The sequence below is a fragment of the Tenrec ecaudatus genome, chromosome 7, assembly GCF_050624435.1.
Source record: "Tenrec ecaudatus isolate mTenEca1 chromosome 7, mTenEca1.hap1, whole genome shotgun sequence".
NCBI lineage: Eukaryota > Metazoa > Chordata > Mammalia > Afrosoricida > Tenrecidae > Tenrec > Tenrec ecaudatus.
Window position 1 is genome coordinate 130,150,199 of NC_134536.1, and position 139,354 is coordinate 130,289,552.

Consider the following 139,354-nt stretch of genomic DNA (forward strand, 5'->3'; position numbering starts at 1 on the left):
CTGGATGCTCAGGGGATGGGGGTTGGAGGGACATGCTGGTGAGGCTGGTAAGCCTCCTGAGACTTCAGGGACCCCCTGTGATTCTGCAATGTTCCTAACTTGTGGTGAGATTCCCAAGGATCCTATAAATTCCCCTAGCTCGCTCTTCCAATTCTGGACATCCCTGCCCAGCCCCCAGGAAGGCGGCACAGCCTCGCACACTGCAGGGGGCATGGGCGTTGACTTGGCTTTGAGACACAGGCAGCCAGGTAATGCCCTCCGTGTCCAGGCCCCCACAGGACTGGAGTCCTCGTGCCCTCCCACACAGGGCTGGGGGAGGCTCCGGGCTCTGGCTGACCAGGGGCAGGCTGTAGCCAGAGTGGAAAATCCCCCACTGGCTGGCTTCACTCCATGTTGGCAGGCCCAGTGCTGGCCTCTCACCTGGGGCCTAAGGGCCTGACAAGCCTGTGTGGAGCCCTGAGTGCGGGGTGGGAGGTGGCAGAGAGGGGTGTTGGCATTAGAGGACTTTTTCCACACACCCCGAAATGGAGAAGGTACCTGTGCCAGGTCGGCAGGTGCTGGGCCAGCTCCAGGCCACCTCAGGCTGGGAGTGCCCGTGTGTGGAGGGGCACAGAGAGACCTGGAGATAGGGGTAGAGGCAGGATCGACCAGACCGCAGGGTTTGAGTGAGAGGCCCTGGGAAATGCAGGCCTTGCAGGAGGACTAGGGACAGTAGTGGATACTTGACCACTAACCAACCAGTCGGCGCTTCAAACCCACCCAGCGGCACTGAGGAAGAAAGTCCCGGCCATGTGACGGGCGAGGAAACCCGAGAGCAGGTCTCTGCAGTGCGGGCGCTTGCACGGGCAGGGGCAGACCTGACCACAAGGGGCTCGGTTCCCTCGGTTCCCTTGCCGTTCTTCTGACAGCGAGTCCCTAAGTGATGCAGACGCTTCAGGTGGCCGGCTGCTCACCCAAAGGTGGGTGGTTCAAGTCCACCTGAAGCTGCCTTGAAGACAGGCCCGTTGATCTCCTTCTGGACCTTGACCAGTGAAAACCTGGTGGATCAGAACCCGAGAGCAGAGCATAGGGCGAGTCCCCAGGTGGCACCCCTGGTTCACGTGCTCCGCAGCTGACCCAAAGGTTGCAGGTTTGATTCCGCCCAGAGGACCTTGGAAAAGAGGCCTGGAGGTCTACTTCTGAAAATCAGCCAGGGGAACCCTGTGGGGGACTGTTCACACACACACACACACACACACACACACACACACACACACACGGTTGCCACGCACCAGTCACAGTCCCAACAACCAGATGTGGCAGGGACGAGGGGCAGGACAGGGCAGGCAGTTGAAGAGCAGGAGTCCCATCTTCTTGCCCCGGGGCCAGGCCCCTGGCTGTTCCAGTCTGATCTGAGAGTCACAGGCTGCCCTGCTGCCAGGCTGTCCTGACGCCTGTCCAAGAAAGACATGAAGGCGAGAATCTCGCCAAATGCCCTCTTTGACCTTGGACCTCCTCAAATCACTCTGACTCCTGCCATTGGATGCCCTGGCTCCCCCACCAGGACCAGCCCTCCCAACCCCACCATCATGGCCGCCACCAGCACCATCCTGGGCACTGCCACCGTGGCTGCTGACCCATCCTCAGACACTCCCTTTGGTGGAGATTGGGGCGCTGCGATCCAGTGCCGGAGCGAGACCTCTAACCCCAAACTCCCAGCCATCCTCCAGTCGATTCGGACTCACAGCGCCCCGAGGCCAGGGCAGCACTGTCTCTGTGGGTTTCTGAGGCTGTCACTGTATGGGAGCAGGAAGCCTCGTCTTTCTCTCATGGAGTGGCTGACGGTTTCGAACTGTTGTCCTTGAGGCTGGCAGCCCGACTCATAACCACGACACCAGCAGGGCTCCTGAGCGGGGCGCCTCTAGGGTTGAAATGTATTCACGTTTGATTCTTCCTAGCTCCTCAGAGGGTCAATCCACCAGGACTCCTCCTCCCACGGGCCACAAGGCCTTCGTGGTTTGGCGCCCCAGAGGATGTTCAATCGTGCCTGGAGACATTGCTGATGGTTACCCTTGGGGGCTGCTGCGGGCTGGAGATGCCGCTCACCGCTCGGGGACGCACCTACCCCAACAGCACTGGCCACAAAGAGTGGCCCACCCTGACGTGGCAGCAGCGCTGAGGCTGAGGCCGCCTGGCTGCCCATCCTAGGTCCCTCGCCCTGTTTCCGGCTTTCTCCGGCCCCTCATCCGAAAGATGGCTACATCACGCCTCTGGTTTCCAGAAAGCAATCTTGGCCAGATGGCCACTTTGATCTCTCTTATCTCATACACCTCCTGGCCCCCAGGGCTCGTCGGAAAAAGTCGATAAGATGAAACGTGCGTGGAAACGCACACAGGAACAATGGGTGCCCGCAGCGCCCGGTACACAGGGTGGCGGTCATGCTTGCTCAGGGCCAAGAGTCAGGGTCTGGGTGCGTCCCTCGGGTATAAAGGGGGAAGGCCTGCTCAGGCTGTCACTCACGGCCAGCAGGACTCGCAGTGACTTTTCCTCTGCGGCGAACTGGGAATCGGCATCATGAAGGGGCTCCTAGCAGCCTTGGTCTGCCTCCAGGTCTTGGAGGCAGCAGTGGTCAAGTGAGTCTGGGTCCTGGCTGGTGCAGGGAGCCTGCTCCGGCAAGGAGAGCCCCTTGAGGGACAGCTCAGGCAGGGGAGACCCTACCCATCTCTGCTTACAGGGGGCATGGAAGGCTCCTTTGCTGGTGTAGGGTGGGACTTGGAGATGGGGGGCAGGGCACAGGCCCTGTCCTAGGGACACATCCAGTCCAAGGGAGAGGGCCAGCCTCTTCCTCTATCCGAGGAGAAACAATGGACCCGAACTAAGAACTTCAGAAACAACTGCTGGCCCTCTCTGATTGGCAGGTGGGGGTTAAAGTGCAATGATCTCTGGATGTGGCTCCCCACCAGTTGCTGTCAAGTTGATCCCAGCTCATGGTGGCTCTGTGGGTGTGGAGAAGACCAGAGGCTCTGTGTGTGTGTGTGTGTTTGTGTGTGTATGTGTAGACCAGTGGTCCCGTGGGTGTGCAGTAGATCAGCTCCATGGGGTTTCCAACAGCAGATCACCAGGCCTATCTACCTAGGTCCCTGTGGCTGGGTTTGAACTGCCCATCTCTCAGCTCACTGTGGTGAGCCTCAGCCATCTGCCCCTCCCAGAGACTCCAAGCAAACCTTCCTCGCAGCTCACTGTCTCAGAGTCGATGCCCGCTCACAGGGACCGCAGACAGCAAGGCAGAGCTGCCCCGGTGGGGTTCTCAGTCTGTAAATCTTTACGGGGACAGAAAGGCTCACCTTTCTGCTGGTGAGTTCAAACTGCTGACCTTGTAGTTAGCAGCCCACCCCCTGACCCACGTCCCCCCTGGGCTCCAAAGTCGCTGTCAGCACGTCCACTCTGACCTGGGGCGGCCCCGGGCACAGGGCAGCACTACCTCGGAGGGTTTCCAAGACCGTGGCTCTTTACGGGAGTGGAGAGCCAAGTCTTTCTCCCACGGAGCAGCTCGTGGGTGGCTGTGAACTGCTGACCTTGAAATGAGCAGCCCAGCACGTAAACAGGGGTCAAATGTTCCTTGGCCACTCTGTCAGACTCCCACACTCAGCTGAGCAGGAAATATCTGTCTCTGTATGCTAAGGAGTAGGAGGTGGGGTGGGAGGGGGCGAAGAGTGAGGCCCCCAAGTCTGGTGGGGCTCGCGGGAGGGACTTCGAGAAGGCTGCTGGCAGGCCACCAGGACCGAGGCATGCAGAGGCTAAGGCCCTGAGCGGCTTCTGCAGAGGCGGTTAGCATGCCGCTTTTATTGTCTTCACAGTGGGTTAGGGGACACTTTCTGGAGGTCTCCAGGTCCCAAGGCAAGGGGGAATCCGATAGAGGAGTATAGGAGCAGGGACAGCCCCCCCCAACCCCCAAGGCTGCAGAAGGTCTGGGTGGGCAATGGCAGCAGGCAGGCTGCCTAGGGGAGGGCCCGAGGTGGGGTGTGTGTGTGTGTGTGTGTGTGTGTGTGTGTGTGTGTAGCTGTGCAGGTCCTGATTGGAGCTGAGCTGGGCTTTAAACCCCTGGGTCAGCTTCCCCATGACCATGGCCTCCAGAGAAGAGCACCTGTCCACCCAGGCCATACACTCCATAGCAGGGGCCCGAGCCCCACTTTAGTGCTGGCTCAGCTCTGCTCAGCCACATCCAGCCAGGTACCTGGGACCTGCCAGAGCAGGAGGCTCTCTTGGTGTGTGTGTGTCTGTGTGTGTGTGTGTGTGTCCCCGCCACCATGTCTGAAACCGGTAGGGGGGTGGCATTTAGAGGTGATGGGACATGGGAGAGCTAGGAGACTCCTGGGGGGGGGAGGGGCATGCATAGGTGCAGAGCGTGGGTCTCTGAATTGTAGACCAAGGCGTTTGAAAAGGTTTGAAAGAGGAGGGGCTGCAGGAGAGAGGCAGGGGGAGAAGAGGCAGAGTGAGTGAGTGACCCCCGCGGGAGAGGCTGCTGGAGACACGTCCAAGTGCAGTCACTTGAGTAGAGTAGGCAGCAGTGAGGCTCAGGGTGAGAGAGCGCAGGGCGGAGACAGACAGAGAGGCGGGGAGCTCCTGGGGCGTTCAGGAAGGCAAGTGGGCCCTGGCTGACATGCAGCCCCTCTGCAGAGTCCCCTTGAAGAAAATGAAGTCCATCCGAGAGACCATGAAGGACAAGGGCTTACTCAGTGAGTACCTGAAGACCCACAAGTATGACCGGGGCAGCAAGTACTTCGGTGACCTCAGCGTGGTCTACGAGCCCATGGCTTACATGGATGTGAGTCCCCGCGCCCCCTCCTGCCTCCGTGCCCCTCTTCCCTGTGGCTGTTGGGTAGAACCTGGTGGCAGGGGGTCTGGATGCTTGCGGGGCGGGGTGTTCTTATGAGCTCTCCGCAGCTGCAGGGAAAACTCCGTCTCCGCTCTGGTGTGGGTTGTCACGTCTCTGCTGGGTCCACGGAAGTTTCGGGGTCCCATGTGCCCCTGGATCCTTCCAGGGCTAACAGCCTGCTACGTTCCCTGCCCCCCACACCGGCTGCCTAGGCCGCCTACTTTGGCGAGATCAGCATCGGGACCCCACCCCAGAACTTCCTGGTCCTCTTTGACACCGGCTCCTCCAACCTGTGGGTGCCTTCTGTCTACTGCCAGAGCCAGGCCTGCAGTGAGTGCTGGGGGCAGATGGGGCAGGGCAGAGGTGGGCACGTGGGGCTGGAGACTGCCGCTCTCTGGGGAAGGGATCCACTCCAGGAGGGGTGGCTGGGAAGAGTGGCAACCGGGCACTTGTCCATGGTCACGTAGGATGGCCGAGCCAGCTGGAGAGCCTCGTCACTGGGGGTCCCCTTGGTCTTTTCCTCTCAAGAATCCATATCCCTAGCTTTACTGCACCCCAACCCTCCCACGCCACTCTAACCTGTGGCCCTCGATTCCATTCTGTTCCCGTCCACCCCCCACGGATAAACCACACCCCTTCCTCCTCACCCAATCCTACTCCAGCCCTGACTCCGCTACTTAGCATGCCTCACCCAGAGTTCTCCTGGGGGTGGGAGAAAACAAGACAGGGGGTGAGCCCATTCTGGTTCCCGCTTGAGAGGCAGGGAATGTCCCTGTCCTTAAAGCTGTCAGTCCTTTCTAAATCCCTGGGGGTTGGGTTCTCGGTGCCTCTGTCCCTGGTGTCCCTCCCTGTCTCCCCTCAGGACATCGCTGGTTCCCAGTCTGACCAGCTTCAGGATAGGGAGAGGGCTGGGGGCGTGTTGGGACGGCCAGCGGTTCAGCAGCCCTTCATCTGATGAGTAATTGCTTGGCCCCTAGGAGCCCTGGTGGAGTAGTGGTTATGTATGGGCCTGCTAACTGCCAGGTCTGCAGTTCAAAACCACCAGAGGCTCCATGGGAGAAAGATGAGGCTGTTCACCCCTGTAAAGAGTTGCAGTTTCGGAACCCCACAGGGACAGCTCTACCCAGTCTTGCAGGGTCTCTTTGAGCCGGCATTGACTCGATGGCAGCGAATACTGTCTGGTTTGGGCCCTTGTCAGGCACTATGCTGCGGCTCAGGATTAAGACGTTGGACTGTCAGCAACGTGCCCACAGGGAGGTCACAGGCATGGGACAGACCCAGGTCCATCCGCACTGTGACGGGGCTTTGAGGTCAAGGCTAGCCCAGCCCTCCTCTGTGAGGGGTGGGGTGGTGAGGCCCCCAGGATGGGCAGAGACAGGGGAGATGTTTCCCACTCATCCGCTTGCTCTTCTCACCCCTGTAGCTGGCCACAACCGATTCAACCCCAGCCAGTCCTCCACCTACTCCACCAATGGGCAGACCTTCTCCCTGCAGTACGGCAGCGGCAGCCTCACCGGCCTGTTCGGCTACGACACCCTGACTGTGAGTGAGCTCTGCCTGCAGCTCCCACCGAGGGGCGTGGGCACGTGACCAGGGCCAGGCTTGGGTTTCTGAAGACACGTGGACACTTTGACGTGGACGGAGGAACGTCTCCATGTACCCAAAGGCCAGCACATGGACAAGGCGGACTCTCCTTATCCTCCAGGGGTTCTGAATCCCTGCAGGGGGCCCTGAGAAGAAGGGGGTGGGCAGGGGGTCAATGCAATGGCTTGGACAAGAGGCGGCTTTTGCAAGACTTGTGAGACCGAGAGAGGCCTGGGGCTGCCAGGGAGGTGGGTGGGGTCCCCTTTGTCACACCCCTGCCCCTCTCTGCCCTTTCCAGGTCCAGAGCATCCAGGTCCCCAACCAGGAGTTCGGTCTGAGTGAGACCGAGCCTGGCACCAACTTTGTCTACGCACAGTTTGATGGTATCATGGGCATGGCCTACCCTTCCCTGTCCATGGGGGGAGCCACCACCGCCCTGCAGGGCATGCTGCAGGAGAACGCCCTCACCAGCCCCATCTTCAGCTTCTACCTCAGCAGGTGAGGACCGCCCTCCTTCCTGTACCTGTGCCCAGCTCCCAGCCCACACCCCCTGAGGCCCTGGACCTCGGAGGCCCCATGCTCTGGTGTTTAAGACCTCCCAGACTCTGTCTGGGAGCTGCCTCCAGTCTTCCCCTTTCAGCTGCTTGACCTCCTGCCCAGAGCCTATCAGCTCCTCTCCTTCTTCTGGGCCCATCTCGTGTACGGTAATCGATGCTTCATTGATTTCGGTCTCTGGTTCTAGCCAGGCCTTGCTGCTCCCTAACCCTACACCTCACTCACGTCCAATGCCTAACAGATGCCCAACCATCAGACACCAGCCGAGGTCCTTTAGGGATGAGCCTGCCCTGACTGTCCTTCCAGGATGAGCCAACTGGGTGCATGGGGTGGATTCTCTAATCCCAGGAACCCCACATGGCAGAGCAGAACCATCCCACAAAGTTTTCTAGGGTGGGGTCCCCTGGTGGTGCTATGGAGTCAGTCATTGTGGGGCTGCTCGCCACAAGGTCAGCAGTTCAAACCCAGCAGCCGCTCCGCAAGAGACAGATGAGGCTCCCGTGAAGTTGTGCCACACGGGGGCCACTATGAGCCACAATCGAGTCGATGGTTGTGGGTTTGGTTTTTCCCCTCTGGATCTTGACGGTGCAATGGCCAGATCTTCCCCCTGCTGAGCCCCTGGGAGGGTTCAAACCACCAACCTTTTGCCGAGCAGCCAAGCACCTAAGTGCCCGTGCTGCTAGAGGTCCTTTAGATGCCACTCTCCAGGGCTGGGTCCCTGGGATGTGACTGCCCACCGGGTCACTCTGGGTGAATGCCGCTGGCACACTTGGCTTTTGTGGAGGGGGACGCTGCAAGGGGTCTTCAGCGACAGTGCCCTGTTCCACAGGCTGGGTACCCCGTCAGCAGACAGCTCTGAAAACCACACCAAACCAAATGAACCAACCATGGGCTGGCCCTCTCTCACCTCTCACGAGGCCTGGGGGAACGGGCAGGCTTAGAGGGGCCCCTGGTGACGTGTGACAGCTGGAGGGGCAGCTGGACTCTGTTCTGTGGGCAGCAGCATTTGGTCTCGAGGTGCCGGGAGCCCTGTCCTCGGAGAGCCCCCGTCTAGAGGCAGGGCAGGAGGCTGTGTGTGGCCTCCAACCCTGGATGTAGACTCCAGCCAATCCGGCTCCAGGCGATTTTCCGTGGCTGTGTTTTGGGACGTCCATCTCTAGTCCTTTCTTCCTCCAACCTTTCCCTCTGAAGCTCCGGGGACTCCAGAGCTCTGTGTACTCTGCCCAGCAGAGAAGTGAGGGGGTCCTTTTCCAGGGCCCCCTGCTGAGCCACTGCCCCTTGTCTCCCACAGTCAGCCGAGCTCTCAGGACGGGGGGGCCCTCACCTTCGGGGGTGTGGACAACAGCCTGTACACCGGCCAGATCTACTGGGCCCCCGTCACCCAGGAGCTCTACTGGCAGATCGGCATTGAGGAGTGAGTGTGGGCATCCTGTGGCAGTGGGCGCCCCGTGTCAAACACACGGGCAATGTTGGGTGGGTGGGAAGAAGAGGACCCCTCCCCCACCCCAGTGCCCATGCTGCCCACAATGCTGCCACAGGGGCCCTGTGCTGAGGGGTCAGGGGAGGAGGGGCGGGGTGGGGACGTGGAGTCCTGACCACTGAGACCAGCAGTCCGCCTCCAGGGGCTTCCAGATGGGAAGCCGGGGGTGGGGTGGTGAGGGGGGAGGGCCTTGTTTGTTCCTCCCCCTTATAGAGCCGATGGTTCTGCTTTCATGTATCAGGAACCTTCCTTGGGATGTTTGAGAGGGAGGCTGCGCGGCATGTAGGTGGCCCTGGCCGACTCTCAGGGGCCCTGGCGGTGACAAGTCGGACTGGGATCTGCAAGGTCCACAGTTCAAAATCACCAACCACTCCAAGGGAGAAAAACAGGGCATTCTGCCCCATGCAAAGCGTTTCAGTCTCGGGAGCCCACAGGAGCAGTTGTACCCTGTCCTCCAGGGTCGCTGTGAGTGGGAATGGGCTCGATGCCCATTTTGGTTTTGGGGTAGACTGGGAAGCAGTGGCTGGCGGGATCGGCCCTGCAGAAGGTGCTCGGGATCTGGTGCTGACTTCCCCTCGGCTGCCCTGAGCTGGTGGGGTGCTGAGCCCATGCCCCCTGTCCCTGTCAGGTTCCTCATTGGCGGCCAGGCCTCCGGCTGGTGCTCCCAGGGCTGTCAGGCCATCGTGGACACGGGCACCTCTCTGCTCACTGTGCCCCAGCAGTACATGAGCGCCCTTCTGCAGGCCACTGGGGCCCAGCAGGACCAGTATGGACAGGTGGGTCCCCCCATTGCTGCTGCTGTGAGGGCCTTGGGTCAGTTCTGTGCCCACAGAACGAGACCCTGCCCTGTCCTGCGCCATCCTCTCGATTGTGAGGTGTGGGCCCGTTGTCGCAGACTCGGGGTGAGGGGCTCCCTTATAGCCTTTGGTGCCTCTAGCTACTCCCAGACTCTGGAGGTGTGTGTGTGTATGTGTGTGTGTGTGTGTGTGTGTGTGTAGGGGGTAGGGCGCCGTGGTGGCTGGGAAGACTGGCGTGGGGACAGCGGGGGCGGGGGTGTACTGGAGGATGACTTGGGGGGGGCCAGAGGTTTATGCTCAGGGGTCCTGCGGAGATGGCCAGCAGGCAAGCATTCCTTCTGAGCTCCTGTCATTTGGAGGAAGTAGACTTGACGCTTGCTGGGCTTTGGGATAAGAGCACCCCCCTTCTCCAATAAATGTGGGGCAACAAGTGAGCATCAAGGGGGGCCCTTTCCTTCCTCATAGCCCTCCACCCCTCTAGCACCTCTCTAGAGGCCCCTGCTCTCTGGCCTGTGCCCAGCAGAGTCTGTTCTGTCAACACACTCCTAAGGGAAGGGTTTTGGAAGGCGGTCCTTCCTGCAACTCTGTGTGCTTCAGAGGCCCTGGCAGAGAAAGGACAGAGAGAGAGATCGCCTGTGGGGCACATTCAGGCTACAGCAGTGTTTTCACAGTGCTGGGGGTGTCGCATGGGTCTCCCCAGACACTTGGGTGCTCTATTTACCCAGCCTGACCCTCGGTGTTGCCCCTCCCATGCCCAAAGCGGCCTGGGTGCCGTGTGCTGGGTGCCGTGTGCGCTCAGCTGGCTCCTGCTCTCCTCCACAGTTTGTCGTGAATTGTAACAACATCCAGAACCTGCCCACCCTCACCTTCATCATCAACGGCGTGCAGTTCCCGCTGCCCCCCTCCGCTTACATCCTCAACGTGAGTCCCAGTCCCTGGGGGTGGGAAGCCAGAAATGCCCAGCCTCCCCATAGGGTGTGATGTCCCTGCCTGGCCCCGGGAGGCTCCTCCTCTGGACCGAGGCTGCCCAGGCGATGAGTGTGGTCGTGTTGGCTATGCGCATGGTCGCGTGGGGAGAGGCATGGCGCTATGCGGGGAAGCACCATGCCCAGGCTGTCGGGTTTGAGTTTCACCACACGTGCTGGGACGGAAAGTGGAGGTCGATTCACAAAGGAAATCGAGTCGATTTCCAGAGGTTTCAGTAGCGGACCGGAGGCTGCGCAGCCGGTTGGGGTGAAGCTGCAGCCAGAATCCATGTTGCTTTGGCTCCGAGGGAGGCTTGGGCGAGCAGGCTCCCTCCCAGCACTGGGCCAGGGGACCCTGCAGAAGGCCACTGCAGCCCACACCCGCCCACTGCAGAAAGTCCGCCCACCAGCCCCTCGCTGGGGGCTGCCACCATCCGTGAGCCTCTGGGTAGGGGCCCTGACTCCTGGGCCCCGTCTCGGTGACCTGGGCTCAGCACTGAGCAGGGTCCAGCGAGCGGAATGAGGGAATGAGCGCTGCCCTTCTCTGTCGAGCAGAACAACGGCTACTGCAGTGTGGGGGTCGAGCCCACCTACCTGCCCTCGCAGAACGGCCAGCCTTTGTGGATCCTCGGGGACGTCTTCCTCAGGTCCTACTACTCCGTCTACGACATGGGCAACAACAGGGTGGGCTTCGCCACTGCCGCCTAGACCCTCGGCCGGGACTCCCTCCTTCCTCCTGGCCCCCCACCCTCTGCTTCCTCTCTGGAACCTGCCCTCCTTGCCTAGACTCCAGATCCTCTCTATCAATAAATAGTTCTTCTTCATGCTGGCCAGCCTTCTGTTTTGGGAGGACGGATCGTGGTCTGGTCTCAGGGGAAAGGGGACAGCGAGGGTCTCTGATGGGCTCGTAGCAGTTATGAGACTTCCGGGGGGTGGAGGGTGGGCGTGAGACTCTAAGGTGAGTGGGGCACAAATCAGGCTTAGGATGGTCCTTTCACACACCCTGCCCAGCCCCTGGGGCTCGGCGTCTCTTCTCCACTTCCCTTTGGAGAAGGGGACAGTAAAAGTGACATCAGAGGGGCCTTACTTTCATGATGGTCACAAAGGCTTACGTGTGACAGCCCCCAAAGTGCAGCTATTCCTCACACACCACCACAACCAGGAGCACCGTGGCACCACAGTTAAGTGCTTGGCTGCCGACAGGAAGGTTGGTGTTTCGAACCCACAGCCCTGGCGATCTGCTCCTGTAAAGCTGGCCGTGTAGAACACTCAGGCAGGTCTCTGCGGTCTCAGCAGGGAGGGGAGGTGTTGCCAGGAGCGGGAGAATGATGAGCTCTACTCCACCTAACTACAGCCACAGAACCAAGCCAGCAACCTCACCACTGCGCCCACACCCGCCCTCCCACCGCCCGCAGTGTGACTAGGGGTCTGACACGGGCCAGCCAGCCGTGGGCCGCCGGTACTTGGCAGTGAGCTTGGATGCTTTGGCTCCGTTGTCACCATCATCACACGGTCCTCTCCAGAGGAGGGCAGTGCAGCCAGGATCCAGTTCCATAGGACTTGGGAAGGGGTGGGCTGATGGAGCTGATCATCTTTGTCACTTGGACTCCTGCATCCTGTGACTTGTATGTGAAGGGGGGGGGGGCTGGCCCTCAGCTGTGGACAAATGGGAGAGCTACTTAATCAGGTGGGCATCAGGCAGCTCACCTGCCCAGATCTTGTCTCTATGGGCTGCATCCCTGTTCTCCTTAGGGATTCCTAGTCAAGTACCCAGAAACCTGGGGCCCCTGGAGTGGAGGAGAGACAGAAGGAGGAGGAGGAGGAGGAGGAAGGAGAGAACAAAACCCAGTACTCTGACTTCTAGAAAGATTAGAAAAATTCGCTCTGGCAACAGGGGGCTTCGGGCGGGGCGCCTGCAAGCTTAGGCCGATGAGGGACAACCCAAACCAAAGCCTTGCCGAGTTGATGACGACTCATAGCGACCCTGAGTTTTTAGGACGGTCGCTGTTTACGGGAGTAGAAAACCCATCTGTCTCCCGCGGAGCTGCTGGTGCTTTCGAACTGCTGGCCTTTGGGATCGGATCACTGGGGCTATGTAAAGGAAAGACTGTGATGCAGAAAGCACTAGGCTGCTCATGGGTTCGAAGGACGGGGCTAGGCTGCTAAGGGAAAAGTGGGTGGTGGGGCCCACCAGCCGCGCCGCGGCAGCAAGCGGAGGCAGTCTGTTTCCGGAGAGAAAGCGGCGGCAGCCCAGGCGTACACCCTGGGAAACACGATGGGCCAGTTTCTATTCTGGTCTCAAAGGCTTTTGACTCGAGATGGCAACAGGTTTGGTCTGGTCCTGGGTTCGCCAGACTGGTCCCAAGCAGCGGGGGAAGCATAACTGTGGGATCCAAGTTCATGGGCACCTCAGCCAAACCAGGAGGGCAAGGCAGGTGCCCCCCTGCCGACTAGAGCAGGGCACCGTCCCGGCTCCACATTTCCCCCATCTCCCGCAAGAAGGCCTGCTGCAGGTCACACGGGCCACATAATATTGCAGTGAACTCTGGTTCGAAGCATGACTGGCTGAGATGAGAAAGTATATTTGCAAAAGCGAACGAAACGAAGCGAAAGGAAGGTTCCGAGTCAAAAGCCAACATTCTGGGAAACGAAGCCGGAAAAGCGGAACTACAAGTCCCGGCGTGCCTAGCGGCGCGGCCGTCGAGGAGACTACGCTTCCCGGTGGGCATTGCGGAAGGCCGGCAGGGGGCGGGGCGGGGTGGGGCGGAGCGTCCGGGGCGGGTGCTGCCCTCTGCCGGGCAAGGCGGGAAGTGGGCGCGGAGTGACAGCGGGAGCCGGGGCGCGGGGCTCCGTGACAGCGGAGGCGGCGGCCGCGGGCTGGACGCAGGGATCGGCAGCGGCGGGCAGCAGCGGCGGGAAGGGCGGACGGGGCGGGCCAGCCGGGTAGCGCGGAGCCGGAGACTCCTAGGAGCGGGCTGCGGCCACAGCTCGGGGGGCCGGCCGGGCACCTGAACTTGGACAAGTTGACGGAGCGGCGGGGCGCGGGCGGCGGACGGACTGACCTTCAGAGCGAGGTGAGGGGGGCCAAGGGGCGCAGCAGGCGCTCGGAGGGCCCGGAACTCCCGCCCCATACTCTCCCGGGCCCATCCCGTGGGGCGAGACAGGTGGGTGGGGTGGTGAGGGGGTGCCGGCCCAAGAGGGGAGAGGGACCTAGTGCGCCGCCCCCCACCCGCCCGGCCGGCAGTCGCTCCTGCTCGGGGCGCCCGGCGCGTGGCCCGATCGGCGCCGCCGGCTGAACCCCGGAGCCCCTCGGGGCCCTTCCTTCAGGCCCGGGCCGGGGGCGGCTTCTAGGCGACCTTATGTAACCGGGCGGGAGGGGCCGCGGCGGGCATGGGCCTTCCCCTCCCGGGAGCGGAGAGGCGCCGGGGCGGGAGGCGTGGGAGTGAACTTGCAAGAAGTTTGAAGGACCCGAGCGCCCTGCGCCCCCCACCCCCACCCCGAATCCCACCGTGGGGACTCGGCCAGGCAGGGCGACGCCGGGGAGGGGGTCTGGACGGAGGAGGTGTGCGGGGCGCAGAGTCGGCCGGGCCAGGCCCCGCCCAGATGGTCCCGCGGAGTGGGAGGGCCCAGCGGTGCCACCCCGGGCTGGGCTGGGGCCGGTGGAAGCGCACCCCCCCATCTTCCCGCCTGTTCCTTCCTCCCACCCGGGGCCGCTGCTGCTGCTGGGGTCCTGCGAGCACAGTCCCTTTCCCTAGCGTCTCAGTCCACGACCTGTGGAACCCCGACTCCGCGCGCCCCCCCTCCTCTGTCTGCGCTCCCCTGGACTCCGGGCCACCCGCCCGCCCCCTTCCCCGAGAGCCCTTCCCTCCGCCCCCCTCCGGGTCCCGAATCCCGGAAAGCACACCCCCTTCCCCCTCCGAGCGTCCGCACCGCCCCACCCTCGGCTGTCCCGTCCCCCAAATCAGCGCTCCCTCACCCCCGCCCCTCCCGGCGCCGTACCCAGGCCCGCCCCCGGGGGGAGCGCGGGGAGTGGGCGCACCCGGCCGGACCCCCGCCCCCCGGCCCCCTCCCGGCCTGCGGCTCCGGCGCCACGCACGGCTGCCCAGAGCCGCCCCGGGCTGCGCGAGCAGGTTCACGCCGCAGCCGCCTGGCGCGTCCCCGGCCGGCGCCCGGGGGAGGAAGGGCGGGCACCCGGGGCGGGGCTGTCCGCGCGAGCGTCCGCTCGGCCCGGGGCTCTCCGCGACTCAGGCCCCCGCCGGCCCCGCGCCCTGGCCCGGTCGGCCCCGGCCTACGTCCTCGCTTGTCGCTTCTGGGGACGGTCCCGGACTAAACTTGGGCGCAGCACTTTGGTTTCGAGCTCGCTGGGGGAAGTGTCACTTAATAACCGCCCTGCCATCCGCCCCCAACAGAGGGGAGGGTGCTTAGTCGAGCGAGGAAAGGGAGTTGAGGCCTGTGGGGGCCACCTTGACACCTAGGGGAGGTGGGCTCACGTCCCCGCACCCGCTGGCTCTGGTTCAAGACCTGGCTCTCCGGGCCCCTGGGCGCTGCTGCAGGCTGGCCTCGGGCTTCCTCCGAGCAGATGCGGATGCGCTCAGATCCAAACTTGGGCGGCTCTCGGTGCGCCCTGCCTTCCAGGAGCTCGCGTCTGGTGAGAGAGAGCTAGCCATGGACTTGCGGGCCAATTGCAACAGTTGCTTCAGTTCCTCCAGCCTGGGAAAAAGGGCAACATGAGCGGCCCCCTCTCTGGCCGCTGAGGCGCAAGCCGAGCTTGAAGCAGAGGGCCAGAGAGGAGCGATTGGTGGGTGAGGAGGCTGCAGCTCTATCTTGTACTCTGTTCCGCTCTCTGGGGTGAAGCCAAAAACCCCAAGTCTCCCCGGGCCCAGTCTCATGGACCGGGTTTAGGGGTGGGGCAGGGGACAGCCCCTGCAGGTGAGCTGTCACTCCAGGGAGGACCAGTGGGGTTCCCGAGGGCTGAGGGTGGTGTGACTCCCAGTCATGGGTGGGCCTGGGTTGGTGGCAGATGGGTGCCCAGTGCCCACTGCTAGTGAGGCCTGTTTCTGGGAAGCTGGAAAGTGGGTGGGAAGGTGCTCCCATCCCTCAAGCCTGACTGCCTTTGAGGATCTGGGGAGTTAATAGAGTTACTTAGCACCTGTGCCCAGGGGGAGTGGCTGTCCACCTGCCCCACACCCCCATCCACTCCCACCTCCTTGCTTCCTTCTCCTCCTTTTCAAAGTCAGGTTGCTTTCTGCAGCAGCAGGGGCTTCCCCACCACAGCTGGCCCCAAAACCTGGCCAGGCCTTTGCCCTGAGAATGGAGGGTATGCTGTACTTGGGGCCCTCTTTGGGGCAACCCACCAGGGAAACCCGGCTGGCCTCAGACAGGAGGGAGGGAGTTCAGGTTCCCCAGAGCTGCCAGCAAAGTCCCTGTCCTGGGAGGCTGTGATCACATAGGCCTGGTACTGAGTGTCTCTTCCAAAGACAGGGCTATCAAAGCCTACTCAGGCTGTGGGACTGTGGGGTTGGTGTAGTTGGTGCGGATCTGCACGTGTCGTTCTGAGGTGATAGGTATCCAGGTATTTTTGAAACACAATATGATATTCATAGAAGTCCTGCCTGTTTCCTATATGCTGTGAAACCAACCCCAACCAAACCTACTGCCCTCGAGTCAATGCTGACTCATAGCGACGCCCCCGTGGGTTTCTGAGACGGTGACTGTTTATGGGAGTAGAAAGCCCAGTCTCTTTCCAGCAGAGCTGCGGTGGTTTCCAACCAGCAACCATGCGCATTGCAGCCCAACACGTAACCACTATACCACTAGGGCCCCTTCGGCGACAATCCAACCGTATTTGAACAAAATTCAGTTGCTCACCAGAGTTGTCAGTTTTTATGACGTACTTACTCTTTAGACGTAGCAGGAGTGACTCTTTACCTTCTACTGATCTTTGTACCAATCACCATTATACTGATTCAGAGAAGTTAAGCAAGTTGCCTAAAGTCACACAGTCTGGAAGCAGCCAGACTGGGATTCTAAGCTAGGTCCTACGGATTCCAATGCCCACATTCTCACGATCCCTAACAAAGAACACTTCTGGGTTGGCTAGGAGTTCTTCCTTAAAAAGGTGGGGGGTGGGTCTTGGGAGCCCTCTTCACCCCAGCCAGGGTCTCCCACACTGAGCAGGGATGGGATCTTGCGAAGGCCCTGCCCCACAGGATCCTCAAAGGCCCCTAATGAGAGCCTGCCATGCCTGGCCAGGGGAGGAGGTTGTCTCAGACAGGGCTTCTGGCCTATGTAGAGACCCTAGATGTCCCTGGAAGGGAGGAAGTACCCGTTACTGATGGCCTCTGGGCCTGACCCCATGCCTGGGACAATAGCTTAGCAGGCTACCCTCTGTAGGCTTGTTTAATCAGATGTGGGGACTCATGGAGGTGGGGGGAAGGACTGCAGTGAAAGTCAGAGGCAGGGGACCCTACTCTGCTCTGATCAGCTGTGTAGCTGGGGCAGGCTCCCTCTGGGCCTCAGTTTCCATATCTCCAGATCCAGATGGTCTGTGGGCCCTCTTCCGAATTGATGGTAAAAGCACCAGCGAGCGAGGGGCTTCCAGCAAGAAGGAAGAGTGTGGTGTAGGGAGAGGTCGGAGGGCTTAGGAGGTCCATCTCTCAAGCTGTAGCTAAAGGCTCATCCTGGTGGAGCAATGGATCCAGTTCTTGGGGCATCACCACGGCCAACACATACCTGGAGCACTGTGCCTCCGGGTGCCATGTCACCAGGGGCTCTGGACAGACTCCTCGGCATGGAAATCCCAATCCCAGCTCTCTAGTGGTTGCCCTTAGTGTGCCCCAGTGATAAAGCGAGGTGACAGATACTATTCAGTCAGACCTCATGAAACGCCGCCCAGACCGACACCATCCTACCACCATCGTTGAAGCCGCTGTGTCCATCTGGCTCATCGAAGGTCTTCCTCTGTCACTGGCTTTTCCAAGCCTCGGGTCCTTTCCCAGGAGCTGGCCTCTCCTGCTAACATGTCCAGAGTACCTGAGGTGAAGTCTTGCCATCCTCTCTTCTAAGGAGTGCTCTGGCCATACTTCTTCCAAGACAGATCGGTTCGTTCTGTTGAAGGTGCAGAGCACTTCCCATCTCCTTCTCTGACACCATCAGTCAAGCACGGCGACTCTTCTTTGGTCTCCCTTATCCGCTATGCAACTCTCACAGGCGTGTGAGGCCACTGAAGATACCACAACTTGGTCAGGTGCACGTTAGCCCTCGGAGTGACGGCTTTGCTCCTTCGCACTTTAAGGAGGGTCTCGTGCAGCAGGTGTGCCCAGTGCAAGACATCACCTGATTTCTTGACTGCTACCTCCCGAGTGTTGACTGTGGATCTAGGTGAAGTTGGCTCTAACGCATAGTGAGCCTACAGCACAGTGACGCTATGCAACTGTCCCTGTGAGTTTCTGAGATGGTCACTCCTTACAGGAGTGGAAAGCTTTGTCTCTCTCCCACCAAGAGCCTGGAGGCTTTGAACTGTCGACCTTGCGGTTAGCAGCCCAACGTGTACATAACCCATTACACCACCAGGATTCCAAAGCCTTTTGGTTGCACCCACTCAGTAGTGGAGGAGCCCGGGTGGCGCACAGTGGTTATGCACTGAGCTGCTAGATGCAAGGTCAGCAGTTCGGAGCCCCAGCCGCTCCGTGGGAGAAAGACAAGGCGCTTCACTCCCATAAAGGTTTACAGTCTGAAAATCCACAGGGGCAGTTCTACTCCGTCGTACAGGGTCACTGTGAGTGGGAACCGGCTCGATGACAGTGAGTGAGCTACTTCATAGTGCTGCAGGGTCAGCTAAGTCCCATCCGCGTGTGTATGGCGCTAGAATTGTGCCAAGCCCCCCAAATGGTAGCCATTATCCTATTGGACTCTTAGAGCTCATCAAGGGAGACCCTTCACATCTCCTGTTCAAGGGAGCAAATGGAAGCAGCGAACGTTCTGTGAAATGAAGGCCTGGTGTGTCCACTGTCTTGAAATGTGACACAGTGCTTCCGCAGTACACCCAGCCTGGTCTCTGGCCCTAATGAGATCGCACAGGGGACACAGCGTCGCCACCTTGGTGGTTCTTTTGAGACCCCTGGCCTATGGCTGCCCTCTGCGCCCCTCCACTGTGCCCCAGAGATCCTGGCCCCTGAGTGGGAGATGTGACCCAGTGCAGAGATAAGATCCCAGCGATAGGGACTTATCAAACCCACAGGAAGTGCTTCGCTGAGGGGTTTCTGAGGGGTGTGAAGCAGAGGGCAGCCACCAGGGGCTGGAGCAACAGGTGGGCTCTTGACCCTGGCTTTGAAGTGTGGGCTGAGGAGGGGAAGTGAGGTTTGGTCGCCCCCTGGCTAGCTGCCTTGGGCCAGATTGCTGGAGCTTGAGCACAGAGCAGAGGTCCCGAGTGAGACAGAGGCATGCATCAGTCCAGGAATGCCACCAGACTCTGGCCAGAAACCCAAGTGCCCAGCCCTGCCCCCAGCCTTGTTTTCGCCCTCCCCTCCTGCCTCACTGTAATCAAGCCCGGCTCTGCACCGAGGCATGTCTTTCCACGGACACCAGGAGGCTGTTCCAGCTGACTAGGGCTGGAGCTGAAGACACAATCATTTGGGGGGCTTGTGAAAAAAACAATCTTGCCTCCAGGTCTCTAGGGGAGGGCCCCAGGCACTGGCACAACCACCACAACCGCCACCTAGGTGACTCCAATGTCATTTCTTGATGGCCACCCTGAACCCCACCCATTGACCCATTGCTGTCTAACCCGGTCCAGCTCCCCGCGAGCCCGGCGCTGCAGGGCAGTATCGTCCCTGGGGGTTCTGTGACTGTGAGCCCTACGAGAGGAACTCGGGGGATAGGCCCAACGAACCCAGCCCGCTGGCGTGGTGTCACCTGGGACTCAGAGCCACCCTGTAGGACGGAGGTGGACTGTCCCAGAGGGCTTCCAAGCCTCATCAGTCTCCTGAGGAGCAGCCGGGCGTTCAAACCTCTGACTCTGGGGTAAGCAGTTGAACGCTAAACCACTGCATCACCACCTATAAAGACGACACCTACAGAAACCCTATAAAACCAAACCCAGCTCCCCACCACCAAGGCACGGCGGACTCATCACCAGCCCCCGGAGGTTTCCCAGGCTGTAGTTGCTCAGGAGGGTAGGAAGAAAGGCCAGACTTTGGCCCGAGGAGCTGCTGGTGGTTTCAAACCGCCGACTGTGTGCATTGGAGCCACTATAGTGCAGGGCTCCAAAGGAAGCCCTCAGGACCACAGTCATGGGTCGGAGCAGCTGCAGGTGGAGGGCTCCGAACACCAACCTTGGGGTTAACGAATCAGGTAGGCCGTTGCCATCCGGTCGATTTCGACTCACAAGGGTTCTACAGGACCGAGTGGACTCCCCGCTAGGACTTCCAAGATTGTCAACTTGACGGAAGCAAATGGCCACATCTTTGTCTCGTGGGGCTGCTGGTGGGTTCGAACTGCCAACCTTGCTGTTGCTTAACTGCTGCACTACCAGGGTTCTTTTCGTCGAAGGCAACCAAACCCACTGTAGTGGAGTTGATTCCAATGCAGAGTGAGCCCCTAGGACCGAGTAGAACTGCCCCAGGGGGCTGCCAGGGCTGCCCATCTTTATGAGGGCTGATTGCCAGGCCTTGCTCCTGCCAACCGGCTGGAGGGGGGGGGGGGTCATACCGCCGACCTCTTGGTTAGCAGCCCAGCAAGAAACCATTGCTCCAGCAGACACCTGTTCTTAAGGAACATGATCTGCACAAGCCTAAGAGGCCAAGTGGACTGTACACCGAGCTCTTAGCTGCAAAGTCTGCTGTTCGAACCCACCAGCCACGCCGTGAGAGCAGCTGTCTGCTTCCGCCAAGTTATAGAGCCGGAGAAACCCAGAGGGGCAGTGCTTCCCTGCCCTAGATATAGGGTCCCCGAGTCCGCTTGTTTTGTAAACCCACAGGGCTGCAGAGTTAGAACCGGGGGAAGGCCTAGATTGAATTTGGGTTTTGGTGTGCGACACAGCATAGTGGACCAGGGAGGACAACCTGGGCCCTGAGAGGAGTCAGGACTCCAGGCAGAGCCCAGAGCTCCTGGGGTGCTGGCAGAATGGGGCTGTGGAGGTAGGAGGGAGCCCCGCTGCTGTCCAGTTCGGCAGCTGAAAGACCCAGCTTGTGTTACCTGGGCACCCCCAAGGACTTGATTAATGTTCGAACTGCGTTTCTTTTTCGTAATAAAAGCGATGAAACTGGCATAAAAGGTATTTCTTCCCTTCCTTCTGTGGTCGAAATTGGGGGCATGAGGTAGGGGTTGGTTGGAGGCTCATCAGTGGAGGCGGGGAATCTTCCTTGGAAGCTGGAGCGGTGCCTCCGGCAGCCACAGCTGGTGGGACTTGAGAGCATGCACCCTCGCCCACCTGTCTGCAGATGAATGGGAGGCTTGAGCAGAGGCCAGGGACCACGTCCCGATGCACCTAGAAGTTGTTAGCTGCCACCGAGTGGGCCCCGAGGAGTGGGTGACCACAGTGCCCAGCAGAACAATGCACCGCCTGGCCCTGCGCCGTTTCCGTGGTGGATTGCGGATTCATTTGTGGGATCTGTGGGGTTTTATTGGTTTGTCCGAAAGCTCTGTCCAGAGTGTTTGGCATCATAACTAATAATAATAATAATAGCCAAACCCCAAAACTTGACACCTATTGAGTCTATTCCAACTCATTGTGACCCTGTAGGACAATGTAGAACTGTTCTAAAGATTTCCCCGGCTGTAAATCTTTACCGAAGCAGACTGCTTCATCTCTTTCCATCAGGGTGGCTGGTGGGTTTGAACCATGGATCTTTCCATTAACACCCCAATGCTCAACCCGCTGCACAACCAGGGCTCCTTCAGCATCATAAACTCACCGCCATCGATTGAGTCAATTCCAGCTCTCAAGAGACCCTATAGGACAGGACAGAACTGTCCCCGTGGCCCATAGCCTCATCTTTCTCCCTTTAGTGCCAGAGCAACATGCAAACCTCCACTGACAGATGGGTGTTTGCTGAGCATAAAGTGCCTTTGCCTGGTTTCGAACCCACATCTCCCGTCTGGAAGGCAAGAATTCTACCACTGAACCACCTCCGCCTCACAGAGTGCCTCATACCTAGTGAACACTCAATAAACATCGATGGAATGAATGAAAGTGAATTGAGCCCCTACAATGTGCCCCGAAGCGAGGATATGAAAGCTCTTGCCCATGGTGTCTGCCCTGCAGCCCCCCTATCCCCCACAGCTAATTCCCGGGGACCTTGTCCACAGCTGACAAGGTCCTGAGCTCTCTGGTCCCGCCCTGACCCATCCTAACACTCCCCCACCCCCCAGTAACCTAAGCCCGACCGCACTCTGGCTTGGGGCTCACAGTCTGTCCCTCCCCACAGAGATTGTGTTAGCACCTCTGGTGTCCAGCACCCCCCCACCCCCATTCCATTTCTGTCTGTGGGTCTGTGGGGCGGGGCCCTGGTTTGTTTTCTCCTGTTTGCCAAGGGAAGTCACAGCTTGTCCTCTGCCTTGTTTATAATTGGTTTTGGGACAGCAGCTGCATCAGCCCCCCACAGTCCCTAGGGGTGCGGAGTGGCCAGGAGGTGACACACTACACTGTCCACCCCTGTTGCCTCTTGTCCCTTCCCAGGCTCCAGCCAGGTGCTCCCAGCTGTCCCTGCCAGCATGCCTCTGGCTGACTTAGCTGGGATGCTCGCCGAGCCGTGAAACGAGGGGTCCTGCCCCCACACTGTCAGGAGGGTAAACTGAGGCACGGAGCATATCATGGGGTCAACACCTCCCGAGCGTCTGTCACTGTGTGGGCCATGCAGGCTGGTGGTGGTGGTGATCGAGTACAACCTCGGCTCCTTCCACAAGGAGCGCTAGCCTAGACAGGGACTTAGGTGCACCGTCACCTGTTCAGTGGACAGAGGCCCACGTTTCTGCAAATGGGTCTGCGGCCAGGGTGGCCACCTCCATGATGTGGCTTTAGATTCTCAGCCCTCCCATCACCAGACTCTCACCTGGAGCCACCTCTGCAGGACCAGGGGCTTCCTGGTGGGGCGGGAGGTGTCCAGGCTGCTGAGAGGGAGGGAGGGGGCCACCCACCTGCTACTTGCTTTTCTAGAGTGGAGCCACCCATGTCTGTGTCCCGTAGCAACCACAGACCGTAGTTTGCCTGGTCTCGAATTGGATAGAGAGGGAATCAGATTGGATCCACGCTGCTGTAAAGTGGTTCCCGTGGCACAGACGATTCGTGAAATTCAGCCATGCGGTCGTGGATAGCGGTTGTATGTTCATGTTCGCTGCATGTTCGCTGCTGTAGAGCATTTCATTGTATAAACAGGCACCGGACTTGAACCCATTCTCCCTTTGCATCCATGAACATTTGGGTTGCTTTGTGCCTTTGGCTGCTATCAATAATGCGGTAAGCGTATACCCTGCCTGTGCTTCCGGCTTCCACCTGGATGTCCCATGATGACTCAAGTCCATCTCACTGTGACCTGACAGTGACAGGGCAGAGCAGAACCCATACGTTGGCTTCCCAAGACTGTAAATCTTTTCAGGAGTACATCGCCTCCTCCTCCTCCTTTGGCGTGGCTCATGGGTTTGAACTGCTGACCTTGCAGTGTGCAGCCCCACACACAACCCTTGACGCCACCAGGGCTCAGTTCTCCAGAGTATGTATCTGTCCAGGAGTAGAATGGTCAGGGTACAATGCATCCCTCACCTTTAGTACATACTTGGGTCAGTGGTCATACCAGTTTGCTCCTTGCTAGCCACATATCGGAGTGCCTCCTCCACCCCACTGCCGACACTTGGTGTGATTCGACTGTTGAGGCTTTGCCCCCCAAGCCCCCCGGGGAGGGTGCGGTAGTGGCACTCATGGGGTGATTTGCGGACACCCTCCCATGTTATGACTAGATGCCTTTTGGTGCATGCTCACCGACATCCATAATCAGCCGTCAGCCATGGCGACACGGAAGCAGTTTATAAGCAGATATTTGTCCTGCGCAAAACTTTACTCGAATGCCCATAACTTTGTGTGATCCAGCCAGCTGAGAGACCGCTGTGATGTTGAACACCAGGGAGAGGGCGGTGGGAGAGTGGTCCTTTTTTTTGGAGGGTGGGGTGGGGGGAGGTGGGGAACTCTCAGTGACAGTGCCTCTGGCTGGAGGCTGTAAGTCCACAGTAGCCCCCTGACTGGCACACCTCTAGGGGAGCAGGGAGATGCCAGGGCTGGGACCTGCAGCAGGTAACCCTTCAATTTAGAATCAGCAGGGGCTCGCCTCTTGGGTGCTGTGCAGAAAGTAGTCCTACACTGCTATGCTAGACAGTGGCCGGCCCCACCTGTCACCGCCGGCCCTGACGAATCCTGATCTAGAAACCCAGGGAGCTGAGGCTTGCCAGGCACTTGCTGCGGGGCTTCCGGGAAGGACTCTGAGACCCAGTCTCCTTGTCTGATCGATGGGGATGGCTGCCCCTCCCCTTGACGGGGCTCTTGGGCAGTGGATGGGTGCACAGGAGGCCGCTTGGGAGGCGTCTCATGCGAAGGGGCCGTAGGCCACTGTGTCCCAGGCAGGGAGGGCATCCTGACATGGCCATTCTCCCGTGACTGTCCACGGAGCTGGAGCAGTCAGATGACCAGTGGGAGCCTCTGCCCTGCTTCCTGCTCTGCAGGCCTCCGAGGGCCGGGCACCCGCCCTGCAGGCCCCCCTTTTGATGAGGCCTGCAGGAATGAGGGCTCTTCAGGCAGCTCCTGGGGCCCAGGCTGAGCCATGTTTTGACTTTGTCCTGAGCTAGGTGGGAGTCCAAGGCTGTGGGTGATAAGAGAAGCTTATATCATGTCCTTATCAGGAGCCCCGCTCCAGGCCCCACATGGTAAGGGGCGGGAGTCAGAGGTCTTTGTTAGGGGCACTGCACCCCCAAGCCAGGCCCCTCGAGACCTCAACTTTTTCTGTGGTTTGCTCTCCCTGGGAGGGCCAGGGTTGGGCCAGAATCTGGGTCAGTCCTCTCTGGGCCTCTCAGACTTCCTGTTCTAGGGTTCTCCTCACTCTGAGACATCTCCCGCCTTCCCCAGGGGCCAGGACCTGCCCAGCCTTCCCCACACCCCCTCTGCCCTCTCCCCTGCTGATTCTAGCCCTCAGGAAACCCAGACAAAACCCAAAACAGCAACCACAACAAGCCTCCAAACCCACTGCTCCTGAGTGACCCCATAGGACGGAGTAGGGGCATCCCCATAGTGTGCCCAAGGCCGTGTAAATCTTTACTCAGAAGAGCGAACCTCAGAGGAAACCCGGTGTGTTCAAACCTCTGACCTGTCAGTTAGCAGCTTGGCTCTCTAGCCACCGGGCCACCAGGGCTCCTGCTCTCCCGAAAGGGCTCAGTAAATGCCATGCGCGCTCAGGGGGTGGTGACTGACCAGAGCCCAGTGAGACCCCTCTTTTCTGACAGAAGTGGAACCCTTTAGCCACCAGAAAGAAGCCCTAAGTGCAATGCTCTTTCTCCCTCTCCCCTCCCCCAGGCTGCTGGGAGAGAGGGTCTGTGGGGGCTGAGGCCCTCTCAAGTCACTAGGGCACGGGAGCAGTTCCCCACAAAGGGCACAGCGTGTGGTGGCAGGGCTGTCCCCAGGACTTGGTGGTAATGTGCGTGGCTTCAGGGTGGTGAGCAGAAGTGTGGTTGGGCAGGAAGGCGGTGAACTGTGGGGCGTCTGGCGGAAGGCATGGGAGGGTGTGGGGTCAGCTGAGTCCCCACTAGGCCTGGGGTGATAGCTGACCATCTCAGTTTGGGGTGCTGGGGCCTGGGGCAGTCTGAGGCGATCAGACGGTGTGGCTGGCAGACAGCAGCACAGAGAGGCTCAAATGGATGGCGGGAGCAGCAGCGTAGGCTGGAGCTGGGGCTTGGGTACGAGATTGGAGCTGGGAGCAGGCCTGCAGGGATTGGGCTGTGGGTGTGAGGGGCCCTTTGGGCGTGTGGCTATGAGTAATCTTCAGCCACATTCTGAGCTCCCAGGGGGTTGTGCAACTTCCTCTCCCGAGGCCCAGGCCCAGGCTGCAGGGGGCTGGGCGAGAAGCAGCCGTGCTGGGGGAAATGAGGCAACTGGGTCCGACTTGGGGCGGGACTCCTGCCCAGGGCTCCGGCCCTTGGTGGAGCTGAGCATTCTCGGGGTCGCCCCCCCCCGGGGGGCTTCCCTCTCCCAGGTATGAGGAGGTATGAGGGGGTGAGTGTGGTGGTGTACAAGGGCATGTGTGCATGGGCTTTGTGCATGGTGGGCGGCAGGTGTGCACGTTCCGTTCGTGCCTATGTGTGTAGGGGGCGTGTGTATGGAGTCCATGTGTGCGGGTGGTGTGTCGAGGCAGTGCTTATGGTAGTGTTGTGTTGTGTGATGTCCTCAGGAGGTGGGAGTGTAGGGACAGGGCCCTTGGGCAGGCTATCTTTTGAGGAGAAGCAAAGGGACCACTGAGCTGGGCCCGGCAGAGAGCAGCCGGAGGGAGGCTGGGGAGCAGGTGGCTCAGGGCAGCCTGTGTTCAGGCTTCGAGAGGGGCACACGATGGTGGGAGGGAAGCCATGTGGTTCGAAAGCCAGCAGGGCCTCGGCCCTACAGCGGAGAGCCCTGCACCTCTGGCTCTGCACCTGGAGGAGCACACCCCCCTCCCAGCTCGCTGGGGTTGCTTGGAGACAGTTGAGAGGAGGCCAGGCAGGAGCAGCTCAGCACTCCCGGCCGTGGTGGGGGAGGGTGTACTCTGCCCTTTGGCCCCCTCCCCCCAGCTCTGCAGCCCTGGCACGTTCCTTACCCACCTAGTACCTTGTGCTCCTCGCCCGTAAATCAGGGCTGACGATGACATTGCCCACCTTGCCGGCTCGTTATTAGTAGGAAGTGACTCGGCCTTGGTCAGGTGCTTAGAACGGCATCTGGTGCCCAGGACATGCTCTGTCCGGGCCCCTGTGTTTCCCGGGCGTGTGCCTATGTGTTCCGACAGAAAAATGGGGACTATTGGTGATGATGGGCGTGGGGTCGAGTGGCTTCTGTGCGCTGGCCCTCCTCTCGACAAGTGTTGTGGCGTGCTTTCCCGGTGTCGGCTCCTGGAGCCCACAGCCACCCTCGGAGGTGCAACCTGGTAGCCTTCCCAGCTGGCAGATGGCAAGTGGAGGCACAGAGGGGCCAGGCACACTGCCTCTGTGCAGAGAGTCCGTGAGGAGCAATGGTGGCATGGGAGGCTGCGGCCCTCAGGCAGACCCGACACCACCCGGCTCATCCCTCTGCCCAGCTGGAGGAAAGGGCAGGGCTTGCGGGGGGGGGGGGGGGGCAGGTGGCGGCTGACCCTCCTTGCACACTCTGGCCCCAGAGCGCTCCCTGTCCTCTCTGTCCCCACTCCGCAATCACTCGATCAACCCCCGTGAAAGCCAGACCCAGGATAAGGCAGAAACCCGCCAGAGAAGGAAAATGTAAATATTTCCCGCTCATGGAGAGCATTGATAGAAAAGACAGATAGAGTGCACCGTGGTGGAGGTAGAAACCTGGTAAGACCTAGGAAAACCAGGCTGGCCCATCAGGTTTGGCTCTCAGAGTCTTCAATGTCTAAAGAATTAAGATAATATAAGCCTTTTAAGTAGAGCGACCTTCTTTGGGTATTGAAGGGGGTGGGGGTGAGGGCTTCCTGAAGACCCCTCACCTCCCTGGGCAGACTCCAGGTCAAATCCATACCTGTGATTGAATTCTGTCTGAGCCACCGGCTGTGTGGCCTTGGGCCTCAGCCACCTGGCCTATGAAGTGGGCGTATTAGCAGTCTCCCCCTCCTGGGGTGACATGGAAGATGAAGGGGGACAGCACGGCCGGATGCTTGGCATAGGCCTGGCCCGCCATAAAGGATCATGGGAAGGAGCTGGCCAGGCAGGGAGTGGGGCTTGGAGGAACGTCTTCCAAACTGTGGTTTCAGGGGCACCACGCATCTGACCTTTACCGGGCCATGAAATCCCTTTCGTGAATCCCAATGAATATTGTTCAAAAAAATAGAATAAAACAGAAATCATTCAGTGTGTCCAAGTAGTATTGGTGGTGCTGTTTTAAACGTGTGTGTGTGTGTGCTGGGTTTCAATGTAAAATATATTTTTTTCTGTGAACTGTGGTTGAAGAAATAGGTTGGGGCTACTGACTTAGTTATTGCAGTGTTTTGCTCAAGAAGCCTCACTGCCCTGGAGTCGAAGCTGACTCATAGTGACCCTGCAGACCGGATAGAACTGCCCCTGTGATTTCCAAGACTGGAACTGCTTACTGGAGTGGAAAGCCCGCCTTTCTCCCTCAGCTCAGGTGGTGGTTTCCACCTGCCCACCTTGAGGATCACAGCCCAGCGCATAGCCAGAACCCCCCCCCCCCAGGGCTCCCCAGTGCGGTGTTTTAGGAACCCTGGTGGTGTAGTGATTATGAATGGGGCTGTGATCAGCACGGTCAGCAGTTAGAAACCATTGGCCACTCCGAGGGAGAAAGACGAGGCTTTCTACTCCCATAAAGAGTTGCAGTCTCGGAAACTCAGGGGGCAATTCTACCCTGTCCTACAGAGTCCTTATAAGTCAGCATCATCTCAACAGTAGCGAGTTTGTTTGTTTGTTTGTTTAAATGCTGTGTGTGGAGGCTGTCATGGTTCTGGGGTATAATCCTGCCCTCTCTCGCCAGAGAGCCAAACTTTTGCCGTTGAGCTGATTCTGACTCACAGTGGCCTTATCGGGCCGGGTAGCACTACCCCGGTGGGTTTCCAGGACTGTAACTCTTTATGGGAGTAGGAAGCCTCATCTTTCTCCCAGGGAGTGACTGGTGTTTTCAAACTGCTGACCTGGACGTTAGCAACCCAATGCACAACCACTAGGCCACCAGGGCTCTTCGTCATACAGGAGACCAGGGTTCAATTCACACTCAGCCCCACCTCCCCTGCCATCTGTCGATGGAGACTGACGTGTTCCTATGATGCTGAGCAGATTTCAGTGGAGCACCCAGACTGAGACAGGCTAGGAAGAAAGGCCTGCCAGTCCCCATCCAGTCCAATTCTGTTATGCTTTGGGCTTCCACGAACCAGGGACCGGCTTGGCCTGGACAGCCAGCCGCTAACAGCAGCATGTTCTGTTGACGGGACGTCTGTGGGTCAGAGCCAGAACCATCACCCCATTCCAGGGTGCACATGCACACCCTTGCAGACCTGGCATGGGGTTTAGGAGTTAGAGTTAAATTCTTAGGTGAGGCCGGGGGCTCAGCTGGTGTTGTGGGATCCTGCTGGGGTGGTCAGTGAGGGCTTCGGGCTGGTGGTAATGAGCTGGGGGGAGGGGGAGCATCCTGAGAAAGGACTATGTCCAGGGTAGGTAGTTGGGTGAAGGCTGGAGGCTAGAGGCCCACCTTGCGTGGTGGGGTGCTTCCTGTCAGCAGAGAGCTGCAGGGCCAGGTGGGAAGGGAGGTGCCGTGCTAATGAGAGCACAGGGTCAGCACAGGCTGGTCTCAGGAAACTCTGCCTATCTCCCCTGGCTGGGGGTGGGCTGAGGCCAGCCCTTGTCCTCCCTCCCCTTGGCCCCTGGACCTCACCGGAGCCTTCACCCCTCTGTGGCCCAGCTGTCTTTGGCGGGCCTGCTACAATCCTCCCATTGCTTAGCTCTCTGCTTAAAGGCAAGGCTTTGGACTCCCTGGACCCTTGCGTGCTTCCTCCCGGGTGGAGTGGGCATGCTAATCCCTGAGCGACCCGCTTCCTCGGTGCTGCTGCCCATCTGTGGCTGGCGGAACCATGGAGAGCTCTGAGGGGGTCACCTTCGGCTCTGGTGGGCAGCGGTTAAAAGCACTCAACCGCTAGCCAGAAGGTCCAGGTTCCAGGCCACCAGCCCCCCCCCCCCGTCCCCCCGTCCCCCCGTGGGAGAGAGCGTTTGCAGGGTTCCTGTAGACCTTTACAGCCTCGGTGTGGAAGTCCTGTGGGCTTTCCGGTCTGCCCTGTCCTACAGGGTCGTCCTGAGTCGTCATCGACTCGACGGCAGTGGGTTTGATTTGGGGTTCAGAAGGCTGAGAGGGCTTGGGAGGGTCACGAGGAAGCCAGCTGCCTGCATGGAGAGCCCCCTGCCACCCACCTCATGACCTGAGGCTGTGGGAGGCGTGACAAGAAGAACCCTGTGATACTGGTCACGTGGGAGGTGCGGGTGGGGAGCCACCCCTGTTCTGAGGGGTGGTGGCCTACGAGGCCTCAGAGGATGAGACCCAAGTCTGGCCTAGGTCTGGGATCCCCCAACTCCTATACAGAGGACCCTCGGAGTCCCCATTTATGGATCTGTGTTGCCGGGTAGAGGGGCAGCACCTTAGCACTGATCAGCAGAGAATTTCTAGGCAATTTCCCTAGGTGTTTTATTTTGCATGTGTGCGCGCGCAGGGTGGTGGTGGGGGGGGGCCCGTCCAGCCACACTGACCCTAGAGCGTAGAGGCTCAGGGGTGAGTGGCCATGGCATAATAGAGAGTGAATAACACCCAGGACCATGGAATTGCACCAAAGGGGTAGGACAGGGCAAGTGGCCCCACGGGCTTTGTGGGGCTGCCGATCTTGAGGGAAGCAGACTGCTTCCTTGTCCTCCTGCAGAGCACCCGGGGGGGATCGAACTGCTGCCCTTGTGCTTAGCACCCAAGCGCTATTTGCTGTCCAAATTCCAACACATGGTGAGCCTGTCAGATGGTGTGGAACGGTCGTGAAGAGCGTCCAGGGCTGTCCACCTCCACCAGGGCAGCCGGGCTCATCTTTCATCTTCGGCGAGGCGGGTGGGCTGGCATCGCTGGCCTGTCAGTCAGCAGCCATGCGCTTTCACGGCGGCGCCACCACACCAGGGCTTCCTGTTCGAGGGCAGGCGACCCCTCCGAGCACCTCCTGTGCGCCAGGCACCGTGCCCGGTACATTCTGTGTGTCGGCCAGTTTCGTCTTCATCACCGCTTAGCCAGAGGCAGGACTTTAGATGTATCATCCCACTGTGCAGATGAGGAGGAAACTGGGGCGCAGAGAGGTTAGCGGGATTGCTCAGGGCTGCTGATAGAGAATCTTCGTGGCGGTGCGTCTCCAACAGGCGGTCATGAGATACCCCAGGGCTTCTCAAGGGCTCTGTGTGGAAAGTCCCATTTTCCAGATAAGGACATGGAGGCCTGAGTGAAGCCGAGGAAATGCCCTTCCCGGAGCCATGAGGTTATCTGTAGCAGATCTAGAGCTAGACACCAGGAGTTTTGTGCTCCTCCCCACTGTCTGCCCTCCCCGCCCCTCACCGGCGTCCTCCCTCCGGCTCCAGGAGCTTCGGGGTCACTCCCGAGGGACATAGCCGGCAGAGGGGCTGTGCCCAGCATATAGGCTCCTGGAAGGTCCAGCCCCAGCCGATGGGTGCCACTGAGGCAATCTAGCCACTGCAGGGTCCTCTTGCAGCTTCAGCTTTCAGAGCCTGGGTCTCTTCTCCTTCCTATATCTCGGAACCTACCCTGTGCCTCTCTCCTGGGGTGGTGGCAGGGCCAGCTCTGACACCGTATGTGAATGTGCCGTCCACACAACAGATCCGTGTACCGGTGCCGTGCATTTAATGCCTGTGGCCCCTTTGAGAGGACGTGGGAGACACGCGGTTAGCATCCTCAGGGTCTGACTTGCCCCAGCATTGAGGGGCGCCCTGCAGGCTATTGCTCCGACTTGCTGGCCTCAGTCCCCTGTGACCTATACTGAGGGTCAACGGGGTCTGCTGTAGGGGCCCAACCCTCAGAGGAGACAGGAGGGGAGGGCAGCAGGGAGCGTGACTTTCCTGGTGTTGGCATTACGGAACTCCAGCACCCAGTCTGGCCCTGCCTGGAGCAGGGAGGTGTTCTCCAACCCCTGCCCGCTCCTGTGGCATAGCCACACTTTACAGAGTGCTGGACCGCTGCCCGTGGGATGGGGGTGCGCTGGGGGGCGGGGGGCGGGGCATGCCTGTGTCTCTCTCAGCACAAAGGGTTGGGACATTAATGCCTCAGGCAGGCCCTGAGGGCTGTGAGGGGCTGCAACTGCAGAGCCAGGCCAGGGGGTGGACCCAGTTGGGGTGCAAGGTGGGAGGAGGGGGGCCCTGGCAGGGTGTCTTCTCCTGCAGGGCTGTATGCCCACTTATTCTTAGCACTGACTCACCCTGGAGTCTATTTTTAGCCCTGTTTCTAAGTGTTGCCAACATCTGGTGCAGCCAGTACTGAACCGGGTGGGGGTGGTAGGGGCGACCCCTGTGGGCACTTCTGGGCACTGGATACTCTGGCAGAAGAGCAAGGACAGAGTCTTCAGCCTCCACTACTTGCAACTGGGCACGCAGTAGGCACCCTGGTCATGCCTGGGCAACGGTCACTTTCCCACCATCTCAGCCTTCCAGCTCCTGGCGGGGGTGGGGGTGGAGGGGGAATGGGCAGAGAGTGTGAGATACAGGTGCCAGCAGGTTGGCTCTCCTACTCCTGGCCCTCAGGGAATCCCAGAGAGAGGCTAGGTGGTTACAGCCCCACATGTGGGGAGGGGTGCACTGGTTAGACTCACAGGCTCCGGAGCCAGACTGCCTGGCTTAAGTCTTAGCTTTGCTCCCTCTTGCTATGTGACCTTGGGGATGCCATCCAGCCTCTCTGTGCTTCTGTGTCCTCATCTGTAAGATGGGCCGAGGCGCATACTGCTGAGAGGATTGAGTAAATTAATAGCATGTGGAACACCTGTGTGATATACGGGGTCCGGTTGGCGTAGCAGGTTATGCATCGAGCTGCTATAACCTCAAGGTCAGTGGGTTGAACCCACCAGCCGCTCCTCTGGAGGAAGGTGGGACTTTCGACTCCTGGAAAGATGCAGTCTCAGAAACCCAGAAAGGCAGCCCGACTCAGCCCTCTTGGGTCTCTATAGCCGAGCGGACTCGATGGCGCTGTGTTGTGCAGTGCTCTATAAATTGGGAGGTGGTACTCTGATCAGGATCCCAAGTGGCGTAGTGGTTACAAATTGGGCTGTGTTCCGAAAGGTCAGCAGTCGGTACCACCAGCTGCAGCTCCACAGGCCCCTGACGGGGCTCTTTACGCTCATGAAGAGTGACCATCTCAGAAACCCATGGGGGCAGCACTACCCTACCCTGCAGGGGGCACTCTGAGTTGGCATCGACTCGATGGCAGTGAGCTTGGTCCAGTGTGAGTGCTATCATTGGTGTTTCCGGGTGGTACTGCAGTTAGCAAGCTTGGCTGCAAATGGGAAGGTTGGAGGGTAGGGGCCACCCAGAGACACCCGGGACAGAAAGACCTGGCAGTTTATTACGGATGTGGGGTGGTTGGGGGGGATCAGCCGTGGATAAACCTGTACCGTGCAGTTCTATTCCGATCCCAGGAGGTGGAATCTGCTCAACGGACCCGGGGGTCGGGGGTGGGGGAACCATGTGGGTGTTGGGTGTGCTGGGAAGAGCCGGGCAGGGTGTTTCCGTACTCCTCTCTGTGCAGGTGAAATCTTGGCTGGGCCCAGGGCCGCAGGCATCCCAGGGGTGGATGTTTCTCCAGGCTGCAGTGAGGCACCAGAGATAGGGCTGTGGCGTAGACAAGGTGGTTCGAATCCGGGCTCTGCCTCTTAGAGACTGGGTGACCTTGGGTGAATCACTTAACGCTTCCGAACCTGCCTTTCTTTCCCTCCCAAGCACAGCTGGTGCCCCAGTGCCACAGCGAGTTGGTGACTGAGGACTGAGGCAGGCAGAAAGCCCAGGAGCCTAATTCATGGGGTTATTTACCCTTCTTTTAATTGGCGAAAGAGGAGGCTTTCTACTCCCGTAAAGAGTTGCAGTCTCGGAAACCCACAGGGGGCCAGTTCTACCGTGTCCTATACGCCCGCTGCGATGGGTCGGCATCCACTCGACGGCAGTGAGTTGTGTGTGGTGTCTGTGTCAGGGGTGGAAAAGAACTTGACCTGGAGGGGTGGGGCCTGAGGCTGGGGGTCTCCACGGAGCTATTTCCAGCCTCATGTCTGACGCACCAAGGTTCCAGGTGAGCATTGTTTGAAGATGTGCTCTTGCGGCCCCTATGCATGGTCTGGAAATTTTTGAGGTGACTCCTGAGACTCCTCGTGGTCTGCTGGTTGGCGGGCCTCCCACCCAGCACCGACCCTGGGAGGCAGGGCTGACCTGGGCTCGGGACTGTGGGGACCTTGGGCGCCGATGCTAAGAGCAGCCCTCTGTGTGCGGGCACTGGAGGAGGCTGCCTCTGCGCCTGCCTGGAGGGTGTGGGCAGTCTCAGACTCCAGGGAGGAGGCTAAGAACTGGGGAGAGTACACTTGGCACCATGCGGGCACCTAGTAGGTGCTTAAGAAATACTTGAAAGGATTGAATGACAGGGTGAGAGTTCAGCCCTCTGGTGTGGGGGTACCCCCCTCTTCTTCCTCATCCCATGCCCTCCCTCACCCCCTGCTTTGTTTGTTTGGCTTCAAGCTGCCCCAGCCCTGGACCCCTGGACCCCAGCTCGGCCTTACACAGAGACAGTTCCCCAGTCGGAGCCCCAGTCTGCTCAGCCGCACAGCGAGCAGGATGAGCACAGTGGTAGCAGCCTCTTCGGGCCCTCTGTGTTCAGGGCAGGAGGTGACCTCCCTGGGCTGGGTGGTGCCTACTGGCCCCCTGAGACGCAGCACCTCGAGACACGTCGTGGGGTTCTCGGGAAGCCGTGTTCGCCAGTTCACGTGTGGCGGTGGAGGAGACTGCGGAGTAAGGGAACAGCCTGGTGGCCATTCACCTGTGCCCACTGGCTGGGGCTGCCCTGTGACTTGTGTATGACCTGGGAGCGTGGGCGGCAGCCCGGGATTGGGGGGAAAGTGGGGAAGCACCTATTAGTGTCCCCGTGCCTGCGTGTCAAGGAGCGTGTGGGCACGTCATCAAGTGTGCTGGGGGAGCAAGGCCGTTAGCTCTATGGCTGGTGCCTCTGAGCGGAGGGAGAGAGAGGTGGCCTGCGTCCTCCCTTCCGGAGCTCCATGTCCCACATGCCCAGCTCTCCCTCTTCCCTGGCCTCATGTCTGTTTCTCACTTGGGGCTCCGTAGCTGCATTTCCCACTCAGGGGCCCTTGGGGGATGCAGGAGTCCGGGAAGCGACTGGCAGGGGGTCCTGCTGAGGCCCACGCTGGGAGAGACAGCACTGTGGTCAGCATCTGACACCAGCCCAGGGCGGGGGTGGGGGATGGGGGGGGGTGTTTCCAGCTGGAGAAGGTTGCCAGGAGGGGAGGGAGAGGCTCACCTGCCCGACTGCAGTGCCCTGGCGACTCTCCCCCCACTCCCCAGGGAGGCAGAGCTCTCCCAGGGCACGGGGAGGGGGTGGAGGTGGGGGGGGTGGCACCTGGCGCAGGCAGGGTGCCCACAAGTCCTGGGGGCCTTAGAGGCCAGAGCCTGGCCAGGCGGGGAAGGGCAGCGAGGAGTCCTGGATGGCGGTGATTGTGTGTGTGTGTGCCTGTATGCTGCGGTTGGGGAGGGGGGGCTGCAATGACACCCTCTCCTGGCCCCTACAGGCCCTGCTTTCCTGCAGAGGCCCCAGATTATGTAATCATCCCAAATATCCCACAAGGGAGCAGCCCAGCTAGTCCCTGGACCCAGGAGTCTCTATTCCCTAGTGATTGCCACCAACCAGGGCATGTTTTCAGTCCCCTCCCCCGGGCAGGGGGTGAGGGTGCTGTGAGGCCTGAGAGGGGGTGGGGAGGCTCTCCAGGGAGAGACATTCCTGGCCTGACCCCAGATGCGGTCTGCCCAGCTCCGCTCCAGGGTAACGCTGGGTGCACACACAGCTCCATTGTGTGCCTCGGCGCCGGGCCCGCCGTGGGCCTGGTCCCAGCTCTGTCGAAAGCAGCACCTCCACCCACTGCTCAGCACCCCCTGCCAGGGCCTGGCACCTGGGGTCCCGTTCCCCCCCCCCCCCCGCCCGTGAGGAGGAGGAGGAGGACGAGTGCGACCCTGGTGAAGGGGCTGGGGCCATCAGTGCTTGAGGAGTCAAAGGGACATGCTTGTTTTCCACAGTGACGGTGAGCTTCAAGAGCAGGGACTGTGGTCCCCACTCCACAGACGAGGGAGCCACCCAATCTCTGAGCTCCAGTCTCTGGCCCCAAGCCATGAGGGACATGGCCTCCACTCAGCGTAGTCTCCACAAAACTCGGGGCCCCTGGGGAGACCTCGGGTCCCTGCTGGCTCATGAGAGGTGTGGTGTTCAATTGGAAGGAGTTGCTGGTCGCAGGTAGCCTCAGTTTCCCTGTTCCACCTACCCTGGACGTGTGGCCACCATGCCTTGTGGGAGGGGACAGGAGTTCGAGTCGGGGCCTTCTTTGTGCTCCATGGGGCCCGAGAAGCCCCCACTTCTCTAACCTGGGGCACCCCTGGAGGGCTGCTTCTCTCGTGAGAGCCAGTCTGAGTTACCCCATCTCAATATCCCAGCCTGACGCTGGGGACCCTGAGGCCAAGGGAGCTTGCCACAGGGCCTCCCAGCCAGCGCTAGGCGGCAGGGCACCCTAGTTTATGTCTGTGCTCCAGGATGGGGGAGGAGTGCCCATCAGGAGCCTCTGGGGGTCTCTCATGAGAGCCCCAATCCTGAAGGGCGGGACTAAGCTGAAAGGTCTCCTCTCCTCTTCCCCTTCCCAACCCCCACCCTGCTGTCCACCCTCCTTGTCCCTCTAGGCCTAAGACCTGGCTCTCTCCTCCAGGGCCACCTTGACCCTCATCGAAAAGGGACGGGGCATTTGTAATGACCACCAGACTGTGAAATGCCAGGGTGGGCTGAGGGCAGGTGTGGGGCAGAGATGCTGGAGGACACAGCGAAGCAGCCCCCTCAGATCCCACCTTGGAGTCTGGTTTCCACTCTTCCCTACTCTGCCAGGCTCATCTTCCGTCATTTCTACCACCCCCATTGACAGGAAGGCTTGGTAGTTCTGCCGCTTAGGCACTGGGCAAGGTTGGCAGTTCGAACCCGCTCAATGTTCTTTGGGGAAAAGATGAAGATGAAGCAGTTCTATTCTGCCCTGGAGGGTCGCTAGGCACCATGGTTTCTCTGGTGGCCACAGGAGGGGCACACTGAGCCTGGAGGACGTGTCTTTGAGTGCTGTGAAATTCAGAGCAAGAGCCAGCCCAGGTGAGTTCCCAGGAGCTTACCCTCCAGCTGAGACAAGGGGAGGGACTTTCCGTGTCGGTTTCTTGTTTGCAAAAAGGGTACCCAAAGAGTTCCACATAGGAGGCCTGGTGGCATCGTGGTTACGTGCTGGTTTGCAATCACAAGGTCAGCAGTTCGAAACTGCCACCAGCCACATTGAGGGAGAGGCTTTCCGCTCCCATAAAGAGCTACAGTCCTGGAAACCCAGGGGGTGGGCGGGTCTACCCTGTCCTATAGGGTCACTCTGTGTTGGTATCGACTCGATAGCAGGGAGGGAGAAGCGCTCCCACGAGGCAGTGGGGCCCCAATGCAGAATCTTTGCCTGGGTTATGTGGTAGAGGTAGTAGGTATTAGTCCGGGTAGACCAGAGAAACAAAGTCAGGGACACGCGCGCGCGCACGCGCGCGCGTGTGTGTGTGTGTGTGTGTGTGTAAGAGAGAACTTTATGTCAAAGAGCAATTGCACATTAAGAAAACATCCCAGCCCCGTCCAGATCAAGTCCATGAGTCTGATATTGCCCCATGTGTCCATACTACTCCATAGATTCCTATTTAGCTTCACGCAGCCATGCAATAATGTTGAGTGCAGGAAGCTCACAGGCCAGTGGTGGTAAGAAGTCTAGTGGATCCAGTGGCAGTGGAAGCATCTCAGCGCTGGTGTGGGTCTCCACGTGGCTCCTCCAGCTCCAGGGCTCTGGCTGCATCAGCGTAGCTCCACCAGGCTTGTTATGAGGAATGTCTGGAAGGGAGTGAGTGTGTCCCGCCTCCAGTGAGCTATTTATCTCCGTGGTGCCTCCAAATGAGGTCATCAAGCTGTGACCTGATTGACAGGCCAGACTCCACCCCATCCTCACGTTGACAGTAGATTATGTAACTGCCACGTAGTAGAAGTGTCATCTAGGGATATCAGGGAGCAACGTGCTTTTCTAGACTAGACTGTGAGTACCTTGGTGGCAAGGACCACCTTGTTCATCTCTGGTCCCCGTGTCAGGCAGAGAGCCTGACCTGGGGCAGATTAAGGACTTGCTAGAGGACAGTGAAGTCAGGATGACCAGCCTGGAGGAAGAGATGCTGGAGCAGGACCAAACCCACTGCCATCAAGTGGGTTCCTACTCATCGCGGCCCTGATGAGGGGCTCAGAGCATGTGCATCTTTATGGAGGTAGACAGCTGCTTCTTTCTCCCAAGAGGGATGGATGGGGATTGGATAATCTTTGGAGAAACAGTGGGGGCAGGGAGCAGGGCATCTTGGGGTCCAGATTATGTTGTGGGGAGAGAGCGAGGATATCTCGTCTCTTGCGGACTCAGCTCAGGAATTTGGACCTTGTCTGTGGGAGCGGGACGGGGGGAGGGTAGGGAGAAGGGAGGACAGTGGGGAGCTGCTTGGCTGAGAAGCAGGGGGAGAGCCTGTCTGGTTGTTCTTCCTCATCCCTCGCCCCAAGGACAATCAGCGTGTCTGTTTTCCATCATCCCTTTTCTGATCCATACTCCCCACTTCCCTGGATACCCACACTCTGCCCTGGGCTTTCTCTTCTCAGCCATCCTGGCCTACGCCCCTGCCCAGCTTCTGTCTGCCTGCCTATTCTTGCCCCTGGCACCTGGCCCACGTTCCCTGGGCTGGGGACTGGGTGGAGCTGGACCTGAGGGGAGGTGGGCCTGCTGTGATGGTAGCCAGCCAGGGGTATGCCCTCTGTCCTGGCGCATCCCGCAGTATCCTGGATCAAGACCCAGAAGGAGGGAACAGACGTTGTATACGGACGAATAAAAATACAGATTTACATAACAGATAAGTTAGGGATGATGAGTCACGGGTTTCTTGTTTGTAAATTTAATGAGAAGGGAAGCTGAGCTGGACTGTGAGCTGTTTGCAAACCGCTGCTTGGAATCCTTTCTAATACCCACCCATCTCTCCTATCTAGCCTGTCCATCCATCCATCCATCCATCCATCCATCCATCCATCCATCCATCCATCCATCCATGTTTCCTTCTACCCATCTCTCCATCCCTCCACCTATCTCTCCTTCCATCCATCCATCCATCCATCCATCCATCCATCCATCCATCCATCCATCCATCCATCCAAACCCCAAACCCCAAATCCCTGTCACGGAGCTGATGTCCTCCCATAGGGCCTTACAGGTCAGGGTAGAACTGCCCTGTGAGTTTCCGAGACTAACACTAGGAGCAGCTGATGGTTACGAACTGCTCACCTTGTGGGTTGCAGCTCATCTTGGAATCTCTATGCTATCAGGGCTCCTGTTCCACCCAGTCCCTGTTCCATCACCTCTCGCTTGAGCGCCTCTCCTGTTCCTGGGACGACCCCAGGTGCTTTACACGACAACAGGTCTGCTGAGCTGCCCGCTCCAGTCCGCAGGCTCTTCACGTTGAGCAGTCCGGCCCCCTCCTGTCGTGTTCCCCGTGCCTCGTTCTAAGCGTGGGACTTGGTAGCTGTGTTAGCTGCATGACTAGACTTCTGTGGGTGGGAAGTGATGCTGGCCTTCTGGTCTTGTTCGCATTTGCCACCCATAACCTCACATCGCCCCCTCCCCGCTCCGTAGGGCGGTTTCTCCTTCACGCCCCTTGCAGTCCCCACAGGTCTTTGCTTTCTTCTCCCCACCTTCACTCTGCTTCCGAGGGCCCCCTGATCTCCTAACAGGGTGAAATTCTACCCTCAGTGAGTCCTTTCACCGAGCCCCCCTGCACAGGGCCTCCAGCCGGACCTGCCTCCCCCAGGGCTGGGGCTCTTACACCCCTTCTCACCAATGCACCCCAGGGTAGACCAGCTCCCCGTATCACTCCGACCTCCCTTGTGGACCTTTCTTTCTGCACGTTCCGATTGGCCACCCGATGGCCGGCCCAGTCTGGGTGCTCAGACCCGCTGGCTGAGACATGGATGTGCGAGCACCTAGTTTCATTGTGTGTGTGTGTGTGTGTGGGGTTACCCCTGGGGGCTCTCATAGTACACTGGAGAAATGGTACAGGGAAGGGAAGGAAGTTGGGACTCAAGCCCTGTGGGAATCTCCGTAGGACTTGCTCCACAGTTAGCCTGGTGGGGTGCTGCAGCAGGGGCGGGGCATTGATTCACCAGCTCTAATAGTCTTTGATGATGGGGTGATGAGGCGGTTTTGGGGGGCTGCGCAGGACCCACTGGCTGTGGCAGAGATCCAGGTGTCTGGTGTGGTACCCTCCCTGTTGGTGCGGAGATGAAGGTTATCAGCAAAGGACAGGCCAGGCCTGGGGCTGGAAGTGCTCGGGTGGGTAGATCTGGGACCAACCGCCTCTCTTGTTCTCCCCAAGCCCAGCCAGGGGCCAAGTTCTCGGCTCACAGCTCCAGTTCGCTGCCCAAGAAGCTGCTTCCCCTTCTGCCCCCCACCCCAACCTGCCTGGGCAGGTCCACACTGGAGCTAGTTCCCAGCTGACACCCATTGTGTGGAACAGATATCTACAGAGCAAGGAGCCCCCAAGTCAGTGGTTCTCAACCTTCCTCATGCCCCAACCCTTTCATACAGTTCCTCATGTGGTGGTGACCCCCCAACCATGAAATTATTTTCGTTGCTACTTCATCGCTGTCATTTTGCTACTGTTATGAATCAGGCGACCCTTGTGAAAGGGTCATTCAACCCCCAAAGAGGTGGCAACCCACAGGTTGAGAGCTTCTGCCCTAAGAGGTGCAGCCAGTTAAGAGCTTGATGATAAACTGAAAAGTTGGCAGTTTGAATCCTCCCAGAGGTCTGGAGTCCTGCTTCTGTGAGATGCCCAGCCCTCCGGAGAGCCGTCCTGCTCCGCTACCGGGAGTCAGATCCGCTGGACAGCAACTCCCTGGTTGGGCTTGGTTGGCAGGAGAGAAGCGGCCAGGATCCTCACAGACTGGGCTGAGCACTAGTGAGGTCTTCCTGTGAGCCAGACACCGGCTACCCGTCCTGGCTTAACCCAGGCCGGCCTGCTTCTGAATCCTGCCCTACAAGGAGGTGCAGACCCCACCGCCCCCAGGCACATCCTTGCCCTACATCCCGGGACTTTGAATGGAGCCATCGCGGGGACTTCCTGTTTCTTCCTCTGGAGCCTCTGCCTCCTTCCCTGCTGGGCCAGGAGCCCCGTGGCTGCCTTGTGACTGCCTCCTAGTCACAGGCAGGGACTGAGCCTCCCGGGCTTTCTGTATGTGACCATTGACGTGCATGTGTGTGTGTGTGTGTGTTCAAAGGCCCATACCTGCTTCCTGGAGGGGGCTTCCTCCTCCTCCCTGGTTCTTCTGCTGCATGCGCCCCCAGCCCCCAGCTTCACACCACAAATCTCGTGTCTTAAGGGGATGCAGGGAGAGGCAACGGTTAAAAGGTGGATGTCCTGGGCAGGCCAGGCTTCCCGGCTTGGGGGCTGGAGGCGGTAGAGGCGCAACTCGGCCGGCCAGCGGGGCCCGGTGGGCAGGCAGCCTTCTCCAAGCACCATGGTCAGTGTGACTCATCTCTCCAGCCGTTGCCCACAGCCTTTCCCTGGCAAGGTGTCACTTCTCACCAGGTGTGTACAGGGTGCAGGTGGCCCCCAGCCCCAGGACCCTTGTCTCCCCTCCCCCTGCTTTCTAGCAGCGCTGTTCCCCACTGATGGGCAGGGCCAGTACCTCTCGGGGACCCCCCCACCCCCACTTGGCTGTCTTCTTCTGGGCAGGTGTTTTGTGTGGCAGGGTTTACGGTGCAGGCTGCAGGTGTGTGCTGAATCATCTGTGTCCGGAGGGCAGGGGGACACGAGGCAGCTGCTTCCAGCAACGGTGGAAGTAGAGGGACACAGTTGGGTGGTAGTATTTATAGGGGAACAAGCTCCTGCTGCTCCCCAAGTCCACGGCACTTAAGGGGAGAGAAGAAGGGGTGAGCCCATCCCGAGCGTGTGTCCGTGAAGTTGAAGGGCGAGGCTTCGTTGTGTTTTGCCTGTGTGCGGGGCTGGGCGGGGGGATGGTGGGAGCTTTCTTTCATCCCCCGCCCGTACCCCACCCCCACCGGCAGGACATTGCTGTGGTGGAGAGGTTGGCTTTCAGGAAGGTTCCCTCTAACTTTCCTGGTGGGGTGCAGGTCCTCCCGGGTGTGATGTACCCCAGTTACCCGGGCAGGGGAGGCATGAAGTAGAGTCTTGGGTCAGCAGACACTGGGGGGACAGACCTTGGAGGGGGGAAGGCTGGACTGGGACCCAGAGAAGGAGCCCCTAGATTGGGCTTTTGCGCCTGAGACTGTTTCCAGAAGGTCAGCCTGTTGGGGCAGGGGTGGGGGCAGGGGAGCAGACCTGCGGGCTAGTGAATGTGGCAAGGGAGAGCGGCCACCCAGCTGTGAGTCCCTGGGTCACTGGCCGTGGTTGTCGGTTGTCGGGCGGCCTCTGCCTGCGCCGCCCGTCCTCTCCACCCCGGCAGCGTGAGTCAGACTGAAAGCAGAAGCTACCAGAACCGACCGTGCTATTTTGGAACCTGGTTAATTCCCCCTCCGGTCCCCGCTGCCCCTCTCTCATGGCCCCCACCCCCTCCTGGACACCTTAAGTAGACAGTGGGGCATGACTTCATTTCTCCTGGGGGTGGGGGGTGGGTGGACGTGGAAAGGAGGTGCTCAAAGCAAACCCCTGGCTGGGCACCCTTGTGAGTGCTGACCTCTGAGAGCTCAGTACGCTGTGGGTACTGACCTCTGCCAGCTCACGGGCTGGCAGCCGGCAAGGGGAGGCTCACTGGCTTTCAGCACTCCCCACCTGGCCCTGGCACCCACCCTGCCCATCTTTCGCCGCCCTCAGCCCAGCTGCCAGCTGCCTCTCGGGGCCTCAGGCAGGAGCTTCTCCTGGGCCCAGAGGGATTTCCGGGCCCAGAGGGGAGATATTTTGGGGCTGAGGGCCTTTCCAGAACCCATGTAACCACTCACCCTGTGACCCCAGCTGACCCCTCTAGGGGCTCTGCCTTGGACACGTTAAGTTCGTGCGGGGTCCTGCCCTACGTTTTAGGGCTACTTTGGGGCCCATGTGAACCTGGGGGTCCCGGTGCCTCATCTGCATGCCAAAGAAGGTCAGTGTATGTTTCTGAGCTGAAGATGGGGAATGCGGACAAGGGTCACTGCCCTCCAGAAGCCACAGGGTCAGGAGAGGGGGCTATGGCAGTCTGTGCATGGGCGGGACGGGGGGCACCCACCTCTGGTGTCGCTGCCTCTCCAGTGGGCTTTCTCCTCACAGGAGGCCAGGCCTGTTACTTACCTCCGGCAGCCTGATGTGGGTGGAGGGTTCAGGAGGCATTTTGTGGGGCGCCAGTTACCACGTGGGTCCTTGCCAGCCCAGGTCAGCAGGACCTGGATTTGGGCTTTTGGCAGGAAGGATGGAGAGTGAAGCATTGTGGGGAAGCATGGGCTCCCAGGGGTGGCGCAGGTGGGGCAGAGGACTCCAGGGGCCCAGGCACACAGACACACACCATTCATAAGGGCGCCGGCCTGCTGCTGGGGCTGTTCTGTGAATGGCAAGTCCCAGGGAAGTGTGGTGGGCAGTGTGTGTGTGTGTGTGTGTGTGTGTGTGTGTGTGTGTGTGTGCATGTGTGATGGGGAGGGAGCGTGTGTAAGGGGATGGTGGATACTTGTGATGATGTGCGTGTGCGTGTGTGAGATGGGGAGTGTGGATGCGAGTGGGTGTGTGTCACGGGGCCTGTCTGGGTGGGTTTCCCACAGTTAATCCTATCAGCTTCCAGGCTGCTTCTCTGCCAAATCAAAAGTCAAACTCACTCCATCGAGTCAATGCTGACTTACAGAGAACTTATTGGACAGGGTGGCACTGCTCCTGTGGGCACCTGAGACTGTCACTCTTTATGGGCATGGGAAGCCTGGTCTTTCTCCTGGGTGGAGTGGCTGGTGGTTTTGAACTGCTGACCTTGGTCATAGCATCCCAGCTTATAACCCACCATGCCACAAGGGCTCCTATGCTTCTCCACAGACCTTGGCTATTGCCCCTCCTGGCCTGCCAGAGCGCACTGCCTGCAGAGCTAGCCGGGAACCCTGCAGGCCCGCCTCCATCCGTGCTCCCGGGACTGCGGGCCAGGCTTGCTGGCTGGTGTGAACTGGAAGGCTCATCAGGGTCCTTCTCTCCCCTAAGGACCCCTTGCTTCATCTGGGACCTGTCCCTCCCTGCTGTCTCCTCCCACCTGCTACCAACCATTCTCATGCTGGGACCCAGGTGGCCACATGTCCAGAGGCTACAAGTAGCCATTTCCTGAGCGTGCATCCAGACCAGCTGGGTAATCTACGAAAACGCAGATTCTGATTCAGCAGGGGTTGCTGGAGGCCTGAGACGCTGCAATGCCATCAAGCTCCCAGGGAAGGTGATAGTGCCGGTCGCCACTGGGCTGACTCCGACTCAGGGCGTCCTATTTGTGTGTCGGGCTAGACCTGTACTAGCTTCCCGTCAGCAGGGATGGTGAGGGAGAGGGACAGGGAGACGCCAACTTTTCTGTTAGTAGCCACGTGCGCTTACATGCTGCTCCACCCAGGGACTCCTCCCATTTAAACTCCAAAGCAGATCAAGGTTTGTTCCCTGGGCCGGGAACTAGCCGGCAGGGACCACTCCCTCAGCTGCCAGCCCTTCACACGCCTCAGCTCCTTTGATCCCCTTCCGGACTCTGAGGAAGGTGGCTTTGCTCACCCATTTTATAGACCGGGAAGTGGAGGCTGCGGCTCTGGAGCCCAGTCTGCTGGTGCAGGCAGAGCAGGGTGTGTGTGTGTTGGGGAGGGCACAGGGTCACAACGGAGCGGAATGCAGCTGTCAAGGTGTGCAGGGGCAGCTCTGGGCATCCCTGGGGCTGGGGGAAGTGTTCTTCAAGGAAAGGCTGAGGCTGAATGGGGAGGGGTTCGAGAGGAGACAGGGGGTGAGGGCGGCTGGAATCCTGTCCCCTGCCTGCTAAGCCAAAGGCCCTCTAATGAAGAGCTTAGCACCCTGCCTGTCCTCAGTCCATCTGAGCACTGCCCAGTGGGTAGCTAGCACGCAAGGTCCAGGTCAGGTGCCCCAGCTGTGTGACCTGGGGCACATTCTCAGCTTCTGGGTCTTAGATACTCCTTTCAGTGGGAGCTGTACCGGCACCTCCCAGCCCTGGTAGTCTGGTTGTGAGGATGTGGGGCTTCTTCGGATGGAGTTAAACTCCGTTTTGGAGGCTGCCACCCTGGATCTTCAGCAGCAAGTGCCAAGCCCTCCTCACTCTCCGAGAGCCAGGCTGTGCCCTCTGCATGATCACGGGGTGTTAATAAGCCTTCCTCCGATCCTAACCCGCACGCTTCACGCAATCCGGCCTCTCGGATGATTTGCTCGGCATACATTAGGAACAAGTGTGGTGAGAGGACGCACCCCCTTCCTGATTGACACCCACATGGCATTCTCTGGTTCTGTTCACACAACTGCCCCTCGATCCGAGTACACGTTCCACGTGAGGCCGCTATGGGCCAGAACAGACTCCATCGCACCCAACGACAGCAGTTCCCACGGGGGTAGGGGGCACAGTATTATACTGAGGATTAAGTTAGCAAGGTCGCTCCATTCACAGCAGTGCCCACCTCACTGTGAGCATGGGGGTTTGTTTTGTCCCGTGTCGCCCAGTGCGTAAGGCCCTTTAGGGACCCCAGGGCACAGGGGAGAGCTGCCCCACAGGGCTTCCTGGGGCTGCTAGATTGCCAGATCTTTTCTTCTGCCGGACTGCTGGGTGGGGGTGGGGGTAGGGGTGGGGGCGGGGCGGGGGTTTGAACCACTGACCTTTCAGTTTCTTCTTCCTCTTCATCTTTTTTTTTTCTTGTCTTTTAAGTTTACCAAAGTCTAGATGTTTTAGCTCAAAGTGGTCAAGTGGTTTGTTTGTGTCCCAGGCTTTCCGAGGCCGATGAGACTCAGAAGGAACCTTCCGCCTCCGCGTCCATGCTGACTCCGGCCACCCTAGAGGACAGGGCAGCACGGTCTCCTGTGGGTGTCCCAGGTTGTCAGTCTCCACCAGAGCAGGAAGCCTCCTCTTTCTCCTCCGGAACAGCTGGTGGTTTCAAACCACCAACCTTGCGTTTAGCAGTCCAGCGTGCACCTGGCTGAACTGGGGCACCAGCTTTAAGAGGGGGCGGCCTTCTCTGGGTCTGCTCCGAGGAGAGGCCCCGTCTCTGCTGCACCTTCCTCTGCAGCCGTCACTGGAGCTGGTGCCTCTCTCCCCAGCTCTGCTTCCTCTCTGACTCTGTTCTAAGGTGACTCCGTTAAAACACACCCTGTCCTGACAGAGCAAAGAGAACTGTTCCCAGAAGGGATTCTTAACCTCCCGTAGAGGGGACACAGCTCACTTGGGAACACTGGGGAGGAAGCTGCTGGGGACAGGCTCCAAGCAGGCACTGTGCGCCCCAGCCTGGGTCCGGAAGGGCTGAGGATAGGTGGCTCAGGAGCTGGTGGGGCTGGGAGCTGAAAAGTCAGCATCCACCTCCTTGGGAGGCCAGAGAGGCAGGCTGGGGATCGGCTAGGCCAGACCTGAGACCGGGAGGCTTCTTGTACTGATTTTGCTCTCACTCGGGGCCAGGGAACCTACCTGTCCCAGCAAGGCGGTGTTCCCATGTCCATGCCCGGAGGAGGCTGAGGGGAGCAGGCTTGCTGGTCCCGTGGCATCCCCACTGTGGAGAGGAGATTCCTGAGCGCTGGGCAGTGGTGGACAGGATGGTGGCATGCCTGGCTCATCCCCTCCTGGCCCTGCACACAGACACTGTAGGGACCCAGCTTTGGACCATGGCTGCCTGACCCTGGAGCAGAGCTGGCAGAAGTGACCGTGAGGGGGGCTAGGTGTGGTGTACAGACAGTGTAACACACCGCCTGAGGCCATGCCATGTCTCTCCATCCTGCTCCGCCTTGACCCTTAGACTCTTGCCCTCGTCCCACTGGACGAGGCCACACAGCGACCAATGAAATGGGTGGGAGTCTCCTCCAGGGGGGTGTCGGTCACCTGGGCTGACATCCTGGCCTTGAAAACTTAGCTGCTCTTCCCTGAGAAAGGAGGTGGCAACGGCTGTGGGGAAGATCTGTCAGATAGGGCGTGGGTCCCTTATCCCCCCACCCCAGCCCCTTTTTATGCCCTCAGAGCCCTTTCCTATGGGCTGGATGCCACTACAGCTATGGGTCCAGTGCCAAGTCTTGGATCTGAGTGACCACATTCTGTCCAACCAGCTGATGTAATCCCCTGCCCCTTGGAGGCCCTCTCCGTGAGAGCCAGGTACCCCAGCTCCCTTGGTGCCTGGGCTTTTGGGGTCTTGGCTGTTTCGTATGCAGCAGCATGTCTCTGGGCTGGGCTGGGTTCTGGGCGTCTGTGAAGGCTGAGCCCCACCAGAGCCCAATGCCAGCTTGCCTGAGGGACATAGGAAGTGTGTGTGCAGGACCGAGTGGGGTTGGTGGGGCCACTCCCACATCTCTGAATGAATTGTGCAGAGGATTTAGGGGGACAGTCCCATCTTCATGGGGTCTTCCCTGTGTGCCCCTGGTTCCCTCATCTGTGTGTGGGCAACGTGGAGAGAGAGAGAGAGAGACCTGAGCGGGTCCCCGCTCCTCATGGTTCTTTACGTATGATCTTGGACAGGTCCTTTAAACTTTGCACTCTCCGCTTCCCCATTTTCCCCAGGGGACACGGCCTTCACGCTGCAAGGTGTTCGGGAGGCCCAGTGCTCAGGGACTGGGTGGGTGTTTGCCCAGGGAGTGAGCTGAGGACACATGAGCAGGTGTGGGGTCGTTGTCAGACAAGCGGGGCCCTGCACCTCCTCCTGGGAAGTCTGACAGAAAGGGTGAGTGCTCCCAAGAAGAAAGCAGGCTTTCTTTGGAAGTTTCCTTTAGAGAAAGACACACACACACACACACACACACACACACACACACATCCCCAAACTTGCTGCCATTGACCCAATTCTGACTCATGGCAGTCCTGCAGGACAGGGTGAGATTCTGCCCCTTCGGGGTTCTGAGACTCCAGATCTTCCCAGGAACTGCCAGCCTCGTTGTTCTCCCTTGGAGGCTCTGAGGAGTTCGAACCATTGACCTTGTGGCTAGCAGCTTAGTGCACAGCCCACGACACCACCAGAGCCCCTTCCTGCAGCTGTAGGGGCTAGCGAATGACCAGAGAACAAACAGCCCAGTCCAGACACAGTCTGGATGCCCACATGGACAGAGCGCTCACATGGACAGACAGAGTGCTCAGGAGGCGTGTGGGAGAGCCAGGCAGTAAGAGGGGCTTTCAGACCTCGGGCCCCTGCCCCAGTGCAGGAGAAAGGCTGCCCACCACAGGGAACCTTCAAGAGATTTGGGGGGTGTGTGTGTGTGTGTGTGTGTGTGTGTGTCTGGGGGCACTGAGTCTGTTCATGTCACCAGTGTGGGACATCTCAGAGACTCTTTCCCCTGTCTCCTCCCATGCGCCCCCTGCCCCCATGTCCTGAACAACCCAGTGGTAGTCCTCCTGGGATAGGGGGCAGGCCTGGGTGCCTGTCTGGTCTGGGCTAGTCTTTGAAGCTGCCTTGCTGCTGTACAATTGCCTTGCCCTGCCCAGGGTGGGCGGGCCAGCAGCCTGGGCAGCCGGGAGGCGCCAGCCCCCACCCTTTCCTGTGGGATGTGAGCTGGGACTGGGGGCTCACTGTGGGAACTGGAGGCCAGCTGAGCGGGCCAGGAGCTCCTGTTGCTGCCCTCCCCTTCCCCTCCCCTTCCTCCCCCTCCTCTCCACCTCCGGAAGGTGCTCAGAGGCGGAAAAACAAGCCCAGCCCCCAGCCCTTCGCTGCCCTTGCAGTGGACAGGGGACAGGGACTGGGAGAGGCAGTGACCGGGCATTTGTGTCCTGGGTTTGAGTCTGGCTTGGGGGCCACCAATGAGCTTTGTGCGAGTAACACTTAGGGCGCCTCGGCTTCCTTATCCGCAAAATGGGAACAAAATAAAATAGTACCAGCCTCTTTGGATTCGAAAGCACAGGGACACCTTAGCCCAGCGCCCTGCGCACTGGAGATGCTCCGTGCAGGGCACTTACTAATGCAGGTGGTCATTAGAATGCGAGCCCTGGCACCACAGTGGTGCCAAGCACTAGGCTACCAACAGCGAGGACAGTGGCTCAAGCCCCCCCCCCCCCCGAGTCCCTCAACAGGAGAAAGCTGATGCTGTCTGTCCCCAGAGTGAGGTACCGTCTCAGAAACCCCACGGGGCAGTTCTGGGTGGGCATGAAGGGCAGGTCCTAATGCAGACGATCCTTATAGGACCTGCCCAGCAGTTTCCTGAAGGCCAGGAAAGGCGAGGGCAGGCCCTCTGGCCATCCCCATACTGAAAAACAGCTCGGGAAGGTCACACTGGACCCGACTGGCGGCCGGTCTGCACGATGGGATTGCAGGGACAGAAATGAGCTCAATGGTCACAGGGTTTTTAAAGGATTTGGGGGGGCCTTCGTTCCTTTTCCTGAGAGAGTCGATGGCTGCCGAGCTCACAGATTTGAGGTGCACAGCCCCTGGCACTGAGTGTATGGTGGCGCCTCTGTTAAAGCATTCCCAGGCGAACTGATGGGGCCGGGGTTCGAACTCACCATCTGCCCCTTGGGAGAAAGACGAGGCTGCCTGCTTCTGTTAAGATTGATGACCTTGGGACCCCCACGTGGGCAGTGCTCCTCTGACCTGTAGGCCTCCTGTGGGTCAGGATTGACTTTAAGACGGCGGGTTTGGCGTTTAGGTGACCGGCACATGGCTCCAGGTGTAGGACATTCTTGCCCTGGCCGTCAAGAGAACCCCAGGTAAGGACAGTGTTCTGCAGCCTCCTGCGTCTGGCTTTGCCCAGGCGACGCCAGCAGTCCGTGTCTCCGGATGTGCTTACCCGAGGCTGGTCCAGCCGATGGTGGTGGGAACTGCCGTTTCCCCTGGGGGGCTGCTGGGGGCGTGCAGACTGTTGACTTGCCAAGCTTAACCATGGGGCCACCAGGGCGCCTTCTGCGATGAATTGCGTTTGGGAAATAAAGAGTGGATTTTATATCAGACTTAGAAGCTTGGGGAAAACACAGTCTTTAAAATCCAAGACTTTGGAGGCGACATAGCAGAGGCACCTGGGAATGGAAAGAGCTGGACAGCTGGGGTGCTGCGGGCCTGGGCCTGTGTGTGTGTGTGTGTGTGTGTGTGTGTGTTCATGAGCGTGTCTGCAGGCCTATGTATGAATGGAGGGGTCTCCGCATGAGACCCTTTCCCCCAAAGGAAGTGAGAAGCAACAGGAGAGGGACCTTGTGCAGGGTTGTCCACCCTGCCGGGGGGACGCTGGACAAAGTGACCACGTGTTGTCTGCCCTCCCTCCCATTATTGAGCTGCTGGGGAGACTGAGGCTAGGCCTAGCCAGCCACCCAGTCACACACGAGGCTGGGACTTGGAGGCAAATGTCTGGATGCGGGCCCTGTGCCCCTCCGGGGCCTTGAGGATAAGTCCTGTCGGCTTCCAGACCTCTTCAGACACCACCCCAGCCTTAGCTCCGTTTGCACCCCAGCCAACTGACGCCCCTGGGCCCTGTCGGGATAGCCTCACTGCTTTGGAATGGCCTGTCCTAGGGCTGGGGCCTAGAGAGCCCGTCTCCTCCGTCTGTTTCCTTGTCTGTCCGGCCAGAAGGAGCTCAGAATTCAGACAAAACAAATTCCAAACCTGGACTCTCCCTCTCTTCCCTCCCCAGTCGGAGAGGCTGCCCAGGAGGTCACGGGTCTGTCCCCACTGCCTCCGGGAGCCCGGGCAGCTGATCAAGAGGCCTTCTCTCAGGGGTCGGTTTGATTTCCTCTCGGCCATGGCTGGGCAGCTCCTGCACGGCCGGTCGTCTGTGGCTGACGGGATCAGAGGCGAGCTTCTGACCGCAGGGGCCCAGAACGTAACAAATGGCTAAAACAGCCGCCCCGACACTGGGCTTACAGTCTCTGTTGTTTCAGCCGCCAGACATGTGTTTTCTGGGAATGCAGGAAATTATCTCTGCCCTTTGAGGAAGGGCAGAGGGATCTTTTGGTGTCTCCTCCCCCCACCCCACCTCTGCTTCTGTGTTTGAGGATTCTAGTCTGTGCCATTACCCAGGGGCATGCCCTGACCCCGGGCTGGATGAAAAAGATCGGTTGCTGCGACCCTTTGGTCCCAATAGGTGCTTTTTCAGTGGGAGCCCCCTCCAATAAAACGTAGCACCCCTCCCCCAAAGGCAGGACCAAGGCCGAAGCTCAGCGTCTGCAGGTGCATATGGTAAAGCCAGATTCCCCAGGTCCACTCTTGAGCTCTGTCACTTTTGGCAAGTGACAACCTCTCTGAGCCCGTGATCTGTACAATGGCCCTCACATCCCGAATCCAATGTGCTAAGTGCTTCGAATAGTACCTGGCACAGAGAGTGGTCCACGCATATTACCCATTAGTATACAATATTTAACAAACAAACAAATACGTGTTTTCTTAGGAGGATAGGCCTGCTCGGTACAGAAAAAGAACTACATTCCAAAAGGTAAAGGCGACAACCACAGAGACATCCAGCAAGCGTGTGTGTGGGTGCTTCGCCCAACCTCTGTAACGTCTCTGCGTGTTTCCTCTCCAGAGATTTCACTAGAGATATTTCCCACACGATGAAGGTCATTGTCTATGTGAAATAGAGCAGCCTGCTTTTTGTTGCCTACTAGATCACCCTGCCATTGATTATAGACATAATTTCCCAGTAGAAGCTCCGGTGGCATAGGGGTTACATGTTGGGCTGCTAACTGCAAGGCCAGCAGTTCAAAGCCACCAGCTGCTCCCAGGGAGAAAGATGAGGCTTTCTACTTCCATAAACAGTTCCAGTCTCGGAAGCCCATAGGACAGTGGTTCTCAACCTTCCTTCATGCATTCCTCATGGGGTGGTGACCCCCCCCAACCATCACATTATGTTCATTGCTACTTCATCACTGTCATCTGGCTACTGTTATGAATGGGGCAACCCCTGTGAAAGGGTCGTTTGACCTCCCAAAGGGGTCGTGACCCACAGGCTGAGAACCGCTGCCCTACCTTACCCTCTCGGGTCGGCATGAGTCGGCATCGACTCGAAGGCAGAGAGCCCACACTGCTATCAGAAGAGCCATCTCTCATTTGTCCAACCACGTACTGCTGCAGCCTGGGGTGATGCCCACAGCTGAGAAGACCACTGCTCACCAAAAGTCCACCCAAAGGTGCCTCGGGAGAAGGGCCCAGCAAGCTGCTCCCCGAAAGTCAGTCCTGGGAAACCCAATGGAGTGTGAGCTCTTCTCTGACACATGAGGGCTCAACAGGGGTGTGGCATCAGCTTGACACCAACCAGTTGCGTGTGTGTGTGTGTGTGTGTGTGTGTTTAATTATTGCTGAATATTGAGGGTCCGCTCTGGTTTTTCCTCTACCTAAGTAGCAACACGATAGGGTCATTTTTCATGTATCGATGCCCCGTTTGCATTTAGAATCACTCTCGCTTGCTACCGAACATGTTGTTTTAAAGCTTGGATTAACAAGCAATATTAGATTTAATGGCCTAAGAGCCCATGTGAAAAAATCACAGATACCTATGTATGTTTCTTTCCTGAGAAAGAAAACATGTTGGACGTGCCTTTGTCTTTTGTTTCTGTTGCTTGCTTTTGTAGAATGTTTCTCCTCAGTAGATTGAGGCTATGCATTTCAGGCAGGAATAACACACAGTCATCCGATGATATTTTTAGTACATTTTAGCAGAGTATGTATACATGATACCTTATATCTATTTCTTTAAAAAATCATTTTATTCGGGGCTCGTACAACTCTTACCACAACCCATACATACATCCATTGTGTCAAGCACATTTGTACATTTGTTGCCATCATCATTCTCAAAACATTTGCTTTCTGCTTGAGCCCTTGATATCAGCTCCTTATTTTCCCCCTCCCTTCTCGATCCCCCCTCCCTCATAAACCCGTGATAATTTATAAATTATTATTTTGTCCTATCTTACACTGTCTGACGTCTCCCTTCACCCACTTTTCTGTTGTCCATCCCCCAGGGGGGAGGTTATATGTAGATCCTTGTAATCAGTTTCCCCTTTCCACCCCATCCTCCCTCCACCCTCCCCGTATCGCCACTCTCCCCACTGGTCCTGAAGGGTTCATCTGTCCTGGATTCTCTGTGTTTCCAGACCAGTGTACATCCTCTGGTCTAGCCACACTTTTAAGGTAGAATTGGGATCATGATAGTGGCGGTGTGGGGGTGGGGTGGGAGGGAGGAAGCATTTAAGAACTACAGGAAAGTTGTGTTTCATCATTGCTACACTGCACCCTGACTGGCTTGTTTCCTTCCCGCATCTCTTCTGTAAGGGGATGTCCAGTTGCCTACAGATGGACTTTGGACCCCCAATCTGTACTCCCCCTCATTCACAATGATTTGATTTTTTGTTCTTTGATGCCTGATACCTGATCCCTTCGACACCTCATGATCACACATGCTGGTGTGCTTCTTCCATGTGGGCTTTGTTGCTTCTGAGCTAGATGGCTATTTGTTTACCTTCAAGTCTTTAAGACCCTAGATGCTTTATCTTTTGATAGCCGGGCTCCATCAGCTTTCTTCACCACATTTGCTTATGCACCACTTTGTCTTTAGTGATTGTGTTGGGAAGGTGAGCATCATGGAATGCCAATTTAATAGAACAAAGTGTCCTTGCATTGAGGGAGTACTCGGGTGCTAGCAAACATGTTTAAGGTCCTTGGTAACATCTTTCCAAATGGCTATTTATTTATTTAATATCTCTCTGTTTTAGATCATTTTATTGAGGGCTCCTATAACTCTGGTTACAATCTATACATCAACTGTGCCCAAAATATTAGTACATATGTTGCCATCATTCTTTTCTAGACATTTACTTTCTTTTTCCCCCCTTAATTTTATTGGGGGCTCTTACATCTCTTATCACAGTGCATACATTCATCTAGTGTGTCAGGCACATTTGCACATATGCCGCCATCATCATTTTCAAAGCCTTCTCTTCCCACTTGAGCCCCTGATATCAGCTCCCCATTTCTTCTCCCTCCACCTCCCGACTACCCTCCCTCACAAACTCTTGATAAGTTATAGATTAGTATTTTCATATCTTACATCATCCTCCGTTGCCCCTCACCCACTTTTCCATTATTCATCCCCCCTGGGAGGAGGTTATAGATTGATCCTTATGATCCATTCCCTCTTTCTCCCCCCACCTTCCCCTAATCCTCTTGGTGTCTCTACTCTCATTGTTGGCCCTGAGACATTTACTTTCTACTGAGCCCTTGGGATCAGCTCCTCTCCCCCCCTCCCTTCCCTACCACACTCGAGACCCCTTGATAGATTATAGATTGTTGTTATTTTCATATTTCACATTGACCGCTGTCTCCCTTACCCTCTGGATTCTGTTGTTCTTCCCCCCGGATGGGGGTGTGTGCCATTCATTGTGATCAGTGTCCCCCTCCCGCTCCACCTCTCCTCCACCTTCCCCCTACCCTTTTGGTATCGCTATTCCCATTCCTGTTCCTGGGTTCCGTGTGTTGTGAGCTTTATCTCTTGCCTGTACTATGTACATGCTCCCGTCTAGTCCAGAAGCAGCATTGGGGTCGTGATAGTGGGAAGTGAGGAGGCTTCAAAGGACCAGAGGTATATTGTGTGATCCATCGGTGCTCTACTGCACCCTGCCAAGTGGCTTTTTAATATGAACTTTCCCCGAGCTGCGTTCCAGCAGTGGCTATAGAGGCACTGCCAGTTTTAGGGTCACTTTTGGGGTGTGTGTGAAGGGCATGTCCTTCACTTAACTCTTGAATGACCTGAGAGCTGCCCTCGTTCTCATGTCAACCTGAATGCAGGATGAGACACATGCAGTGTCGTGTACAAATCATAAGGAGGCAATTGGAATTGCAAGGCATTTTTAGAACCTCGAAACCCACCACCACTGAGTCAATTCCAACTCAGAGTGACCCTACAGGACAGGGTAGAACTGGCTCTGTCGGTTTCCTGTGAGTACCTCTCTTCATGGGGGCAGAAAGACTCATCTCTCTCCCAGGGAGCGACTGGTGGTTTTGAACTGCTGACCTTGCAGATTGCAACACTCCTCTACCACCGCCGCCAACCAAAAACCCCAAACAAAACAACCCAGCTGCCATAAAGTCAGCTCCAAATCAGGATAGCCTCATCCGGGTCAGAATAGACCTGCGCTCCAGAGGCTTTGGGGGAAACAGAACATCAGGCCTTTCCTCTGAGGCACCTCTGTGTGGACTTGACTTTCCAACATTTCTATTGGCACCCACAGCAAATGGCAGACTATTTCCAGCGTCCTTCCCAAGCTCAAAGCCAACCCACCGTCCCGATCTCTAACATGGTAGGTTCAGTTTGCCTGTTTGTGACCTTGGCGCACATCGATTGTGCTGTGTGCGTCTTTGTGCCCGCCGGGTTTTTGTTAAGCACGTCGTGCGTGGTGGGTTTGCTCGCTTCCACCACCAATGCAGAGGCATTCTGCAGAACGGAAAGACCACGTCCGGTGTCGGTCTCCAGTCTCCTGTTGATGAACATGTGCGTGGTTTCTCGTGCACAGTGCTAAGGAGCCCTGGGGATGGAGTGGGTCAAGTGCTGAGCCACTAAATGAAAGGTCAATGGTTCGAGCCCACCTGTCGGTCCAAGGGAGAAAGCCGTGGCAGTCAGCCTCTGTGAGGAGTTACAGCCTTGGAACCCCTATGGGTGGCTACTCTGCCCTAACCTAGAGGGTCCCTATGAGCCAGCACTGGCTCGAGGCTAGTGGGTCAGTGGGTGGGCTTAATGGTTCTATGGCCATTCTGGTACATATCTGTTGGTAAACACGCGGCTGTTTTTCTGTCCGGCTGGTACCGAGGATTGGACTTGCTGAATCATGGGGCATACATACATGGAGCTTCCGGCTTCAAGTTTGCAGGATCACGGGCAAAGCAGGACATCCTCCAGGCCAAGCAAGCCTCACAAGCAACTGAGCCCTGGAGGCATAGTGGTTCAGTGTTGGGTCAGCAGTTCAAAACCACCAGTCAATCCACAGGAGGGAGAGGAGGCTCTCTCCTCCCATAGAGAGCTCCAGGCTCAGGAACCCACTGGGCAGTTCTAGCTTGCACTGTAGGCTCGCTACGAGTCAGTGTCGACTTGATGATGGCGGTGAGTTTGGCTTGATGGTATCATGAGTGACCCATTGAGCTGTTCACCACAGTCCACAGTTTGAACCCAACAGCTGCTCGGAGGGGGAACCGATGAGGCTTTCTGCTTCCCTGCAGAGTGACAGGCTCAGAAAACCCAAAGGGGCAGTTAGACTCTGTCCTACAGGGTCGCTGTGTGTCAGAACCGGCTGGATGGTTAGAACAGTTTGAGGGGCATCCTGGGAACATGAAGTCCCCTCAGAAGGCTCTTGTCTGGGGCCCCGAAGGAGCAGAGCCCCCAACTCCACTGGCGTGTGCCTGTGACCCTGGCCCTGGCCCCAGTCCTCGCCAGCATCAAGGGAGGGTTTGGGCCCGGCTCTAGGTGGTGAGAAGGGGTCCTTCCACTTAGCGACTCCTCTTTGGACTCCAACTGGGCCCTTCATGACCCCCGGCTGTTTCCTTGTGCCCTTCTCCTCTTGTCGTAGCAGAGTCACACTCACAGCACAGGCTCACGCTGTACAAGGCAAGTGCTACAGAATTCAATGAGCTAGGGCCTAGCCCCCCTCTCTTAGTGATAAGACCACCACCTCCCCACTCCCCCACCTCCTTCCACTCCTGTCCCACAGGTAACCGCCCTACACAGTGTAGCATTCTGGGGGAAGCCCAGAGTAGTGAGTTAAAGAACAGGGGCTCGGAACCAGGCTGTCTGGATCACATCTCTATCCTGCTGCTTATCAGCTCTGCAGACTCCAGCAAGTGGCGCAACCTCTCTGTGCTTGCGTCCCCCTGAAAAGTGGGGTCAACAATGGCACCCACTGCGAGGGTTCCTGCGAAGATCAGGGGTCCGGCGGGGAAGCTCACAGAGACCAGCTCGGACCCAGGATAAGCGTTCAACATTAAGCTCCTTCCAAAGGAGCCGTCCGTGGTGCAGCGGCTTCCAAGTTAGGCTGCTCACGGCAAGGCCACCCGCTGGAAAGGACCAGCTGAGAGAAAGAGGAGGCTCTGTACCCCGTAAAGAAGCCCCCAGGGGCAGTTCGACCCTGTTCTAGAGGGTCGCTCTGAGTCCGAATTGAGGGCAGTGAGTTTGGCTGTTTTTGTTGGCTTTCTTGGCGACGGGACCGTAAGAAGCTGGGACATCACCAGTCCTGACAATAGGGGGTGATCTGGGGGAGCCTTTCTCTGCCTGACCCTGCCACCAGAGCTGCCCTCTGCACAGACAGCCCGTGCTCATTTTTACAAATGAGGAAACTGAGGCTGGGAGAGGAGGCGGAGCCTCTGCAGGGTGGCCCCGTCCATGAGAGGCCTTGAGCGTGGCCTAGCCCCGGCTCCTCTCTCAGCGAGGCCAGCACTGGCCCGATCCCCCGACAGGCACTTGGCCTTTTGTTAAGGAGACAAGGGGCTTGTTTTTCACCCGGCCCGCCCCGTGCCGGCTGGCACTGCCAGGCCCGGGGCCACCCCTGCCTCCTCCCACCAGGGCCTAACTGAAGTCAGATTGTTTCCCCTCAGGGGAGGGGTCCCCCAGCTCCCTGTGTGTGGGGGGGTGCAGCTGCGAGGGGCAGGGGCAGCAGGCTGGGCTGGAGGGCTACTGTCTATGGTGGGCAGTGGAGGGGTGGGCAGGACAGGGTGCCCTCTCTGTGTAGGAGTCCTGGGTAGAGGGGTGGGTGAAAACGTGATTAGAGGCTGCAGCTGTGTCTGTGCCGCAGGCTGGGGGTGACTTGAGGGCACAGTGGGTCCTTTGGCCCTGGGGACCATTGTGAGGTGGGTGAAGAGACGTGGCCTTAGAGAAGGTAGACAAAGGAGGAAGGCAGGCCAGGTGAGGCCCCTGAGGAAGTGGACCCTAAGAGGGGGGTGGCTCCCCACTTTGTGAAAGGCCTGGTGGGGCGGTGGGGTAAGTGTCGAGCCTCTAACCTAGGTCAGTGGTGGAAGCCCAGGAGCAGCTCCACAGGAGAGAGATGAGGCGGGCTGCTCCCGTGAGCGTGGCCGCCATGGAGACCCTGCGGAGTGGTTTTACTCTGCCCTGCAGGATCACCATGAGTCGGACCCCACCCGACGGCTGTGGGTTTTCGGGGTAGCCCTCTGTGGAAGAAGTTTGGTTGGGGGTCTGGAAGCTTAGGCTCCATTCCTGACCCCCCAACCCTCCAATCCGGACAAGCAACTTGGGACAAGCTCCTTCCAATTTTGCACGGAGACACAGTGGTCTCGGGGTCCTCCTGAACACCGGCTGGGGAGCCCCTCCGTCTCCATTCCTCCTTGGCTGTAAAAACCCCAGAGCTGTGATCTATTCTGCCCCCTAGTGACAGAGTGAGGCTGAGAATCGTTAGGGAGGCAGACAGCCTCTGTGTTCTCCCTGGGAGTGACCGGTGGATTCAAACTGCTGACCTTTCGGTTAGCAGCCCCATGTGTCACCCACTCTTCCACAGGGCTTCTCTCTTACTACCAATGGAGAATCATAAGTGAAAGGCCTCCGCGGGGCTGTTTGAAGTTCAAGGGCTTGACCAGCGTGCTTTCTGCACACTGGCCTCCAGGGAGTGGTTTTGGACCCAGCGACTCATTTCTTTGATTTCAGGCTTCCCAGTAGCTTTCCCTGTACGCTCTGCTAGTTCTGGCCCATTTGCCGTCTGCTCTTACCGAGAACGTGTCAGCCTGCGCTGCTTTCCTCTGCCAGCCCCAGAGCCCAGGGTCCCTCTTGGGACCTTGGGCCACCACGGCTCTGCCCTCTGGTCTCCTCTGATCGGCCCCCTGACCAGGACGGTTTTGTGCTGAATGGTGATTCGCCAACACAGAACGGGCCGCGGCCATGCACCGTGTGAGAGACACCTAATGTCCTCACCCACTCTTGGAAGGGAGCTCTGGTGGCCGACTGTGAAGGATCGATCGCCAACCAAAAGGCTGGCCGTCAGAACCACCTGGAGGTCTGCTGGCGTAAAGATGCAAAGTGAGTCGATGCCGACTCACGCCACCCTACAGGACAGGGTGTTTCCGAGACTGTCACTTTTCATGGGAGTACAAGCCCCGTCTTTCTCCCAAGGAGTGACTGGTGGTTTCGAACCGTTGACCCTGCATTGCAATAGGCAGCCTACCTCATGATCACCACCTCACCAGGGCCCCTTAATCCATTAAGATGACAGCCTCTAAGACTCGTGGGAGGGGCTCTAGTCTATCACAGGGACAGTAGGGACTGACTGACTGGACTCCATGACACCTAATCATCACCAGCTCTTGGAAGTGGAAACGTCTTGCTAATGAGGAGAGGTTAAGTGACGTGCCTAAGGTCACAGGGCAGACAGGTGGCTGAGTGGGGTTCAAGTCCACCTCCATTCAGCTCTCTAACCCTTCCTGATGCCGACTCACAGCGAGCCCATAGAACAGCGTAGAACTGCCCCACGGGGGGGAGGATGTTCTGAGACGCTCTTCTTTCTTCCAAGAAGTGGCTGGTGGTTTCAAACTGCTGACCTTGTGGTCCGCAGTCCAAATGCATAACTACGATGTCACCAGGGCTCCCTGTACTGCTCTTGTAGTACATATCCAGTCCTTACCTGCCCCCTGGTGGGTCTGGAGCATCCCTAGGGATCCCCCATCACCCAGAAAGCCTCAGCACCTTCTGCCAGAAGGGACATCTTCACCTACCTGGTCCAGCCCTTTCAATTTGTACATGGGGAGACTGAGGCTCAAGCAAGCAGTGAGACTTAGGTGGGCTCACTGAGTGAGCTAATTCTGCCCTCTCACCTGGTAGGCTTGGGAACCCAAGCCCCTCTTGTCCTCCGAGACCCCTGGGTGGTGGGAAGCCCTTCGTGGGCCCTGGTAGGATGGGGGTCTCTGGGAGCGGCCCCCGTGGGCACCAGGTTAGCATTACTGTGGACTTGACCTCCAGGTTTCCCAGACCATAGATCCTGCAAGCTCAGGGACTCCGTTTGCCTCTGTGCCGTGGCCCCAGTGGCCGGGTGCCCAGGGCCATTCACGTCACACGTTTACTGACCATCTATTCCGTGCTGAGGAGCCCTGGTGACAGAGGCCGAGCGCTGGGTGGGGCGAATCACAGTGGTTATGCGTTGGACTGAAATCACTAGGTCAGTTCGAAACCACCAGCTGCCCTGTGGGAGAAAGACGGGCCTTTCCACTTCCATAGGGAGTGACAGTCTCGGAAACCCACGGGGCAGTTCTACCCTGTCCTCGAGGGTCACTGTGCGTCGGCGGTGACTCGATGTCCATGAGGTTTGTTTGTTTGCTTTTTACTGATTGTGAGATGCTAGGTAGGCGCTGCGGAAGGACAGTGCAGCAGTGAGCAGGACAGACTCCTTCCTAAGGTGAGCTTGCAGTCCGGGTGGGGAACAGCACACGAACGAGCCAAGGGATACATGCATAGTGTTGGAGATGGCGATATGGGATGGGCCGTGTATATGTGTGTGTGATGGGGGGGCGGGGAGGGTCTTGCAATTTTCAATAGGGTGCTTGCAGACTGCTCTCTTAGATGCTAAGAAGGTGACCCCTGAGCCTTGAAGGGAGTGAAGGGCTCGAGGGGCCAAGGCCTTGAGTGGGGAGCAGGGTGAGTATGTCTGACAGGGTGCTGAGAGGGGAGAATCACAGTGGGCCTGTTAGGCCAGGGAAAGGACTTCAGCTTGGACGGAGTCAGGGGGGAGCCAGGAAGGGTCAGAGCAGAGGCGGGGTGCGCTATGACCCGGGCTGTCCCAGGTGCTGGAGCAGGACAGCAGGTACCGAGCTGAGGGTAGGCGGAACGTTGTGGAGGCAGACAGAAGGCCGGGCCACAGGGTGCCTTCAGCAAGCCGCTCGGGGAGAGAAGATGGACGGTGGCAGGGTTCATGTGGTGACAGTGGTGGGGGGTGGACCCTGAGCCTTGGGGGCTGACCAAATCAAAGGAGTGGAGAAGAGGGGGACTCCTTTTCTGGCCCAGGGACTAAGAACTCTGGATTCAAGGCTTGTCACACAGGAGCTCGGGAACTTGGGGCCAATCCCTCCTTTCTAGAGGGCTCGGCATGCCACAATCCCACTGGCCCTGCCCCTTCCCACCAGAACGCTCGTCCACAGGGAGCCCGGGCCAGCAGCGGCCATGGCTTCACGCATCGGGCTGCGCATGCAGCTGATGCGGGAGCAGGCGCAGCAGGAGGAGCAGCGGGAGCGCATGCAGCAGCAGGCTGTCATGCATTACATGCAGCAGCAGCAGCAGCAGCAACAACAGCAGCAACAGCAGCAGCAGCAACAGCAGCAGCTGGGGGGCCCGCCCACCCCGGCCATCAACACCCCTGTCCACTTCCAGTCCCCACCACCGGTGCCTGGGGAGGTGCTGAAGGTAAGTTCTGCCCCTCGGCCTGCCCCATGGGCCCCAGCCCCCCTCCCCCACTAGAACCTTGCCTTCTACCCTTTCAGGTGCAGTCCTACCTGGAGAACCCCACCTCCTACCACCTGCAGCAGTCCCGGGACCAGAAAGTGCGGGAGTACCTGTCAGAGACCTATGGGAACAAGTTTGCCGCCCACATCAGCCCCGCCCAGGGCTCCCCGAAGCCCCCACCCGCTGCCTCCCCGGGGGTGAGGGCCGGCCACGTGGTGTCCTCCTCAGCCGGCAACAGTGCGCCCAACAGTCCGATGGCCATGCTGCACATCAGCTCCAACCCCGAGCGGGAGGTGAGTGAGGGGCTGCCCGGGGGGGAGGAGAGAATGCTGCCCTCAGGGAGCCCCAGGCTGCGGGGAGATCCAGCCCAGTTCTTGGGGATCTTCAATATGAGGGGAGACACAGCCCTGTCTTTAGGGAGCCCCAGGCTGCGGGGTCACAGTCCTGTGCTCCCAGGCTGTGGGAGGACATAGGCCATTGCTCACAGAAACCTAGTCTCACAGAGGAAAAACAGTATATTCATTTTAATAAAACAACAAACTCCTCTTGTCCCCTTTCTCTCCTAAAGAGAGATATGTGTCTTATTAGGAAAAAATAAACCAAAATTTTTAAAGGAAGCTAAACCAAAGGAAGGAAAACTCAGCCACCTCCGCCCCTGTTACTGCGAGGCAGCCACTCTCACTCCCCCAGCAAACAGGCTGCCCTTCTCCGTCTGGTGCCTGCAAGTCCTGGTGTCTGTTGACCGTGGGCTCTGTCTGTCAGGCACCTTTCCGTGCCCGCCTTCAAAAGCAGCGCTGGGGAGAACCAGGAGACTCCTATAAGAAAGCCTGGCTGAGCCGAGCCTGGCCCGGGCTCCAGGGCTGTGTCCCCGAGCCAAGCGGCCTGGGTGGGGTGGGCCTCCCCTCCCTGTGTGGCTGGCCCCTGCCCCCACCAAGAAGGACTCCCTTCTCCTTTCAGTTTGATGACGTCATCGACAACATTATGCGTCTGGACGATGTCCTGGGCTACATCAACCCCGAGGTTCAGATGCCCAACACGGTATTGCTGGCTGGGCTGGGCGGGTGTTCCAGTTGAAGGGGATGAGGATGGGGGGTGGGCAGTGGCAGAGGTGGGGGCTCCCCAATCAAATATGTGACGAGGGTGAGGGCCGGGCGGGACAGCGATTCAGGAAAGCAGCTGTGCCCTCACCCTAGGGCATGATGGGGACTCGGGCTGACTGGGCAGTGGGGGAAGACTTCCTGGGGCTGGGGGGAGGTGAGGAAGTGCCAGTGCTGGCATAGCTGGGGCCCCCACTTCCTTCTCTGCCAAGCTGAGGACCGCTCCCCTTACACCTCCTGAAGGTGCCATGGTGCCTGACGGGGTGTAAGGAACTCCGTGTGGGAATCCAGAAGCCTGGCTTCAGGCCTTTGCTCTGACTTTGGGGAATCCCACAACCACTCTGAGCCTCAGCTGCAAAATGGGGCGACGCCTACTTCCCACAGGATTGCGGGTGTGGCGGGTTCAAATAAATGACAGCCACTAGGATGTCTGGGAATTTAGAAGAGTCTAACTGGACTGCGAGAATCCAAAGTGATATAGGCAGTCTGGCGTATATATAGGCGGAAACCCATTTGTCAGGGACTTCCTGTGGAGGCAGCAGGTACCACAAAAGCAGAAAGCAAAAGTAATGCCATCATCCTTTCCAGTGAGTGAGCCCCGCAGGGGGCAGGATTGATCATATCACCGGAAAGGAACAATATTAAGCAATAACAAAATTAATCACAACATTCACACTATTGAAGAATACCGAGATCAATTACAACGTCCCGATCTTGGGAACACAGGAGTACATTCTAAAACCAATCACTAGCAGGACTTGCCCAGATGGGAGGGGGAAGGAGGCAGGTCATTCCGCCATCAAAGACGCGGGGTCACCTTGGTCAGTTTGCCTCAGGGGAGAAACAAGAGGCAGGAAACTGCTGGGCTGCTCAGGGTGAGGCTGAGGGGTACTTTCACGGAGCAGGTGGGACTGCTGGATGCCCGGGCACCCCTGCCCCTCAAGGAAGGTTCTCTGGTGGCACAGTGGGTCGAGTGTCGGGTTGCTAATCAAAGAGTTGGCAGCTAGAACACCCCCCAACCCCCACCGCTCACCTAAGGGGCAGGTGGGGCAGTTTGAGCCCGTAAAGACTTGCAGCCTTAGACAAAGATGATGGCAACATCGGTTCAGCTGTGCTGGATACAATGGGTGTATGGCTCGCTATAAGAGCTGTCAGAGCCCCAGTGCAATGCTCTTTTAATAATAACAAAGATAAAAGACTGACAAACATGAGGACGCAGTTCGACTCTGTCCCGGAGGGCAGCGAGGAGTCCTTGCAGCCACTGAGGGTGGGGACCTGAACTGCTGGCTCCTGCCTATCATGCCCTGCCCCTGGCCCCCTGGCCCCCTAGCCATGACATCAAAGGCCCCAGTTCCTGTGGTGGGGAGCCAACCCTGAATCCCCCCAGCCCCCGACTGTGTCCCTGCCCAGGTGCTCGGCAGGATTGACAGGAACCAGTTGGGTCTGAAGCCTGCAGCCACCTGGACAGCCAGGGCTTGGGGGGGCGGGCGGGGGCTAGGGTGTGTGCTATGCACAGCTGGGGGCCTGCGGGTCTCTCTCTAGCGTGACTGTGGCAGGAGCTGGCAGACCTGCCCAGCCCCACTTCTGTCCCACTCAGGCCCTGCCCTCACCCTACTGGCAGCAGCCCCTTGCTCCGTGCCCAGGCCTTTGCAACCAGCCAAGCCATCCAGGAGCCAGTGGCCCCTCCTGGCCCTGCCCTCACCCCCTGCTGACCCCTGCCCCTTGTGTGTGTGCGTGTGCGCGTGTGCGTGTGTGTGTGTGTGTGCGTGTGAACAGAACTGGACTCCACACGGAGTTTGTGTGTTCAGCAGCTGATTTTCCAGACAGATTCACCAGACCTTTCTTTCTTCCGGGGTGCCTCTGGGTGGACCCCGACCTCCAACCTTCCTTCAGCAGAGAAGCGTCTGAACCCCTTGCTTGACCCACAGAGCCCGCCACGTGGTACCCTCCCCTGCCTACTGCCGGCCCCACATCTCTGCCCAGGCCCAGGGTTCAGTCCTGGTTCCTGGTCCTCCAGGAAGCATTCCAGAAATTCCCAAATGGATTAGGGGCCCCTCCCCTGGGCTTCCCTCATGCCTGGGGCCTGGCCCTGTCCTGCACATATCACCAGTTTGGAAAGAGGCGATTAGTCCTGCGGGCAGAGCTGCATCTCTTCTGGGTTTGGTGGTTACTGGGGCCCATGGGGAACTTGCGTGCCTGCAAGACTGGCTGCCTCCCTGCCAAGGAGTCGATGTCCACTCACAGCGACCCCAAAGGGCAGGGCTGGGCTGCCCCTGTGAGTTTCTGAGACTGTCACTGTGTATGGGGTCGGGGGTAGAAAGCGCTTTCATGGAGTAGCTGGTGGTTTCGAACTGCGGACCTTGCGGTTAGCAGCCGGACTCTTAATCGCGACACTGCCAGGGCTCCTGGAGCTGGCTGCAGACCCTGTAAGACCTCGACGGGGGTCTGCTAGACACCTGCACAGCTTGCCCCAGGTGTCCCTGGCCAAGGCTAACCCTGGGTGGCAGGGCCCTTCACCAAGAGGAGGCTGCTCACCATCCCTCTCCAACCTTCCCCTCAGCTGCCTCTGTCCAGCAGCCACCTGAACGTGTACAGCGGGGACCCCCAAGTCACAGCCTCCCTGGTGGGTGTCACCAGCAGCTCCTGCCCTGCTGACCTGACCCAGAAGCGAGAGCTCACAGGTACCCCCTCCCTGTGCACCCAGCTCCCCACTGCCCCCTCTGCCTCTCTGCCCCCTACCCAACCCTTCTCTCACACCCCCCTGGCTTCCAGATGCAGAGAGCCGGGCCCTGGCCAAGGAGAGGCAGAAGAAGGACAATCACAATCTAAGTGAGTCCTCCCAGCCCGCTCCTCCCTCCTCTGAAGGCTGGCTAAAAGCCACTTACTTCCCCCACCCCCATGAGCATGAGACCCCCCCAGCCAAGACCAAGCCCTTTGCAGGTACATACAGTTCTCCCATGAGCCTGACTCTGGTGGGCCCTCATCTCTACTGGTCCTCTTTAGGAGGGTGGGGGAAGGAGCTACTGGGAAGGGTTAACAACTCAGAAAGAATGGGTTTATCAGACTGGCTGTTTTTAGGCAGCAGGGGTGTGGAGGCTGCCCCCACCCCTACTCCCACAGACCCCGGTGCCCTGCTAACAGCCTAAGCAGGGTCTAACAGTGCCTGTGTCCCCTCCCTACCTGCCAGAAACCCCAGTAGTCTGTGGGCCACCCATCACGTCCCTGAGGGCTGGCATTCAGCTGCAGGGTGCCCTGAGGTGGCCCTCATCCAGGTGGGTCCCTCTAACCGCCCCTCCTGGACCTGCTCCCTTAGTTGAAAGGAGACGGAGGTTCAACATCAACGACCGTATCAAGGAGCTGGGCATGCTGATCCCCAAGGCCAATGACTTGTGAGTGCTGGGGCTGGGCTGGGGGGAGGGGGCTAGAGTAGTGGTTCTCAACTTGTGGGTCGAGACCCTTTGGGGGAGGGTCGAAGGACCCTTTCACAGGGGTTGCCCAAGACCATGTTTCCGATGGTCTTAGGAACCAAGACGCCGCTCCTCTCCCAGGCGGGTCCGCCCACATGCAGAGACGGCCACGTATGGGGGTCACTGTATTAAAGGGCTGCGGCATTAGGAAGGCTGAGAACTGCCGTGCTAGAGGGTCCTTCCTTGATCATCTATTTGAGAGAGGAAGTCCCTGCTCTCCCTGCCAGCATGGCTCAGGACAGAAGGGACGGTGTCCCCAGGGTCCAGGGCCAGGGGGGCCTTGTGAGCAGCCCGGCTAGGTGGAGGATTGGGTGGCCCGGATGGCACGCCTGCTCTGTGGGATGAGTGAGGGCACCGGGGGGTGGCAAGGCAGTCACCGGGTGGGTGACTGAGCGCCAGGGGCTGATGGCAAGGCAGGGTGGGCCTGGCCAGGCTTGGCAGCTGCTCTGACCAAGGGCCCCCGCTGGCTGCAGAGACGTGCGCTGGAACAAGGGCACCATCCTCAAGGCGTCGGTGGACTACATCCGGAGGATGCAGAAGGACCTGCAGAAGTCCAGGGAGCTGGAGACCCACTCTCGGCGCCTGGAGATGACCAACAAGCAGCTCTGGCTCCGCATCCAGGTCTGAGCCCGGGGAGCGACGCTGGGAGTGGAGGCTTGGGAAGCATGCCCAGGGCGGGGGTTTCCCTCAGTTGGGATGAGTTTGGTGGTCATAAATAACCCCCGTACATGAGGCCCCTCGGCTCTGCAAAGCTCTATCTGGGGCCCACGCTGAGGACAGGCACTCCCAAGGCGGGCTTTTCAAGCTCCCACCCAAAGTGACATGGCCCTTCTGCTCACTTTTCTGTGGTCAGTGCAGTACAAGGCCACACGTAACCCCCAAACCCACTACCCTCATTCCGTCCTGATTCGGAGCAACCCTGTAGGGCGGACTAGAACAACCCTCTAGAGCTTCCAATCTTTACAGAAGTGGGCGGCCTCATCTTTCTCCCTTGGAGCAGCCAATGGGTTCGAATGCACAACCTTAGCAGCCTGACTTCACCCAGGGCATCACCACGTTTCTTTCCCTGACCCTCAAACTCAAAAGAGCCAAACTCACTGCGCTCGGGTCGATGGCGACTCATAGTGACCCCAGAAGACAGGGTAGAACTGCCCCCGTGGGCTTCTGAGACTGGCCCTCTTTACTGGAGTGGAGAGCCCCCTCTGTCTCCTGAGGAGCCGCTGGTGGTGTCAAACTGCTGACCTGGGGGATTGCAGCCCAATTTGTGACCAAAGTGCAAATGTACCGAGGGCTTGGTAGGTCAGAGAGTTGGGACCCTTCGGGGGACAGTACAAAGAACCACCCTGGAGAGTCAGCTCTCCTCCCTGGAGCCCCAGGTTCTCGTCCCAGCTCTGTGTTGGGTCCCTGCGGGCTGGTCCTCTGTAGCGGGGAGCACGTGGGTGCAGCTTCCACACTTCCCCGACTCTTTCTCATGGTTGGTCACAGACTTGATGGGACACCCCAGCCCACACCCTCCCAGCCCAAATCAAAGGTTCCCGAGAGAGAGCTCTTATCCTTAATAGAGGCCCAGCACTCCGAGAGCCTCAATTCCAGGCCAGTCGGGGCACGACACCCTCAATTAGAACGGGGCAGTGCCTTGGGGCTGAGTGCGTCCACAGCCCACGAATGAGCGGTGGTTTGTAGTCAGCGAAGACTCTCGACTCTGGATGATCTTGGCTGCCCAAGGGGAGAGGGGCAATGTTTGTGGCCTGGGCCAGGGGAAGACTGGGCCCCTGGTGCCCCTGGCGTGTGCCCCCAGCCCGCTGTCTGCCCCCCTGCAGGAGCTGGAGATGCAGGCCCGAGTGCACGGCCTCCCAACTGCCTCCCCGTCGGGTGTGAACATGGCGGAGTTGGTGGAGCAGGTGGTGAAGCAGGAGCTGCCCGGCGGCGAGGAGGGCCCAGGGGAGGCTGCGCTGCTGGGGGCCGAGGTCCCTGATCCTGAGCCCCTCCAGGTTCTGCCCCCCCAGGCCCCACTGCCCCCACCGGCCCAGCAGCCCCAGCCCCAGTCCCCATTCCACCACCTGGACTTCAGCCACAGTTTGAGCTTTGGGGGCGGGGGCAACGAGGGGCCCCCGGGCTACTCCGAGCCCCTGGGGCCCGAGCACGGCTCCCCATTCCCCAGCTTGTCCAAGAAGGACTTGGACCTCATGCTCCTCGACGACTCGCTGCTCCCACTGGCCTCTGACCCCCTCTTCTCCACCATGTCCCCCGAGGCCTCCAAAGCCAGCAGCCGCCGGAGCAGCTTCAGCATGGAGGAGGGCGACGTGCTGTGACCCTGGTTGGCACGGGAGGTGGGGGGGCCCTGGAGGGCCAGGGCCACCTCCCCCCCCCTGCAGACTGCACTGTGTGTGAAGTAGCCAGGAGCCCTGCCTCGCTCAGTCCGCCCCAATGGCCCCCTATTTGGAGTTAGTGCCCACCTGGCAGCCTGTGGGGTCTGGAGACACCCCTCCCCTGGCTCAGTGCTGCCAGGGCCACCCTCTGGGAGGGGGTGGGCAGAGGTAGGCCTTGCAACTGACTGCCACCTGAAGAAGGGGAGGGAGGGAGGAGACAGGGTGTGCTGGAGGTTAAGAAGAGGTCCTGGGCACACAGTGAGGGGGATGGCCCAGTTTCCTGAGCCTGACACCGCCCCCCTAGTCCCTGGAGGAGAAGGCTGCGTTGGCACAGGGGGTGGGGAAGCTCCTTTTCTGAGGCAGTGACTGGTCCGGGGGTGCCCAGGCGTACCTTTCTGGGACTCAGATTGCAATAAGCCCCTTCCCAGCCCGGTATTCTCCACTCCCACGGGTGGGGCACCCCACCCCCCTTTGGTGCTAACAGCTCTCCACCAGGCGGTGTGAGGGCAGGGGGGCCTGGACAGACGGTGGGCTGGGCCGGGGTGGAGCGGGGTGGCGGCTGGAAGAGCAGCTCCCCTCCTTCGTGCCTTTAGTAAACACTGTGCTTTGTACCTTTGTCTCCGGTCTCTTTGCAGTGGGTCCAAGGTGGGCAGACACGGGGCGCTCAACTCAATGGGCTCCTTTCTGGATTCTGGGTTAGGATGACCCATGACAGAAGCTGAGCTGAGGGAATATGGACAAGAGGGGGCAAGCTCAACCCCCCCCCCCACCACACACACACATTCCCCCCTGGTCCCCCAACTGCCCCCTGCAAATTCTCAGCCCTGCCCCCCTGGGAAACTGGGAGGGGATGGGGCGTTGTCCCCCCTGTGGCCACCAGATGGTGCTGCAGCCACACTGCTCCCGCACTTCCAGCTGTGGACCAGCTGTGGGGTTAGATAACGGGTGGGGGGCAGAAGGTTGCTTATAAATGGGCTTGAGGTGGGGGCTTCTCCTGTGACCATCCCTATTCTTCCCTTCACTGGAGGGAGGTCCAGAGGGAGCTCTGGCCTCTGTGGGCAAGCCCGGCTCCTCTGCACCCTGACAGTTAGTTATTCTTGCTGGTACCTGAAGGGCCATGCCTTGTGGGTCTGAAGAAATGGGGGGAGATGTGGACCACTCTGGCTGCTGCTCTGGGCTGGGGGTGGGGGTGGGGTGGACAGCGAGGCCTTCCCACCAGAGTACCCACCTTAGTTCCTTTGGCTCCAAAGTTCTGGGGAATGCGGCCTCACCCAGGAGACGGAACTGGTCTGGGCCGTTGGGTGAGCCCCAGAACTGGAGAACGAGAACACCCGGTTGGCCGGCGTGGTGGGGACCATCCCACCTCCTGGGACCCCGTAATGTCTCCTAGTCATTTCCAAAGTTGATCACCAACCACCTGGGCTGGTCTAGAAACTGCCACCTTTTGCTCAGCAGCCAGCACGTCAGTGTGCATGGGGTCTTCTTGGGCCTCTCCCACGCCGGGCCCCTTAAGGTTCACACAGACGAAGGTAGCTTCCCTGCCTGGTCCCCAGGGGGCTTTTGAGCAAGAGACCGAGGGGGCTTAATTAACAACAACAAAAACATCCCAGGATAAAACTGGCTGCAAAGGCAATTTCCTCCGTGCAGACTTAGGGATCACATCGACGGTGGAGCAATTAACCTGCGAGGGGACAGACGGGAAGCAGGTGGTGTCTAGGTGGGTGAAGGCGGTAGGAATGGGCTCAAGGTCAGGCGGAGCAGCGGGTGACCTTGCAAAGCCAGAGTCTGGATGCTGACCTGGCCACCTTCCCACAGGAGGCCCCTCCTCACCAGGCCCCTGTCCTCTGGCACGCCCTGGGCTCTCTGGCTGGGGTGCACCGGAGAGTGGGTGAGACCGAGGCCGGCCCTCCAGCCAGTGGGGAACTCGCTCCCTACCCACTCGACGACTCAGGATTCGGGGGGCTCCTTTGGGCTATCCCTTACCCTCGGGACTCAGTGCAGTGGAGGGCACTGCGTCTGCCCCTCCCACCTTTCAGGACTCCCCCAACCTGCACTCCACCCTCCTGGGCAGGACTGAAGGTGCGGGCAAAGTTCTTCCCACACCAGGCGGCCACTGTGCCAGAGCCCGCAGTTGCCTGGCAGCAGCTGCCCTGGGAGTCAGGGCAGGTCACCAGAGGGGGTTCCTGCATCGGAAACTGGCCTGCGTTGCTCTTAGATGGTGGTAGGGCTAGAGGCCCACTGTCAGCCCTGGGCTGTGGCCGTGTCTCTCACCCCATTAGTGCGGACGCCAAAGGCACCCCTCCCGCCCGTCCTTTATGGGGTGGACCTCACCTTCGCAGACTGCGATCCAGACAATGGGGAGTGGAAGAGCTGGGCTTGCATGAAAGCCCGGTGGCCTGTCCCCAGGCCCCGTCCCAAGCCCGGGAATGATCACAAGTGTGGAAAGGGAGTGGGGTTCGGGGTCGGGGTGGGGCCAGGAGCTCTAGAGCCCTTGGACCCATGTGAGGCCCAAAGCTCGAGCGAGGAGATGGGAGGATGCAGACAGCACCCAGTCCCCCAACCCGGCAGTCTCCAATGCCGTTCTTGCATCTGTCTGACTTCACCAGCGGCAGAGCAGGGACCAGGTCCACAGCCTAGACCTGTGCAGACGTGTGTGCATGTCCTGGTGGACTCCCTGCTGGTGGTGCAGATGACGGCCCTGCTGAGGCGGGCCCAGCAGCAGCGCTGGCTCTCTGATTCTCAGAAACTAGTTTCTTAGCAGCCTCAGCCAGTCCTGGATGGCCCACCTCATCCCGTGCGGCTGCCTCCCCGGTGTGTGGAACCCAGCAGAGCCAAAGAGGAAGCCCGGCAGGGGAGACACGGGTTACAGTGTCCTGCTGGGAATCGCTCAAGTCTCTGTCACCCACTGCTGTCTCACATCGGGGATTCTTCTCTGCCTGGGGCCACCAGCTCCCAGGAGAGGCCGCTACAGGCTGTGGATGGATCTCCTCAGGTGCGGGCACCAAGCTGCCCAAAAGGAGCAGCCCAAAGCTCAGCCTTCCTGCTCCTGTCCACTTCCCTCCCAGCCACCATGGTAGCAGCTGGGGCGGCTCGAAAGGGCACCTTGGTCACCCCCAACCCCTCACCTCCTGGGACACCCACCTCTGCAAAGGCCTGGCCCCTCCCCTCCCCCAGCCTCCTCCAGCCTCATCTTTTTTCTTTGTGCTCTCTTTTCTAAGGGGGGCAGTGGAATTTATACAATATTTAAGCAGCCAGAGCCGAGTCCGGGAAGATATTATTAATGTAAAAGGGACGGGCTGCAAATGCTTTTGGACCTGGTTACAATTAGAGGGTGATTTTTCTAAAGGTCAATGAATTCAGATAATATCCACAGGGGGGAGAGAAATTTAATACCTTTTTAGTGAATTAATTAATTATAATATTATATCGGCTTGGGGTTCTTTTCCAGAGTGATTAAGGGAGCGATCCGTCTTCTGTGAGGCTGGGGAGCGGTGGCGGTGGGAGCCTTCTGCCTGTCTCGGGCTCCAGATGGGGGGCCCTTGTCTCTCCTCTCACTCTTGCGGTGGCTGCCCAGCAGGCAGGACTCAGGGGGCTGAGGCTGGTGCGGTGATTGGCAGTGCCCTTTCCCCTCAGCTTATGCCCAGTTAGCCCCCTGACTCCTGAGGCCGGCCCTCTCCTGCTGCCTGGTCGCTAAGCCTCTGCCAGGAACCTGAGGGGACTCCCTTAGCTTTTAGGTTGTGCCCTCTTCCTCGACATGTGGGGACACTGAGCCTTCCGCCCGTGGGTTGCAGGGCATTGCCCTGAGTCCCGCTGGTGAGATCGAACCAGGCTGTCAGAGGTAACTGAAAGCAACAATAAGACTTCCCCCACCTCCCTCGCCAGGCTTTCTGGAAAACCCCCTCTCGCCAGAGACCGGAGAGTGGTCAGTGGCCCTCTCTCCCCTTAAGAGAGTTTAAGAGGGTGGGTGGAAGGTGTTCTGTGCTGCTCGGGAGTACTGCTAAGTGCAGTGGCAGCACGGGCTGGCGAGGGCATCAGTGCAGGGGACGTGGACGCACCCAGCAGGGTGCTTTTCACTGATCTGCTCATTCATTCATTCATTCATTCATTCATTCACTCAGTGAGCGTTTGTGGCACACCCAGACCTTGGCCAGAGCTTCTTGTGCTGGTTAGTGGCCAACAAGTCAGTTCCGCCTCACGCTGACATCACGGGCACAGTGTGGAACTGTGTGCTCCGTAGGGTTGGCAAGGCGGTGTACACCAGCCCTTTCTTCCAAGGGAGCCCTGGAGCGGTTCAAACCACCCACCTTTCAGGTAGTCATGGAGCACGTGAGACAGACAGACCCCTTCTTTAGCCCCACCCACCTCTGGGGCCCCAGCTGCTCATCTGAACAGTATTGGGGGGGGGGGCTGAGGTGCATGCAGACCTCTGTCACCCCTTACTGTCCCAGCAAGACCTTCCTCAAGCTGAAGGCAGGGGGACTGGCTGCTGGGATGTAGCTATTATTCGGTCATTCAGCAAACTTGCGTCCCACCCGAGGGCTCGGGCATGCTGATGGGAAGACAGGAGGTAGCAGGAGGCTCCAGGCTCTGGGTTCAGGAACGCAAACAAGCCAATCAGGCCTACCGTGGTTCCCTATGCCAGCCTCCCTGTGCCTCAGTTGCTCCATCTGTAAAGGGGGTTATAATACACATCCCCCAAAGTGGTGGTGGTGGCTGGCTCTGACTCACGGCCATCCTGTGCCCAACAGAGTGAAACGCTGGCCTGTCCCAGGCCATCTTCACAGTCATTAGTGTGTTCGGGCCCCTTGTCGAAGCCACTGTGCCAGCCCACCTCCTGGACAGTCTCTTTCCCACTGACACTGACCGTCTCCCAAGCACGATGCCTTTCCTGGTACCATGTCCAAAGGGCGTGAGGTTTCATCTTGTCCTCCTTTGATTCCAAGGAGCGTTCTGGATGTACTTCTTCCAAGACGGACTTGTTGGTCCTTCTGGAAATCCATGATATGGTCAGGATGCTTCAGTAACCCCATAGCACTCCCAAGGTTGTGGGGTGCCCCTGGTTCCCTTTCTGTCCCCCCAAATTGGGTGCCAGTAGCAACCCCAGCCTGGGGAACTTCCCCTCGTCCCCGCTCCTGGCCTCCAGGCCTCTTCTCTCTGACTGCCCCCATCTCCAGCGAGACAATCCCCCCCTTCCTCTCCGTGGGCGGCGGGCAGGGAGGGCCTTCCCATTGTACTATCTTTGGGCCCTAAATTAAAATTGATGACATCTTGAAATGAGCAGTGAGGGTAATTTTGCTTCAGAGCCGGGATGCTAATGAGGCCCCTTAATGGTGCGAACACCGAGCTGACGGGTCGTGTGTCATGCGCAGCGGCGAGGGGGGTAATGGCCGCGGTAAGTGCCGGTAATTACACCCTGTCTCGCTGTATTTTGGCAGGCCTGGTGGGAGAGCAGGGGCTCCATCACTGCCAGCAGGGGCGCCCCCCACCTATCACGGGGCTGACAGTCAGAGACCACCAACCTCCCCCTCGGCCCAGCCTGGGCCCCAACTCTGGCCCAACCTGGAACGCAGGGGCCCAGGGGCAAAGTCACAAGGGCTGCCCCTCATGCTTCGTCCACGCCCCCACTTCTTCACAGCCTGCCACGCACAACTCCATCTGCATCCCGCCCGGCACCCGCGTACCCGTGCACACAAAGGCGTCCTCCAATAGGGTGCATGGATGAAGCCCCGTTGGGGAGCCCTGGTGAGGGGTTAGGTGTCGGGCTGCTAACCAAAGGTCGGCAGTTCGGAACCACCAGTCACTCCGTCAGAGAAAAACGAGGCTTTCCACTCCAAGATCGACAGCCTCTGTCAAAACGTGAACAATAATAGTGAGAACTATGCAAGATAATTCAATGCCGAGTGTTTAGCTTTCTATGTCTGAAACAACAAAAATTTAAAATAAACGATGACCCCGGAAACTATACCTGCCTATGGCATGTATGTGTGTCTGTCTGTCTGTATATATGGACAGTCTCGTATCAAGGGGCGGAGCTACTGTGCCCTTGTTATCCTAGCTCACCGACGGCTGTGAGTTTGGTGTTTCACGTGGGCTACTGAATGCCACTCTTCTGAGAGAATGGACTGCTGAGTGACGCAGAGTTGATTCCAACTCGTAGTGACCCCATGTGATAGAGTGGACCTCCCCCACGGGGGTTGCTAGGCTGCAAACTTGACCTGACTCGATCTCCAGGTCTTGGTTGCCTGGGGGGACTTTTAGGCTAGCAGCTGAGCATGTGACGGTCAGGCCAGCAGGGCCCCTGACACACGCATGCTTCTCATGTGCATGATGCGGAACGGAGCCTCGGGAGAGTCAACCACGTATCCAAGGTCACCCAGCAGAGGCAGGACCGGAATTCAGGTCTGTTTGACCTGCAGTCTTTCCACGTCCATTCTTCCACAGGCATAGATGCACTTCCTGTCCAAGGCACGCATGCACACGCAGAGGCATGTGTGTGTGCGACCCTGTATCACACACGGGCCACGTGCTCATATATATCCTCGGTGCACCTGGATACACACGCAGCAGGCAGAGGTGCACCGGTGCACTGTCGAGGTACGAATGCATGGGTGTACTCAGCACGCACACGCACACATACTCACGGGCCTGTACAGGCTTGGATCACATCATGCTTACACTCCAGGCACAGGCGTGTATAATAGAAAGTGGACCTCAATCGCTAAGAGGGGGCAAATCAGTCCTGCCCCACAGCTGGTGATGTGGTTAGGGACTGGACTGGGAATGGATGGGTCCGTGGTTTGAACCCCGCAGCTGCTCTGCGTGAGGCAGACGCTCAATCTGATCCTGAGGAAACGGCAGCCAAGGGAGTGGTCTCCGCCACTGCCGTCGAGTTGATTCTGGCTCACAGCAGCCTTCGCAGCAGATCGTGTGGAACTGGACCAGTGAGTTTCCGAGGCTGTAACTCCTGGAGGGAGTGGAGAGCCCCGTCTCTCTCCTTTATGTAAGTACTCAACACAGCAACAGCAACGACAATGACAACCCCCAAACCCACTGCCGAAGAGTCAATTCTGACTCATAGCAACCCTGTAGGGCAGGGTAGAACTAACTGCCTGGTGGCTTTCTGCGACTGTAACGGTAACTGGGGTAGAAAGCCCTGTCTGTCTCCCTCGGCCCCACTGGTTTCGAACTGCTGGCCTTGTGGATGGATCTCAGCCCAAAGCATCACTGCTGTGCCACCAGCGCTTCTTCTATGCAAATTTATTGACAACGAAACCAAAAAGAGAGGAACCTATAGGGACAGAGGGGAGGGTGTCAGCAGCCACCATCGTGAGGCTGTTCACGAATCTTTACAGGAGTAGAATGCCTCCTCTTTCTTCCCCAGAGCAGCTGGTGGTTTCGAACTGCCGACCTTGGGTTAGCAATCCAACACATCACCACTATGCCACCGGAGGCTCCCAGGAAACATGATGGGGCGGTTCTACTGCGTCAGACATCAAAGGGCGTGCCCCTGCACATGCCCACAGCTTGTACACACATGCCTGGTACCCGTGAGGCCTGGACACTCTGTACACACACACACACACACACACACACACACACACACAGTCTTTAGACCCAACGCTACAAGCACACTGCAAACACACAAGGAGCGCTCCCACCCAGCACCGTTGTCCACACCAGTGAGACTGGGAACGCCCCCGAGCCTGCAGACCCTGCTGACGTTTAGGGCCGAGGTTGGAAGCACGGAAGCCTGGGTTCTTGCTTGGGTCCCTGATTTTCCTTCCTGTGGGTCTCTAGGTCAACCGCTAACCTCTCTGCGCCCCATTTGTCCTGCCCTGGAGATGATGATCACGTGCATCCCCCCAAAAGGTGCTGTGACGATGGAATGGGTCCGCAGATGGAAAGCACTCTTGGCCGGCACAGAGTGAGCTTAGGATCACGGTGGGGCCAAGGTCTGACAAGCCCCAGGGAGTGGTCAGCAGAAGGCTGGGCTGGGGTGGTCAGGAGGGGCTTCCTGGAGGAAGAGGGATGTGAGCTGGTCTTAAAGGGAACCTCCCCTGTGAAGAGCTAGAACAGTTCCAGGGAACCCCCGGGGGCCAGTGTTGTCTATGCCCAAGTCGCAGAGGAAAAGGCTCCATGAGGCTCGGCAGCTTGGCCAAGGTCAGGGAGGGCCGAGGGAGAGGAGAGGAGGGCGCTGGAATCCAGGTGGGACAGCAGTGTGTGTGTCAGAAATAGAGCCACAGATGGGGGAACGCACTCGGGGGCCTTTCTAGATAATGAGAAGTCGGGCGAGCATCTGGAGTGGGGCGCTGACCTACTTGCAGGATTCAGGGTGGGGCTGGCTCACCTAGCGCTCCCAGCAGCGCCCACAGCGAGCTCGCTGGGCAGGCCACGCCCCCACGCTCACCCTGGAGACCGGCCTGGCTCTCTGCCCAGAAACCAATCCAAGGAGGATGTGGGGAGGGGGCCTGGTGGAGAGGAGCAATATCTCAGTTTGCTCCATCCTGAAGTCGGGGTGGCCGCACCCCAGGGCGGGCTTCTTTGCGGGGTCCTCTGCAGCTGGCAGGGCAGGCCCTTCTCCTCCCCCCCCCCACCAGTGCCTCCCTCCAGGCTGCCCCAAGGGCTTCGCCTTGCCCACCTTCCCCAAGTCCAGCTCAGAGCCTGCCCAGCACCTGGGCCTCCCAGAGGAGGCACAAGTTGCTTACCTGGGCATCCAGGGCTCCCCTCAATGTCTTCTCTTGGCTTCTTGTCCTATGATCTCATGGAGCCTCAAAAAAATCATCGATTCCCCACCCCCCCCATCCCCCAGTGTCCTGGTGGTTATGGGTTGGCTTGTGATCCACAGGTAGGTCAGCAGTTTGAAACCACTAGCAGCCGGTCCTTGAGAGAAAGACGGGCTTTCTACTCCTGTAAAGAGTTACAGTCTTGGGAACTCACGGGGGGCAGTTCTACCCTGTCCTATAAGATAGAGCGGCATCGGCTCAGTGGTGGTGAGTTTGGCACTATCATTTTGGATGCTGGATCAATGTCAACCCCCCCAATTCCACGAAGTACTCAGTAGGAGCATTCCGGAGCCCCACCCCCTTGATACCTCAAGTCCTTTAGGGCAGTGTCAGGACTTGAGTATGGCCATGCGCTGCAACTGGTTCTTTGAATGCTTGGGGTATGCCTTCTGCCTGGACCCCCTCCCTGCCAGCCCACTCAGTCACCCCATATCCAACTTCATCCCCCCCACCCTCATCCACGAGACCTTCCGCCTGTGCTCACAGATGTCATCCTGTCTGTGATTCTTGCCCAACACCCGATAGGCTCCCACCCAACCTACCCCAAGACCCTGCTCAGGGGCCACCAGTAACCCTTGTCCCCTCTCCTACCCACAAGGACATGCCAAAAACCCAAACCAAATTCACTGCCACCAAGTCGATTCTGACTCACAGCAAGACTCTAGAAGACACAAGAAAACTGCCCCCCGGTGGGTTTCTAAGACTGCGAATCTTTACAGGGGTTGAAAGCCTCGTCCTCATCCTGAAGAGCATCTGGGGGTTTCAAACTGCTGACCTTGCAGGCAGCAGCCCACCACGCCACCAGGGCCCCTCATTCCACACAGCCCACTGGCCAGCACCGTGGAGCATCGTGAGGCAGAAGAGGAGGGAGGTGGGCTTCCAATCACTGTCCCCACAGCTCTCACTACTGGAGGGAACCCCCAGATGCCCTCCGTCTGAATCTCAGTGCTTTTGTCACTTTGGTCAGGGGGACAGCAGCCCCACCTTCCAGGCCTGAGACCCCCCTGGCATTGGCACAGGACATCAGTCAGCACTGCATACACTGTGGGAGGTGGGGGAGGGGTGTGCCCAGAAGGGACTGCGTGCATTTCCTTGAAATGGACATGTTGCAGAAGCCAACAGTCTGGAGTCCAGGCGTGGCAGGGCCATCCCCTCTCGGTCTCCAGGGGGAAGGCCCTTTCTTATCTATTCCTGCTTGTGGGGTGGCCAGCAGTCCTTGACTTGTGGGTGCATCACTCTCCTCTCGGCCTCAGCTGTCACATAGCGTTCCTCCTCTGTGCACCCCTACATCTCCACTTATCACAACACCATCATGTTGGGCTTGGGCTCACACTGGTCTGGTAGGGCCTCATTGTGGCTCCATTCCCAAGTGAGTCACACTCACGTACAGGGGCTGGGACTTGAGCAGAGCTACTTGGAGGACCCACTGCAACTCATTCTGGGGACCGTTTCGTGTAGTGCCCAAATCAGGGCCCGATGGGAGTAGAAAAGGGTCATGCTCCGACTGGGGCTCCCCTTCTGTTCTCAGGCTTCTGGCAGGCTGGGCTGGGGAAGGGTGGTGGTCTGTTTGCCTGCCCCTCCATGGCCAGATGGGGCTCAGCCACCAGGAGACAGAACAGGCTGGCGAGTTCGAGGGCATGTTATCTGACACCCAGGGACATCCTGCAAGTGGGGAGGTGACATCCTAGAGACAGGAACAGTGGAGCTGTTGGGAGCGGCCTCACGACCACACAACGGAGAGGAGATAAGAGGTGCAAGAAGGAGGGAGGGGCCCTGTGTCAGTTGGGTGGACTAGAGAAACAAATCCAGAGACACTCATCTGTGTATAAGAAAGAGCTTCTTAGACAAGAGCAATTGAATATTGAGAAAACATCCCAGCCCAGTCCAGATCAAGTCCATAAGTCCGATATTGGCTCATATGTCCGATACCAGTCTGTAAATTCCTCTTCAGACTCACGCAACACATGCAATGATGCCGAATGCAGGAAGATCCCAGGCCAGTGGGTGGAAAGTCTTGTGGCTCCAGTGGCGGTGGAAGCATCTCGGGGGTGGCAGGGGTCTCCACGTAGCTCCTTCAGCTCCGGGGCTCTAGTGCAGCTCCGTGTGTCTTGTCAACAGGAATGAATGTCTCGCAGGGAGTGAGTGTATGTCCCACCTCCAGCAAACTCTCTCCTTAGCATCTCCCAATGAGGTCATCAAGCTGCGACCTGATGGACAGGCTAAACTCCACCCCTTCACTCTTTAGTCTCCAAGTGACACCAGATGATGTAACTACCGCGGTGGGTGTTAGGTGAAAGGTCCCCCCTCACTCTCTGCCCCAGGCTCCCTTCATTCCAAGGAGCAGAGCACGTACACCAGCCCTCACCCTAGCCCGGGGTCCAGATCTGTTGGACAAGATAGAAGTTCCTGCTCTTTCTATGATTGTTACTGGATGGCTCTAGAATTCGGGTCAGGGGGCTTGAACGACCCCAGGCTGGCCTGCTCCACAGTCACGATGGTTTCAGGTTGGGGCCTGCAGGCAGCTGCCAACCCAGGCCCCCAGGTGGCTTAGCTGGTGGATTCTAGAAAAGGGAAGAGGGTGGGAGTGTGAGGTGGCTGCTTCCTAATGAACAATTGGTGTCAGCTGCGTGTCTAATCATGTGGTTCCGTGTAATTAAGAAGCTAATTAGTGCGGTGTCAATTAACGTTTAATTAGTCCCTTCTTCGCAGAAGCCTGAGAGACCCTCCTGCTGGAAACTTCTGGAGTGGGAGGTGGGGGTGGGGAGGCAGATGCCAGAAGGGACCACAGGTGTGTGTGCAGAGGGAGCCTCATGTCTTGCTGCCTCCAGCCCCAAATCAATGCTCGCTGATCATGGCGATTGGTGATTCTGGTCAGAGGCCCTCCCCCACCACCAGGGGGCGCTGGTACCCGAGGGCGCAGAGACGGGCCACTCACCCAGCACAGCTCTGATGGAAGGAAGGCAGTGTGCCCATCCTCCCCGGGGGAAATGGCACTGGGACCCAGAGGAGTTAAGTAACGTGTGTATGGTCACACAGCCACTAAAGCAGTAGATCTGGGATTCAACGAAGGACTCCAGGACCTGCTGTGGACCTCAGGTGCATGGACACGGGCAGACACGTGTGTGCGGGCCCCGGCACCTTCACTGCCCCCTGGACGAGCAGGGCTCCATCTACCCCTGTAGATGCACCAGGTCACCAGACTCTGCTAAAACATCCTCGTACATCGGCGAGGGCCTCTCAGGCCGCCCTGCACAGCACAGCATCCTCCCCGTCTCCTGCACCCCATTCCATTTCCCAAAGCATGGGAAACATCTGAGAGAGTTTCAGAACATTTTCAGAAAAGTGAGGTGAAAAGATAGTGTGGGATTTTTCAATGAATTCTTTGAAGCCCCCTTCTACACGAGAGAATGCTTACAAGCTCAGTCCTTTCTGTATACCCAAGTCAACGGCCTGCAGTAGCTCCACTGTGCTGGGTGCTCACCACTACTATGTCTTTCCAGAACCTCTTCATCATCCCCAACAGAGGCCTCGTGCCAACAAAGGAGGACTTTCCCTCTCCCGCCTACCAGCTCCCATCGCTGCGATTCCCCCGATGCACCTACCTGTTCTGATACTTCGTTCAAGCTCGCCCCTGAACGTCACAATGATCAAGTGCTTGACTATGAGCCCAAAGGTTGGCTGTTCAAACCCACCCTGAAGGGGCCAGGAGAGCATGCCTAGGCACCGCCTTCCAAAAAGTCACATCCTTGAAAAAGCCTTTGCCGGGAACTGGAAGTCACTTGGCAGCAACTGGCCTCATATGCTGTCCGTCTGCGTATTGCTGCGATGCGGGTGAAGACTTGCCACTGGTGTTTCGGATCCCAGCAGGGTCAGCCGTGCCGAACAGGAGTCAGCAGAGCTTCCAGACTAGGAAGAAGGAAGGGTTAGTGACTAGAAAACCTGATGTGTAGCAATAGAGCATCGTCTGAGCTACCGCCCAAAGATGAGGCCCCAGGATGGAAGACACTCAGCCTATGACTCGGGCAGAGCTGCCTCCCCCACATGGGGTCACCTTAGAGACACGGGTGGGCAATGTTGAAAGGAGCAGAAACAGTTGAAAACATCCATTGGTAACTGGAGCATGGGATATAAAGGAGTAGGACCCTTGGGAAATTGGACGTTGTCAGAAATGAAATGGGACACAAAGAAGGTGGATCCTCTGGGCCAGCGGCTCTCAAGCTGTGGGTCACGACCCCTTTGGGGTCAAACGACCTTTTCACAGGGGTTGCCTGATTCAAACAGTAGCAACATGACAGTGATGAAGTAGCAACGAAAATCATGTTATGGTTGGGGGTCCCCACCCCATGAGGAACTGTGTGAAAGGGTCGAGGCATGAGGAAGGTTGGGAAGCACTGCCTGCGGCACTCGTAAGCTGACATGAACTGGGATTGCCTGTCTGAGTCAGACAGTCACATGGCTTACTGTGCTGGGTATGACAAAGTCGAGTGGAATGACATCCCATTCGTCACCCAAAAAGAACATTTTGAGATCTGTTTGGAAGTACAAGACTGTATGCCTTAGGATCATATCTACACACCTAAGAAGGCCAGCTAATAAAACGTATTCAAATGGGTTCCCCAACCACTAAAGCCAGTGATAAAGAAACTGAAACATTCTCCCAACTTCTTTATTCTGAAACGGTTCAAACGTGCAATCAAGATGCATGGTAATTGGAATGCAAACGTTGGAAACAAAGAAGTAGTTGGGGAACACACGTGATAGAAGCAAAGCTGGGGATCACGTGAGAGAATTTTGCAAGACCCAAAACCTCTTCATTGTAAATACCTTTTGTGAACAACATAAAGGCAATAGTACACATGTACCTTGCTGGATGAGTACACAGCATCCAACTGACTGCATCTGTGAGAAGAGACGTGGGAGAGCTCACTGTCACCAACAAAAACAAGGCCAGGGGCCAACTGCTCCTATGACCACCTATTACGCATATGCAAGTTCAAGTTGAAGCTGAAGAGAGTGAAAAGAAGTCCAATGAGAGACCCAAGATGGCCTGGGGTGGACCACGCCTGAATTTAGAAAGCATGTCAGGAACAGACGTGACACATTGAACACTAATGACTGAAGCCCTGGGCAGCTGCAGGATCGCGTCAAGAACGGCACATGTGAAGGGAACACCAGGCGGGGGTGGGACGTGTCAGAGGGACTCTGAAGCTTGCTGTGGAGCGCAGACTAACTAAAGCGAATAGAAGAAATGATGGCCTGAAGGGCCTGGACAGAACGTTTCAAGGGGCAGCTCCAGAAGACAAAATAAATGTGCCGGGATGCGGAGTGAGAAACGGCAAGGAAGAACTCGGCATACCTCAAGCTGAAGGGAATGAGGACAAATTCAAGCCTGGAGTCGCAATGTTGAGGGACTTTACAGACAAAAGATTGAACGATGCAGAAAACATCACAATAATGTGGAAGGGATTCTTAAAGACGTGATACCAAAAGGAATTGGTTAATATTCAACCATTCAAGAGTAGCCTATGATCAAGAGCCAACGATACTGAAGATGCAGCTGCACTGACGGCATGAATCGAGCACAAGGCGCCAGGAATTGACGGGACACCAATGGAACAGTTCCAACACAGAGATGTACTCAGTGGTGCTCAGCCTTCCTCAGGCCGCGGCCCTTTCACACAGGACCTCATGGGGTGGGGACCCCCAACCATAACATGATTTTCGTGGCTACTTCATCACTGTCATTTTGCTACGGTTATGAATTGGGCGACCCCTGTGAAAGGGTCATTCAACCCCCAAAGGGGTCCCGACCCACAGGTTGAGAACCGCTGGTATTGAACAAGCACTTCGGAAGACAGCTTTCTGGCCATCTTACTGGAAGGGATCCATCTTTGCGTCCATTCCAAAGAAAAGTGACTGAGGGAATGTGGATGTTATCCAACAATATCATGAATGTCATATGCAAGCACAGCGTTGCTGGACATAACTTTAAAACCAGCAGTGCACTGACAGCTACAAGGAATTCAGTCCAGATACAGATGCGGAGGTGGCATGAGGGATATCACTGCTGACCCAAATGGATCTCAGCTGAAAGCAGAGATTACTAGGAAGACATGTGCTTGTGCTTCATTGATTAGGAAAAGACATTCAACTGTGGGGCTCCTAACAAACTGTGGATAACCTTGGGAAGCATGGGGTTCCAGAGCACCCCATTGTGCTCATTTGGAATCTGTACACAGATGAAGAACCTCTTTCTGCCAAGGCCATTTGGATATTTTTGACATCAACCACGGGCCATACAAGGTTATCTCATTAAAAGTTGGCCTGCTTGCTGTATTTGGTTAAACAATGCATTAACTGGCCCCTCATGCGGTGCTGGAACTGTTCTCCTTGGTGAGGGTGTGATGGTAGTTGGCACTGGTGATTTCACGGGCCTCAGATGGCCTGCAGGTTGGAGGGACGCCCCCCCCTTCCTGCTTTAACAGAACAAAACAATACCGAAAGAAACAACAAGACTCACTGTTGATTCCAACACATAGTGACTGAGGTAGTTAGTTTATTGTGCCAACCTGGCCAAAAAACACATGTGGGGTTAATTGAAGGGTTAATTGAAGGTTAATTGAGGGATAAATGGCTCAGTAAGCCTCGTCTTTCTAGTTCTCAGGTGTCTTGCTTTCTGATGGTCGCACCAGGGTGCAGCTGCCTTAGCCAGTTTCCTGCTTTAGCTGGCAAGGCTCACTTCCTGCAAGACATCCCTGAGGAGAAACCACATGGACTTACCCCGATGTAGGCCTGGGTGCTGGAGCAGCCATATGGAGACCCCTGCCAGTACTGAGATGTTTACACATTCACTGACTCAGCTTTCTTCCTGCAGTCGGGATCATTGTGTGTGTTTTGTGAGATGGAGGAGGACTTTGTGGATTGGTGTTGGACATATGGGTGAATGTTGGACTTGTGGGCTTGGGCCGCACTGGGTTGGGATGTTTTCTTATATAAAACTCTCTCTTATACAAATGAGTTTCTTGGATTTGTTTCTCTAAAGTCCCCAGACTAATGCAGTGACCCTGTAGGACAGGGTTCCGAGGCTGCCACCTTTTACAGGAATAGACAGTCTCATCGTTCTCAGGGTGGCTGGTGGTTTCAAACTGCAGCAAACATATAACTACTACACCACTAAGACTCCTTAAAGGGTGTGGTAGGTATATAAACTGTTGTCAACTTGAGACTATTAGGAGTGAGGGGTGGAGTTTAGCCTGTCAATCAGGTTGCAGCTTGATGACCTCATTTGGAGGCGCTAAGGAGAGAAAGAGCTCGCTGGTGGTGCGACACACACTCTCTCCCTGTGAAACACCCCTTTTGACAAGCCATGTGGAAACACCCTGATGGTAGCCAGGGCCCTGGAGCTGGAGGAGCCACGTGGAGACCCACACCAGCCAGTGGTGCTTCCACCGCCACTGAATCCACAAGACTTTCCACCCACTGGCCTGTGATCTTCCTGCATTTGGCATCATTGCATAGCTGTGTGAGTCTGAAGCATAATTTACAGACTGGTAATGGACATATGGGCTCATATCAGATTTATGGAGTTAATCTGGACTGGCCGGGATGTTTTCTTAATATACAGTTACTCTTTGTTATAAAGTTCTTTCTTATACGTATTTGAGTGTCTCTGGATTTGTTTCTCTAGTGCACCCACACTCACACAGGAAAGGTGTGTGTATGGGTTGTATACTTAACTATCTTAACTATACTCAATCTATATCCTGAGCCAATAATCCAAGAAGCTGGACCGTATGAAGAAGGATGTGGTATCAGGATCAGAGGGAGGCTCACTGACAACCTACTCTATGCAGCTGGGAGTCCTGGGGGTGGAGCGGTGATGCCTTGGGCTGCGATCCACAGTGTGGGTAGTTCAAAACCACCAGCTGCTCCTCAGGAGGAAGACGGGGCTTCCTACTGTAAGACAGGGTTCCAGTCTTGCCTTGGAAACTCAAAGAGGGCAGTCCTACCCTGTCCTACAGGGTCTATCAGGTTGCTATGAGTCCGCGCTGACTGCATCGCAGTTTTGTTAGTATTATAACACACCTTGCTTGCTGAAAACCGAGAGGGCTTGAAATGCTGGCAAACCCCAAAGACTGCAGCCTTAGGTGTGGATACCTCAATGTAAAGAAAACAATCCCCCCCAAAATTGGATCAGTGGACAAAACCATGATAAATGGAGAAGTTGGCCACGATTTTATTTTGCTGGGATCCAACATCAATGCTGACGGAAGCAGTAGGAAGCAAAGGACCTAGGGCCTTGGGGAATTCCACAGACAAGATCTCCTGAAAGCGTTGGAGGGCAAAGCCGTTCTGTGGGGAATTGAGGTGTGCCTGGCCCCGAGTCATCCAATAGCTATCTCATGCATCTGAGGCGACTGAAAATACCTCATGTGCATGTGAGCTAATAGGGGATCGGAGAGAATGTGTGCCTTTGAATCACGGTGTCAGCACAGAAGATTGGAAGCCCCATGGGCTGCCGGAGGAGCGGTAAATCTGGAGGGTGTGCAGCTCCTGAGGAATGAGATGCTGTGGGACTTCCTCTCACATCCTCTGCACACGTGTCACCACGAGGGACCAGTCCCTGACGGACGTCATCTTCAATCAGTGGAAAGGAAGGGGACCCCAGGAGCTGGATGGACACAGTGGTTGCAACAATGGTGAGTATGAGGCCGGGTTTCCTTCTGTTGGGCACGGGATCCGTGTGAGTTTGAGTCCACTTGGTGGCAGTAAACGATGTTTGTCTTAGTGCAGGGACGTGAAGTGACTTGATAGGGCTCTTTTTCTTTTTAATTTTTTTTTAATTTTAACAATTTATTGGGGCTGATACAATTCTTTTCACAGTTCATACATATACATACATCAATTGTATAAAGCACATCTGTACAGTCTTTGCCCTAATCATTTTTTTTCTCTTTTCTTCTTTTACATTTTATTAGGGACTCAAACAACTCTTACCACAATCCATACATATACATACATCAATTGTATAAAGCACATCCATACATTCCCTGCCCCAATCATTCTCAAGGCATTTGCTCTCCACTTAAGCCCCTTGCATCAGGTCCTCTTTCCCCCCCCCCTCCCTCCCCATTCCCCCCTCCCTCATATGCCCTTGGTAATTTATACATCGTTATTTTGTCATATCTTGCCCTATCCGGAGTCTCCCTTCCCCCCTTCTCTGCTGTCCCTCTCCCAGGGAGGAGGTCACATGTGGATCCTTGTAATCAGTTCCCCCTTTCCAACCCACTCACCCTCCACTCTCCCAGCATCGCCCCTCACGCCCTTGGTCCTGAAGGTATCGTCCACCCTGGATTCCCTGTATCTCCAGCCCTCATATGCACCAGTGTACAGCCTCTGTCCTATCCAGCCCTGCAAGGTAGGATTCGGATCATGGTAGTTGGGGGGAGGAAGCATCCAGGATCTGGGGGAAAGCTGTGTTCTTCATCGGTACTACCAATAGGGCTCTTTTTCTTTTAAGATTTTTTTATTGGCACTACATTCATGTCGTACAATTCAATAATTCAATCCTATCAAGAAGACTTGTCAGTCGTGACCGCAACCAATTTTAGATCATTTTCTTCTTCCTTGTATTTCTTCATTACTATTAGTGTAATTATTATTATTTTTAATTGTGGCAAAAATATACACAACAAAACCGTTTCCAGTTCAATCATTTCTGCAGGTATACTCAGTGATTATACCCTTCGTGCACACAGCTATTATTAATATCTCTTTTTTGGGGGTAATGGCTTTTGTAGTCATCGTTTTTCTAACACCCACTAAATAATTGGATGCAAGCATGCAGATAAGCGATTGAGGGCGCTCACTTGGGGATTGATCAGTTTTCCCATCCACTGGGTGTAAAGCGAGCCATCTCAGAAGCAGGAAGGGAGTCCCTGGACCATCAAGAAAGAAGAGGCATGAGTGGAGTGTGGAGCGTGCCCACCTGCAGTGTCAGAGGCAGCAGAGATGCCAGAGTCACAGCAGTGAGACTGCGCGACCGAGCGGGGGCTTCCTGGCCCATGGGATGAGCGGGCGGCTGGCTTGCAGATCAGAATGTCCTTTGGACATTCATCAGTGCCAAAGGAGCTTTGTAATGCTTGGCTGAGCCAGCCAGAGGCCAAGGGCCCACGTGGCTGAGAGACTGAGAAGCGGAGAAAGAGAGCGTTGCCTGCCAGGATGGCTGAGAAGACGCAGTGCTGTAGACGAGGCGCTGTGTCCTCCTAGTGCTTTCTGTCCTGACCTGTGGCATCCTGACTCTTCCCGGAGAACAAACCGCAATCCTGTGCATTGTCTGTGAGCTCTGTTTGGCCATCATCACGGGGAGATGAAGTGATGGCTGGTGTGAGCCTCGGGTAAAGAAGGCTGAAGAGTGGAGGCAAGTTGATAACTGCCCCAGAGAAATCCAGTTAAATGCCCACACCCCATCCCCATTGCTGTATTAGACATGCCACGGTCAAGTGACCCTAGCAGAGCTTCATTGCTCACAGCTGAGGAATTTGAGCAGTCCAAATTCCGGGCACTGGCTCCAGGGGAAAGGCGTCCTGGAGGGTCTGTTGGGTAAGTGTTGGACGGTAAACCCAAAGGTTGGAGGTTCAAACCTGCCGGGTGCTCCCTGGGACAATGACGAGGCAATTTGTCCCTTCTGCAGGGCTGCTAGGTGGCAATGGTTGACTCAGTGGCAATGAGTTTGGTTTGGGTTTGTGGACTCTAAGGGAAGGCTTTCCTTGTGGACCTGGGGGCGGAGTAAGGAGGTCCTTGCTCCTTGTTTGCAACTTGGTGATCTTCATGTGTGTGACAACCACCTCCCCCACCTCTGCTGGCTGGCTAGCTGGTGTAGTCTTCTTTGGACCTCAGCCGAGATGGGGTCCTGACACTTGAATCACCCTTCGAGAATCCTACTCACAGCCCACTCATCAATGGGATTATAAGCACAGGCAGATAGGCTATCCTCTGCAACACATCCTTTGGGGGGACCCAGTGCTATGCACAACACCCCAAAGCCTCCAAGCCTGTTTCTTCAGAGCAGAATGCTGGGAGAGAATTTGCTGAGACACAAGGCGTGTCGTTTGACCCGCTCCTCCACAGCCAATCAGAGTCATGTGAGGTCTTCACTTACCTGGTAGCCTCTTTGCTGGAGTTTCTTTCCGGCACCCCCACCCCACCCCCATCCTGAGGTTATCTCGTGTCTCCTCTCTTAGGACCCTTGCTCCTCTCAAGTCTACTATGAACACCAACCCCTACGTCCAGTTATCCATTTGCTGGATGGTTCGCCAGTAAGAGGCTCATTTTTGGGGGGCCCTTCAAGGGTCTTCAAGGGTCATCACCTCTCTGAGCTTTGCCTGGACTGCTTCCCCCCCCTTTTTAAATACTTTTGTCACAATCCATACATTCATCCAGTGAGTCAAGCACAATTGCACATATGCTGCCATCATCATTTTCAAAGCATTCTCTTCCCACTTGAGCCCCTGATATCAGCTCCCCATTTCTTCCCCCTCCCTCCCTGCCCACCCTCCCTCACAAACCCTTGATAAGTTATAGATTATTATTTACATATCTTATATCATCCTCTGTCGCCCCTCACCCACTTTTCCACTATTCATCCCCCTGGGAAGGGGTTCTAGTTTGATCCTTGTGATCAGTTCCCCCTTTCTCCCCCCACCCTCCCCTAATCCTCCTGGTATCTCTACTCTCCTTGTTGGCCCTGAGGGGTTTATCTGTCCTGGATTCCCTGTGTTGCGGGCTCTTATCTGTAGCAGTGTGCATGCTCTGGTCTAATCTGATTTGTAAGGTAGAATTGAGGTCGTGATAGTGGGGGGAAGGAAGCACCAAAGAACTAGAGGGAAGTTGTGTGTTTCATCGGTGCTATACTGTACCCTGACTGGCTCATCTCTTCCCTGTAACCCCTCTCTGAGAGGATTTTCAATTGTCTACAAATGGCCATTGGGTCTCCACTCCTTGTATCTCCCCCCCCCCCACCCCACCAACTGCCATTCACCTTGGGTATGGTTTTATTCTGAGTCTTAGATGCTTGATACCTGATCCCATTAACACTTCATGATCACACCGGCTGGTGTGCTTCTTCCATGTGGGCTTTGTTGCTTCTGAGCTAGATGGCCGCTTGTTTATCTTCAAGCCTTTAAGACCTCAGAGGCTATATCTTTTGATAGCCAGGCACCATCAGCCTTCCTCACCACATTTGCTTATGCACTCAATTGTCTTCAGTGATCGTGTCAGGAAGGTAAGCATCACAGAGTGCCGGATTATTAGAACAAAGTGTTCTTGTGTTAAATGAGTACTTGAGTCAAGACCCAATGTCCATCTGCAACCTTAATCCTTAACATATAGATATAAGTACATAGTTCTATTCCCCTCTTGTTATTTATATATATATATTTACATGCCTGTATTTAGGCCTCTATAAATGTTCTTTGCCTCCTTGTTCTTCCCTCTATTTCCTTTTTACTTCCCTCTTGTCCCACCATCATGTTCGGCCTTCATTCGGGTTTAGTAATTCCTTGCTGCTGCCTTGCCTTTGATTGGGCCCCACTAAGCATCCTACGACCTTCCATCTGTTGATTTTAGTTCACTTGTTGTTCCCTTGTCTCTGTGTTATTGTTCCCTTGTCCCCTACCCCACCCCATTTCCTTTCTCCCACCCCCATTCTCCCGTATGCCCCCCGGAACTATTGGTCCCATTCTTTTCATCTCCGAATTACTTATCCCACCTATCTTACATGAATAAATGCAAAAACCAGGCAAAGCCAAATAAAACAACACGGGAGACGGCTTCCCTTTTGTTAGGTGCCCTGAAATCGGGTCCAGCTCACAGAGACCCCGTGGACAACCAAGAAAAAGCACTTCCTTGTCCTCCCCCCACCCAACCCCACCCCACCCCTGCGACACTGCAGGCCCAATAACTCAGCCAGAGCTCCTGCGCCCTGTGCGGTCCCGCTCGGACCCTCTGTGGACTTTTCCTCTCGTTCCTGAGATTTCCAACCCAAACGTCGGCTGCCCCGTGGACGTTTCACTTGTCTCCCAACCCCACAGTGATGTCAGGCCTCCTGTCGCTGCTGTGGTGCGGGCAGCTCTCTCCTGGAAGGCAGGGTCATGGTTGTGCGGGCCTGTTGGGAAGCCTTGTGCAGGGGTGGGATGCTGGACTCAGCCTTTCCAGCCATTGGCTGATGGCAGGCTGGGCGAGCCCCACAGAGAAAGAGGTGCTGACGATAACCCCGGCCTGCCGGGAGCATGTTGTTTAATGGACGACAGCAAAGAAGCCCCGGAAAGGAGTGTGACAAGTGCCACCCTGGCCCCTGGGAACCCCGAGAAAAGGTCCCTGGTATTCTTGGGCTGGCACTCGTTAAGATGACAGGACACCCCCGTGTTGCTGCCTCTCAGGAGGCTCCAAGCGGGGAGGGAAAGCAGAGAGATTTGGCTGGAGGAAATGAAGTGGAAAGGAGAGATAATTGTTCCCATTTGACAAGTTTTTCTAATTAGGGACCAATTATGTCCTCAGGTACCTAATTGGGGTCCTGGTAGATTCTTTAATTTGCTAGGTAATTACTGGCCAGCAAGTCTACCCAGGGACCCACGGTGGCGCAGTGGTTAAAGCACTTGGCTGCCAACAAGAACGTCCGCGGTTTGAGTTTAACCCGCTGCTCCATGGGAGAGAGATGTGGCAGCCTGAGGCCTTGCATAGGGAGCCCGGGCGGGTAGTGGTTATGGGCTGGACTGTGATCTGCATGGTTGGCAGTTCAAGGCCACCAATTGCTCCAAGGGAGAAAGACTGGACTTTTCCTCCCATGCACAATTACAGTCTCAGAAACGCACAGGGGGCCACTTTGAGCCAGCGCTGACTCGATGGTAGTGAGGGGGTGGGATTGTGAACCGGCATGCCAGCAGGGTTGTGTGGTTGCGTTTTGTTTTTCAGTGACAGATGGCACAGGACTCCTCTGATTCTTCTCTTGTAACGTCTGTGGTTGGTCTTGGTATCAGAATCCTCCTGAGCCGCGTGGACGCACTAGCAAGCATTTCTTTCTCTTGCGTGTTTTGCACGGGCTTATCTGTAGTGTGTGTTTGTCTTCCTTACGTGCTGGGGAGGAGCCGCCGCGGAGCTTTCTCTGTGGGAAGGCTGTGAACCACAAGTTCGGTTTCTCTAGTCCATGCAGGCCGGCCGTGCAGGCCGCGCGCCCCCATCGACAGGCTGATTTCGTGGCACAAAGCAGTGAGCAATGCCCACTGGCCGACCGCCTTGTGACTGCAGAGCCTTCGTCCAGTGCCTCGGATGGACCAGGGCCTTCCTCGGAGAGTCAGCGTCTGGTTCCGGCGTTCATTTTCCTGATGGCTCCCTGTTGTCTGTTCACTGGTCCCGGTTTTGATCTTTCTTATTTCCCACTGAGATAGTTATTGTTTATTCTGTCAACCTGGTCGATAAACACACGTGGGAGTAATTGAAGGGCAGAGAGAGAAATGGCTCAATGAGCCTCGCCTTTCGAGTTTTAGGGTCCCTTGCTTTCTGATGGTCAGACCAGGGTGCAGCTGCCTTAGTCAGTTCCCTGCTTCAGCTGGCAAGGCTCACTTCCTGCAAGACACCCCTGAGGAGAAGCTGCAGGGACCTACCCCGATGCAGCCCTGGGGGCTGGAGCACCCGTGTGGAGACCCCTGCCAGCGCTGAGATGCTTACATGCTTACTGATTCAGCTTTCCTCCTGCAGTTGGCATCATAGTGTGTGTTTTGTGAGATGGAGGAGGACTTTGTGGATTGGTGTTGGACATATGGGTTAATGTTGGACTTGTGGGCTTGGGCAGCACTGGGTTGGGATGTTTTCTTGATGTGCACTTACCCTTTATATACAAGTCTCTTATACATATGAGTTTCTGTGGATTTGTTTCTCTAAAGTACCCAGACTAATATGCCCATCTCCAGATTGTTTGGAGTCCCATCTGCTTTAGCTGGCCTGGTTTCTCGAGGTGGGCATTCTAGCCCTTGGTGTGAGACATTTCCTTTACTCCCGGAGGTGGGGTCAGCGGTCAACACTTCCCTCAAAGCCTCGTTTCCGAGGTCTGTGACCGACTGGATGTGCTGTGTGTTCGCTTTCCTTCCGTCCAGAATCCTTCCTGCAGGGCGGTTGTGGAGTGTGTGTGTATGGTATGGGGTGGGGGGGCGGGGGTATGGAAGCCATGAAGGGGACTCCCTCCCGCCTCTGTCCTCCCTCCTCCCTTGCTGTCTGCTTCCCACTCCCCAGAGTGCTTTCTGCCTTCTCAGCAGGCTGCTGGTGCTCTGCCTTTGACCGCTGGATCGGGAGGGGGCTGCAGCTCTGTCGCCCAGAGCGGAGGGGCTCCAGGCTGTGCGGGTTCTTAGTGCGGCCTACAGAGGAGTGGGGGGGGGCACCATAGGACCCCCGGGAAGGCGCAGGCACAGATGGGGAAGGAGGAAGGGGCTCCAAGCTTCCAGGACTTCGATGTTAATACCGGTTGCGCTGAGTGGATTCCTGCGGAGAAGGACGATCCACAGGGGCTTTCTCCTGAACAGAATTTACTTTCGTCTGCTCGTCGGGCTGGGGGTGGAGAACACACGGCAGGACATCGCCCACTGGACAATTTCCCCAAGGAGCATTCACCCACACGATAACGTTCTCTCAGTTGTCCAAAGCCTTCTTCCCGCCACCCTTCCTGAGTGGCTTCTCCCTCCTTAACAAGCTCCGGGTCCCCACACCGTAGCTGGGGGTTCCTAGCTCGTCTGTTGAGTCTGCTGGTGCCAGTTTGATTCCACGTGAACATTGCTCAAGGCGCGTGTTTTTACTGGATTAGCTCACACGTTGTTTGGGTTCAAGGAGACCTTAGGACGGAGATGGTGTCAGTTGACGGCCCAGAGAGAATCTCGGGGCAGTAGTGTCGGGGCCCATCCAGCCTCCATAGCTCCAGGAAGCCTGGCGTCCAGGAGCATTCAAAAGTCCACATTTCCCTCCCTTTTGATCAGGATTCGTCTATACCACTCTTTAGTCCAGTGGTTCTCCACCTTCCTCAGGCCGAGACCCTTTCATACAGTTCCTCATGTGGTGGTGACCCCCCAACCCTAACATTATTTTCATTGCTACTTCATCACTGTCATTATGCTACTGTGATGAATCAGGGTGTGACAGGGTCGTTTGACTCCCCCCCCCAAGGGGTCACGACCCACAGGTTGAGAACCGCTGCTCTAGTCAAACCTAGGGGATTTTCCATGGCTGATTTTGGGGAAGAAGGCACCAGGCCTTTTTCTGAAGTGGACTCGAACTTTCAGCCTTCGGTTAGTGGTCTAGCACCCCGTTGGCACCACCTGCGAAGTCTGAGAGGTCAGCAGGTTGTGTGGAAATGACCTCTGGGAGTCTCACTCTTGTTGGGAGAGAGGGTCAGATGGGGCCAGCCGGCCACAGTCTGTCCATGGCCCGTTCTTTGCCTTTGTCTGCTGTCTATCACAGGCCAATGACTCTTGCAGTCTGGGTTTCTCCGGCTTCTGTGTCAGCTGCTGTCATCTGAGTTCAGCCCCTGGGGGGCCTCGGGGGAGGGGGGGCTGTAGCACAGAAGAGGAGCCAAGGTCTGATGATTTACCGCCCTGTCTCTCTGCCTTAGGTAGCCTCTGCCGAGGCAGCTGTGTCTCCTCTGTCGCAGCTCCTGCAGACGCAGCCCTCTACCCTGGCCCCGGCGTCTGCTGGGCTCTGCCTGCTGCGGCCTCAGCTCCTTCCAGATGGCTCTGGCTTCCGGACTCTGGTCAGGGTGCCTTCTGTTTCCCCTCCACCTCCTGCTGTCGCCCATCCCCGGGGAGCCTTCCCCATTCCATTTGGCTCTCTGTTCTGTTTGTTTTTAGCACCTGAGTTCTTCATTCTTTGGCTATGCCCACCCCCGCCCCCACCCCACACCCCTGCCCAGTGCACACACAGCTGTTGCCATAACTTAGGGGGGACTGACATTTCCACATCATAACTTGGTGGAACACCATCTAACGACTCATCAACCCCTCACCCCCATCAGGTCACCCTTCTCTGCTCCTCAGCTTCCTGTCTTCCTCCTGGGGAGCATCATTGTCCCCTTCACCCAAGTCAACACTGGCCCTGCCGTCTAACCGGCCCTTCACCCTCCCTCGCTCCCTGTCCATTTTGGCAAATGCCCAAGTCTGTTGCCTGAGAGTCTTCACCTCGTTGTTGGCGTTTTCCCTATAGTTGTGGTTGCTGGTAGGTGTGCCACAGGGACGCTCCGTACAAGAGATCGAAATACAGGCCTGTCCCACGCCATCTGCCAGCTGTCCGACTCCTCCAGCCGTCCGACTCCTCCATACAGCCGCTGGGTCCAGCGCCTGCCGAGCCTGCCTCCCTTCCGCTGCCCCTCCACTCTCCCAAGCGTGAGGTCCTTCTCCAGGGACTGGCCTCTCCTGACGACTCGTCCAACGTACGGGAGACAACGTCTCACCGTCCTTACCTCTGAGGAGCATCTTGGCTGGGCTTCCTCCAAGGCAGACTGGTTTGTTCCTCGGGAAGTTTATGGGACCTGCGATATTCTTGGTCATGGACTTCTCTTCCGTCTTCCCTATTCAGTGTCCAACGTCCACACACGGAGGAGGGGGATCGAGACTACCACGCCGTGGTTACAGCAGCGGTCTTGGATATTTGTACCTTTGCTATCGGCTAATTTCACTCGACGTCACGTTCTCCGGGTTTGGCCACGGGTTTGTCCTGTGGCATTCGAGGGCTTCCCGGTGTCTTTTCCTTGGCCATGCCTGGTGTGGATGCCCAGGGTGTCACTGTCTGTCTTCTCCAGACGGGCCTCCAGGTAGTGCCCCGCGTGGTGGTGTTGTGAACCGTGCTGCCACGCCCAGGGGTGCACATGCACAGTGCTGAAGGGTTGACACTTTCCTGACTGGCTCTGATGGAGCGCGCCACCGTACAAAACGGGGTGTGTGTCAGTCCGGGTGGACGAGAGAAACAAATTCATGGACACTCCTCAGTGTGTAAGAGAGAACTTTGTAACAAAGAGCAATTGTATGTTAAGAAAACATCCCAGCCCAGTCCAGACCAGGTCCGTACGTCTGATATTAGCCCATATGTCTGTTACCAGTCTATAAATTCTTCTTCAGACTCATGCACCACATGCGATGATGCTGAATACAGGAAGAAAGATCACAGGCCACTGGGTGGAATGTCTTGTGGATCCAGTGGTGGTGGAAGCATCTCAGCGCTGGCGTGGGTCTCCGCGTGGCTCCCCCAGCTCCAGAGCTCTAGCTCCATCAGCGTAGCTCCATGTGGCTTGTCAACAGGAATGTCTTGCAGGGAGTGAGTGTGGGTCTGGCCTCCAGTGAGCTATTTATCTCCCTTTGGGCCTCCCAAATGAGGTCATCAAGCTGCGACCTGATTGACAGGCTAGACTCCACCCCCTCCCAAGTTGACAGGAGATGATGTAGCTGCCACAGGGCATCTCCTTAGATCAGAGTTTGAGGCATAGAGTCTGCCCTTGAGAGGTGGCTAGGTGACTGGCTCAGGCACCATCCTTGCTTCCATCAAATATGATCCAGGCCAGGAAGATTCCTTCACACCAACTCAGCGTGAATAGCGACCCTGGAGTTTTCCAGTGGGAATCCTTTCCTGGGATGATGGGGTTGGTTTCATTCGACATACACAGCCTGACTCCTGGCAACTTTGGGCAGAACAGGATCCCTCGGAGCTCCTTCTTGGGCATGGATGGTGAATATCTTAGGCAACTGCTTGGTTTGATCTGCCCAGGAATCATTTCTGCTTCTTCCCAAACTGCGCTCCCCCTTGCCCCTACTTTGAATGTTGGGAAATCCTCCTTCTTTTCCTCTCCCAGGGGGGTTCTGGTAAGTTTCTCAATGACCACAGCTCCAGGGACCCCAAAGAGTCCTCCAGAGTCCCATCCTGGGATTGATAGACCAGGTGTGGGGGTCCTTTTCCCACTGGGGGTTTCAGCACCTCCTCTCCCAATCACCAAGGTGGCACAGATGTGTAACAGAGGACACACTCAGGGACAGAAGGAGACAAAAGGAAGAAAGGAGAGAGGGACAGAGAGTGAGGACAGAGAGAGAGAGATTGAATCGGTAGCACTGGGTAGCATTAGTTCCCATCCTAATTCCTAAAGTTCTTTTTTCCAATTTTATAAACCCCACCAGTGTTCCTTCCAGCCAGGAGAGCCAATCAATTCGTTTTTGTGCTGAAGTTGGTTTGCATAGGATTCCTGTCACTCACATCACACCCCCCCCCCCAGGGCCCTCGAGATTCTTGGCCGGAGAGTGCGACTTGGAGGCAACCCCTCCATTCCTCAGATAAAGAAGCGGATGCCAGGAGAAGGGGTGATCAGTCAGGTTCTTTCAGCAACACGTACCAGAGGAATCCAATTAACGTAGCTTCAATAAGAAGGGTCACGTAAGAGCCCATTTGGAGGTCCGGCGGCTGCAAGGTGGGTTCATTCATCAACTCAGAAGGGTCCTACGGAGCAGATGTGTTTCATCTTTCAACTCGCGGACCCTGGGGGAATTGTCTCCACGGTCTGAATGCCGCCTTCTCACGGTTTGAAGGAACGTGACTGTTTGGGCTTCACACTGTGCCCAGAAAACAACCAAGGGCAAGCAATGTCTCTGTCTTATGTCTCAGTGGTTCAAGTTCAAAAGGTTGGCAGTTTGAGCCCGCCAGCTGCTCCTTGGCCATCTGCTTCCCTAAAGATTACCAACCAGCCAAATGGCTGACGCACGGTCAGTAAATAGATTCTGACTCACAGCGACCCTGTAGGGCAGAGTGGAACTGCCCTTGGGTTTCCGGGGCTGGAAACCTTTCAGAGAGCGGGAAGCCTCCATCTTTCTCTCGCAGGGTAGGTGGGGATTTGAACTGCTAACCTTGCAGTTAGCAATCCAACATGTATCCACAACCACTTTGCTGATAGTACAGTCTATGAAACCCTCTGGGGGCAATTCTACTCTGGCCTAAAGGACCTCTATCTGTTGGAATCAACTCTACCGGCAGTGGGTTTGGGTTTGAATTTGGTTTTATGCCCTAGAAGCTCCCACAAGACTTGCCCACACGTCTCATTCCTAAACCAGGCATTGACCATCACGAGTGGCTTAGACCCGGAGTGATCCCCGCCTTCCACCACCACCCCACCCCTTCACGCCAAATTTGGGCCTGTTTTCCTTGAACCCTTGGCTGCTTGGATGAAAGTCAATGTAATCAGGAGTCTGTGGAAAAGCAGCAGGGCAACATTATGTGAATGGTGTAGACATAACCATACTGGGATGAGTCAACAGGACGGAGGGCTTAGGACCATGGTGTCCGGGGACACGAAGGTCGATTGGCATACCGTTGTCCCCAAAGCAGTGATCTAAACCCTACTTTGGTGAGTAGCTACCAGGATCATGGAATCTTGTGGCCAGCCATCTAATCTTAACCTCTTGTGACCAGCAAGTCTTGTTCTTATTCTAGCTAGGACAGTGATTCTCAACCTTCCTCAGGCCACGACCCTTTCACACAGGTCCTCATGTGGTGGTGACCCCCAACCATCACATTATTTTTGTTGCTGCTTCATCACTGTCATTTTGCTATTGTTATGAATTGGGTGACCCCCCCAAAGGGGTCGCGACCCACAGGTTGAGAACCGCTGATCTAGGGCCAAGAAGACTGATAAAAATCCTTTAAAGACGCATGGAAACAATAGTCCACATGGAAACAGTAGTCCAGCGGGCTAATGGGACCACTAAACCCGCAGTTTCCATGTGGCTGGCTGCCACCACTGGCTGCCCTGAAAGGGGTCACCTTAGAAGGTTCTGGATCGAGGGGGAGAGAAAGGTGGAATGGAATTCACCATCACAAGAAAGGCCTAGCTTACTGATCTGATGGAGAAGGTGGCACTCCTGACAGGATGGCCCTTCAGGCCTGAAACGGAATTCTCCACGTGGCTCAGTTTTCAGCCAAACAATGGGCAGACAGGTGTGCCAGGTGAACCGTAAGTCAGGAAGCGTTGCTCTTGGGAGTCCTCGACCCCGTGCGATCACAAGGACCAAGTTTGAAAACTGGAGGAGGGGGAACTGTGAACACGAGGTGGGAGTGAGATGAGTGACGTCACGTTGTGGGATTACAACCAAGAACAGGAAACAAAACGTGTATGAATCGTCGGATGGAAAACGGATTTGCTCAGGAAAGTTTAAAAAACACTTTATTTAAATATAAAAAGTTAAAAAAAACACACAGAGAAAAGAATTCAAAGAAATATTGAACAATAAACACACAGGCCAATCTTACAGGGCCAACGTGAACACGTCGATGTTTTTCTGTCCCTTCTCCCCTCTGCTACTTGGCACGGTCCCTGGGGAAAATGACAGTGGTTCCTGTGAAGGAGCCTTAAGGAGTGGAGACCTCTCCCAGCTCTGTACCACCATCTCCAGACCCCTACCATTCACTCACATCAATCCCTGTGGGTCTCTGAGACTGTCACTATTGATGGGAGCAGAGAGCCCAGTCTTTCTCCTGAGGAACTGCCGGTTGTTTCGAACTGCTGACCCTGCGGGTCTCAGCCTAACCTCTAACCACCACCCCACCAGGGCTCCTTAGACCTGTACAAGGGAGGAAGCAATAAGCTTGTCACATACTCCATCCTGAGGAATGCAGGCAGGCAGCCGACTGCCTGGCCAGTCACAGGGACTCTGAACCAGGGCACTGGACCCGTAGCTTCCAGGGAGGGCCCAGCCTGCAGGGTGCTGAGGTGAAACAAGCTCAGACATGGAAGCCAGAGGACCCGAGTTCCAGGCTTGACTCAGGGTCTCCTTGGAGCTGTCATCTGGAAAAAGCAATGAGAAGATTCTGTCTGGCTAGGGTGGGCCTGTAAATGGGAATTTCTATCCCTAGGCACCATGAACTTGGTATGTTGCAGAACCTGAACGGAATCCCTCACAATGAATGGCTGAGATCCCATAGGCTAGGGGGCCTAGTCCATAAGACGGTCGCCCAGTGGCTTTTGCCTCCTGTGTTCTCAAGTGCACGCCTTGTCCATTTCCATGTTATACCTTGAGCTGCTGACTGCAAGGCCAGGAGTTTGACCCCACCAGCAGCTCCCAACAACAAAGATACAACTTGCTGCTCCTGGAAAGATTTACAGCCTTGGAAACCCAAGGGGGCAGTTCTATAGGACTCTATGGCCTGCCCTATAGGGTTGCTTAGAGTCAGGATCAACTCGATGATGGCGAGTCTGGTTTCTTGGGATAGCCCCTTGTACAGCTGACCTTTGACCTCAAGAGGACATTGAAGACAAGTAGTGTGCGACGCTAAGAAAACCAGCCGCCACCAGGCAGGGTCCGACTGTGTGTGTCGGGAGAACTGCACATACCGTTTCAATGGCTGGTCTCTGAGCCCTGGGCGGACAGACCTTTCCTCGGAGGCATCTTTGCAGGGGGGACTTGAACTACCAACCCTAGGATCAGCCTCTGAGCACGGTGACCATCTGCACTGCCCAGCGACTCCGTGTCTCAAGTCATGCTGGCTCCCACCTTGCTAGCTGAGGTCGCTCGTCCCGGGGCAGTGAGGTCATTTAATGCCCTGGCCAGTCCTCACCTGGAAGGAACTGTGCCCCATGTTAATGGCAGCACCGGCGTGTCAAAGAGTCGCTTGGAGAAGCAGGTCCTCCCGTCAATCATCGTCCAGGGGACTGGGGCACTGGACAGCGTCATCATTGTGGATTGTGCACTAGAATTTCCCATTCCAGTCACACCCAAATTCCTGACCCGGACACGGCATGAAATGTAAATGTCCGCTGATGTCAAAGCTTGGGATTCATCTGTTACATAACACTAGCTAGCAGTGGGTTATCCTGGTTACGCTTTGGTCTGCTAACCACAAGGTCAGCAGTTCAAAACCACTAGCTGCTCCGCGGGAGGAAGACGAGGCTTTCTACTCCCATATACAGTTACGTTTTCAGAAACCTACAGGAGTGGCTCTACCCTGTCCTATAGTGTTGCTATGAGTCAGAATTGACTCCATGGCAGGGAGTTTGGGTTTGAGGTGGTAGTAGTGCAGTGGGTTAAGTGTTGAAGAATTCAGAGGTGGAAGCGGCCAACGTCGTCTCACAGGCAAGGTAGAAACAAAAGCGTAGGCTCTGAGAGACCGGCGCCCGCGCCTGGCCAGTGCTCAGCGGCCCTGTGATGTGGGCTGAGTGCCTGTCCTCCTGGGTCTTGGTTTCTCTGTGTGTGTGAAGCAGGGGAGGGGTCGGGGGCTGGGCCAGGGCTTCTCCTTGCTCCTTCCCCGCTCTCTGATGTGACGCAGGGAGGTGGCTTTCTGCCTGTAGGTTTGAACTTTGCTGGAAGGAATGTGTTTATGCAGACAGTCATATACATCCTTGGGGAATAGCTTGGTGACATCTGACACACGGAACACCTGGATGCAGCCAGCTCCCAGAGCAAGAACCAAAGGCTGACCCTCCCCTCCCAGCCCCGAAACCAAACTCCCGGAAGTCCCACGTAACTCCTCCCAGGTCTCCTCCCAATCGACCCCAGCGTGTAACCCCAGGGTTGGGCTGCTCTCGCCTTTGGCACTTTGTATAAAAAGAATCATGTGTTCTTTCAGCTAGGGCTTCTTTCCCAGAAGGCGCCCTCGTGACGCGGTGGGTAAGCGATGGACTGCTGAGACTGCAAGGCTGGTGGTTCAAACTCATCAGCCGGTCTATCAGGAGAAAGGCGAGGCTGTCGACTTCCATCAAGATGGATAGGTTCGGGAACTTTAAGGAAAAATTCTACCCTGTCCCATAGGATGACTGTGCGTTGGAACCGACGGCAGTGGCCCTTGGCTTTGGTCTTGCCCTCACTTCCAGCTTGGTGAGCTTCCTCGTGCTGTGTGGGCTACCCTTGACTGGTCCCTCTCCCACATCAGTCCCACCCTTGGCTCTCTCCTCTCTGTTGGTGGACAGCTTGGCTTTGCAGTTGAGCGCTGTCTGGAAGAGGGAGGACGCCCCTCTACTGGATCGACGGAGCCAGTGACTGTCACATGAGCCCAAGCCCAGCAACGTTCCAGAGGGCGGGACTGGCCAGGCCAAGGTCAGGGTTTCTCTCTGTTGTACAGAGGGCATCTATGAGGCAGAACTGACTGGCCAGCACCTGACCCCACCATGAAGGGTGCTGGTGTGGATTTTCTAGCCCGTTGCTTTTGGCTCACATGCGTGGACATGCTGTGTACCTAGCAGGGACCTGCTGGTTCACATGGCCTATGTGTGTCCACACCAGTAGACGGTGTCAACAGTTTGTGTCAGAGGGAACCAGACTCTAACAACTGAAGGGTCCATGAGCACCATTGTCAGGTTGTAATATATAAAGATCATAGTAAAGTCATAGAAAGCTAGAATACAATCAAGGAGTCAGACACTTTTTATAGTAGCAGGCTCACCTCTGCCCCTCTTGATGGTCCATGTGGAACTAGGAGGGGAGAGGGCGTCTTTACCATCTTGGGACATTTATAGGTGGCCATAAGACATGCATATTCAGTAGCTACAGACGTCACAAGGTGGGTGGAATCTACAGCAAAGTCCCTGAGCTCACAGGTGAGGAGGCCCTAATACCTGCATTGGGGGACGGTTGGAGGGGCCTGGGTGACACTGCGGGAGGAGAGAGCAACGGGATGTTTGATTGTACAGGGAGATAAAATCACCACGTGCTCACTTTAAGGCAGCACAGCTGTGAGGGGAGAATCTGTGGGGATGATATTTAAAGCAGGATAATGTCCTTGGACTTTATCTCTAACTTAACCAAAAGTGGAGGCTTTCCTACCGTGGAATGCCAGCTTTCCAGATTCCCTGTGTTGTCAGTTAGGGAATAGAGTCCTAGTCATATGTCCCTCCGTGTTGGTTTCCCACAGGTTTGCCCTGGTAGAGGCACCGGCTGACATTCCCAGTTGTGAGTGGGCTCTGTGGGTTCCGGATGTTTGGACCTTAATTGAGGTAGGCCGTCTCTACCCAAGGCCAAGGGGGTGGGGGTGGGGGGAGCTGGTTCCTGCATAGACCAGGCTGGATTTCTCTGAGGGGGGGCAGCAGGAAGCTGGGGCACTGATAGTCAGGGAGTGTCGTTAGAGACAGGAGTTTCGACCAGTGGGGAGGGTGACCATGAGAAGCATCCAGAAGCACCCCTCCCCGTGCTTTCCTTCTGAGCTGCCCAAGTCGAGGAGCTTGAGGTGACCCTTACAGTACTAGGCCGACATCTCTCAGCCCAGGATTTAACCCCAGGTTCTCATTCCTCACGCCCAAAGGAGGACCACCCTGTCCCTGTGGCTAGCCTGTGGGTCTCCTGGAGAACAAGTGGGCAATGGCTCCCCGTCTGGCAGAGGCATCCGGGTTTGTCACCCCAAGCCCCTGGTCCTCCTTTGCATCCGATGGGGCAGATCCTGCTGGGGCCACCTCTCCACTCAGCCTCCCAGTCCCAAGCCCTCTGGCCACCATCAGCTTCTCTTTGCTCCAGGGCGTCTTTCGAAAATTGGAAGTCTCAGGGAATCCATCCACTTAGAACAAGCCTCAAGCAGGAGCAGGAGCGGGCAGCATTTCATCCCTTGTGCATGGGGCGGCGGGGTATCAGGGTCTAACAACAAGACCTCGCCTCGGCTACCTTGCCTCTGTCCGAGTCTTATTCCCCATCCTTCCTACTGTTGCCTGGAATCACCCCCAGGCTAGCTGTGTCTAGGAGAGCCCTGCGGACGCCTGGGGCTTCTGGCAACGTGGGTTGACTTGTTGGGCTTTGTTCTCCTGCACTCGAAGGAGGACCCAGCTGCCCTGCCTGCTGCTGCTGCTGCTGCTGCGACCAGGAGGAGGGGCGGGGACACCTGGTGAGGACAGCAGAGCAGAAGGGCTGGAGCCAGGCTCCTTGGTGTCTCCCAGCAGCTCTGGGATGGAGCTCCCTTGCACTTGGAGTTGAGGAGACAGAAGAGGCCTCTGTGACGCATCCAGGCCGTGACCCAGAGGTGTTGGCTACCTTTGGGATGGACACCCCCAAGGCCCCCTTTAAGCCCCAGTCGGCAGCCCCAGAAAAGAGCTAAGAGACAGGCTTGGGTAGGGTGGGTTGGGGTGGCATGCCACAGGTGGCTGAGAACCAGGGTGCCAGAAGCAAGAGGGTCAGGCTAGCAGCAGCAGGGGGATGGGGGGATGTCCCAAGGACAGGGAGTGGAGAGGGCAAGCAAGCATGCCCCCATTAATCTGTCCCCGGGTGAGTGTTGTTATTGTTATCATTATGAAACATCTCCAGGCTCCCACTCACCCGGCCTGGTCAGGGGACCCCCCTAATGGCCCCATAAATCCCGGCCATAAAGAGTAATGGGGGGAGACAAATGAGATAATTAGGAATAAATCTCGCCGAGGTCTCGATTCATCAGCGTCCCTGCAACTGGCCAATCTTCCGAGCCATTAGCCGAGCCCCTAATTAACGCGGAGGGAGCGGCCGAGCTCGGTGGGGGCTGCCACGAGGAGGAGGTGTCCCGGCTGCCCCCACAGCCCACGTCAGCGACCTTGGAGGAGTGGGGGGGTCCCGTTGCTTCTCCTTTCTGCCTCCTGGGCCTTCGGACGCTTTGTCTTTGTCCTCTGGTCCGTCTGCTTGTGTCTTCGCTGCCTTTGTCTCTACCTCGCTCCATCTCCTGTCTACCTGCCTCTCTCCTGTCAGAGGGTCCCCGCCTGCATGGAAGGACCACCCCTCCCATTCCCTCAGGGAAGTTCTTACTATAAGTCCCCTGTGGCCTGATTCGAGAGCTTTCCACCTGCATCCTCTGCTTCCTGGCCTCACCCACCCATGCATGCTGCAGCCTCCAGCATGAGCCTCCCTCCCCTGCCTGCAGAAAGGTCCCTTAGGGGGCAGCTGGGACCGGAAGGTTGGCCATTCGAAGCTACCCAGCGGTCCCATGGCTAAGGATCCTGGTGCTCTGTTTCCATAAAGATGGCAGCCAAGAATGCCCAGGGAGCCATTCTCTGTGACACGCACATCTGGAATTGAGCAGACAGCTGTGGGCTTGTTTTGAGTTTTACAGTATCTTCTTCAAAGCCCATTTGAGAACCGGAAGTTTCCAACTGCCTCTCGCCCACCCAGGCACCTCCTCTGAGCCTACTCATGGCTGTCTGTCAAGATGCATCGTGATCTCTGCTCCTTTAATTGGCTGGCTTTAGTCGGCACGGTACCCCTGTGTCTTTGGGGACCTGCCCCTCCTGAATCCACATGGTCCCAATGGGGTGGTCCAGGAGGCCAGCAGGGTGAAGCCACGCAGCCACTCCTTAGGAGCAAGACGTGCTCTCCTCCCGTAAAGAGTGACCACTTCAGGAACCCACAGGTGCAGGTCTACCCCGTCCCTCGGGTCAGCGTGAGTCGGGATCCACTCAATGGCAGCGAGGTTTCTTTTGTTCGTGAACGAGTGTGCCTGGGAGAAGCACAGCCAAAGTGTCCCTTAGACGGGAAGATGGCGAGGCTGGTCTTTATGTGCTTGGACACATCAGGAGTGACCAGTCATTGGAGAAGGACATTGTCCTTGGTAAAGAGTCCGTGAAAATCAGAATGTCCTACTCTCAGGAGCTGCCTTTCCAAAGACCCCCAAACCCACGGCTCTTGAATCGAGTCTCACACACACACACAGGCACTCTGTGGAGCAGGGTAGAGCTGCCCCCTTTGATCTCAAAGCCGTAATACTTCCAGAAGCAGGCCACCCATGTCCTTCTTCCCCGGAATGCTGGTGGGTTCAAACCACCCCCCTTTCGGTTGGCAGCCAAGTGCTTAACTGTGGTGCCCCCAGAATGCCCAGGGCACTGCCTTCCACTCGCTGCCATCCAGTAGCTGCCGACTCATGGCGGCCCTATAGGACAGAGCAGAGTGGCCCCTGTGGGATTCAGTGATGCGAACTCTTTATGGGATTGGAAAACCTCGTCTTTCTCCTGTGCAGGGACTGGTGGTTTTGAACGCTTGCCCCTATGGTTTGCAGCCCCAGGTGTAGCCACAAGGCCGGCTGGGCCCAGTGGAATTGCCTTTAGGCCTGGAAATATGGGAAGTTCTTTGTAGGGAGGCCTAGAACAGGGGTTTAGGGTCTGTGGTGTGAGACGTCAGGGGAGCCAGTGGTGGGGTTCTGGGGTCCCAGGAGCGTGCCTGCTCTGTGCGTTCCTCTACCGTGTGTGTTCATCTTGAAAATCCACTGAGCTAGTTACTCGACACCAGCACTTTCCTGAGCGCTTGGGAAACACTAAAAAATTGGGGTGTGGGGCAGCCTCCCCTGCTTCTGGGCAGCAAGAAAAGAAGCGCCCATAGAGCAGGCCTTCCCTCCAGCTCTCCTGCCCTTCTCTGAGGCAAGACTCCAGACCACGCCGTGGCAGACGGTCTGCCGAGGGCCACGGAGTGAGTGTTCCCGGTGGGCTCGACGGCTGGAGTCGGCCATTGCAGTGGGAAGCAGTCGTAGAGAGAGTCCATCCACACATGGACGATGCCGGGTGCCCATCAAACTTTATTCACAGACAGCCATGTTTGAATGCCACGTGCCGCACCAGGGCAAGCAAAGGGGGCCCATATGGCAGAGTGGCGCCTCCAAGGGTACCTCCTGTGGGGAGGGCGGGGCTGGTAAACAAACACGAAGTGCCTGCTATTTGCATACCGATGGTAATTTTCATGCAACATCATTTGTCTTCGGGTTATTTGAGCCACTGTAACATGTAAAATCCCTCCCGGTTCCCAGGCTGTACAGAAACAGACAATGGACCCCATTTGGTGGGTGTGTCGGAACTTGCTGTCCTTTGCAACACAGTGTAATGGCTAAGACTGGGGGTTCTGGGTCCAGTTCAGCTCCAATGACCTTGGGCCCATCACTTAACCTGCGGGTACTCAGGGTCAATAAGCCAGGCCTGGGGGACAGTGTCTCCTTGTCAAGGGACTGTGTGGGAAGCGCCCGGCATTCTGTACGTGCTCATCGGACGCCTCTGAGGTCATTGGCGCCTGGACAGTCTTCATGGGAAGGCCTGCCATTCCCTTCATCGATTTACTACATGGCCTCGAGGCCAGAGCCCGACCTCAGCTCCCCCCTCTGTGGAATGGTGGCCAGAAGACCAGGATGGCTGTGGAACTAAGATAAGACAATGAATGCAAAGAAGCCAATTTATATGGGGGAGTGCGGGGGGGGGGGCGGTCAGCATGCAGGCCCCCAGAGCTAAGCAGCCGTGTTCAAACATCTCCAGTGAAGCACCCGGCTTCTTCCCTTTGGGGCTCCGATCCTTCCCCACAGCAAAGACAATCAGGGTGCTGACCTCACAGAGGTGCTGGGAATTAAATGAGAGGTGCCAACAGCACAGAAGCACAGACACAGACGTCTCCGGGATTGGTGCGGGCTAACACACTGTGAAACGTAAACCACGGGCCCCGGAGCGCCGAGTGGAGCAGATTCCGGCGAGCTGAGGGAGAGGGCGTTTGGTCTGTAACAGGGCGTTTGGTCTGTAACCTTCGCGGGATCACGGCCTCAGAGCTTGGGACAGCGGAGCTGCTGCCTGCCTGCCTGAAGGCAAGCTGCCAACGGTGGTAGCAGCTGCGGGCTTTACATTGCCCTCCCAGACCTCCCCACCAATGATCTCTCGTGCTAGGAATCCCCCGGGAGCCCCGGGGGAGGGTGTGTGTGGAGCCGTGACAAGGTGGGCTGTCATCTGCAAGGTCAGTGGTTTGAAGCCACCAGCCACTCTCTTAGAGAAAGATGAGGCTTCTTGGCTCCTATAAACAGTGTCTTTGAACTCCACAGGGCGGTTCTACCCTGTCCCACAGGGGCGCGATGGTCAACATCAACTCAATGGCAGTGTTTGGATTTTTATTTTTAAACATTTTATTTATTTATTTGGGGGGGGCATTAATTAATTACAGCAACAGCCCCAGTGCCGCTGTGGGATACGAGTTGGGATGGTAACCACAAGATTGGAGGTTCCAACCTGCTAGCTGCTCTGAGGGAGAAAGTGGAGGCTTCTCCCGTAAAGGCCAGCTGTAGCATCACTGTGAGTCGGAATTAATTTGATGGCAGTGGATTTGGGTTTGGGGTTGGCGCACAGGCGAGGAAGCAGAGGTTCAGAGGCACCGGCTAGGCTGTTTCGGAGTCACGTCTCATGCTGTCTTCTGAGTCGCACTGTAGCAGAGGTGTGATACTCCCATTTTTCCCAGAGGAGGAAACAGGCTCAGAGAGCTGAGGAAAGCTGGCAACCGCCCCTGGTAGGGAAGGAACCATGGTGGCTGAATACAACCAGGCCAGTCTGACCTCCGCGCCGTGTCCTGAGGCCACATCCCTACCAGGCTCTGATATTAGCGGGGACCGCAGACACCTGGACCCCAGACTGACCAGGAATCCTAGTGGGGACTGGAGGCCGGCGTCCCTAGCCAGGACCGCTGTCTTGTTCACCACGATAGCCTCCAGAGCCCAGCATCAGCAGGAGCCCAGTGAGGATGTGAGTTTAGCTGATGTGAGTTTAGCTAGGGATGCTTGTCTTAGATTTAGACGTCCAAGAGAGGAGGTCGGTCCTTCAAAAAGTCACCCAAGCAGACAACAGTCTGTCTGCTGCTTCCAAGAAGAAGAGAGAAAACTCGAGGGGCTGGCCACTGAGTTTCCAGTCTCATTGCTTCCCCACGATGCTGTGCCAGATAAGGAAATCGAGGCCCTGAAAGGAGAAGGGCTGCTTCCACAGGAAAGCCTGAGCTAGAGCTGACGCCTGGCACCGCTGTGTGGATAGCAGAGACCTGGAGCCCGCGTAGAACATGGAGAAGGGGCTGGGAGGCTCCTGGGTTGGGGGAGAGGTGACCTCTAGTAGGCACATTGTGCCTCTTGCTTCCCAGCCAGGATGGGTGCTGCCTGCGCAGAAACCCGGAGGTGTGGAGGATGGGTAGGGCATGGAACAGGAGCGGGGTAAGGGGACACCAGGCTGACCAGGCTGGGGCAGGGGCTGCGTGGGCATGGTGGTTCCCAGGGGTGCCACCCACAGGCCGGATAGTGGTGGTTCAGCTGAGGCACCTTGGAGGAAAGACCAGGTGACCTGCTTCCACTGAAAACCTCTGTGGAGTTCTGACAGAGTGGGCACGCGTGGGCGCTGTGCTTGTGCACACGTGACGTCATAGAGTCTGAGTGTGCGTGCGTCGGCAGTGACTGTAAGCATGTGCGCTGAAGAGCGTGTGCATGTGTGTGTGAGACAGTGTTTGTGCCATACATATAATGTGTGTGTATGTGGAAAGTGTATATGTGGATTATGAAGTGGGTGTGGGTAAAGACACTATGGTGTGTGTGTGTGTGTGTGTGTGTGTGTGTGTGTGTGTGTGTGTGGCTGGCTAAATCCCTTCCCACTCCACTCAGCCTCTCAGGTTCCAGCCTCTGTCCTAAAGAAAACAGCCCAGGGCCTGCAGCAGGAAATCTCTGTTTGGATTTCAGAGGTGCCTCTTCCTGCCTGGGCCCCCACAGCTGGGGGAGGGGCTGGCCTTCCTGCCCACCTGGGCCAGACCTCAAATTGGTCAGGAGCACACATGGCCCCTCTGGTCTCCCTAACACCCCTCACCCACTTCCCATTTGGGGAAGCCACAAAGAGCCCCAGCTAGTGTCTGAATAACTCAATAAGCAAGGTAAGCTGAGGCGGGCTTACTGGTGAATCTGTAGGGCAGAATCTCCCGTCCTGTCGCCATTGTCCAGATCCTTGGCTGTGGCAGGCATCTACCTCTGTCCCAACCCCACAGCACCTTCCCACGGAATCAAAACAAGCTCACTGCCAACGAGCCGATGCGGACTCACGGAGACTTGGTGACTCTACAGCACAGGGTAGACCTGCCCCTGTGCATTTTCCAGACTGCACCTCTTTACAGGAGTAGAAATCCTCATCTCTCTCCTGAGGAGTGGCTAGTGGTCTTGAACTGCTGACCTTGAGATTAGCAGCCCAATGAATAATTCTCTATGTCACCAAGTCCCCTTACAGAATCAAAGCCTCTTTAAAGGTACAATCCTTGACTGGTGCAGAGTGCCCACGAGATTGGGTCATCTGCCTGGCGCCTCAGCAGTGAAAGCCATGGATGTGTGTAATAGCTACATAATTTCATGTCAACTTGATAAATTGAGCGTAGGGGTGGAGTCCAGCCTGTCAATCAGGTCACAGCCTGATGATGCTTCCTTGTGGGTGTGGCCTTCTCATGAGGATTCTGGGAACTTCCTCTCTTTATCCTGGGAGGTGGGCCACACTCTCTGCTTCACCTTCCTGCCCTTGAGACAAGTGGGGAGCTGGAGGAGCCACGTGAGACCCATGCCAGTGCCGAGATGCTTCCACAAGACTTTGCACCCACCGGCCTGTGATCATCCTGCATTTTGCATCATTGCATGTGACTGCGTGAGTCTGAAGGATTTTGGGACTAGTATTGGACGTATGGGCTAATATCAGACTTAGAGACTTGATCTGGATTGGGCTGGGACATTTCCTTAATATACAATTACTTCTTGATATTAAGCTCTCTCGAATGCATACATGAGTGTCCCTGGATTTGTTTCTCTAGTCAACCTGGACGAATACAATGGTTATTCCCCAGAAGCCTCCTGGATGCCGATGGGTGCATACTGATGGAGGAGGACTTGGGCAATCCTGTCAAAGTTACAAACACGCTCACCCACTTTTGGGAGGATTCAGCAGATTTAGTCCCTTCACACAAAAGGATCTGTTCATGCAACCTTGACTGTCATAGAGAAATGAGGATATGACGGAGCCATCTGCAGGGCCTGGGGAGCTGGATGGTGGTTGACCCAGTCGGTGAGGCCCTAAGAGATCTCCCATGAGAAAACGAGGACCGTGTCCAAGAGAAAAGACTATGTACATTATAAAAACAAAGTTCATGTACTGTCCTGCCATTTTGAAATATGGATGTATGTATGCTGATGCATGCAGATGAGCTCTTGGCAGAGATCCCTAAGAAATATAGCCTTTGGAAGGTACTTGACTAGCTGGTGCATAGCTGGGATTCAGGAGAGCGGGTGAGGGGCCATGGACATGCAATAACTAAAAAAATTATATACTCATAAAAATGGCACATGGGCACTTAATAGTAATCCTCGTCTAAGACTGATTTGTTCTTATGACATAGCCCTATTTGATATTTGCCCTCAGGAACAGATCACTGGGAACATAGGTGCTACAGAAAAGCAATAAAGTAGGGTGATAAAGAAATCAGATGGTGCCTGTCTTCAAATAAGCAGCCATCTAAGCGAGGCATCAACTAAGTCCACGTGGAAGAAGCATACTGACCTGTGTGATCCGAGGATTTCAAATAATAAAATCCAAGACCAGAGAAGAGAATGCTATTCGAGCTTAAATTCTGAGCACCTAGTTTCCAGAAGGCTATGGATGACAGTGAAAACCCAAAAATCTATCTGCAGGGTCCTGATATGCATGAAGTCTCTGATGAATCCTCTCTGACCATTGACCATGGGTGTGGACAGCCTTGGCGCACCACAGTGCATTGGAAAGTGGATTAATTCAGATGCAGTCAGGTTAAAATTTAACACGTTATCACTTGTTCTCCTTTTGGGTCCATTTTCTTTTCTCTTTAAAAAAAATCATTTTATTGAGGGGCTCTTACAGCCTTATTACCATCCATGCATCCATTGTGTCAAGCACATTTGTACATATGTTGCCATCATCCTTTTCAAACATTTTCTTTCTACTTGAGCCCTTGGTATCAGATCCTCATTTTTTCTCCTCCCTCCCTCCCTCCCTCCCTCCCTCCCAAACCCTTGATAAATTATAAATTATAATTTTCATATCCTTACACCATCTGCTGTCTCCCTTCACCCATGTTTCTGTTGTTTGTCACCCTGGGTTGGGCGTGTGTGTGTGTGTTATACATTGATCATTGCAATCAGTTCCCCCTTTCTTCCCCACCTTCCCCCTACCCTCATGGTATCTCTACTTTCAATATTGTTCCTGAGGGGGTTAGCTTTCCTGGATTCCGTGTGTTGAAAGCTCTTGTCTGTACCAGTGTACATACACTGATCTAGCCGGATTTGTGAGGTAGAACTGGGGTCATGATAGTGGGGGGAGGAAGCATTAAGAACTAAAGGAATGTTGTATGTTTCATCCTGCACCCTGTACTGCACCCTGGCTGGCGTGTCCTTTCTTTGTGACCCTTCTGTAAGGGGATGTCCATTGTCTACAAATGGGCCTTGGGTCTTCACTCCGGGCACCCCCACTCCCATTCACATCAGTAGGATTGTTTTGGGTCTTCTGATGTTTGATACCTGATCGCATCGATGCCTCATGATTACACAGACTATGTGTTTCTTCCATGTGGGCTTTGTTGCTTCTGAGCTAGATGGCCACTTGTTTACCTTCAAGCCTTTAAGACCCCAGACGTTATATCTTTTGATAGGCAGGCACCATCAGCTTTCTTCACCACATTTGCTTATGCACCCATTTTGTCTTCAGCGATCCTGTCAGGACAGTGAGCATCACAGAATGTTGGGTTATTAGAACAAAATGTTCTGTGTTGAGGGAATACTTGAGTAGATTTTGGCCCATTTAAAATTTGTTCTAGTTTTTTATATTTTCTGCTTTCTTTTTGATTGAGGGTTTTCTATGTTTCATTTTGTTATTTTTATTGTTTTTTGTTGTTCTTCTGCATATGAAATCCATGACAGGTAAATCCAGGATAGAAACAATAACTGGATTCACAATTTTTTAGGGTGTAAAGAGTTTAGGGGGATGTGGTAGTTACATAATCTGGTGTCAATTTGGCACTTGAGAGGATTAAGAGTGAAGGGGTGGAGTCTAGTCTGTCAATCAGATCATAGCCAATGAGGCCTCAGAATGGACATGGCCTTCCCCTGGGGATTCTGGGATATATGGTTTTTCCTCCTTGGAGGAGGGAGAAACTCTCTCTCTCCTCACTCCCTTGGAGATGCTGTAACTGACAAGACACATGGCACTACGCTGATAGATTCCACGCCCTGGGAACTGGAGAGGCCACGTGGAGCCCCCTGCCAGCGCTGAGATGCTACTGACACCACTAGATTCACAAGACTTCCCACCCACTGGCCTGCGATCTTCCTGTCGTTGCATGTGTCTCGTGAGTCTGAAGAGGACTTTATAGATGGGTACGGGACAGATGGGCTAACATCGGACTGGGTTGGGATGCTTTCTCAACGCACCATTACCCTTTATCTGAAACGCTCTCTTATCCACATACGCGTGTTTATGAATTTGTTTCTCTAGTCTCCCCGGACGAACACGGGGCAAATAGGTAGGTCATACCAATAAGGACAAGAAAGAAGAACATGTTATAGAATTGATTGAGTGACGATCTCACAACTCCTTTTCAGTGCAGACAGCCCTTGAACTGTGGCTGTGTGGATTTCATGTCAATAAGACTGTTAAAAATGGCGCCCGGGGACAGTGTCAGACCTCTTCATCTGACTTCACAAGGCAGAAGAGAATCATTATCAACATCAGAAGTCTACGGCTGATTTGTATGAGGTGAAGGTCAGACATAGCTCCCCTCTCCCACCTCTGTACTGATCCGGCTGTCAGCCGGCTCTCTGGCAAGGCTCTGCTCTCTGCTGCTTTGACCATTCCTTGCGGTGGTGCCCAGAGCTCGAAGACCATACTCGACAGTGAGAGGGTTTCTTAGGGAAGGAGCGGGTTACAATTCAAGATCAGGAGTGACTCAGGATATAGTTCTTTGATCTGGGTAGCTTCTCGGTCATGCCCAAGGGCAGGCCTCTCCCTGGCTTTGGTCCCTTGGCCCCTTGGGCCCCTTGAGTCTCTCGAGCTCTTGCGCCTGACCAACCTTTTCCCTGCTTAGGCAAGTGTTACAAGACTCTTTAGTTTCGTACCAAAGTGCCCAGAGGCACCGCATTTCACAATCAAGCCTCCTGACCCAATCTGCTCACCTCTCTTGCTCGGTGGGCCAGGAAGCCCCCATTACTGCCATCTCCCGGCTCTGCTGTTGTGCGTTTCCTGCCACCCCGGCCTGCTCCTCCCACCTTTTGCCACTGCTAGTGTTATAGCTGGCTCCCTGCCTCCTGAGTCTAGGAGGGTCTCGGCACAGGAACCCCGGGTCTCCAAATGACAGGCTTCATGCCCGGCTCGTCTTTCCTCCTGGCAGCTATCCTCTGGGATGGCTCATTTTAAACCTGATTTCACTGGGCCTCCACACACCGTATCTGCACAATCTTATTCCCTTATGATCGATGCATTTCAATTATGGTGCTGGCGAAGAATATTGAACGTACCACGGACTGACAAAAGGACAAGTAAGTCTGTCTTGAAAGAAGTACAGCCAGAGTGATCCTTAGAGACAAGGAGAGCGAGACTTCATCTCACCCGCCCTGGACATGTGTCAGGAGGGACCAGTCCCTGGGGAAGGACACCCTGCTTGGTCAAGCAGAGGGGCAGTGAAAAAAAGGAGGACTCCTATGAGGTGGATTGAAACTGTGGCTGCGACACTGGGCTCAAGCAGAGGATGACCAAGGACAGGGCAGTGTTTCTCCCGATGTGCACAGGTTGCTATGGGTTAGAACCAGCTTCATGGTGCCGATCATAACAACGTTCCCTAGTGCACCTTGTTTGCACTGTCAGCGAGCCCTCCAATCTCTTTGACGGGCCACAGACGCCTTGCTGACACGGTCCCATCCAGTCATTTGTTGGGAGTGACAACAAGACAGTGGCTAGAGAGGCCATGGGAAAGCAGCCCATCACACGGCGGCGCCAACCCCCCCCCACAGATCAGTCAGCACAGGTTGAGGGTGAAGGTGTTGGGCAGAGAACCATTCTCTTCTGTGACACAAGGGATCCCCAAAAGCTGGAAGCAACTCAACGGCAACTGGTTTGGTTCTTTGTTTTTTTAAATTAATTTTATTGGGGGCTCGTACAACTCTTATCACAATCCATCCAGCCATCCATTGCGTCAAGCACATTTGTACATTCGCTATCCTCACCATTCTCAAAACATTTGCTCTCCCCGTAAGGCCCTGTCACCACCTCCTCATTTCCCCCTCCCTCCCCGCTTCACCTCCTTCATGAACCCTTGATAATTTATAAATTATTATTTTGTCATGTCTTACACTGCCTGACGTCTCTCTTTACCCACTTTTCTGTTGTCCATCCCCCAGGGAGGAGGTTATATGTAGATCCTTGTAATTGGTTCCCCCTTTCTACCCTACCTTCCCTCTACCCTCCTGGCATCACCACTCTCAGCACTGGTCCTGAAGGGATCATCTGCCCTGGGTTCCGTGTGTTTCCAGTACCTATCTGTACCAGTGTACCTCCTCTGGTCTACCAAGATTTGTAAAGTAGAATTGGGATCATAATAGGGGGGAGGGGAGGAAGCATTTAGGAACTAGAGGAAAGTTGTATGTTTCATCATTGTTACATTGCACCCTGACTGGCTCGTCGCCTCCCTGCAACCCTTCTGTAAGGAGATGTCCAGTTGCCTACAGATGGGCATTGGGTCCCCACTCCGCACTCCCCCTCATTCACAATGATATGATTTTTTGTTCTTTGATGCCTGATACCTGATCCCTTCGACACCTCATGATCGCACAGGCTGGTGTGCTTCTTCCATGTGGGCTTTGTTGCTTTTGAGCTAGATGACTGCTTATTTACCTTCAAGTCTTGAAGACCCTAGACCAGGGGTTCTCAAATATTTTAAACAGGGGCCAGTTCACTGTCCTTCACATCATTGGAGGGCTGGACTGTAGTTTAAAAAAAAAAACTATGTACAAGTTCCTATGCACACTGGATGAGTCGCTAAGCAGGACAGGCAGAGGTGGCAAAAACACCCGGCGGGCCAGATAAATGTCCTCGGCAAGCTGCATGTGGCCCGTGGGCTGTAGCTTAAGGTCCCCTGCCCTAGATGCATTATCTTTTGATAGCTGGGCTCCATCAGCTTTCTTCACCGCATTTGCTTATGCACCTGCTTTGTCTTCAGTGATCGTGTCGGGAAGGTGAGCATCATGGAATGCCAGTTTAATAGAACAAAGTATTCTTGCGTTGAGAGAGTACTTGAGTGGAGGTACTGGTTTGTTTTTTGGGGGGTGGGGTGGCTAGGAGATGGGGCTTCTCTCCTGCCTTTGACCTGAAGTGTGTGACCTTGGCAGGGCACTTCCTCTGGGTGCTGAGTTTCCTGTACAGCAGCGGTTCTTAACCTGTGGGTCTTGACCCCTTTGGGGGGTCGAATGACCCTTTCACAGGAGTTGCCTAAGACCATCAGAAAACACATAAGTATTTCACAATACATAATTAATATTGTTTTGTGATTCATCACTACGCTTTCATGATGCTCAATTTGTAACAATGAAAATACACCCTGCCTATCAGATCTTGACACGACGATTCTTAACAGTAGCGAAATGACAGTGATGAAGTAGCAACAAAAATGATGTTATGGTTGGGTGGGGGTCCCCACCACATGAGGAACTGCATTAAAGGGTCGCAGCATGAGGAGGGTGGAGAACCACAGCTGTACATTCTCAAGTCAGCAAAGCTCGACTCGGCCCAGTGTGGCTTTTATCTGTGGGGCATGGGGGCGGAGGCGAGGGCGAGTCCTTCACGCCTGATGCCACCTTCTCCTGAAACCGCTCCCAAGCCCCTCCCTTGGGTGACATTTCCCCAGAGTCTGGATGTCACTTCAGCCCCCTTCCTTCTGCAAGGTCAACAGTTGGAACACTCAGGCTGCTCCTCCAGAGAAAAGATGGGGCTGCCTACTCCCATAAAGGGCTGGGATCTTGGAACCCCCCAGGGGCAGTTCTACCCTGCCCTACGGGGTCGCTGTGAGTCGGCATAGACTGGATGGTGGTGAGGTTTCCTCCCTTCACGTCCCTGCTCTGCCAGGCCTTCCTCAGCCTCACCTACCTAACCAAGCGACTCAGCACCCAGCGGTCTCCGGGCTTCCTCCTCCCATCAGCCCTCCCCACCATCCCAGTCTAACCCTCCCCACCCCCAGCACAGCTCTGCCATCTCAGACAAGCCGAGGCCACCAGGTCACTGGGCAGATGGTCCTGGGGGCTCTTGCCAGGCCTGACCCACCTCCCATCTTCTTCAGGGAACCCTGAAGGTGAGCTGGGGGACACGCCCTCCCCAGGCTGTGCCTCTGCTCCCCTTGGAGTTAGGGCACCCTCTGACCCCCACCCTCAGGCACCGCTGACAGGGACGACACCCCAGGCCTTGGACTTGATAGGTAAGGACTTCAAGAAGCGGGAGTCAGTAAGAGATTAATTAATTAATCAGAACCTGCGCACATCTGTTGTTAATGATGGTCATGCTGAAGGTTAACCCTTCCCTCTCTGGTCTCCCCTGCCTGCAGCTGGGAAGACAGGGTGATGGAGTCAGGAGTGGGGTGGGGGGCCCTTTCTAGTTTCCTTCCCTCACTGGGAAGCCTGGATGGGTGAGGAGACTCTGGAGGGCAAAGCAGGTTCTGGAGTCAGGAAAGCAGAAGGAACTCCAGAAGTTTGGGGGACCTTACAGGGGGTGCTCCTTTGAAGCAGTGGCTTGTGGAGATTCCTCGCAGAAATCCGAGATGGACAAATAGCTTTATTTACAGAAACAGATAGAAACGACCCTCCCTCCCTCTTCTCTCCCCTTCCAGTCTCCTCACACCTCCTTCCTGCCCGCCCACCCCAGGGCTCAGGCCCTGCCCTGGCAGATCAGGTGGATGTGTGGGTGGGCCCCCTACTCAGGAAGGGGATGGATGGGCATCCCTTCACATTTTGCTGTCCTCTAAGCCCGGGGCACCAGGGAGAGGTAGGGAAGCACAGGGCCCCAGTCCACCCTGCCCTCCCCCAGCTTTCACAGTGTTCCGCAGCCCCCGCCCCTGCCCCTGCCCTGGGGGGCTCTGCTGGCCCTGGCGAGGGGTGCTGGCTTTTGGGGCCTGGGCCCAGAGCCCACGACTTGAGGTGGCCCCTCAGCAGCCCGTGCCCCAGGGCTGGGCCGGCCCGGGGTGGGGTCAGGAGGAGAAGCAGAGGCCACAGCACTCCATGCAGATCTCCAGGCAGTCAGCGGACTCGCAGCAGGCGTCCAGGATGCCGCAGTCCAGGTCGCAGGGCAGGTCACAGTCGGCGCACTCCCCGGAGCCGCAGCAGCAGCAGCAGAGGCAGGAGTCCTCGGAGCTGCAGGAGCCGCACGTGGCGCAGTCCAGGACCAGGTTGCACAGCGCCAGGAACTCGCAGAACAGGCAGGACAGGATGCAGTGGACGCAGCAGTCTGGGGGCGGAGAGGAGGCAGAGAAATGGGAATTGGGGGGGGGGGGCGCTGGGTCCCAGGGACACACAACCCTGACATACAGAGGGTTCACCGTGGGCGAGGCCCCTGGCTGAGTGCATTAAGGCACGCACACATACAGCACACACACAGGATGCTCCTGGGGGCTGACTGCAAGAGTCTCGGTTTCCAGACGCTGGCCCTGGGGCGCAGAGGGTTAAGCACCTCCACCGGGTCCCAGTTTGTGGCAGAGCGCCAGGTTCTGGGCCAATGCAGCCTGCACCTTGACTCCCTGTTCTGAGTTGACCCTGCCACCCACACTTGGAGGGGTGGCACGTTCCAGGCCGTGTAAGCCCTGTGCTCGGTCACCCCTCCAGCTGGGGGGTGGGGGTTGGGGAGGTGCAGTGTTATTATGACCCACTCTTGGCCATAGGGTGGCTGTGTAGCCAAAGTCAATGGACTAGCGCAAATAGGGAGCTTGCTGGCCAGAAAAATGATTCCCAAAGTGGGAGATACTGCCCTCTGGGAGGCGCTGAAAGCATCTAGAACCCCGGACCTTCAGGAGGCTGCCAAAGCTGTTAGGCCAGCAATTTACCCTGGGTTGGGTGCAAATGTTTTTAATTGCCGGAGGTGGGGGCTGAGCTGTGAAGGTGGCGGTAGGCCAAACACGTTTGGGCACTGAGATAGTTATTGTGCCAAGCTGGCTGATAAACACACGTAGGGTTAATTGAAGGGCAGAGGGATAAATGGCTCAGTGAGCCTCGCCTTTCTAGTTCTCAGGTCTCTTGCTTTGTGATAGTCGGACCAGGGTGCAGCTGCCTTAGCCAGTTGCCTGCTTCAGCTGGCAAGGCTCACTTCCTGCAAGGCATGCCCAAGGAGAAGCCACATGGACCTACCCTGATGAAGCCCTGGGTGCTGGAGCACCCGTGTGGAAACCCCTGCCAGTGCTGAGATGCTTACACGTTCATTGATTCAGCTTTCCTCCTGCAGTCGGCATCATTGTGTATGTTTTGTAAATGGAGGAGGACTTTGTGGATTGGTGTTAGATATATGGGTGAATGTTGGACTTGTGGGCTTGGGCAGCACTGGGTTGGGGTGTTTTCTTGATGTGCACTTAACCTTTACATCAAACTCTCTCTTATACATGAGTTTCTGTGGATTTGTTTCTCTAAAGTACCCAGACTAACACAGGTACCTATGGGCTGGAGCAGGCATCCTCAAACTATGGCCCATGGGCCACATGTGGCCTGCCGAGCACATTTATCTGGCCCTCTGAGTGTTTTTGCCCTGTTTGTTTTTTTACTTCAAAATATATGTGCAGTGTGCATAGGAATTTGTTCATACATATTTTTTAACTATAGTCCAGCCTTCCAATGGGTCTGAGGGACAGTGAACTGGCCCTCTGTTTAAAAAGTTTGAGGACCCCTGGGCTAGCGTTTCCAGTGCACTCAGGGGTGCCTCAGAAGAAAGGCCTGGTGATCTCCTGCGCCCTGTAAAACATCAATGCTTGAGACCCTCAGAGACCACAGTTCTGCTCTGACATATGCCTGGCCACGTGGGTGGAGAGTCAAGGCCGCCACGACAGGTGTGTTCATGTTACACATGATGTAATGGAGGCTCAGAGTAGTTTCGTCTCCTCTCACCTGGGCTTGGGTGACAGCCTGCTCACTGGTCTCCCCGCCCCCCAGCCTGGCTTCTTCCTCCACCCACATCTCCACCCGCTGCCAGAGGAGTCCTCTGTGAACTCCTGATCCCGACCCTTCTCCATAAAGAGCCTCCTGGTGGCCGAAGTAAAAGCCAAAGCTGGCCTCGCCTCTGGTCCCTGTCTTCCCTGACCGTCTCTCCTCAGTCTTAGGGACAAAGTTCCCCAACCTCATGCCGCACACCTGCGTGACGGGCCCCTTACCCGCTTCTTCCCCCATCACCGTCCTGAGTGAGCCTGCCATGACCCCTACGTAATACTGTACCCTGCCTGCCCCACCTCAGCCCCTGTCCTCCCCCATCCTGCCATCTGTCCTTACCCGGACTCCTGCACCTGTTCCCATCATGGGCATCACCTTCCGACAGACAACAAAACGGTCTCACTTTATCCTCACCTCCCCCTACTGAACAGGATGCTCCACAGAACCAGGCCTTTTCCTTTGCCCGGAAAACGCCACTCACTGCCACCCAAGCGATTCTGACTCATAGAAAGCCTGTAGGGCACAGAGTGGAACTGCCCTTGGGGGTTCCAAGATGGGAACTCTATGAGAACCGAAAGCTGGCACTTCTCTCTCAGGCCGGCTGGTGGTTTCGAACTGCTTACCATGGGTCAGCAGCCCAATGTGTAACCTCCCCACCTGCTATCAGGGCTCTTTAAAAAACCAAACCAAACTCGCCGCCACGGAGTCACTGCTGACTACAGTGACCCGACAGGACAGGGCAGAACTGCCCCGCTATGACTCCCCAGGACTGTCACTCTTTAGGGGAGTCGAAAGCCCCCGTCTATCCCTCTCAGAGTGGCTGGTGGGTTCGAACTGCTGACTTTGCAGATTGTATCCCAGACATAACCATTATGCCACCAGGGCTCCTTACAGAGGGCTCCTGACAGGGGGCTTCAAAAGGCGTGGGAAAATTCCATGATATTTTAATTCCATTTCTCGGCAAACTTTTTGAAGCCCCTGCCTCGTGCCTACCGTGCATGTCGCTAGGACAGTGCCTGGCAACTAACAGGAGGTGCCCAATACGCATTAAATGCATTCACGCATGACTTGCCATTTGGCACACAGCTGCTAAGTGGTGGAGCTGGGCCTTGAACCCAGGCCAGCTGGCTCTGGGTGGGGTCCGGTTCTCCGAACCCCTGCTGTTCTAGGGCCCAGGCCTTGGGGCAGCGTCAGCAGTTCCCCTGTCTAGCTGAACCCCTGGCACAAGGCTGCAGGGTCTCTGGGAGCCTCACTCTGCCACGGAGGGTCTGGCTGTCTCCTGCCTCCACCCCTGTGTGCAGACATTTGGACTTAGCACGGCCGGACCCCAGGTAATCCATCTCCAAATGCTCCCAGACATGCATCTGAGGAACCCACTCCCTTGTCCAAAGCTCTCCCACGGCTCCCTATTGCCCTCCAGGCAAAGGCCAGCTTCACGGCACTGCTAGCTAAACCTGGAGACCTCGAAGCCCCTTCTGGCCTGCAGCCTCACCTCCACCAGCCATCCCCTTGAACTTCACACACGGCCTTGCTGCTCTGCAAGCTCCATCCTCTTCCTCCTGCACTAAGATGCTCAGATGCCGCAGCTGCTGCTGGAGAGCCTTCCTGCCCAGACTTCCCGCCCCACCTTTTGGGGAGCTGTGGCCTCCAGTGCTGACATCGTCGCCCTTGTGTGACTCCAGCACTGCACTTACCACTCCATATGGTGAGGACATGTGGTGTCTTTCTCAAGAAAGCTTTGGGGGGAAATGGCCTGGGGCCTTTCTCGCTGGACCCAGCACAAAGCCTGGAATCTGGCACAAGGCAGACGCCCGAGACCCAAAACCAAACTCAACGGACTTTCCATTACTTTGCACTCAACAGCGACCCTATAGCATAGGGCAGACATGCCTCTGCTGGTGTCCGAGTCGGTAACTCTCTATGGGAGTAGAAAGCCTCGACTTTCTCCCACGGAGCTGCTGCTGGTTTCGAACTGCGGACCCCGTCGTAAGGAGCCCCAGGTGTTACCCAGTCCATTTTCAGCAGATGCATGTTATTGCTGGCTACCACTGAGTGGACCGCAGCTCATGGTGGCTCTGTGCAGGTGGACCTGCCCCTGCCCAGGCCTATGCTCTCCTCAGGGCTGCCTCTGGATAAGACCACCGTGGTCCGATTGTTCTCATGAACTTGGAGCTCCCTTGTAGGTCCACCAGCCCTTTCTGCCTAGTCCATCTTAGTCTGGAAGCCCCACTGAAACTGCTCAGCATTGCAGCTGCCCTGGCTGGGAATAAAACCCAAGTCTCCCACATGGAAGGCGACCACAGTATTTTGCGGCTGCTGCTGGGTGGCGTCAAGTCAATTTCAGGTCATGGCGACCTGCTGTGGCAGCGTAGAACTGCCCCATAAAGTTCTTTTTTGGGGCTGTGATCTTTCTAGAAACGGATTGCCGTGTCGTTCTCCCATGCAGTCACTGGGTGGGTTCAAAGAGCCCACCTTTTGGTTAGTAGCCAGCTCGGCACTTCCCCATCATGCCACCAATACCAAGAAAACAAACTAAGGTCGACTGAGTTGATGCAGGCCCATGGCGATCCTATAGGACAGAGTGGAACTGCTCCATAGAGTTTCCAAGGCTGACAACCTCTATGGGAGCAGACAGCCTCATCTTTCTCCCATGGAATGGCAAGTGGGTTTCCAACACTAAAATTACAGGAGTAGAAAGCCCCATGTGTCTCCTGCGGAGCAGCTGGTGGTTTCAAAATGCTGACCTTGTGGTTAGCGGCCCAAGACATAACCGCGACGCCACCGGGGTTCTGTGAATCACGGATACTCCTTCATGAAGAAGGCTGTGGGCAGAACCTGCTCTATGAGGTGGGAGGCTTTCAGACGAGTGATGTATCCATAGGATGACTGGGTATTGGATCCTGTTTGGTGAAGGGCCCCTCACCACGGGCAGGAATTAGTTTAAAATTCTGGGCTGACAGGCTGCTAGTGAGCTTCAGGCGGCCACTGCCCACCTTGGAACTGATGTCAGGTCAGGCCTTGGGCTCTGGCTGCCCAGGGAGGCCCTGCCGAGGACCTGCGTGTCCCCGGGTCAACGAATGGTTGTTGTCTCTGAGCCTTCAACCCCCTCCCGCCCCACGCAGTCCCCTGCCCCTGATTCAGCCATGGCCAGGCGTCATTTTATCCTGCTAAGTGCGCGTCCGTGCTCACTAAGCAGATGGCCCACCCCTCCCGGAACCGCTCTGCTTACAGAAAGAGGGGATTGTAGTCGGCATCGGGTCTCGGGTCGGCGGTTCAAACCTACGAGCTGCGCTACAGGGACAAAGACGAGGCTTTCTTCTTCCATAAAGATTTCCAGCCATGAAAACCCCCAGGGACAGTCCTGCCCTGTCCTGTAGGGTCTCCAGGAGTCAGGACCGACTGGACTGGACTGCAGTTTGCTTTGACTTAGTCTTGTATCAGCCCCAAAGTGGCTCCGTGTCTTGTTCCAGAGACTCTGGGAAGGCAGGCATGGGGAAGGGCCGAGCCTGAGTGGCTGGCCCTAAGGAGCTCCCCCAATGCTGTACTGCAGGGTTCTCAGACCAGACTCCGGAGGGCTTGCCCCAGCAAGGCTCCTGGGCCGTGTATGCACTTCTCACCTGCTGGTGTCAGGCTGCTGGTCTGCAGACCCTGCTCTGAGGAGGCAGGTCTTGGAGAGGCGGATTGGGGGTGGGGTGGGGGTAGGGGTGCTTACCTTCCTGTGCCTGCAGGGGCATCTGGGAAACGGCAGATTTGCTGCTGCTCTTGCTCTTTTTGCTGCCCTGGCTGCCGAGAGACGGATGCGCCTGCAACTTCCGGGGGCCCTTGGGGCCTCCGAGGGCACCATTCCCCGCGCACCTGGTGTCATCCAGCTCTGAGGTGTGGCCAGAACCATTGGGTAGTAGTGGGGTGCAGCCCAAGGGGTTCCCCTGAGGCTGGCCTGGGGAGATGAAAGAGAAGGTGATGGGGAAAGTGAGGGGTGGGGCTCCCAGCTCCCCAGGGCCCTGCTCTAGCCCGAGGCACACAGCAGGTCACTTAGCCAGCCCTCGATTGTGCACAGGGGGAAACAGAGGCCAGAAAACAGAACAGCATTGCCAGAAGTTCTACCCCGTGGCAGTGGAGCTGGGCGTCGCCGGACTCGAAGCCTGGTGCTCATCCTCAAAGTTTCCCAGAGAAGATGAGGTGCGGCCTGAGCCCCAGGCCCCGCCCAGGAGGCCTCTTTGCCCCACGCTGGGAGTCTGGGGCTGGGGCAATCGCTGTGGGGACATGTTGCAGACTCTGGCTGGGTTGGGGAGGCCAGCAAGGAAGCGGTTAACCTTCATCTCAGCCTCCGCCAAGCCCCCAGCTGTTTTTGCCCATACTGTGCTGCTTGATTTATTGGGAACATCTGTTTGGAGACAAGCATGCTGCCCCTGGAAGCCAGGGGCTCCTCACAGCAGCCCCTCCGTCTCCCGCTCCTTCCTCTCTGGCTTGCTTGTGCAGTCCCCTCCCCTGCTGCCTGTCGTCGCCGCCTTTGTGTGTGTGGGGGGGGGGGCGGCGGGGGAGCAGCTGGCAGAATGGGTCTGGCGAGGGGTCCTAAGCGTTCCGAAGGTCTGGGAGTGGAGGGGCGAGGAGGAAGGCAGAGGGATATTGGTGGGGTTTCCACCCTAGGCTGAGGGGCCAATGTCTTCGAAACACAGAGAAGCGGACCCTGGACCCAAAGTCAAACACCAGCTGCCATCAAGCCCATTCCAGCTCATAGTGACCCTGCAGGACTGGGGAGCGTTGCCCCTCTGGCTTTCCAAGACTTTAAATCTTTCCGGCAGCAGCAGCAGCTGCCAGCCTCATCTTTCTCCCGAGAAACAGCTCGTGGGTTTGAACCACTGACCCCGAGGTTAGCCGCTCGGTGCGTAGACTTTTACGCCATGAGGACTCTTTGCAAGGAGCCCTGTTGCTTCCTGCACTGCACTCGGGGATGCTCACGGGCTCTCTTCTCAGAAGAGGAGGCTGGCTGCATGTGTCTGCGGGGTGTGGCTGCTCCTGGACCAGCGCCCCCTGGCCTGGGAGACACTTTACAGGACGCTTCCTGGTGGTGTCGTGGTTACGCGTTGGACTGCTAACTGTGAGGTCGGCACTTTGAAACCACCAGCCGCTCCGCAGGAGAAAGATGGGGCTTTCTACTCCTTAAAGAGCTACACACAGTCTCACCCTCCACCTCGGCGTGGGGGGGGGGGGGTTGGCGGGCAGATCTACCCTGACTGGATGGCAGTGAGTATTTGAGGTCAGTCCCTCAGGTGCTGGGGTTTGGAGCCCCAATTCTCTCCGGCCCTGGCCACTGGATTTGAATATTGATTGGAAGGAGGTGTCTTCGGTGCCCCAAAGGCTGAGGAACTGGTAGTCTCCAGACCTCCCTTGACCCAGTGTGTGTGCGCTTATGTGTGGAGGGGCTGGCCTTCCCATCAGCGCAGTGGCCATGCGCTGTGCACTTCCTGCTGGCCGGCTTCCATGCTAAGCACTAGACAGAGCAGTGGTTCTTCCCTGGCTCCCGGGAGTGTGACACAGGATTATGGTCTTGGCCTGACAGGCGAGGACGCAGGTCCCACCCAGAGCAGGACAGCAACTCTCCCCAGGCCACACAGCCAGTAAGTCACAAAGGTGGGACCAGCCTGGAGCCCAGGAGCTGGGACTCAGAGGACAGGGAGACAGAGGTGAGGGCAGAGAGGTTGGAGAACCAGGGAATATGGGACAGGCTCCCTCTACCCTACAAGTGTGCTCACAACTAGTAGCTGACTCTTCTTTCCTGAGCAGTTACGGTGGGCCAGGCTCTGTGCCGAGACCTGCGCCGAGAGCAGTCACAATGGCTCCCTCATGGACCCCCTTTCCCAGGTGAGAGAAACGAAGGCCCAGAGAAGACCCCACAACTCAGACGTGGAGGCTCGAGGGGGTGCAGAGAAGTGTGAAGCAAGGGCGCGTGGGCGACAGGGTTCTCTGGCCAGGCCCCGCTCATGTCGTGGGTCCTGGGGCATGGGTAAACAGGGCTAAGGCTATGGAAAGAGGTCAGGCCTGAATCATGCTCCCACCGTTTGGCCCTCGGAGGGTGTCTGAGCGCAGTCGCTGGCCAGCCACAGTGCCCCCTGCCCTGCTGTCTGCACACAGGCACAGTGACCAGTGGGCGGGAGTGTGTGGGCAGACACAGAGCCTGTCTGTGGCAGCAGCCATAGGGGTGGCAGCGTAGGCAGGGGTGGGGGCTGAGTCACAGAGAAAACACCCGGGCCCCCTAGACACAGGAGTGTCTGTCCGGCTCCCATGCAGTCCCCCTGCTTGTGGCCACTGCATTGACCTCTTTCTCGCAATTCTGCAGGCAGGGGCGGGTGTGTGTCTGGGGGAGGCCTCAGGCAGGGCAAGAGCAGGACTCAGTCACCTCAACTTCCAGGGAGTCCAACTTAGCCCCAGATGCCCTGGCCGAAGGCGGCTCCCGCTCAGCCGTGCCAGCTGGGCAAGAGGGCGGGCAGAGGAGAGAGCACTGGGCCAGGATGCCCAACTTCCCTGGCTGGTGACCGGGGCGAGCCAGGGTCTGCTGTCTCAGTTACCTCGTCTGTAACGGGCTTGGCAGTGCTGCCCTGCTGCCCTACTACGGGCTGGCCTGGGAGCCTGGCACAGCCCTCTGGGAAAGAAAGTTAATGTGTGGGGCTGGATCTTCATCAGTCAGCGAGAAGGCGTGCCGGCTGCCCCTTCCCCTGCTCTGGGGTTGGGTAGGATGGGAGAGTCTTGGAGACCTCACACCATGGTCGGGAATAAGCCAACTTCTCCTCCATTCTGCCCATGGTGCCCAGCTTGATGGGCTGTATTGGACTGTCCCCCACCCCCAGTCCCCGACCCTGTCCATCCAGCCTCTGCTCTCCCACTGACCCTTGGTGCCCCCAGACTGTCTCAGTCTATCATCCCCCCCACGTGGAGGTCTTCTTCCAAGACACACCAGGCACTGCCCAGTGCTGCCCAGCACAGCACAGTGCCGGGCAGCACCTGAAAGCACCCACTGCACTTCTGCCAACCCATCTGGATCGAATTCTCTATGGATCAAATTCCCTGTATGTCGCACAGACCCTGATTCCCAGCCTTTGAAGACTCACATGTCACAGCTTCTGTGGGGACATCGAGGTCAGTGCTGTCCAGGGCCTGGGGGGCCACAGGGTCATTGTCTTGGGGCATGGGGGGCGCCTCCTCCTCCAGGGCGCCCTCCTCTGGTGCTGCCTCCGAAGGGTGAGCGGGTCTTGCTACTACCTCCAACCCAGGTAGGAGGGGCAGGCTCTGGCCTAGGGAAAAAGCAGACGACTGACTGAGGCAAGCTTTCCTGGTGCCCATTTCCCAGGGGTGTCCATTCTCAGTCTCTTGGTCCCGGTACTCAGCCCTTATCTTGCATCTGGCAACAGTGCGAGACCCCATGTAGAAAGCTCCCATCCACAACCTGGGGGTGAGCGACGGTGTGCACATGCGTGCGTGTGCATGGGTCTGTATGTATGTGCATGCATGTTGGGTGTTGCCTACGGTGCCTATGAGGTGGTGGATGGAGGGGCCCGAGACATGCTGCAGGGAACAGCGGCACAAACACCGAGTCAGAGAGGACCAAGTGACAGGCCCAGGCTCAGAGAGTGATAGGACAGGGAGAGGCAGGAGCAAAGGGAGAGAGAGCGCCCAGGAGTGCAGGAGATTGGGCCTGGCCACAGAGATCTGGTGACAGGCAGCGGGAACACTGGGGGTGGTGGGGTGGTGGGAGTGGGTGATGAGAAAGAGAGGCGACAGGGGGCTGAATGGAGGCCGGACGAGGGGAAGTGAAATAGTGAGTGAGAACTCGGAGGTCGAGGCGGCAGGAGGCGGCGGGGAGACGGCCCAGGAGGCTGGGGAAGAGGCGAACCACAACCACACGTAATTACAGGGATGCGCTTGGTCCCTCTGCCCAGGGTGGGCGGGAGGCAGAAATGGAGCTACCTGCGAACCCACAACTGCAGAGGAAGTATCGGCAGGGCTCGGCCACCCCCCGCCCCACCCCCCGGGCCCAGGGGAGAATAGTTCTGGGGGATGGTGGGAGGTGGAAGAGGTGGGGAGCAGGCACCCCACCCACTCGGCCACTGTGAAGATGAGGGGTGATTATAGCTCGCAGGGTGCCACCCTCGCCTCTGCTCCGCCCAGGTGGCCGAGTATGGTGACAGGGTGCCCCGTCAGAGAAGCAGCAAAGAGAGAAACCCAGGGGGTCCAGGAGCAGCACCCATCACAGGAGGATCGTCCTGGGGGTGGATTCCAGCACAGAGAATGGGGCGAGGTGCTCCAAAGGCATGTGAGAGAAGGGGAGCAGGACAGGGAGGCTCTGGGAAGGCTTGGGCCCGCAGGCATCAGGTGGTGGGGGTGACCCAGTGCCTCTGCTTCTCCCATGAGTCTGAGCATTCTCCAGAGACTCTGGTCCCCAGGACTGGGCAGGGTGGGTGCAGAGAGGGAGGTAGGCCCAGGCAGTGTGCTCACCCCTGCCCAAGGTAAACGCAGACCCAGCCTGGAGAGGAGCGGTGGACAAGGCCAGGCTTCAGGGATGCTGATTGGGCAGGAGAGTTACCTGTTGGGAGCCTCTTTGGGTACCCACTGCTGCCCAAGGGCGGCAGGGGGCGAGATCTCTGCACCCCTTCTGCTCTCTGGGTCTGGAGCCCCAAGTCAAGGCTTCTGTTTTAGCTCAGGGGTGTTGAGGCCTGAAGCGGAGAGACAGCGGGGCAGTGGGGTCCCGGGAAGGGAGAGTGGGCATCCGGGAGTGACTGGTTTGTCTTGAGAGCTGGAGGTAGAGGGAACACTGTGGCTGTGGGGAGAGGGGCGGAGAGGAGGGAGAGAGGGAGGTCAGGTTCTCCAGCAGGGGTGGTCTTCTAGCTGGGGCAGCTGGTTCTGGTCTGTCCAAGTTCCAGGGCATGGGAAGGGGCCCACCATCCCCTCCATTACCCTCAGGGCACGTTCCGAAGCAGGTTTCTCCCTAAGGACTGAGTGAGAGGACCGCATCGTTCAGGAAATGGATGGGCCCAGGAGTCCCTGGTTACACGTTGGGCTGCCAACCACAAGGCCGGCAGTTCAAACCCACCAGACGAGGAAGAAAGACGAGGCTTTTGATTTCCGAAAAATGTTAGTCTCAGAAACTAGGGCAGGGATGGGGGTGGGGGGCAGTTCTACCCAGTCCGGCGGGGTCATGGTGAATCGGAATGGGCTCGGCGCCAGTGTGTTCGGCTATGGTTTGAGGTGCCACTGGGCCGCATGGCTCTCTGCATGGAAGCTACTGAGCCCACAGGGAGAGACGGTTCCTGGGAAGACGTGGAGAAGGGGCCAGTGCAGCGGGGCAGGGTCCAAAGACAAGAACATGTGAGGAAAGGCCAAAGACTAGCAGAGTGACCCAGCTGGGGAGGGAAGGAGGCACAGCCGGCCCCGGGAGCCTGTAGGACAGACAGCACTCAGAGGACACCACTGTCCAATCCCAGGAACGTGACAATGGGCCAAGTTCCAGCTTCGTGTTTGTGGAAGCATGAAAGAAGACAACACCACGCACACTCACGGCCACTGAGTCCATGCTGACTCACCGCGACCCCACTGTGGGTTTCCGAGACTGTAACTGTTGACGGTAGAAAGCCCAGTAGACTGAGGAGCTGCTGGTGGTTTTGAACTGCCGACCAAGAGGCTCTCAGGCCCAACTAACTGCACTCTTGGGGCTCCGTCCATTTCACCACCCAGGTTCAAGGTGGATGTTGCTATGAGCCGTCCAGTGGACTCTGACTCAGCATAACCTTATGTCACATAATCTTATGTGACGGGGGAACCACCTCGTGAGGTTTCCAAGGCTGCCATCGTCCCCAAAAGATGACCTGCTCTTTGCTCCTGCAGAGCAGCTGGTGGGTTCGAACCACAGACCTTGTTTGTTAATTTCCCCCAAATCCTATGGTTGTAAGGGACAAGGGGGAGCAGGCAGGGGGAGGTTACCCACTAGGAGGAATATGCTGCCTGCTAAGTGGCGTTCTCCACATCTGGTCCACGCCTCTCCAGGCCTGAGTCTGGTCTGGCCCAGCTAAGACGGGACTCAGGGGAAGCTGACTTAAGACCAGGTGGCAGGGATCACTCAGACTTCAGTCTGCATTCCAAGGGAGGGGGGGGCGCTTTCCCAGTCCCCTATTCTGGCCCTTTGGGGCATTTCAGGGCCTCAGGTCCTGAACTAGGAATCCTGACTGCCCCAGTGGTGGGGTCATCAAAAACACTGGAGTGAGTTTGTAGAAGCTCCAAGCTCGGGTTGTTACAGCCGCCCGCTCAGGGGGAGTCAGGACTGTGTGCAAACCACAACCAGCAAAGAAGGGGAAGGGGGCATTTTGAGAACAGCAGCACAGGGACAAGACCCCAGAGTGGGCAGCGGTGAACAGCTACAGGGCGGATGGGCGAAACCATGGGCCTCTGAGGTCACTCCCCAGCTGCTCTCCCAAGGTGACACGGTCAGTCCTGTCCTGGAACGAACCAGGATTTCTGCTCTCTTGGCCCTTAAGGGTGGGAAAGAGAGGCTGGGGGGTGGGGTGGGGGGAAGACCCAAAGCATCCCCACTGTCTGGAGCAGCCTCTCACTGACAGGGCTGCCAGCCTTGAATCCGGTGGCACAGACCAGCCAGCTGAGAGCTGAGACCCAGGGTACCCACGAGCCCTTGCTGGGACAACAGAGAACCAAGGCTGGGACCTTAAGCGAGAAACACAGTCAGGGCCAGACATCCAGGGGCACAGAGGAGCAGCTGAGGTAGTTGAGGATATTATGCCACGTGCCCAGAGACATGGGAGCCGAATACGAGGGACTAAGGGAGCAGGGCTACAGAGGGTCCAGATTCTGAGTCCCAGGCCCAGGAGGCAGCTCAGGCTTGGAGTGCACAGGGGCGGGAGGTGAGGCCCAAGGGTCTTCACATCAAGAGGTCAAAAGAGCCCCGCTCTCCTTTCTGGGGGCAAGAGACACCACTGCTTGGCTGCAGTGGGGAGAAACACCCACAGGGGGTAGGCATGTGGGGGCTGGAGGGGAGGGGTGGCAGCAAAGGCCCAGTAGGTGTGCATATGAATCCTGCTTGAAGACTCCTGCAGGTGGCTGACCAGGTGAGGCTGGAATTCAAGTCCGGGCCACCTGCTGGCCAGCTGCATACCTGCTCCATCTGACAGGGAGGGGAAGGGGGGACACCTTGCTCTCATTTTTGCAGAGAGGTGTCATGCAGAGAGGCCCTTGTCCACAAGGGGAAAGTACAGAAAAGCAGTTGTTCTCCCCCAGCCCCACCCCACCATGAAGCTTGCAGACCCACGTGAGCTCCGGCTGTGGTCACTGCCCTGAGTTCTAGAAAGACGGCCTCGCAGGGAGTGGAAGAGCCACGTTGACATCCATAAGCCTGAGCAGACAACATTGAGAGTCCCATAACGGCAGCAGGGACCTTCTGGGCTAACTGCTGCCACCAAGCTGAGGGGTGGTCACAGGCCCAGAGGAATAGAGGGAGGAGCCTCTTCCAGGTGGGTGGGGTTCACACCAACCGTGGTCCAGCCATCAGGCTCCTGGCTGGCGTTGAAAGAAGCCAGATTCAGGACCCTGTCTCTCTAGTCCAGCCCTCCCCATGTCCTAATGGGTCCGGGCTTGCTCTCAGAATCCCGGCATGTCTGGAGAGTGAAGGTCAAGACTCATTCTCCAACCACTCTTTGGCCGGGCGTTCAAGGGCTAAGTCTACAGCTTCAATGTAATTGGCGTAACAGGACCCTGTATTCCAGGCGAGCTGACTCATTTGAGGACCTTCTGATCAGACAATTCATGGTTGTCTTGTCCCTTCCACGAAAGGGGCCTTCCTCCCTTCTCTCCCACTCCCCACATCCATCCCACTTGCATGACCCAACTAAAATGTCATCATGTCCCACAGACCCCCACAACTGACAGCCTCTGCTCCTGGGGTGCACTTGCTGAGACCTCAGCACCCAGTGGCGCCTGCTGTCTGTTAGAAGTTGGTAGTGACGCTCTTCATCCACACCATCATTACCACCAAGTCACTCGCTTGGGCGGGGTGGGGGGCCGTGCTGGTTTCCAGCTCTGTACCCCCTGTGGCACCGGCAAGAGCCTCAGCTGGTGTACTCTGGAGTTGGCAGGGCCCAGTCAGGGGAAGGTGAGATCAAGGGAAGGCCCTGCACTTGGGTGGTGTCTGGTCCTGAGCCCCAAGAAGGCTGGTGACCGGGGACTCCCTTGATGTCCGCATGGTGCATGTAAACCCACTAGTCAGTGTCCCAGGCCATCAGCCTGTTGACTTGGAGAGGCCTGGGCTGGCCGCTTGGCTGGGTCAGGTTGGTTTTATTTTAGGTCTGAAGGCTCCAATTCCCCAGGAAATTCAATTTAGAACCAAGAGCAGGAATGCACCGCCCCGGTGCTGAGCAGAGATCAGTTGTGGGTTCAGGAGCCAGGCTCCTGGGGTTCTGCGGGGTGGATCAGGAGAGGCTACTGAGGAAGCCAAGGGTTGTGGGGGCTTGGCCACCTGCCCCAGGCAGAGCAGCCCTGAGTGCCCTGGTGCCCCATTTACATCTTGGGCAGCTGGGGGAGGGGCCTGGGCTCCAGGGCTGTGCTTCCAGCAGGGCCCCAGGGGGCAATGCTGTGGCCTTGCTCTACTGTCAGCGCTCAGGAGGGAGCGTGGGGCATTCTGGTCTCGGATTCAGGCGTCTGTGGGGTTTTGGCTGTGTCTCCTGCGGTTTGGGCTTCCTGGGCAGCGGGCTCATTCTCCCAAGGCAGCAGCAGCAGAGCGAGGCTTCTTGTGTTATAAAAGCAGCATTGTCTGGCCCAGCCCAGGCTGGGGAGGGGGCTTGCTGAGGGACTGGGGGGGAAGGGTGCTCAAGTTACAGTCCAGGTCTTAACCCTCCGGGTGGCCCACCCTGGACCTTGCTGCCTTCCCTGAGCCTATTTAGCACCCCCTCCCCCTAATGGAGCTGAGAATGGGTCTAGCTAGGGAGGGGGGCTGTGGAAGGAGGAGGTGGGGCAAGAGCCCAGAGAATGGAGGAGGAGGGAAGATGAGGGGTTGGGAAAGAGAAGGGAAGAAGGCTGAGAGGGAGAGAGGAAGCCCCTGCTCAGCCCCTAGGCCTCTCCACCACCATCTGTCCGATTCCCCACCAGCCCCTGTGCCAGGGCTGCCCACAGGGAGATGAGGGTCCTGAGCATGAGCAGATGCACAGCCAGCAGTGCCCAAAGGATGCACTGACACCCCACCCTCCCCCACTCCACCACTTGTCCCCACTCCAGTTTAGGAGACCCCCTCTCCCAACTCTATGATCCTTAGGGCCAGAGGGTCAGTGGCCAGGTCAGGTGGACCAGAGGCCAGCGCACTGGGGCAGCGGCCTTTTAAGCAGGCAGGGAGACAGACCCCTGAGGGTAGATGTGGGGATGGACCATGAGGGAAAGAGGCTCACAAGGTGGTGGCCCAGGGCTAGGGCGAGCAATATCCTGGGAGTGAAAGCAGAGGGAGGGGGTGGGGAGAGAAAGGAGGTGGGGGAGGTAAACAAAAGAAGCAGACCTTCGTAGAGGTGGGAGCAGAGTCGCTCCTGCACCCCATTCCCTCCCTCAACAAACCCCCATCCACGAAGCTTCGGGACCCAGTGGGCTTAGCTTACAGATGCTACAGAGGGGGCATGGGCTGAGAGCCACAGTGGGTTGGAGGCTCCTAGGCTAGGGTGAGGACTTGGGGGGGATGGGGTGAGGGCATACCATTCCACTGGAGTTACTGGGTACTCGGCAGTGTGTGTGTGTGTGTGCCAGCTGCGTAGGGGTCTGGATTGGCCCAGGAAGGGCAAAAGAGTGAGAGCAGAGGGCAAGGGAGGGGGAGGAGGGACCATGTCCTGTAGAGGCTCCCCGTTGACAAAAGTTTTCGGGAAGCTCCGTTTGGGTTGGGCTGGGGAGAGAGGGAGAGACTCAGACAGACAGACACACACACACACACACACACACACCCCGCTCTTTTAAGGCCCCATAAATATTTACACACTGGGCAGGACCAGTTGGGACATAAATCCCAGACGACAAACGGACACCATGGGGCGTGTGTGTGTGTGTGTGTGTGTGTGTGTGTGTGTGTGTGTGTGTGTGTGTGTGTAGCGTTGCGGGTGGGGGAGCTAGCTGCTGACAACTTGGCGAAGAAGCAGCCTTCCACTGGAACTCGGCTCCCACCCCCCACCCGCTCGCTGCCCCTTTCAGTGCCCCCAGCCCCATCCCCATGTCTCCCGGTAAACTTCAGAATAAGAACTACCCTCCCTCTCGGCTCTCGCCCAGCCTGGCTCGGCATCCGAATCCTACCTGTGTCTGGGTCTGGGTCTGCGCTGGGGGCTCCATGGGGCGCGTCGCAGAGTGGAGAGCACGGATCCCTCACCTGGGACATCGGCGCGGGACCTGCGGGACACAGAGCTCAGCTGGCAGGGCCGACGATGCCCCGAATCTGCAGTGGGGCCAGCGCGCGCGGGCCAGAGGGACACTGGCTGCTGGTGGGGGTGGGGGATCCAGCGGCGGACGCGTCGCCCCCCTCCTTTGCGCCGCCGCCGAAGCCACACCGAGCAACTTTCTCGTGCGAGCCGCCGCTACTTGGTCGCCCGGCCCAGGTCAGGGCGCGGGGTCGGCCACGCGCGCCCGCAGCGGGCGTCCGGCCAGAGCCCCAGCCGAGGGCCACTCGGAGCTCCACGGCGCCCCTCCCCTGGCTCGCCCCAGCCTCCCTTCTCGGCGCCAGCTCGGGCCGCTCGCCCCCTTCCTTCCTCCTCTGCTCCTTCCAGCCCCCTCGCTCCTCCCCGCTCGCCTCGGCTCTCCCCTCCCCGCCGCGGGCCCACCCTCTCCCCGCCCCTGCTCGCCGCCCCCCAGTCCCCTCCCCCGCGCCCAGCTCGGCGCGGCCGGGCCGGACACGTCTGTCCGCGGGGCGCCGCGGCCCGAGCCCCCACAGGAAGCCGCTTCGGCGCGTTTCCTCCGCGCGCTCCGAGGGCGGCCCCAGTCCCCCCACACCCGCCCTCGCGCCAGACCCGGAGCCCCGCCGGTCCCCAACTGCGAAAGTTTTCGACAAGTCCGGAGAAGGGGAGAAAGGAGTCGCTGTGACCGCGCCATCTCGGCCCAGCCGGCTGGATCGGCGCAGCCCCCTATCTCTGCTGCCAAGGAGCCAGGCGACCAACTTCTGGAGGCACCCTTTGCCCTGCGCCCCCCGCCACCCCGCCCCCGACCTCTGCCCGGGGTCCTCAGCCCGCCGGCCTGGATCGAGGGCTCAGAGACCACCCCGCTCTCCGGGAAATCCGGTTAGGGACTCTTGGCCCTGGCTCCCCTCTGTCCGGGGTCCGCCCTGAGCCCACCTAACCCACCGCCACTTCAGCCAGGCGTGGGAACGTGCGTCCGAAAACCGGCGCGGACAGAAAGCGCTGCTCCGCGAGTCCCGTGCTGCACTAGAACCCGGGGCCTGCTGGGGTGGGGGACGTGGAGGAAGGGGAGGGGAGGAGAGGGGACCCTCCCCGCGGGCCTGCAAGCCCCTCCTTGGGAAGTGGACCGTCAGGCGGGGCGAGCGAGATGAGAGACCCTTTGCGTGACCCCAGGCGCGTCCCCCAGAGAATGGAGAGGTGGGGGGGGGGGCGCAGAGTGTGCCGCTCGCTGGAGGGGGGGCGGGCGGGGGAAGGGCTGGGCGGTTCCGAGGGATGATCTTCAGGTGGGGCCCCGCCGGGGTGGCAGTGTCTTCAGCCACACGTGGCCCGTCTGGGCTCCACACCACTGGGGCCAGTAAGCAATTAGGGCGGCGGCAGTGGCGCCTGGCCAACCCTCTGCGCGTCCCGCGTTATGGCCGGGCCTGGACTGGTGGAGGAGCTGGGACGCTCCGAGGCAGGGAGGCACTCGGAGCTTGGCCTCCTCCTGTCCCCCTTCCCCCCTCCCCGCGTCGCTACTTACTGCGCTCTCCGGTCCTCTGGGCGCCCTCGGGGCCAGCACCAGCGTGGCCCCCACGGCGCCGAGTGCGCTCTTGCCACCCGCGGCCCCGTCGCGGCGCTGGGCCCGGGTGGCTGCGGCCGGGAGAGGGGGGGCCGGGCCGGGGAAGGGGTCCCGCCCCCCGGGGCCGGGCTGCCTGCTTAGAGGGCTTGGCCTGGCACCTCGGGAGCCAACCTCGAGCAGGGTGCTGTCTGGGTTCTCTGGGGAGCCGGGCGGGCCCCTCTTTCCTGGCACGGGCTGAGTCACCCGGACCCGCCCACGCCGGGGCTTGGCGGCTCCTACATTCTTACTGGCTTACCTGGGCCGGCAGGCTGGCCCTCACCTGCCTCCACGGGTCAAGTTGGGGTGTGGACAATGTCTCTGGAACACCCCCTAGTGTCTCCCTCCGCCCTTCACTGCCTGTCTGGCCCGCGGCCTCTAAACACAGATCTCAGCTGTGTGGGGGTGGGGGGGACGGCCCCTCTGCCAATGTCTCTCCATCCCCATCCAAGGCCCCTAAACACTGGATCAGAGGAGCCTTGTCACCGGATCTGGAAAGCTCTCCGAACCAGGCCCCGCACTAAGGAATGTCTCACTTGTTGTGAATGTGAAATTATGCTATAAATTTAATACCAGCCTACTGGTTACACAGGTGTGTTCAGTGTGTGAACATTCAGCAAAGAGAACATGGAAGGCGCATATACTTTTTGGTGTGACTATTACATTTGAATTATGTATGTATATGTATACATATACATATATCTATCTATCTATTTATATAATCCGCACTCATTGAAGTCAACACCAGTAGGAGATAATGGCCTGGCCGCTGACCTAGGCGTGGGACTGCAGCTAGGCCCCAGCTTCACACCGCCCTCTGTGTTTCCTTGGGAAAGTTCCTCCACCTCTCTGAGTTCCAGAGGGATGAACCACAGGGCCCTCCATGTGTAACCTGATGGGTGGGTCACACCTAGGCCCAGGGCCAGAGGGGGGGCTGGACAGGCACTGGTTTGGGGAGCAACATGTAAGGAGGTGTTTCAATGGAACACCCAGCCGGCCCTCTACTCCTGTAAGGGACAGATACCGTTGTAACTGCCACCAAAGAGAAATCATGATTTGGGAAAGTTATTTATTTACCTGTAAAAGAGCAATCAGTTTGTCAGCTTCTGTGGGGCCCAGGGCTGGGTGAGGGTGCATGGAGTGAAGCGTAGCTCGGTAAAACCAGGTTGGTGGCCGTCCTGGGCCTCCTAGCCCTGTTACTCTCTCCTCCTGATGCCCGGCCAGGCCCCCAGGGTGAACGGCTGAAGATTTAAGATGGCTCTCCCACTTTCCCTCCCTGCTTAGTCCCCAGTTCAGATTGGCTTTCCATCCAAGCCCAGGCCTGCTGTGATAGGCCCATGGATTGTCCAGAGTGACAGGAAGAGCTTTCCAATGGCCTCAGGCCCACAGGGCTTGGACTCTAATTGTCTTGTCTGTTGTCTCCTCCCCAAGCTGCTTCCTCACTTGTTTTTAACTTTCCAGGCCTGTTCTTGCCTCAGGGCCTTTGCATATGCGCTTTCCTCTCTGCCAATGTGCTTCTCCTAGGTATATGCAAGCTCCACTTCCTCCTTTCCCTGAGGCCCTGCTCATGTCCACTTCTCAGGCCTCCCTCTCTCTGTCCCCTCACATTGCTGTATTATATGCTCCATAAACCTTTCACCACTCGCTATACCAGTTATACCACTGGCTAATCCCCCTCTGAAAGCAGGCGGTTTGCCTTATCTGCTAACCAGGGTGCTCTCTCAGGTGGTGTCTGCCACAACCCCCAACCCACTGCAATGAAGCCCATTCTGAGTCAGAGAGAGAGACACGATTGACCAGAGAGAACTGCTCCGCCTGGTTTCCAAGGCTGTAGGGCTTTAAAGGAAAAGACAGCCTCATCTGTGTCCCATAGAGCTGCTGGTGGGCTCGAACTGCTTACTTTTCCCCTCCACCACTAGATCTCCTTGTCTACCACTGCGAGTTCAGTGACCATCTCCAGCTTCACAGATGGGGAAACGGGCCAGGGAGGGCAAGGGGCCCCAGTGGAAGGGGAAGGCATTCGAGCTTACAGAGGTGGCAAAATCTTCCTGTGCCCAGGTTTCCAGACGCCCACCCAGCCCCGTGTGCTTTCCTGTCTCATTCCTTGGGTTTACTCCTTCCCCCATCCCCCACAGCTCTGCAGACAGTGAAGGGTGGTGACAGCCCCCACTCTCATCTAGGCTGTTGCGGCTCCCCCCTCCCCTGCCTAGAGCAGGCCAGTCCAGGGCTCCCCTCTCCTCTCCACCTAACGGTACTCACGAGTCCTGGCCCAGCGCCAGCCCCTGGCACCCACCCCTGCCCAGCGTCCGTCCAGCAGGCGTGCACTTCTTCCCTGGCTTCCTGTCTCTGGCAGAGGGCCAGTGGGCGGCTGGGCTGGGCTCTGCAGCTGGGCCACAGCTGTGGCGTCAGCACCCTGGGGGATGAGACACAGGGCATGGTGATTCTAGAAAGAGAACCAGAGTCGGGACCCAGCCTGTCAGAAGAGGGGTGGGCAAGAGGGGCCTGTGGAGGGTGCTAGGTGGGGGCTGTTCCGCGCAGGCTGAGGCGATCTGGTTCCCCTCGCCCACTCCCTCTCAGCTGCAGGTTGAGTTGGGAATGAGGCTCTGGCCCTTCCTATTCTGGGAGAAGCAGGTACCTGGTGGGGTGAGGGAGCTCCGGGCCCCATCTTCTACCCCTGGCGAGTGTGTGTGTGTGTGTGTGTGTGTGTGTGTGTGTGTGTGTGTGTGTGAAATTCTGCAAACACGAGTGAAGCCTGTTCTGTATGCCAGGTCCTTGTTGGCTATTTCTACCACCCCGCAGCCTTCATGCCCGTAGCAGTCTTTGCCCCCATCTTACAGGTGATGAAACGGAGGCGCAGAGGAAAACAAAGCGACGGCCCAGGGTCCCACACTCAGGAATGGGCTCAGGACCACGTGTTTAGAGGGCAGGTCCAGAGTACATCCCCATCCCTGGCATGGCCTGTGGCATAGGAAGAGAGCTGCGACGGGTGGTCTCCTTGAGGTGCCCGCCGAGCTGAAGATGGGGATGGACGTGGCGACCCTCTCGACTTGGAGTCCCAGGAGCTAGGCAGGGGGGAGTGGATGAAAAGATGCTTGCTTTGGGGTCACGGAGAAGTGCTCGGAGGCATCGGTACCCGGTCAGACCTCCTTCACCCAGCATGCCCTTCCTAAGCACTGCCCTCACCCCCACCCCCACCCCCAGCAAGCGAAGGGACCGGCAAAGTAGCTCTTCCATTGTGTCGCATTTTATTTACCAACACTACATAGTGCTCACGCAGCCCCGAGAGCACACCAGCTAAAACCCAGCAGCTAAGTGAAAGTGGGTGCTTTGAGCTCACACCATCGACTCCGAGAGAGGAGAGAGAGGGGTGGCAGTCTGCTCCCGTAGTAAAGAGTGCAGCCTTAGAAACCCCATGGGGGCAGTTCTACTCTGCCCTGAGGCACGACTCAATCACGCCCAACCGTGCACAGCACATTGAGAGACAGACAGGGGTCCCAGCAGTGCGTGGGTGAGCACCTCCACATTCACAGGGCGGAACGCCAACAGCTGTTGGAGACTCAAGCCCTGGTGGCACGGTGGGTCACGTGTTGGGCCTGCTATCCGCAAGGCGAGCAGTTCAAAACCAAGAGCTGCTGCTCGGGAGAAAGATGAGGCTTTCTAGCTCCTGAAAGAGTTACAGTCTCCGAATTGTGCTTGACACAATGGATGCATGTGTGGATTGTGATAAGAGTTGCATGAGCCCCCAACAAATGATTTTTAAAAAGAAAAGAGTTATAGTCTCCGAACCCCAAAGGGACAGTTCTACCCCGTCCTGCCGGGTCGCCATGCATCAGAACCGACTTCATGGCAGCGAATTCTCTTGTATTGGGTGCTTCCTCCGTCGTCACGTGTCCTCTGTTTGTACAGCACAGAGAGGCTGGCGCCTTGCTCTGCCCCCTGGGCCTGCGGCCCTCCATCTCCCCTGGAGGCGGGAAGGGCGCTCAGTGCCCCCCACCCTGCCCCCGCCTCCGCCTGTTACCTGAGGTGCTTGTCCCCAGTGGTGTGTTCATCGACTCTGAGGTGCCCTCCATATCAGGCCCTCAAGCAGCGGCTTCTGAACTCTTGGGAGAAGGCCCCGATATCGATTTTTTAAACATCCAAAATCCATCGCTGTCTCTACCTATCTACTTGTCCGTGCCGTTACGTCCGCGCACTCAGCTGGGAACTGCGGGGAAGGGACGCCAAGCTTGGTCAGGTGAAAGGTCCCTGAAACCTCTCATGAGCTGGAGCGACAGGGTGGTGGCAACCACAGGCCTCTCCGTCCCAAGGAGTGAGAGGATGGTGCTGGTGACGTGCCATCTCATCCGTCCCCGGTCGGAGTCGGCAGTCACCAGGGATGTCCTGTTCATGCGGAATGCAAATGAGATGGGTCCTCAGTGAACCGGGGAGAGAAGTCAACACCGCACTGGTGATCGGATGGTCTAATCCTGGGGCTCTCAACCTTCCTCAGGCCGTGACCCTTTCACACAGGTCCTCATGTGGTGGGGACCCCCTCCAACCCTAACATTATTTTCGTTGCTGCTTTATCACTGTCATTTTGCTACTGTGATGAATCAGGCGACCCCTGTGAAAGGGTCCTTCGACCCCCAGAGGGGTCGAGCCCCACAGGTTCCCATGTGGGAGACCTGGGTTTGAGTCTCCCACCCGCCCGCCCGGAGTGGCTTACGTGTCGCTGTGATGTTTCCAGACTGAGACAAACTGGGAAGAAACACCTGGCGACGTGCTTCCCAAAAGTCAGCAAAGTGCATTCCACAGCTGGTCATGGGGCTGGTCTCGGGCCAAACAGTATGCGTGTCCCTCTGTGCATGACGTCCCCTGAGTCAGGGGCCAACCTGGTAACAGCGGACAACAATCAACTTTTATGAAACTGCCGC

At 57.2% G+C, this 139,354-nt stretch overlaps 3 protein-coding genes across 5 annotated transcripts; 2 read left to right on the forward strand and 1 right to left on the reverse strand.

Moving 5' to 3' along the window:
* Nucleotides 1–2,553: 2,553 nt before the first annotated feature.
* PGC (progastricsin) lies at nt 2,554–10,944 on the forward strand. The gene is made up of 9 exons (XM_075554103.1): nt 2,554–2,612; nt 4,657–4,804; nt 5,068–5,185; nt 6,279–6,397; nt 6,738–6,937; nt 8,286–8,408; nt 9,103–9,250; nt 10,094–10,192; nt 10,792–10,944. The coding sequence occupies exons 1-9, from the start codon at nt 2,554–2,556 to the stop codon at nt 10,942–10,944; spliced, it is 1,167 nt and encodes a 388-aa protein (XP_075410218.1).
* Nucleotides 10,945–13,124: 2,180 nt separating this feature from the next.
* On the forward strand, nt 13,125–68,315 carry TFEB (transcription factor EB). Of its 3 annotated transcripts, none has more exons than XM_075555125.1 (9): nt 13,125–13,310; nt 60,507–60,768; nt 60,846–61,100; nt 61,765–61,845; nt 64,465–64,585; nt 64,677–64,733; nt 65,218–65,293; nt 65,845–65,992; nt 67,192–68,315. In XM_075555125.1, exons 2-9 carry the CDS (start codon nt 60,529–60,531, stop codon nt 67,681–67,683), a joined length of 1,470 nt encoding a protein of 489 aa, XP_075411240.1. In that variant the 5' UTR covers nt 13,125–13,310; nt 60,507–60,528; the 3' UTR covers nt 67,684–68,315. The 3 variants fall into 3 exon arrangements, with proteins under 3 accessions (XP_075411240.1, XP_075411241.1, XP_075411242.1); XM_075555126.1 differs by lacking the exon at nt 13,125–13,310 and adding an exon at nt 25,316–25,463; XM_075555127.1 differs by lacking the exon at nt 13,125–13,310 and adding an exon at nt 37,264–37,536.
* A 47,783-nt stretch (nt 68,316–116,098) lies between these two features.
* MDFI (MyoD family inhibitor) lies at nt 116,099–134,491 on the reverse strand. The gene is made up of 5 exons (XM_075554104.1): nt 134,367–134,491; nt 132,756–132,848; nt 125,549–125,731; nt 122,155–122,379; nt 116,099–116,763 (listed from the first exon to the last, which is right to left on the reverse strand). Exons 2-5 carry the CDS (start codon nt 132,835–132,837, stop codon nt 116,507–116,509), a joined length of 747 nt encoding a protein of 248 aa, XP_075410219.1. The 5' UTR covers nt 132,838–132,848; nt 134,367–134,491; the 3' UTR covers nt 116,099–116,506.
* Nucleotides 134,492–139,354: the final 4,863 nt, after the last annotated feature.

Excerpts from the sequence above, each read along its gene's own strand:
- TFEB (XM_075555125.1), top strand. The coding sequence starts at position 60,529 with ATGGCTTCACGCATCGGGCTGCGCATGCAGCTGATGCGGGAGCAGGCG. Across the intron at positions 60,769-60,845 it reads TGCCTGGGGAGGTGCTGAAG|GTGCAGTCCTACCTGGAGAA; the intron begins GTAAGTTCTGCC and ends CTACCCTTTCAG. Across the intron at positions 65,993-67,191 it reads AGCTCTGGCTCCGCATCCAG|GAGCTGGAGATGCAGGCCCG; the intron begins GTCTGAGCCCGG and ends GCCCCCCTGCAG.
- PGC (XM_075554103.1), top strand. The coding sequence starts at position 2,554 with ATGAAGGGGCTCCTAGCAGCCTTGGTCTGCCTCCAGGTCTTGGAGGCA. Across the intron at positions 2,613-4,656 it reads TTGGAGGCAGCAGTGGTCAA|AGTCCCCTTGAAGAAAATGA; the intron begins GTGAGTCTGGGT and ends GCCCCTCTGCAG. Across the intron at positions 5,186-6,278 it reads CTGCCAGAGCCAGGCCTGCA|CTGGCCACAACCGATTCAAC; the intron begins GTGAGTGCTGGG and ends TCACCCCTGTAG.
- MDFI (XM_075554104.1), bottom strand. The coding sequence starts at position 132,837 with ATGTCCCAGGTGAGGGATCCGTGCTCTCCACTCTGCGACGCGCCCCAT. Across the intron at positions 125,732-132,755 it reads AGACCCAGACCCAGACACAG|GCCAGAGCCTGCCCCTCCTA; the intron begins GTAGGATTCGGA and ends CTTTTTCCCTAG. Across the intron at positions 122,380-125,548 it reads CCCCACAGAAGCTGTGACAT|GCCAGCCTCAGGGGAACCCC; the intron begins GTGAGTCTTCAA and ends TCATCTCCCCAG.